The sequence below is a fragment of the Zingiber officinale genome, chromosome 10B (assembly GCF_018446385.1).
Source record: "Zingiber officinale cultivar Zhangliang chromosome 10B, Zo_v1.1, whole genome shotgun sequence".
Classification (NCBI taxonomy): domain Eukaryota; kingdom Viridiplantae; phylum Streptophyta; class Magnoliopsida; order Zingiberales; family Zingiberaceae; genus Zingiber; species Zingiber officinale.
This window is the reverse complement of record NC_056005.1, coordinates 29,005,510-29,145,779: the sequence shown is the minus strand read 5'-3', so window position 1 is coordinate 29,145,779 and position 140,270 is coordinate 29,005,510. Positions and strand designations below refer to the sequence as shown.

Genomic DNA, 140,270 nt, shown 5'->3' with positions numbered 1-140,270 from the left:
TTTGCTCCCGGAAGATCTTGTCCATCATCCTCTGATAAGTAGCTCCTGCATTCCATAAACCGTACAACATGACTGTATAACAGAAAGTGCCATCGGCCGTGATGAAACTAACTTTCTCTTGATCTTCTTGGGTGAGAGGGATCTGGTGGTATCCTTGGTAAACATCGAGCATGCAAATTCTTTCGCAGCCCGAGGTTGAGTCCACCATCTGATCGATCCTCAGTAGTGGGTAGCAATCTTTAAGGCTAGCTCGGTTGAGGTCCCAAAAGTTGATGCAGATCCTTCACTTATTATTAGGCTTAGATACTAGGACCACGTTAGAGAGCCTTGGCGGGAATTGTACTTCTCTAACATGTCCTGCTTTCAAGAGATGATCCACTTCAGCCCGAATGACCTTATTTTATTAGACCAAGAAGTTTTGTTTCTTTTTCTTGATCGGACGGGAGTCAGGCAAGAGATGTAGCTTGTGCTCAGCTATCTCAGGATTGACTCTCGGTAGCTCCTTGGGGGACTGGATGAAGATGTCCCTGTTGCGCATCAGATATTCGACCAGATCTATCTTTATTTCGATCAGCAAGTCGATTGATATGTGGGTGATGCTCTCTGGACACTCAGGAAGAGATGGACCTCATCACGAGTGCTTGGACTCATCCCTACCATTGTTGTTATTTTCAGTCGGTTGCCTCGAGGAGTTCCAGCTAGTCCCCTGTACCTCCACTATTTGCTATCGTTTGTATTATTTTTGATTCTCCACTGACTATATTTGACTGGATTTGGATGTTGAATACTAGATATTATATGTTGTCTCGATTGATGGATTTGTTTTTGATTTTATATATACATGCTGCTGAATGAGGTAAGAGGTAAGAAAACGGATTTGGGCTTCTTATGTAGTCGAGTAGGGTTGATTCAGTGGTATTACTACGTTGTTTATTTTATTAATCATGACCAGGATGTGATTGTTTATTTTATTAATCATGGTTGTTGATTGCCCAGAGGTCAATACTTATATAACCCAAGGTGATTGGTTTTATTCTGTTATTATTCCGCACTGCGGGTCGAGGTATACGGGTTATGCTAGAAGTTTGATTGTCGTAGATGTGAGATCTCGTGATTTTTTCTGACAGGACCCTCTGGGCGTGGTAATTTAGTGATACTATCTACGCCTGCAGGTGGGCCCCACCCCACCGAACCAGAACGACACCGTAATTCACCTACTACTTTGATGACTAGCTCCATGCACCACCGGAGGGTCCTTCGATGCTGTCCTCACTTTCACGCACCACGGAAAACTTCGAGGTCACCCATCTCGGATTTCTCCAAGCCCAGACGCTTAACTTTGAGTTCTTAAGTTCGGGGCCTTAAAGAAGGCGCGCCTTAGTGATACGGATAGTATCATCTAACCTTTTAAGTCATACTTAACAGGAATCTCGGAACTGTGGTATTACAATCACCCCGGCTTAAAGACACAACGTCCTCGCTGTAACCACAAATCACACCACAAACAAATCCCGGAATCTCCCTCGCTGTGGTACCTGAGTGGTCCACCACAGGCACTCACCAGCCGCAAGGTCGCCCGATACCATCTCAGCCCCGCCCAGTGGGCCCCACCCGGACAGACCGGGAGCGACACGAATTACCTATCGGTTTGATGACTAGCTCCATGCATCACCGAGGTCCTTTATGGCCATGTCCTCACTGCACGCACCTCGGAAAACTTCCGGAGGTCACCCATCCTCGATTTCTCCAAGCCACTAGCTTGGAGTTCTTAAGTTGGGCTTCGAAAAGGAAGGTGCACCTTAGTGATATAGATAGTATCATCTAACCTTTAAGTCATACTTAACGGAATCTCGTAACTGTGGCGGTATTACACGGACTCTACGCCGACTTTAAGCGATAACCTGTCAGCCTCACACTAAATGGAATGACGGACGCCTGCTCACTCCTTTGGGGTCAGGCGATAGCCCATATGGGGCCATCATGACCACCCAGACTTCCTCCTATGTGGTTAAGTCGGGCAAGAAGAATTCCGAGGATTTCTCGGTTAGTTACTTGACTTCGCTCGATACGCCACTTAAGTAAAGTGTTGTTCGATGCCATAACTTTTGCACCATTCTTCGAAAGCTTCCGGAATCACATCACCCGTTATCGAGATATGGCGTGAGGAATGCCGAACGATGATTATATCTTGCCGGATAAACCTTTTGACCATCGCACTGATCTTGGCGTTGGCTCGTGCCACCCATTTGGAAAGTAGTTAAATAGCCACTAGTAGAAACTTCCGATCGGTGCACGGACCCTCGATATCCATTCCCAGTCAGACAGACAGGACACTATAGATGCTTTCATCTCCTCCGCCGGTCAGTGGGAGACGTTGTGGTACTCTCCGGGAGGCGCACGATGGTCCGAGCTGCCCCGCTTTGGTGGTTGGGCTGTACCGGCCAAAGAAGATCTTCCTGGCGATCGCCACTTGATGTCCTCCGCACGATCCTGGGTGCACTTCTGGAGGATGTCCGAGCTCATACACTTCAAAGTGGGCGGGAGAAAGCCTTCTTGTAGAGTTGGTCTCGAATGAGTGTGAACCGACCGGCTCTCCTCCTCAATAGTTGGGCTTCCTCCCGATCGGACGGTTATGCGAGCGAAACTCTATGATGGTTGTCCTCTAATCGCTCGAATCGAGGCTCCATCGTCAAGCCAATGTGTGCCACCAAGATACTTGCTCAATTGGCTTTTCGGATGATGACCGTGATATTGAACTTGCAGCTTGCTAATCCATCACCTTTGGTTCTCGCCGGTATCTTACGGATAATGACTTCAAGGCCTCGGTGGCAGAGCTTAAATGAGCATTGTTAATCTCAAAGTGCCCGAGCCATGGGCATGCCACCGGGAGTCTCAATGGAGGTCACCCGACCGGCCTACATGTCTGCTGCTCGGTTTACATGAGGGCTTCATACTCCGCTTCATTATTTGTGGCTCTGTAGCCCAGCCGGACGGATAGGTGCATCCGTTCTTCTTGGGGAGAGAGTAATAGCACACCAATCTCGCTCCCGAGCCGAGTGGACGATCCATCCACAAATATTTTCCACATAGCTTTGGGCTCGGGATTTTACACTTCGGTAACAAAATCTGCTAAGGATTTCGCCTTTATCGCCGAACGGGGTTGATACTGAATGTCAAATTCACTTAACTCTGTTGTCCATTTGATGAGCTATCCGGATGCTTCTGGGTTCAGTAGCACTCTTCCCAATGGGCTATTTGTCCGGACGATGATTGTATGTGCTAGGAAATAAGGACGAAGTCTCCAAGCAGCGAGGACCAAAGCAAAAGCCAGCTTCTCGAGCCCAGTGTAGCGAGATTCAGCATCTTTTAGAATATGGCTCAAGAAGTACACGGGTTGTTCTTCACCGCTCGTCCTCACTAATGCCGAGCCTACTGCCTGCTCGGTTGAAGATAAATAAATACAGAGCGGCTCACCTACAGCTGGCTTGGCTAGCACGGGCAAGGAGTTCAGGTATGTCTTCAGCTCCTCAAACGCCTGATCGCATTCCTCGTCCCAATGAAACTTAGTAACTTTGCGTAGGATCTTGAAAAAAGGGAGACTCCGATCGACAGTCTTAGAGATGAATCTTGACAATGCAGTTATCCGCCCGGTCAGGCGATGTACTTCCCTCAGATTTCTTGGGGGCGCCATATCTTGCAACGCTTTTACCTTGCTGGGATTTGCCTCTATGCCCCGCTCGATCACTATATAGCCCAAGAAACGCCCGCCTTTTGCTCCGAAAACACATTTCTGAGGGTTCAGCTTGACTTCATACTTCCTCAGCGTTCCTCATGTCCGTAAAAGATCGCTTGGACGACTTGATGAGAATATCATCCACGCACACTCTAAATTAAGGCCGATCCGCCTCCTCGAATACCTTATCTTATTGCTGTAGGTTGCTCCTGCTGATCCTAACGGCATTACATCAGAACAAAGAAGTGTCGCTTGCCAGACGGCCGACCTTCTTGATCTTGAGAGCTAAGACCGATGGTAGCCCGATAGGCATCTAGCATGCATATCAACTCGCACCCTACCGTGGAGTCCACCGATTGATCAATCCGAGAGAGGTAGAAAACCTTTGGGCATGCTTTGTTGAGATCCCAAATCGATGCAAACCCTCCACTTGTTGCCCTATTGAGACTAGCACTATTTGCGAGCCGCGAACTAGACCTCCTTTATATGGTCGGCCTCAGAGCTTCTCGACCTCCATTGGACGATGGTGTTTTGCTCAGCAAAGTCCCTCTCTTCCTTTGCTTCACGAGTCCGGTGGGACATGAAGCTCATCTTTGGCTAATACTTAAATTCCAGCTCGTGCGTCGATCAAACGAAGACGTGCAGCTCGAGACATTTGATCACCTCCTTTTTCTGGCCTCCAAATCGACCGCAATGAATGTGGTGGCCTCCGATCGGTCAGGTCACCTCCACTTTTCTTCATAAACCAAAGAGGGTGGTTTTTCGGTTATATGCTCACCTCGATCCGTGGCGTCTTCCGAGGAATTAGCTTCACTTTCGACGTAGCATCGCCGAGCCGCCACCGGGTCTCGCGCACTTCTCCAACTTTATCTTCAACCGAACTTAATTTTCTACTTACTGCCCAGGATAACATTGTATGTTGAAGGAGAGTCGATACCACGACGGGCCTTTTTGAGCGGCTCTTCTCTCAATGAATAGCTAGTTGGCTAGTCGGACTCCAGAGAACTCAGTGCGTTTCGTGAAACCCGCAGGGTGTCACAGGCAACTCACCGACGATTTGCTTGGTCGAAAGCCTTTTAAATATAATATTTAACTGCTCATCGATGAAATGTGGTGAATAGTATAGATTATTACCGCTTGATGATGAGGGTGTCATGTGGCACTGACTCCCTCAAGGTCCCCGGCCCAAGCCGATTTCGCCCACCGCCTGCTTCGACCGCAACCGACCGCATGGATCTTGAGTCGCTGACACTCGCCTTCCTCCTGTCGGCCTCGCCAGCCGATGATGTTGATTTCGTCCCGGACGTGTTGCTTCTATTTTCCTCCGTGCGGATGAGGTCGCCTAGATCGCGGATTGTCCTCGTGCCTCGAGGATGATACCGCCGAGACTTTCCGATATCCTCATGATCGGCTTCATGGTGTCACCGCTGTTGGATGATGGCGATCGATCGCACACCACTCCGGGAGTGGTGGGTGATCGGGGAAGGCTTCAATCTAGTGTTAGTATGGAACGAGCAAAAACATGGGGTCCATACCTTCTTTTTGGTTTGGTCTGGGCCACCTCTTGGATGGCGTGGGACCTTGCGTGGAGGGCGGACTGCTTCGCGGTCATGTCCTCCGTGGCTAGTGAGCTGCTTGGCGATGGCTAGCCACCCGCTTGGAGCTTTCTTCTGGTCACCGTTTCTTCCATTAATGTACCTATTGCCCGGTAACATAACATATGATCATAGTCTCGTATGGCTTTCAAATAAGTGAACGGAAGAAGTCACCGCCCACAAGGCCTTGTGCGAACGCATTCATCATTGTTTGTAGGGTGGCGGTTGGAATATCCATGGCCACCCAAATGAATCGTTGGATGTAAGCTCTGAGCGACTCGGGCTCTTGCTTGATGGCAAATAGACCGACACTAGTCTTCCGTAACCCCGATCGCCGCGAAATGATGGAGAAAAGCGATGCGGAACTCTTTAAAGCCGGTGATGGATCCGTCCGAACCGCACCTACGGATCCACGAGGGTGGTGGTGTTAGTGCAACCTTAGGTCAAGGTCGACTGAGTTGAATTTCCCGACTTTAGGACCCGTTATATTGATGTTCAATGATAAAAGTTGTATCTTGATGTTTGACAAGAATACAAACTTGGGAGATTGTGGAGTGCAACCTTGGTCGAATCTGCCCCTGTAGTTGATTTGATTCTAAAAGTCCAAGCATGGAGACAGACTTAGGAAAGTCTAAGCAGGAGCTTGGCACGAAAAGTCCAAGTAGGAGACTTGGCATGGAAAGTCCAAGCACGGAGCTTAGCACGGAAAAGTCCAAGTATGGAACTTGGCATGGAAAAGTCCAAGCGAGCTTGGCGGGAGTAGTCCAAGCATGGAAGCTTGGCATGGGAAGCCTGGAGAGGACTCGGTGAGCTCGCCTCCTGACTAGACTGAGAGGGCTCGGGAGCTCGCTCCTCCGGACCGAACAAGTCGAGAGGGCTCAGAGCCGTTCTACAGACTAGGCCGAGAGGCCCGGAGCTCTCGCTCTCCGGACCTGACGTGGAAGTCGGAGAGGGTCTCTGTAGCCCGTTCTCCTGACTAGGCCGAGAGGGCCTGGAGCCTGCTCGACTAGGCCGAGAGGCCTGAGCCTGCCTCGACCGACGTGGAAGCCGGAGAGGGCCTCTGCAGCCTGACTAAGTCGAGAGGGCTCGGGGCTCGGACCGCACGCAGTCGGAGAGGGCTCAGCTCGCTCTCCTGACCAGGTCAGAGGGCCTCAGAGCCGCTCGACCGATTGTCGGAGAGGGCTGAGCTCGTTCTCCGCCGAGGGGCCTGTAGCTCGCTCTGGACCTGACATGGGAAGTCGGAGAGGTAGCTCGCTCCGGACTAGGTCCGAGAGGGCTCGGTAGCTCGCTCGTGACCAAGTAGGGTTTAGATCGAGAGCACTAAACACGGATCGGTCCGTGACCGATCCAGTGATACTTGGTTGTGATCGGTCCGGTGACCGATCAAGAACTAAACATGTGTTTCATGCAATTACACGATCAGGCACCAAAGAATCATTCTGAAAGAAGATAGGGAGAAGAAGAGGGGATCCATGGACGATCCATCGAGTCCGATCGGTCCACAAACCGATCGTAACTCTCTGGACCGATCAGAGTGCCCGATCGGTCTAGGTCTCAGCATACACACGGCTAGTTTATGTGTCTTCTTCGGCAGTTATATAACAGGTCGAGGGCTACAGGAGTCTGTTGCTACAATGCTTGGTTCTTGTTCCTCACTCTTGCGATCGAAGCTTTGTGTGAGCTTCCTTTGGTTTCTGATCGATTGCATCATGAAGTTGTTGCTTCATCGAACTCCATCGACAAGAAGGCAAGCAAAGTGTTGTTACATTCATATTCTTCTTGTTTTCTTGCTCATCTTGTACTACTTTATTGCTGTTGCAAAAGAGTCTGTGGCGAGGTTTCTCCACCCAGAAGGAGTTCATATTAGCCGTTATCCGGGGTCTCGTCCACGACGGATTGATAGGCTTCGTCCACCTTACGAGGAGTAGGAGTATCATCTCCGAACTCGTTACATCATCGTGTTTGAGGTTTGATCTTCTCCACTTTCGTTTCTACATTATATTTAAATAAAATTGTAGGAAGAAACGATAATTTGAGGTCGGTTATTCACACCCCCCTCTCTAGCCGCATCCGAAGGTCCTAACAAGTGGTATCAGAGCAAGGTTGCTCTTCGTCGGATTAACACCCGGGGGAGCACAAGCTAGAGAATGGATCTACTTGGAGAAGACATCACGATTCCACCCTTCTACGATCGCGACGACTTCGCGTATTGGAAGGTAAGAATGAAGTATTTTCTTATGACTAACCTAGTGAATTGGAATTGTGTACGAGTAGGTTTTACTCCTCCGGTGGATAAAAAGGGAGAACCTCTCGAGAAGAAGAAGTGGACGAAGGAACAAATCCACCAATCCACAATCAACGATGAGGTAACGAAAATCCTTGAATTTTCATTACCTAATGATATCTTGTGTAAGATAGGTGGATACAACGATGCCAAGGAGTTGTGGAATAACTTGGCTAAGTTTCATGAGGAGAGCTCCAATTCAAGTCATGAAGAGGAGTCAAGTGAGCCAAGTAGCTCACATCATGGAGGTATGGAATTAGAAGTTGAGGGCTACTCAACATCTAAGGAAGAAGAGGAGAAGAGTTCTTCATCAAGATTGGTGCAAGAAGAAGCCTCTACCTCCGGAAGGGATGAAGAAGAGAGCGTATATCCATCCTCAACCCTAGGTAACTCAAGCAACTTAATTTCAAATAAATTACATATAATGTGCTTTGAGTGTAGGGAATATGGGCATTACAAGAGTAAATGTCCAAAGAGGATTAGGAAGACTCCACCGGCGCCAAAGGTCAAGGAAGCCGGAGTCCCGATACGCAAGGGCAAGGAGCGCGTGGTGTGTTTCCAATGCAAGCAAAGGGGACACTATAGGAGCCAATGTCCGAGGGAGAGGCAACCTCACAAGGACAAGAGACCAAGCACATCTATGGGGGGAGCTAAGGCAAACCCTAAGGTATCTTTTAAGGCACATTATTGCAATTCTAATAAGAAACATGCTAGTAGCTTTATTGCAATTGCCAATGATGATAAGCATGATAACTATAGAAACCGATTCATGTGCTTAGGTGCCAAACATGTTAGTCTAGATAAGGACAATACTAGAAGTACCAACCCTAGAATTAATTCATCTAAGGTTAAGGAAAACCTAGATAGGAATCCCAAAACAACTAGACATATGCCTAGGAATACCTCAAAGAAAAATGAAAAATTAAAACTTGAGGTATTAGAAAAGGAAAATCAAGTCTTGAGGTCAAGACTTGACAATTTAGAAAAGGCCCTTAAGAATTTAGAGAAGTCAACTCTAGGGTCTAAGGGTCAAAAACCAAAGCCCAAGGACATGAGAGGTTTGTGTCACAAACCTAAGTCTCAAGTGGTCAAGCCCACTTACCATAATGTTCCATTCGATTATGGAACAAGACCTAGGGCTAGGAAGACCATCACCAAGGTCACAAGGGGAGTCACCCCTAGAGTTGATCTTGATGAGTCTCAAATGACCAAGGCTTTAAAGCCTAGGAGGGTCATTAGGAGGGTTGCTAGGGAAGTCATCCCTAGTGAATATTTAGTGAACCCAATGAGCTCTGATCGGTAGTGGGTCCTAGGGCCCCTTCTCACCCCAAGTGGAAGTCAGAGAGTGTGGCCCGACCGGACGGACGGCCATAGATGGCCGGTCCGCGGACTGCCGGCCGGCCGATGGAATCGAGTACCCGGAAGGGTCCGGCCGGTTTGCACTTATAGTTGGTAGGCACCCTGTCAAATCGGGGTTCCGACGCTCAGTTAAAAAGGTCATGGGCCGAGCTGACCTTTTGACCGATCACAGTCATAAAGCACCCCTGTTTGTTAGTCTCCACAAAGCACAAGTAAACCACTGCGGATGTCCGGTCGGATGTTTAGGTATCTTTCCGCTCGGACTACAAGTTTGGAGCAAAGGAAAGGGCCAGAGGATTTCTTTCTCCGACAACCTGAGGTTTCACGTGTGTGTCATGCTCCAAATCTTGTGACAGGGATTCTCATTGTCCCATCGAGGGCATGCTCCGATCAGAGGCGATATGGGTCGTAAACTTTCCAGCGCACAGACTCTAGGAAAGGACAGGTAAGCTCGACACCAGCATACCTAGGATAGGACCGGGACACTTATGCACCTTGGTACGCTGCGTGCCCAAACCTTTCACAGCCTATATAAAGAACCTGTGTTCATCGGCTGGGATGCCGTATGTACTCTGAGACTCGGAGCCACCTTGTTCATCGTGATTTACCCGACTTGAGCGCCTGAGGGTCGTCACTGGAATCCTCTCCCGCTCGACTTCCGCTGCGTGATAGCCGAGCATCTCGACACTAGTTGAGACCCACATCAGCGAGCCTTGAGCGCCACGCGCCAGCTGGCCGCTGACGTCCGGTTCGGACGGGATCACGTCCGTGTGGGAACGCTCGCATCCGAGCAGAGACAATGGACGAGGGACCGGCACGGCTGCACGCTTAGAGGGAACTACGGCCTCTGCCGAGATAAGGGCAAACTCGTGGAGCAAAGCAAAGCATCCGCCGAGCGGGGAGCAACAGCAACGTCCGTGCTGGCGGGGCCGAGCTAAGCACCTCCAGCCACCGTCGCATTCCACGGCCTTTATTTCGCACTCGAGCACGCCACCCAAGAGATATAGGATCTTCCTCGATGAAATGCCAAGGCGATGACAGAAGGGGAAAGCTCCGACGGACTCATCTCCCGAGCGACCAACCGCCAATTTTCTAAGCCATTCTCGCGAGATCCTTCCGCCTAAGCACCACGTGCCCCTACGATCGGGCGAGTATAATGGAACAACGGACCGGATGATCATTTGGGTAAGTTTGATAATACCGCCACGCCCACCAATACATCGATGGAGTGAAGTGCCAGTCTTCCTTACCACGCCTCGGGATCGGCCCATCGGTGGTTTCGGAGATTGCCATCACAAGCTTCAAGGACTTCCGAAGGCCTTCCTCCACCACTTCGCCAAAGCAATGCATCGTGCGCTAGCTTGTTCGCCATCAAGAAGAACCAAAGAATCGCTCGAGCTTACATCCAGATTCAACCAAGTGGCGATGGACATCCCAATGCCACATCGGAAACGATGATGAACGCCTACACAAGGCCTTGTTGATGGGGACTTCTTCGGTCGCTCATCCGAAAGCCGCCCGAGACTATGATCACATGCTACATCGGCCAACGAATACATAAGAAGCGCAAGCCGCCGGAAAAAAGAAGCTCCAACCGAACGTGCACTTGTTCATGCCGAGCGGAAGCAGCACTCCGCTCAGAACCACCCAGAGGACCAAGGGTGAAGCAATTCCCACACCAGATCGCACGTCAAGAAGTGGCGCCGCTCTACCCAAGCCAAAGAAGAGGTGGACCCCAATGTTCTGCAAATTCCACCAAACGGATACGCACAACACGAGGGATTGCCGAAGTCTTGTGTCCAATCCTGTTCCCCGGAGAACCAACGACGGTCTCCTCCCTCAACACGAGGCAAAGGACCTGAAGCCGACCGGACCCGCATAGAGAGGCGACATCACCATACGTCCGATCAAGATAGATCCCAAGACAGAAAGTCACGGACGTCTAGGAACGGTCCCGACCATCCACTGGAGGAAGAAAACAGAGCAATACTTCCGGGCGAATCAACGTTATTGTGGGCCGACCGAGGAGACTCCAACCGAGCAAGAAAGGCAGGCGTTCGCCAACTGCAGATCCATACTGGCTTATCAGTAGCCAAGAGCGGCAAGTGGACCGGAAATCACTTTGCCCGAGACTTGAAGGAGTAGAAGTACTTACACGCCATTAAAGCTAATAGCAAATTACACCATTCATCGATATTTGTTGACACAGGAGCTCGGTCAACATACTATTCAAGAAGGCGCTCGATCACCTAGCAAATTGATCGAGCCGAGCTGCTTCCAATGACGACCCCGCCTACTTTACGGCAATGAAGTTCAAATGGTTACAAATCCGGCCACACCACTGGAGAAGAGCCGCCAGAGGACCAGACAACAAACTCGTGGTGGTTGACTCTCCCTCATCCTACAACGTCATTTTGGGATGACCAGCGCTCAGCGAGTTCAACCTTCCACCAAAGATAAAATTTCCGTGGAGGACAAGGTTGGAGAAGTACGGGAGATCAACTAGCCGCTCGGCGTTGCTATATAGAGATGATCCGAGCAGCTTCTTCCGAAGGTCCCTCGAATCGAGGTACACGCCATAACCGAGAAACCTCCTGCTTAATTTATGATGAAAAGGAGAAAGTTCAGATCCATCCGACCCGATCGGAGGCCACCACTTTCATCGCCTCAGATCTAGAGGAAAAACAGAAGAAGAAGCTAATGCCTCCAGAAAATCATGATGTCTTTGTTTGGTCGACACACGAGTTGCCCGGAATTTCGCCTAGCCTAGCTCAACATGAGTTGCATGTCCGACCTGACGCTCGGCCAGTAAAGCGAAAAAAAGAGATTTTAGCGCCGAGCGTAATGCCATAATCCGGCGGAAGTAGAGAACTCGAGGTGCAGTTCCCGAGCTGGCTAGCCAACGTGGTATCGGTCTCCAAGCCGAGCGGCAAGTGGCGAGTTTGTATTGACTTTCGGGACTTAAACAAAGCATGTCCCAAAGATTTTTATCCTCGCCCCATTCTACGGCCGACTGTGAGTTAATTAGCATGCTCGACGCCTACAGGGCTATCACTGTGCCGCCCGCGAAGATCAAGAAAAGGTGAGCTTCAGAACTGGCATATATTGCTACAATGTGATGCCGCTCGATTGAAGAATGCCGGGCCACCTATCAACGCTTGATGAACAAGGTATTCAAGGAGCAGATCGGACGGAAGTTTACGTGGACGACATTCTTATCAAATCCGTCCGAGCGCCGATCTTTTCAAGGATATGGAAGAAACCTTCCAACACGCAAATACGGAGTCAAGCTAAATCCCTAAATGCCTGCTCGAGCTAAAGGAGGGCGTTCTTGGGGTATATAGTGACCGAGCGGGATCAAGCAAATCCCAACAAGGTGAAAGCTCGCAAGACATGCTTCCTCCCGTAAACACAAGGGAAGTGCAACGGTTGACCGGTCGGATAACCGCTTTGTCCAGATTCATCTCCAAACCGCCGACGGAGCCCGCCATTCTTCAAGATCCTACGCAGAGCTACTAAGTTCCAACAGAATGTGACCGAGCATTTGAAGAGTTGAAGACATATCTTAATTCTCTGCCAGTATTAGCCAAGCCGGTCGGGGGTGAGTCACTTTATATGTATCTGTCGTCAACTGAGCATGCTGTAGGCTCAGCACTTGTGAGGGCGAACGGCAAGAGCAGCGTGTATTTTCCGAGCCATATTTTGAAAGATGCTGAATCTCGCTACACCGGGCTCGAGAAGTTGGCCTTTGCATTGGTTCTAGCCGCTCGGCGCCTTCGACCGTATTTCTTGGCCCACACAATCATTGTCCGGACGAACAGTCCACTCGGAAGAGTCCTGTTGAATCCAGAAGCGTCCGGACGGCTTATCAAGTGGACGACAGAATTAAGCGAGTTTGACATCCAGTACCAGCCCCGCTCGGCGATTAAAGCCCAATCCTTGGCTGATTTTGTGACCGAAGTGCAGAGGCCCGAGCCGGAAGCTTATGTGGATGGGTCTTCCACTCGACTCGGAAGCGGGATTGGGATATTACTTATCTCACCGCAAGAAGAAAAGATGCACCTATCCGTCCGGCTGGACTACAAGGCCACCAACAATGAGGCAGAGTATGAGGCCCTTATAGCCGGATTACAGGCGGCACGACATGTGGGGGCCGGTCGGGTAACTCTCTATTCGGATTCACAGTTGGCCGCTCAGCAACTTTCCGGCACCTTTGAAATCAACTGTGTTCGGCTTAAACTCTACGCTGAGGCCTTTGAAAAACTCAAAGCTACTTTCCGAGAAGTGCTTATCCAGAAGATTCCCCGAACGGAGAACCAGGCGGCCGATGAGTTGGCCAAACTCGCGAGCTCAATAACGCCGGTCGCCATTCAGCAGCCAATTGAAAAAACGCTGATGGTGGCGCATGTCGACCGGATGCAAGGCCTCGCGTTTCCAAGTGACTGGAGGACACCTATTATAGAATTCCTCCGTTCGGGCACCACACCATCCGATGAATATGCAGCCGGGCGCCTCGGAAGAAGAGCCGGTCGGTTTACACTAAAGCTTTCTCGCGTCCTCTGCTAAAATGTGTGAGCTCGGAGGACTCAGCTTACATCCTCCAGGAAGTACATCAAGGATCATGTGGAGGTCATCCGGGCGGACGCTCGTTAGCCAAGAAGATCCTCTTGGCCGGATACTTTTGGCCAACTTTACAAGCAGATGCCGCTCGGACAGTATCTACATGCCTTTCATGCCAGAAGTATCACAACTTCTCCCACCGACCGGCAGAGGAGATGAAGGCATCAACCATCTCATGTCCGTTCGATCAGTGGGGAATGGATATTGTGGGTCCATTTCCGATGGCGACCGGGCAGAGGAAATTTTTACTAGTGGCGGTAGATTATTTCTCCAAGTGGGTGGAGGCCGAGCCGCTGGCAAAGATCACTGAGCAAATGGTTAAAAAATTCATCTGGCAGCACATCATTTGTCGGTTCGGCATCCCTCGCCGACTGGTGTCCGACAACGGGCGGCAGTTCACAGGGAAGATGTTGGAGGATTGGTGCCAAAGCTACGGCATCGAGCAACATTTCACGTCCGTGGCCTATCCTCGAGCAACGGCTGGTCAAGTCGCCAACCGGAAATTCTTCAGATTCTGCTCGGCCGACCATTTGGGAGGGAGTTGGCGGATGAAGTGCCGAGCGCTCTTGTGGCTATCCGAACGACGCCAAAAGAAGGGACGGGAGTCACACCCCCTGGTAGTGAGGCCATCATACCGGTCGAAGTCGGCGTTGAGTCAGCCAGGATCCAGAGCTATGATGATGACAACACCGAACGAAGAAACATGGAGCTGGACTTGGTAGAAGAGGAAAGGGCAAAGGCGTCCGTTCGGCTGATGGCATACCGTCAGCTGATGAAGCAAAACTACAACCGGCGCGTAATTCCCAGATCGTTCCAAGTCGGCGATCTTGTCTGGAAGAAAGTCAAGCCGGTCGGCGACGTCGGCAAGCTTGAAGCGCCATGGGCAGGCCCTTTCAAAATCATCGAGAAGCTCCGCTCGGGCGCGTATTATCTGGAGGATGAAGACGGACGGCAGCTAGATAGACCGTGGAGCGCGAACCACCTCCAGCCTTACCGGGCAGGGTGAAAGGTGTATCACTGTAAATCACCCTGTGTATTTCATTTTTCGACTAAATACTTGAAATGCAGAGATGAAAAGTCAAAGGAGCGAATATAAGGCATTATCATCGTAGCGCGAAGGCCCCCAGGCCGATCGGCCGGGAGGTTTATGTGGTTAGACTTGTAAGCAAATAACCCGTGCCGTTCGGCCGGAATTAAATTGGTCAAGCCAAACGCTCGAAGATCGAGGCCCCGTGCCCTTCGGACGGAGGTATATTATCCGAGCCAAAATACTCGATGAAGTAGATCCTGAGCCGTGCGGCCAGGAGGGCATTATCCAAGCTGGGGGAAAGGCGAAGAGCAACTCCGAACGGAAGTGTCAAAATTAGCCTTGACGGCCGTCTAGCCCAGACGTTAAACCGCAGAGCCGCGCCGACCGGCTATAAATATCCGCGCCGACGAGCACCGTCGTTAAACATCAAGAGACGAGCCGCGTCTATAAACCCTCCGAGAGGAAGACCGACGAGCACCGTCGTTAAGATCAAGAGACGAGCAGGCGTCTATAAACCCTCCGGCGAAGACCGACGAGCACCGTCGTTAAAGATCAAGAGACGAGCCGGCTCTATAAACCCCCGAACGGAAGACCGACGTTAAAGATCAAGAGACGAGCCGGCCTATATAACCCTCCGAGCGGAATACCGACGAGCACCGTCGTTAAAGATCAAGAGACGAGCCGCCGTCTATAAACCCTCCGAGCGACCGACGAGCACCGTCGTTAAAGATCAAGAGACGAGCCGCGGCTATAAACCCTCCGAGCGGAAGACCGACGAGCACCGTCGTTATCAAGAGACGAGCCGGCCGCTATAAACCCTCCGAGCGGAAGACCGACGAGCACCGTCGTTAAAGATCAAGAGACGAGCCGGCGTCTATAAACGTCCGAGCGGAAGACCGTCGAGCTCCGACGTTAAATATCGAGAGACGAGCCGGCGTCTATAAACTGCCGAGCGGAAGACCGTCGAGCTCCGACGTTAAATATCGAGAGACGAGCCGGCGTCTGTAAACCCTCCGAGCGGAATACCGACGAGCTCCGTCGTTAAAGATCGAGAGCCGCGCCGACCGGCTATAAATATCCGCGCCGACGAGCTCCGTCGTTAAAGATCGAGAGCCGCGCCGACCGGCTATAAATATCCGCGCCGACGAGCTCCGTCGTTAAAAATCAAGAGACGAGCCGGCGTCTATAAATAATCCGAGCGGAATACCGACGAGCTCCGCTGCTAAAGATCGAGAGCCGCTACCGACGGCTATAAATATCCGCTACCGACGAGCCGCGTAAAGATCGAGCCGCGTACCGACCGCTATAAATATCCGCTACCGACGAGCTCCGCGTTAAAATCAAGAGACGAGCCGTATAAATAATCCGAGCGGAATATCGTCGACACTGCGATTATCCGTATTCCCCGCCGATTGTCAGACCGAAGCTATTTTCCGATCGGACTCGAGGTATAAAAGGTTCGGATCGGCTTATAGCGAGCGATTCTGGCTAGCAGCCCAGATTGATATTCGGCCGGACGGAAGAGCTGGGGAAAACACTTCATTCTGGAAGAATGCACCTCGAATGCCCAAGGTATGATGTGATAGAAGACGAGCGGACCGTACAAGTGTTAGCCAGGGAACAGTGCAAAAAGATAGAGTACACGAAAGGAAAGCATTTCATTAAAATTAGAACCTTAGGTCGAGTGGCCTAAGTACAAAAAGGTTCATGTTCAGCCGAGCGGCGAAATTACAAAAATTACTCGATGTAGTCGTAGAGGTCCCTCGGAATGTTGCTCAGGAGCTCCAGCTGGAATATTGGTGGACTCCGGAAGAAGGCCCTTCGACTTCAGATAGGTCATAGTGGCCGTAATTGCCAGGTCGAAAGCCGAGTACATCCGCTCGCAAATTTTCTCCGAGAACTCGGGCGATCGGATGTAACTTTGTCGGAGAGCGGCGACTCGGCTCGGCTCGGCATCCTGGTATTCCTTGAAGGTTGCCTGGGAGCTTGTCAGGGCCTCATTCAGACGCTCAATCTTCCCCATCGGCGGCGGATGCCGCGACCAGCTGCTCCCCGCCATCGCCGCCGCCGTCTCCAGCCCTTTCCAGATCGAGATGGCAGTGTTCTTCCGAGTGGTGGCGAGTTATCTTTGTGTCAAGCGACTTGACCTGCTTCTCGACTTCGGCCAGCGGGCCGATCAGCTGTTTTCTTACGCTCGGCCCAGAAGTTTAGTTTGAGCTCTTTGCAGCTCCGAGTAGGAAGGTCCTTGGGACGCCGATCGCCGCCCCCGAATTGCCTTATCTCCTCGTCCGCCATAGCCGACGGTTGGAATCGCTATCTCTTCCACCCACCGAAACGAAAAGGCGCAGTTGTTAGAAGCCGAGCGGAAATATTTTAGGTAAAACAAAAAAAAAAACAACGAAGAACTTACCCGTAGCCGCTTGCATGTGGCTGTTGGCTAAGTTCGGAGAGGGATCACGCTACGCGCGCCCGAGTGTCGGCCCACATCTCGGCGAGGGCCCTTTCAAAGTAAGCAGGTGCTCGGCACGTCCGTCCGGACCGGCAAGAACTCTTCACTCGATGAAGAGTAACCAGACAGCGGCCGTGCCGTGGATCGCCCGACGGATCGGTCCGCGCAAAGACCCGAATGGATGGTCGAACGTTGGACCGAACGGCGAGCGGGGAGAGTGTCGACCGGAGTGGCCTCGACCGAGGCCGGCCGTCCCAGGAAGGCGTCCCGTCGAGATGAAATGGTCTCGTGCACCGGTGCCTTCCTTCGCATCGAGGCGGCCCGGCGAGGGTTGGACCATGGAGGTAGCCGAGCGAAGCGGTCTCCACTGGCCGTCTTTTGCGGGTGATCCTCCTCCCGACCGACCCTTCCTGGGGCCGTTGGTTCCCAGAGCGCGACATGCTTGCTGAGAGGCTGAGCGGCCGATTCACTGGTGCCGCCTTCCTTCGTGAGAACCGACCGAATACCCAGTTCATTTCTTTGGTCACATACCTCCAGGTCATTGCCTTTCTCTTTAGAACGCGCCATCAGAGTCCATGACGATGTCACCGCATGAAGAGAAAAGAAATCGCTTAGCAATTAAAGCAAGTGCCAAAGCAAAGTTCTTACCGGCCGGTCGGAAGTGGGGTCCGTATAGGACTCAGCCCAAAAATGTACATCACTCCTTCGTGAAGAAGCTTGTTGATGTCAAGTCGTAGACCGGCTAGTACATTTGCGGCGTGAAGATAGTCCGGTCGGGTCTTGAATTTCTTCGACTCGGGAGGTAGGAGGTGAAGTTTGGCTGACTGGGCATGCGGAGGTAGAAATAATAGTCCTTCCAATGTTTATTGAAGTGGGTAGTTTATTGAAGAAGACCAAACCGGGCCGAGCTTGGAACATAAAAGTGCCCGGCTCGGCTTGCTTAGGATAATAGAAATAAAAGAAGACCTCCGGTCGGGAGGAATGTTGTGAATCTTGAACAAAACGACAACGCCGCAGAGGAGACGGAAGGTGTTTGGTACTAAACTTCCGAGCGGCACGCCAAAATAATTGCAGACGTCTGCTATAAAAGGATGGACGGGGAACCGCAGACCGGCGGTAAATTGGTCGCGAAGACACAGAAACCACCGCGGTGTGGCCGAGCGACGGGACCAGCTAGGCGAACTGATATCCTCGGGGATTTCAAATTGTCACCAAAATATCAAAATCCCGTTGTTCAAACGAGATCGCATGGTAGTATACCATGGGCCTAAGGATTGTTCTTCGGGATGAGAAGAACTGGCCATGATCGGAAGAGAAATCAAAAAGGAAGTTCCAAAGACGAAGGAATGGAATTTCAAAGACTCGAGCTAGGGGAAGAAATACGGATTAGATACCGGAAAGGAAGGAGGAGAGATCTAAAACCTTACTGAGGGGAGATGAATCGAGGAAAGGCGCCGGAGAGCGTCAGAAGGCAGCAACAAGATCGCCGGAGCTCCACAGCGCAGAGAGCAACAGTAGAGGTAACGGAGGCGTGTGAAGGCGAGAAGGAAACGAAGAATTTATAGGGTGAGGGCCTGTCGGCCTCCACCGTCGGATCCAGGTCACGGGAATCAATGCATACATCTAGCCGTTTATTTCGAATTGCTTCGGTCACATCAAAATATCATGCAACCGCCTCCGTACTCTGATGGCATTGCTCCACGTGGCAGTCAATCATTCGGAGCATTTAATGAAGGTATGATCGACATTGATGTCGAAGATTGGCGCAGAACGCAAGGAGATCCGGCGAAAGCCATCATTGATTCATTCAAGGATACCTCTGCCGCTGACCGGGCGGAGGAGATTAGCATGGAAGAGCCGTTCGGCTAGACTCACAGTCCAGTCAGTCGGACTATGCGCCTCCTTCGACTAGACTTGAAGGGAAGGCAAGTGATCCGGTAGTAAGAGCGGGCCCCCATTTCGCAGTCACCGGAACAGCCGCCCACCCAGAGGAGAGTGTGGTCCGACCGGACGGACGGCCATAGATGGCCGGTCCGACTGGACTGCCGGCCGGCCGATGGAATCGAGTACCCGGAAGGGTCCGGCCGGTTTGCACTTATAGTTGGTAGGCACCCTGTCAAATCGGGGTTCCGACGCTCAGTTAAAAAGGTCATGGACCGAGCTGACCTTTTGACCGATCACAGTCATAAAGCGCCCCTGTTTGTTAGTCTCCACAAAGCACAAGTAAACCACTGCGGATGTCCGGTCGGATGTTTAGGTATCTTTCCGCTCGGACTACAAGTTTGGAGCAAAGGAAAGGGCCAGAGGATTTCTTTCTCTGACAACCTGTAGGTTTCACGTGTGTGTCATGCTCCAAATCTTGTGACAGGGGATTCTGCTGTCCCATCGAGGGCATGCTCTGACTGTAGCGATATGGGTCAGGTAAGCTTTCTGACAGCCGCATACCTAGGATAGGACCGGGGACACTTATGCACCTTGGTACGCGTGCCCAAACCTTTCACAGCTCTATATAAAGAACCTCAGGTTTCATCGACAGGGGATGCTGGTATGTACTCTGAGACTTCTGGAGCCACCTTGTTCATCGTGATTTACCTGACTTGAGCGTCGGAGGGTCGTCGCTGGGAATCCCCTTCCCGGCTCGACTTCTGTGCAGGATAGCCGGAGCATCTCGACACTAGTTGGAGACCTACATCAGCGAGCCTTGGAGCGTCACGTGCCCAGCGTCTGTTGACTTCTGGTTCGGACAGGATCAAGCTCAAATAGGCTTTGGGTTCCTAGGAGGGTGATTCCATCATGCTAGATGGTTTAGGGTGTGCCCACCTTAATTGGATAGGTAGTTAACCTAATCATGGCAAAAGGTGGCATTTTAGGAATTTTCAAGGTGTAATCAAGCCTTGAAAAATGAAATTTTACTCATTCCTAAGGTGATTAGGATGTGCCAACCACATTCGAGGAATTCTCTAGGGTCAATCTAATTGGCACATGGTGATCTAAAAATCTTTAGTATATAATTTTAGGTCTATTACACTTAGGAATATGGAATTTATGGCAAAATGATCAAAATTATCAAAAATGGCAACTAAGGCTAGAATTAGGTATTTTCTATACCTTTATATATTATTTGCCATGTATTATTTGTCATATGTCATGTCATGACATCATATCTAATTTATTATCATTTGAAATGTCATGATAATACTTAGGTTAGCTATATGTCATGCCTTATTTAAGTTTCATACTTTATGCCACGACATCATGACATTGGCACATGTTTTTACTTATGATATCATTATATGCCATGTCATCATCTTTTGCATTTATAATCAATTAATTTGATTTAAGGACAAAAACACAATTTGATATGGAAATCAAATTGTTGTTTAGAAAATGCATGAGAACTTAGCTTAAGATGACCTAAACTCATATCTCACATCAAAATTGACTTGGATGTGTTTGATACACCTTAGATGTGTGTGAGATATTAGGATCATGAGTTAGGATCAATGTGCATAGTTCTTGTACCTAGATGAGCCTAATTCAAAATGGAAGATCATAGGGAAAGCTTGTGTACAAGTCATGTACATTTAGCCCTAAGATTGTGGTCCTAAATTGAATGGTTTAAAATCATTTCAAAATTGATTTGAAAAACCTTGATGAAGTTTTTCTAGTGATAGCATTCATCATTGAGTAAGTTGATACAAAGTTGAGGTAAACTTGAACTATTTCAAAGTTTTTAAACTTTGTATCAAGATTTGAAAATGGAAGTTATTTTCATAGAAAACTATTTTTCCATGGTAGTATATGTTATGAGGAATGTATCCTCAAAATTTTATAATTTTTGGAATTTTTTGTAATTTTGTAGGGGTTTCTGAATTTCGGGAGGAAGAAATTCAGAAATCAGAAATAGACATGTGTGACCGATCAGGAGGATGCTGGATCGGTCACTGGACCGATCCAGGGAGCTCCTGATCGGTCTGGTGACCGATCGGGCGTGCCAAATTCTGTCTGAAATTTCTGAAATTTGCTGTCTGAAATTTCAACTGATTAGATTGGTGATTTCTAAAGGGTTAAAACTCTCCAAGACATTGTTGGTGCAATGGTCAAGGGGGAGTTGACCTTTAGGGGGAGTTTTACCTATTGGTCAAGCGGGAGTTGACTTTTAGGGGGAGTTTTTACTCGATTTCTGAGGATGAGTGATATGGGATTATCACTAAGTTGATTATTGTCTTTAGTATCAAGGGGGAAATTAAGGATTTCAATGAAAGGTATGGGACTTTCATTAGGAAGAAACTCTTAACCTTGATTCACTCTTTTTGATGTGTGTCAAAAAGGGGAAGAAATGTCTAGAGAATGTTCAAGGAAGAACATTGGAGTTTGGGAAGAATGTTCAAGGAAGAACATTGATTGGAGAACTATTGGAAAACCTAAGTTAGGTTATCGGGTTAACCTAACTTGATTATGGTTTTTGTCAAACATCAAAAAAGGGGAGATTGTTGGTGCAACCTTAGGTCAAGGTTGACCTGGTTGACCCGACTCGAGTTGACCTGACTCGAGTTGTATTTTGATGTTTGACGAGGATAGAAAAGTTGTATCTTGATGTTTGACAAGAATACAAACTTGGGAGATTGTGGGTGCAACCTTCGGTCAAGGTTGACCCGACTTGAGTTGACTTGATTCGGAAAAGTCCAAGCATGGAGACTTGGCACGGAAAAGTCCAAGCATAGAGCTTGGCACGGGAAAAGTCCAAGTATGGAGACTTGGCACGAAAAAGTCCAAGCAGGGAGCTTGGCACGGGAAAAGTCCAAGTATGGAGACTTGGCACGGAAAAGTCCAAGCAGGGAGCTTGGCACGGGAGAAGTCCAAGTATGGAAGCTTGGCATGGGAAGTCGGAGAGGGCTCCGAGAGGGCCTGGAGCTGTCCGGACCCGAGAGGGCCTGGTAGCTCGCCCTAGACTAGGCCGAGAGGCTCGGAGCCTTCTGAACCGGACGTGGAAGGAGAGGGCAGCCCGAGCTCGGAGCTCCTCGACTAGGCCGAGAGGGCTGAGCTCATTCTCCGACCGGACGTGGAAGCGAGAGGGCTCGAGCCTGCCTCCTGACTGCTTAGAGAGGGCAGCCTGCTCCGACCGCACGGCCGGAGAGGGCTCAGCTCATTCTCCGACTAGGTCGAGAGGGCCTGAGCTCCTTCTCCGGACCGGATGAAGTCGGAGAGGGCTCGGTAGCTCGTTCTCCGCACTCAGGCCGAGAGGGCCGGTGAGACCGACATGGGAAGTCGGAGAGGCTCGAGCTCGCTCGACTAGGTCCGAGAGGGCCTTGTAGCTCGCTCGTGACCGTAGGGTTTAGGGTCGAGTTTAAACCGGATCGGTCTCGTAACCGATCTTGGTTGATCGATCGGTGACCGATTAGTAACCAAACAATAACCTGTCTGGTGACCGATCAGAATCAAAGAAGATCGGGAGAAGAAGATGCACAACAAAACCCTGATCATTCAGGAGAAACTCTGGACCGATCAGGAGTGTGCCTGATCGGTCCAGGCCCTAGCCGTTGCGACACAACGGCTAGTTTATGTGTCTTCTTCTTCGCAGGTTATATAACAGGTCGAGGGCTACAGGAGTCTGGTTGCTACAATGTTTAGTTCTTGTTCCTCACTCTTGCAATCTGAGCTTTGCTGAGCTCTGTGTTTCTGAAGCTTTGTGTGAGCTTCCCTCGGCTGGTTTGCTGATCAGTTGCTGCTGGCATCGTGAAGTTGTTGCTTCATCGAACTCCAGTCGACAAGAAGGCAAGCAAAGTGTTGTTACATTCATATTCTTCTTGTTTTCTTGCTCTATCTTGTACTCCTTTATTGCTGTTGCAAAAGAGTCTGTGGCGAGGTTTCTCCACCCAGAAGGAGTTTATATTAGCCGGTTATCCGGGGTCTCATCCACCGACGGATTGATAGGCTTCGTCCACCTTACGGACATGCCGAGGAGTAGGAGTATCATCTCCGAACCTCGTTACATCATCGTGTTTGAGGTTTGATCTTCTCCACTTTCGTTTCTACATTGTATTTCCGCTGCGCTAACCTAAATTGTAGGAAGAAACGAAAATTTGGGGTCGGCTATTCACACCCCCCCCCTCTCTAGCCGCTATCCGAAGGTCCTAACAGTAAGGAACACCCGGCATTTCACTCCATCTGTGTATTGATGTAGGGTAGCTGTGTTGTCGAACTTTCCTAGATGGTCGTCCGAGTCGGTGGTTCCGTTGTATTCCCCGATCACCGGGGGCACATAATGCTTGGGCAGAGGGTCCCGCAGGATGGCCTCTGAAAACTGCCGGTTGATCCGCTCAGGGGAGGCGTCCGTTCGGGGAGCCTTGCCTTTTCTGTAGTCTCGCCTGGGCGCCTCGTCGGATGAAGATCCTCGATCAAGGTTAGCTAGTGCGACTTCAGGAGGCGTACGGAATAGGGCCCGATGAAATGAAATCGGGGCAAGCGGTGCTTCTCCTTGGATGCCGATCGGATCCTTATGTCGGCCCCATGTTGAGATGTTCTCCGGTCGGAACTCTGCTACCGCTCGGGCTCCTGACGCTGACGTCGCTTGTTGCTCCAGTTGCTCGGCTTGCACCTTCTGTTTTTGATGCTCCATGAGCTTAGCTGCTCTTGCCTCGATTAGAGCGTCGAGCTCCTCCTGGGAGAGCATCACGGTGTGAGGTCGTCCAGCTTCGTCCATCTCTTCCGCTCGGATGCAGGTGTGTTTCCACAGACGACGCCAATTTGATCTTGTCCGAACGCTGAGTCGACGGACGCTGGGGGCGTGGCGCTCTCCCCTATCTCCGACCAGCTGCACGAATCTCCGGCGAACCTACAAGAAAGTCGAACCGGGAAGGGGTTCCCGGCAATGACCCTCCGACGCTCAAGTCAGGCAAGAGGAAAACGATAAGGTGGCTCCAAAGATCAGAGATCGCGTCCCTCCGGCAAAGTCTGCGGGCTCTTATATAGAGCTGTGGGGAGGCTTATGCACACCTACCGAGGCGTACACATGTCCTTTACCATACCTTAGTATGGGCTTACCAGAGGAGCATGCCTGACACCATACTGCTACAGTCCGAGCACCTCTCTGATGGGACAGCAGAACCTTCCGTCGTAGGATTCTACGTATGGCTTAGTCGTCGAACATGCCTGTTGTCAGAAGATGTTCCCCAATGTCCCCTTGTCCTTGTCTCTTTTTTCCCCGAGCCGAGCGTCCATCCGCTCGGCAGGCATCGGTCCGACCGGGCATAGGTATCGGTCCGACCGGGAAGATTTCACTCCATCGCGTGCTCGTCTGAGACTGTTCCTTCACAGCATTGATGCTTTACGCCTCGGTCGAGCAGGCTACCCGCTCGGCCCGGCGACCCTGTTCACCATGAGCGTCGGAAACCCGACTCCCCGTCGGGTTATCTTTGATTCCGACCGGACCCGTTCGGCCGGTTGACCCGACCCTTCTCCGATCGGATGGACCTCATGTTGACCCTTTTGACTTCTGACCTTCACGTGTCATTGGTTCCCCACAAAAGGAGTCCCCCGTCCTTACTGTCGGATCAGCTGTGTTGGATGATATGACATAATTGTGTCCCTAGATGCCCTGCATCAATCTCCTGTTAATTTCCATAGTCAGAATATAGTCTTATGTGCTAAAATTGTTATTCTATGAACCAAAGGAATGCACTAATTCTAATATATTCTTCCATACCCCTTGGAATAACTATTTTATTCTTGTTAATTCCCTTCGTTAACTTAATATTCTATTAGTGAGCATATTTTTATTTGATTATTAGTCCATCCGTAATACCAAACACAAGCACAATTGATGAATAAATAAGATTATCAAATAATGAATAGAGTATTAAGCTCCCAATCGATAATAAGTCCCTCACAAGTCACAAGTCACAAGTCACAAGCACACACTGTCTCAAACGACATTACAAACACACTTTTGTAGAAACTTCAGTTATTCATATTATTCTAAGTCCTACATCAACAATTTTCTAGAGACTATCATTAGTTTCTAAGTGAATAGAAATACTTGTCCTTTTCTCTCTGTATATTTTTTGATTGTATAGGAAATAAATAACATTTATAGTTGATCTTCAGATTCCAGATATGAAATAAAATGCCACCTCATATTCTTCTCTTAGTCATCCTTTTTCAAGATGTTGGCGCCTGCTATGTATATAGAAACTATATCATGTTTATATACGATACTGTTGAAGAATTCATTGCCCATTAAATTATCAGAATATCATACCTGACGAATATCTCTATTCATAAAACCAGAATGTGAACATTTTTTATTCTTCTACTTACCATCAAAAGCTAAACAACAACATAGGCCAAAAATTTCAAACAATGAATTTTAGTGCATCAGTGGAGACAATCACAAACACCTCCTGCATTTCATCGATCATTTGCTTTTGGAGAGAATATAATTCGTTTACTATTTATCAATCTTTAAGACTTCTTTTTTTCAGCATTCAGTGGTAATTATTTACTTCCCGGCCTGTTATCGATCGAAATAAGTCACTTTCGGCATATAGATCTTTACAAATTCAGCTCTTCGTCTTCATCAACAAACCAAAAAATTTACCAACAAGTAGATAAAAACAGATTACCTGCCTAAAACCAAATCAGAACTTGGTGCAATTCACGGGTAGGCCCGTGCTATGATCGACTCCGACGACCTCCACTTCGGTACAATTGATGACATCCTGTCCCAGCTTAGCCCCCGCCGCCCTCAGCCCCTTCAGAGACACCGCCTGGTTGAACAGATTGATCACCGGCAGCCTGGACGCCGGCGGCATCTTCCCCGCCGGCAGCAGGCGCGTGAAGTCGTCCCTCATGAGCGGCACCTCGAAGTCATCCTTGTTGTGCTTGACGACGTTGTCCTTGGCGCTGATGTGTGCTCCGGGCTCCATGTGGTTGGTGGAGAAGCTGGCCTGGCTGGGAAAGTTGGGGTAGAGGCTCACGTAGCCGCGCAGGTACATCATGTCGATGAGGAACTTCTTCCACGACGCCTGCCACCCGTTGGTCCGCGACTTGGGGATCTGCACGGGATTCTGCTTCGCGTCTTCAGTGAATCGCGCGCCCATGTAAGCGTAGAACTCCCGCCAGTGCTTGGGGAAGAAGACGGAGCCCCAGCTGCAGGGGAGCTGGTGCAGGTACGGCGTGTTGGGGTGGATCTGCTTGAAGAACTCCGTCGCGATCCATTTGGGCCGCTCCTTCACCACCTCGATGAGTCGCGGAGTGTAGAGCGAGATGGATGAGAGCTCCGGGAGCGACACCTGCGGGTCGTAGTGGTAGGCGAGGAGGGCGTACTTGATCCACAGGTAGTAGTAGGGGGACACCTCGATGTCGTCCTCGAGGAGGAGGCCGAACTCGTCGTCGTCCGACGGGTACCAACTCTCGCTGACGGCGCGGATGAGGCCGCCCTGGATGATGCGCCGCCGGATTTGCTTGGGGCCCTGGGCCCACGAGTAGGAGCGCACCAGCTGGAGCGTCGCTACGTCCACCTTGCTGTCCATGTTGAAGGTGAGCCGCACCTCGTCGCCGAGGTAGTACGCGTTCTGCAGCGACAGCAGGAGCCGCTGCAGGGAGGTGGCGCGGTTCTGGGTGATGATGTTCACGGTGATCCGCATCCGGTTCCAGTCTGCAAAATCACAATTCCAGCTAATTATGCTTAATTCTTAATCCAAAAATAATATATTTTTCTAATATTTTAATAAATGCAGGCGCTTTTTAATTACGCGGCAATGCTGAGGGTCGTAGATCGGCCATCCACAGAACCTTCGGCACCGCTGGCCTCGGAAGAAGAACGAGGGACGTCCCGTTTGCACTCCCCTCGCACGCATTTTTTAGCGCATTCTTGACATTTTGATCAATGTCATCGACAGCGATCAGCAAGCTGGGATTGTGAATCTTGAGAAGCCCCTTCAAGCTCGAGTACACAGCCTGCACCACCGGGACATCCGAGTTCGATACGCCCGAAATGGCTCCGACTTGTAAATCGAAGATCCTGAACCTTCTTTCCTTGCATACATTCTTGGGCCACTTGAGAACAGAGGCTGTCTCCTCGCAGGAGCAGTAACTGCCGCCGGAGACGACGATGTAGGATTTCCTTCCCACGGTGGTGCGGAACTTCTCGAGGAGCGGAGCGAGTGCTCTCACTTCGTCAGGAGAGTGAGCGTAGAAGAGGACATCTATCTTTTGCGGGTACATGGCCGCCCACTGAGTTACGTAGCCGGTGGACAGGGCGCGCCACCATTGATCGTCGCGGACTTGGACGACGTCCTTGAAGATGACGGTGGTCTCAGAAACGTAGGCCAGTCTGTGCTCGCTGTCGCCCCATGTCTCCTTGTCATTTGGATCGACGGGGAGGACGTAGGAGCCTGCGTTCCTGTACTTCTGAAGCTGATAACTGCACATTTTAAATACATCTCAGATCTCTTTTCGTCATCTTGTGGAAAATTTTTAGATAACGAAAGATTCGATTTGATTAATTTGTTACCTGAGGTGTAAATCTTCGCCTGTCATAAAAGTGAACGGCGTCTCCACGAACAGAGTCTTCACCAAATCCGCAGATAAAAACCAGGAACTCGACAAGAAATCCACCTGCACAGTCCTCTCAACTGTGATACCGTAAGCCGGATCCGGCAGGTACAATCCGGCCTCCTTGGAGCGGAACTTGCGATAGCTAGGGAATGTGAAGTCCTTCTGCCGGAACGGCAGAATCCGGCCAATGCTCCCTAAAACAGAGTTCTTATACTTCTCCGTCCCCCCGACATGCGTCAGAATCTCCAGCATCCGCCGGCCGGGAATCATGTCGTCGTCGAGGATGTAGACGAAATCGGACTCCGTCTGCAGCGCCATCTGGAACCGTCCGTAGTACTTGAAGTCGTAGCTCGAGCTGATGAAGCTGATCCTAGAATGGTTGTAGCTCTCCACAATCCGCCGGAACACCGCCTCGTTCGGGCTGCCAAAGGACAGCACCCACAAGTGGTGGAACGGCAGCGTCTGGTCAAGCAGCGAGTCAAGCTGCGCGCAGAGCGTCCTCCGCTTGAAGTGGTTCAGAATCACCGTCACCCTCCGGGAATTGTTCCCTGCCTGGCTCCACCGGGACGGCATCTGAAGCAGCTCCGGCAGAGTCTCTGTTCCGGCGTTTTTGCTCTGGAACGCCAACACCTCGTCGTAGAGCTCTCGCTTAAGCTTGATCATGACAGCGTCTTCGGACTTCTTCTGCACGAACTCGATTCTCTCCGTCTCGCAGACGTCGGCTGGGGTGAAGTCGGCGGCGAGGGCGGAGGACGCGACGGCGTTGGGTTTGACGATTAAGTGCTTCCATTGGTGCGAGATGCGGGTAGCCCAGGAGAAGTCTGCACGGGAGCGGAAGTCGACGGAGGGGCTCATGTAGTACAGAAAGAAGGTAGCGTAGATGACGAAGCAAAACTGGAGGCAGGTGACGGCGGGGAAGAGGCGGGAGGAGGCGAACTTGTGGACGGCGCGCGTCTTTCCGATCGACGACTTGATAGCCACGTAGTCGTTGTTCGTGCCTTCGACGTCGCAGCCGCTCCGCGTGCTGGGAGAACGGGCGAGCTCCATCGTCGACGACGAACCAATGGAAATTGGAGAAGGGGATTTTAGAGCAAAAGTTTTGCGGAATCGAGATCAATAAAGAAAATTAATCTTGGTCAATATTTTGCTAGACTTAACTCGATAATTTACCGTACAAGAAATTCTTAATTATCATAATATTTTATTTATATATAAAGTAACCTAAAATCAATAAAAATAGGGAAGAAAAAGAAACTATATATTATCATTCTTTAAAGAAAGACGGTCTTTTGGTAAAAGAAAAAAAAAAGGAAAATGGTGGAAAGATGGGGAATATTACAACCTTGCGTTTTAGCAATTATAACAAATATGAATAAGGAAAGAATGTTGAATACAAGGCGAACCTAAGGAAACCAAAATCTGTGTTAAGAAAGATATCGGATTGATTGATCAGAATATGCAATGATTGTCGAATAAGAGAGAAAAGGAAAAAAATAGTAGGTATAAATAGATTGTAATCTCTCATTAAGTATTGTCCTTTTTGTTAAAAAACGGAAGGCAAAAATACCCACCATATGCCAAATTATTGAATCTTGGAAACGAGCATTAATTTTCAGACTTTAACTTGATTTCAATAAAAGGATTTATATTTGGCAGGAGGAGGAAAAGTGGAAAGCGCCACAATCAGCAACTGTTTATAACCATTAATTAAGCTAATTTACGATAGAGGCTTAAGAAAGGGTCCGACGAGAAAAAAAAAAGGATTTGATCTCGAGCCAAAGCAAAGCTCATGCTTATATATAGCTTAGAATGATGTGCACTGAGATTAAGAAAGGATTGACTGCCAAGGTTCACATGATTTGAGCCGTCGCTGCGTTATCTTCACTTCATCTCACAGTGGCACGCCATTAAAAGCCGGTTTTGGAGCCGCAGACTAAGGGAAGCACAGCCATTGACAACATCACTTGTCACCACCCTCATGCCTTGAACGCTGTGCTTGTCTTGGATCAAATTAAGCCCTCTGTCGTTCTTTTGTTTTCTTCTTCTTGAGGTTTATTTGATGAGAAATGCAGCAAAAAGAAGGCACTGAAAACTCAAACTTGGAGAGTTAAAACATTGAATTTGTACCTTCACGAAGGGAGAAAGAAATGGCTTTGCTTTGTGGTCAAAAACAGATCGAGCAGCAGCAGAACCTTAATTTTTCTGATCAATAAAAGTTTCAAATTAATCCGAAACGTCTCGATTAATTTTTCTGATAGCGCGAATCCACACCGTGTGAAGAAGGGTTAGTTTACGGATTCCCAAGCACGGATGCTCATTGTCAAATCTTCCGAACACGGAGAAAGGGTGGAAGCTTCATGCGCGTTAATGACTGCCATATTTTGAAAATGGTGATGAGAAGCGAAGGTACGTAATTAAGGTTGAAGGAAACAGATATGACTAAATCTATGCGGTCACTGGTTCCTGCATTATCTACAAGATAGAGGACCGATGCAATCGTTGACTTGATCGATGAATAAAAACTACAGGACAAGGGAACGGATCGTTAAAACGTTTTCGCATCTCTGTTCGGTACTTTCTGCCAAACGATGCAAGTGGGGACTCGAAGTACTCTGGTTCGGTGGGTAAAGGAGAGGACTGATCAAATGAGGAGGTCAATAGTTAAGAAAATATGATAGTCAATAATTAATGAGTTATGATAGTTAACAGTTAAGAAAAGATAAGAGTCAAATCGTTTCACGTCATCAGTTGTATAATTTTTTATCGGTCACAAATATGACAGGTCCCCAGATCAAAGACGTATAACGTAGCCTGAACTAGTTCCTGGCCTACTCCCGACCGATCAGATTGCCCTAGCTCAGGATTTATAGATGGTCTTGGTCCTTTTACTAGGATAACTCCCGACCGACTCTTCAGCGGTCAAATCATGAAAGATGAGTCCCTCGTCACAGTCTCAGATAAAGCCCAGTCGATTCACCATAACTCATCATCAAGGCCTAATCATGGTAGCACATCTGAGTTGTCGTCTCGAGCTAGCTGTAGCTGAACCTGGGCGGGACGAAAAGCACTAAGCGACAATCATGTCAAAGAATCGTAACATCCTGACAGATAATAACTGTCAGACGTCAGGGAATATTATAGTGGTCTACCACTCCCTGAGAGTGTAACCTGTTGAGGCAATTTTCCTAGGTCAAGTTTGATCAGTTTGACTAAGCTTGAGTTGAGTCAAGCTTGAGTCGAGATTTGAGTTTTGATGTTTGACAATATATGGAGATTCCTAGGGCAATCATCCGGTTATGGAGATAGTCAAAGAGTTAACCAGGTTGAGAAGAAGACAAGTCAAGTAAGTCATGGATGACAAGAGACATGACTGGGTAAGTCCTAACTGGAGGTTAGGTGTCTGGAAGTCCTAACTGGAGGTTAGATAGTGGAGAAGTCCTAACTGGAAGTTAGGCAGTGGTGAAGTCCTAACTGGAGATTAGGAAATAGTGAAGTCCTAACTAGTGGTTAGGCAGTGGTGAAGTTCTAACTGGAGGTTAGGCAGTGGAGAAGTCCTAACTGGAGTTTAGGTGTCTGGACTGGGTAAGTCCTAACTGGAGGTTAGGTGTCTGGAAGTCCTAACTGGAGGTTAGACAATGGAGAAGTCCAAACTGGAAGTTTAGGTGTCTGAAAGTCCTAACTGGAAGTTAAACAGTGATGAAGTCCTAACTGGAGATTAGGAAATGGTGAAGTCCTAACTAGTGGTTAGGTAGTGGTGAAGTCCTAACTGGAGGTTAGGCAGTGGATAAGTCCTAATTGAAGTTTAGGCAATGGGAAAGTCCTAACTGGATTTTAGGCATCTGGGAAAGTCCTAACTGGAGGTTAGGCAAGAGATAAGTCAAGTAGGTCAAAGTTGACAGGAGATTTGACTGGGAAAGTCCTAATTGGAAATTAGGCAATGGCAAGTCCAACAGGAAGACTGGCAAGAGTGAAAATCCAAGTAAGTTAGTGTTGATTAGACTTGGTGGTGAAAGTCCTGATAAGTGAGATCAGGCAATTGAAAAGTCCAAGTGTGATCTTTGTTGGGACCGAAAAGTAGCTAGAGGGGGGGTGAATAGCTCGTCGCGTGCTAGGTGCTCGTCGTTGCTCGTTTCTTCAAAGATGCGCAGCGGAAAATACAGAAACAAACCACACAACGCTAACAAGGTTGGTTTACTTGGTATCCACCTCACAAGAGGTGACTAGTCCAAGGATCCACACCTACACACACATCCTCTACTAATAAAACTCTCCTTTATGGTAACTACCAAGGGCGGAAAAGCCCTACAAGACTCAATACAAGAAGAAAGGGAAAGGTAATGAAATACACGCTTATAAGCTTACAATGAGAGCAAAAACCCTAACCCTAGTTTCTTCTTCTTGCTTTGATCCGCCTCTTGACTTGGAAGAACCTCCAAGAGCCTTCAAGAACTGGCGATCTCGAGCTTGAGAAGAGTTGTGGAGAAGCTGGTGAAGATCTGAAATGAATCGGTGAAGAGATGCCGCAGTCATCGCACGCCTGCAGCTCAAATACGACGTAACGGTCGGATCCCGATCGATTCAAAAACTCCCAATCGATCGGGGAGGCTTTGGATCGATCCACGGATCGATCCAGAGCGCCTCTGTGCTCTGGAGAAAACGCCTGGATCGATCCACGGATCGATCCAGCGCTTATCGCGCGAACCAGCAGCGTCCCAATCGATCGGCTGATCGATTGGGACCTCTGGATCGATCCACGGATCGATCCAGAGGCTCTCTGTTCGCTGGGAAAGGCCTGGATCGATCCACTGATCGATCCATCTCCTGGATCGATCCACTGATCGATCCAGCTCTTGGTTTTTGCCCAAAACCAAGTCTCAAGCCTCTCAATTCAATATTCGGTCAACCTTGACCTATTGGTATATCATGTCTAGCATCTGGTCACTCCCTTGACCTGCCAGGATTCCCCACCAAGTGTCCGGTCAATCCCTTTGACCCACTTGGACTTTTCTCTTCGTGCCAAGTATCCGGTCAATCCCTTTGACCTACTTGGACTCTCACCAGATGTCTGGTCAACCTTGACCCATCTGAATTTCTCTTGCCTGGCTTCACTCACCAGGACTTTCCCAATTGCCTAGCTTCACTCACTAGGTCTTTCACCTAGCTTCACTCACCAGGATTTTCCTCCTGCCTAGCTTCACTCACTAGGTCTTTCACCTGGCTTCACCTACCAGGATTTTCCCTTCTGCCTAGCTTCACTCACTAGGACTTTCCTCCTGCCTAGCTTCACTCACCAGGACTTCCTTCTGCCTGGCTTCACTCACCAGGACTTCCTTCTGCCTGGCTTCACTCACCAGGACTTTCAGTCAAGTATCCAATCAACCTTGACCTACTTGACTTTCCTTCACAATCTTAACTGGTCAACTTTGACCAAACGGGAATTGTATCAACAATCTCCCCAAATGAACAACTGCACCTGCATTGTCCATATCATCTAAACTCAATATATTGTCAAACATCGAAACTCAAACCAAGACTCAGGCTTGGTTAACCAGGTCAACCTTGACCTAGGGAATATTGCACCAACAATCTTGGCAAAGGGAAAAAGTCCTGGTAAGGAGCCAGGCAATTGGGAAAGTCCAAGTGTGATCTTGGCAAAGGTTGAAAGTCCAAGCATGTGGTCTTGGCAAGGTAAGTCCTAGTGTGACTTGGCAAAGAGAACTCGATAACTAGGATAAGGCCGAAGGAAACTCCTGAAGGCAAGGCATGAAGGATGGGAGATATCCGAGGGACGCAAGGCTGATGGAGGAGGCTAGAAGGCTAGTTCGAGGTTGATCGAGTGTGGTGTATAATCCGACAACTAGGATGAGGCCGAAGGAAGCTCCTGAAGGCAAGGCATGAAGGATGGGAGATATCTGAGGGACGTAAGGCTGATAGAGGAGACTAGAAGGCTAGTTCGAGGTCGGTCGGTTGTTGGCCAAATGCTAGGCATGTATACCCAACAGGTCATGGTTGGCCGGAAGTTGGGTTTGGGACCTTGAACTTGTATTTGAGGCAAGTTCAGGGTGTTCAATTGATCGGTCGATCAATTGAACCAGTGTCCAATCGATCGGTCGATCGATTGAACCAGTGTCCAATTGATCGGTCGATCGATTGAAATGTGCTGCGAGTGTGGGATGACTCCAATCGATCAACCAATCGATTGGGAGCATTACTCGTAAGCACAGAAGCTTTCCCAATCGATCAGGCAATCGATCGGTCGATCGATTGGGGAGGAGAAGCTCTCGCGTGGACGCGAGAGCACAGAATAGGTTTGAATCGATCGGCCGATCGATTCAGATGGTCCCAATCGATCAGTTGATCGATTGGGAAGTAACCGTTGAGCAGGAAACGAGCGATGGACGGTTGGGATTGTGCAGATGTGACATGGCAATCGATTGGAACTAATTTGGATCAATTGGGAGCACTGTATAAAGCCTGGGCGGAGCGTTTTCTTCGCCAGAACTTTGCGTTCTTTCCTACGACTCTTCTGCGACATTCACAACGATCTTCTCCAAGCTTGCAACGTCAGTTCTTGAAGGTTCTTGGAGGCACGTCCAAGTCAAGAGGCGAGTTACAACAAGAAGAAGAAACTAGGGTTAGGGTTTGGTGTACAAATCTTGTAAAATTTCCCTTGTATCTGCTTCTCTTTGTATTTGTGTTGTATTGTGAGCTTGTAAGGCTTTTTCGCCTTTGGTAGTTACCGTAAATAAGTGATTTCATAGGAGGGTGCGTGAGTGTGTGGATCCTTGGACTAGTCACCTCTTTTTGAGGTGAATACCAAGTAAATCCCTATAGTTAGCGGTGTTTGTGTTTGTATTGTATTTTCCACTGCATATCAAGATGAAGCAAGCACAAGCGCGTGACGAGACGCTATTCACCCCCCCCCTCTAACGAGAATATCGGTCCCAACATAACCTTCCTTCCATCAATAGGAGGCTACCGTACAACCTCTCTCACCCTACAGGTCCCGACACCCAACATTCTCTGGCAATGGTCAAGCTCTAAAGGTATGCAGCTTCATATAAAAGGAGGGTCCTCTTCCTTAGCCAGGTACACACACATACATACTCATCTTCAACAGTTCTTTTTTCCATCGTATACTGTTTTTTCAGGGAAAAAGTGTTACGCCCCAGGTAGTCCCTGCCAGAGAAAATTTCGGTAGTATCTCCCTTGTACCGGTGACAATATGAAATTTCTTACAATGCCCTCAGAGCCATATATACCTCGGCCAACATGGTCGGAACAATTATAATATATAACAGTACAATATAACAAACATCCACGCAGTTTAATAGTAACAACTATACTAAAACAAAGATAAAGAAAACACCGCAGAAATCCTACTCATCTACACCCATAAAGCACAAAATCGATATCCTACTCAACTGCACCCATAAAGAACAAAACTGATATCCTACTCAACTACACCCATAAAGCACAAAACTCCAGCATACATCCAAATGAAAATCCATCGCCAAATAACAAAACCATACAATATCCATATGTCAAAACTATAAGTCTGAAAACATAGTCTAATATAATAAGAAAATCGTAATGTGCGAACTCGTCGCGACCCGCAGTGGTTGGGGACTAGCGACTGGAACCTCCTAAATAGCCTCAACCTGAAAATAACGGGGTGTGAGTCCAACACTTAGCGAATACCTAGTTGACATGCATAGTAAACTATAACAAATAGCAATAACTATGTGTACAGTCTCCTGACATAACATATAGAAAGTGTAAAATTGTAAGATAAGGAGTAACTGTACTAACCAGAACATAGGTATAGGGATATCAAGGTCGTCAGACCCAAAGTATCATAAATTCTGTATGCATGTCAAACAATGCATTCATCCAATATGCAGCATATAAAATGCAACAACCACAAGCAATAAATGTAAATAATGCATATAATGCCAATAACATGTCTTAGTCACCCCTGACGTCAGTCAACCATCTCACACACGATGGTAAGACCGAGTGGGTAGGGTTGTGACAACCATGCACTCTGTCGTCACTGCTCCTGATGAGTGACCGAGTGGATGGGATGCTGTCGGATTACACCTATCCTCCTACCTCAAACATAGTGAGGGAGCGCAATGCTCTCATCTCCCGGTACGCGATGAAGGGGAGAGATCACTGTCGGCTACCACGCTGCGTCACACTACTCATGAGCGGACCAACGGAGCCAAATAGAGCAACCTGTTGCAACACACCCAGCTTGAATAAAAATCACTAACCCATGAGTGGTTGTGTGTGCAGATCCATGTAACTGGCGATGCGTTCAACAATAATGGAGCTGCCAACCGCTCAGCATGCAATCATGCAAGATGGTGCATGTCACTAAGCCGTGAAATATCCTGATTCTATCCCTCTCCATATAATGTGTACCAAAATATGTGGATCAAATAATATGATCTAGGTATGCATGTCAAGTAGGGTATCTAACTAGTCCAATATATCATAAAGCATGACATGTCACTACCTCTATAACATAAATAATAAACAGGGGTATGAAAGCTAATCAGATAACAAACAAAACATGATCGAAAATAAATAGTGACATGCCGATACAGATATAAACATAATTATTACTACTTGTTAAAAATCTACTAAACATATCAACAAGACGTATCAAAAAAGATAGGTCAAGGTACCCGCCTCAAAAATGGAGATCGAGTTAGACAACCTCTGCATCGAAGTGCTCGTCCCAAATCAATGTCTTGTAATAGCCACATTTAATTTAGCTACATATATATATCACATAGCTAAAATAATTTCTTAATTACCATAATCCTATTTCGTTCATTTATTCTCGATTAACTAATAATTCGGATATAACCGCAGCTTAGATTAGACCCGACCCTTTAACCTTAAATCAAAACTATCATCACAAGATTACATCCAACACATGATCTACAACATGTATCAACTAAATCCCTACACCTTACCTCGATTTAGCCGTTGTTGTGGCTACTAGAACAAAGTGAGCTGCTAGATGGAGTTGCTGTCGGAACCAAGAACACCTCACAGCACCCAAATTTCCAGATCCACCGAACAGTACAACCTACTGGAATCAATTGGATCAAGAAGCAATCAAGCAGAAAGATTATTGATCAAGCACAAAATTGGAGATCACGGATCAAATCCACAGCTAAACAATTCGCCTACCTTAAATATCGCCACTAGGACATAGTTCGTGCGACGACAATTGGTCGAAGACGAAGGTAGAAACCTAGGGCACAGGTGCAGAATAGAGGAAGGACAGTGAGAATAGAGGAAGATCTAAGCCCAAATACTAACCTAGGTAAACACTTACCTTCAAGATCTTGCTAGGGCACGGTGAGAGATCGGTTTGGGAACCTCGGTGGAGGAGAGGAAGTCGCGCCCGACAGCAGGGCTCACGGCAGTGCTTGATGCCTAGTCCGGCAAAGGGCTAGCGACCGACGATCGGTTGAGAGGGGCAAGGATGGAGACGAATAGGGTAGAGGGTGCAGTAGTACAGCGGCTAAGGTAGAGATCGGGAGAGAATAGGGGTTCAATTTGGGGCTTGCCCTTGGCCGAGGGCTTTTGTACGCGGGGAGGAGAGGTGTTGCAAGCGTTGGCCACGTCAGCGCGCCTGTTGGGCGGCATCGGCGTCGTAGGGCACGGGTCGGGCAAGGAATCAGGGCGCTGGCATGCAGGGAAGGAAACAACACAGTAGAGGAACGGAGGAAAAGAAATAAATAAATAAAAATAAAATTCAACTTTTCCTCGTTAAAACGGGATAACCTAACCACACTTTCTCCTGGGGCCCAGTTTTATCCCCATAAACTTGTCTATACGGTCTCCGAACAATTCTAGAAAAATTTTGAAAAATTCTCTTATCATTATTCATCATTTTTCGGTATTTTTCATTCTCCCCCACTAATAAAACTTTGGTCCCCTAAGTTTCGTTATCTACCATCAACAAATACTAACAACAGGTAAAGAGTATAAATACTGAACGCTAAATTAAATCACATGTCTCAAGTGAAAAGATGAGGGTATAGAGCTCGGATAGTATCCTCAAGCTCCCAGGTAGCCTCCTTGTCCGAATGATGCTGCCATCCGACTTTAACCAGCCGAATAGTCTTGTTCCGCAGCTGACGCTCCTTCTGATCTAGAATCCGTATCGGAACCTCCTTGTAAGTGGCGTCAGACTGAAGGGAGACTGGTATATCAGACAACACATGAGCTGGGTCGGCTATGTATCTCCTCAGCATAAATACATGAAATACGTCGTGTACACCTGCCAGAGCCGGTGGTAGCGTCAGACGATAAGCTACTGCTCTAATCCTCTCCAATATCTGAAAAGGTCCAATATAACGCGATGCTAGCTTACCTCTGAGGTCAAATCTCTTCACCTCTTTCGTGGGTGAAACTCGCAGAAAAACATGATCGCCAGTAGAGAACTCCAAGGGTCTGCGTCTCCGATCAGCATAACTCTTCTAGCGGTTCCGCGCCTCTGACATCCTCCGTCTGATAGTACGGACCAAGTCTGCCTCTTGCTGAGCTCTATGAGGTTCCAACAACCAGGCCTTCCCAACCTCATCCCAGAGGGTGGGTGTCCGACAAGGCCTACCATACAACGCTTTAAATGGTGCCATCTGGATAGCCGAATGAAAGTTGTTATTGTAGTCAACTCTACCAATGGCAAATGGTTCTCCCAACTATCTCCAAAATCCAATACATAAGATCTCAGCAAGTCCTCTAGAGTCTGAATGATCCGCTCTGACTGTCCATCTGTCTGCGGATGGAAAGTTGTACTGAAACGGAGTTGAGTGTGTAAGGCATAATACAGACTCTGTCAGAATCGAGACGTGAACCGAGGATCTCTATCTAAAATAATAGTTAAAGAGACACCATGTAATCTAATGATCTCCCGATAATACAGATTTATCAATCGATCAAGGAAATCAGTCTTCCGGATTGAATAAAGAATAATTCCATCAAGATGGCTATGATAAAGAGATCTGTAAGTAGGTCTGCCAATGCTTTTATGATTATTCTATGCTACTATTAATGCTGCGAACAATTTCCGAAGGATCTTTGCTGTAACTCTTTTCTTGATGCCAACAGTGGTTCGTTTTTTATTCATGAAATTCAGAGTATTAATTGCATCCCTTAAGCATTGGAACATTAACTAAATTTTCCTTTGTAGTCATAGAATTCTATGCTAGAGTTGGTTACCGTTGTGAATTCATTTTCTTACTAAAGATTCTATGTTTTGCTATAGGGTTGTGACATTAACCTCATAGAGAAACTATCTTGATTTTTCATGCAGAAGCTGAGAAAGACAAGGAACACGATAAGGAGAAACGAGGAAAGAAAAGGCACAAGAGCCATCATCACACTAAGTCAAAGTCTGAGAAGCGCTCGTCCAGACATCATTCTAATTCTGATGGCATGGGGGGTGAGAGTGATCATTTAACATCTGAACCTTACCAACACAAATATGCCAATTGCGATGGACATTCTCCCAGGTTACTTCAGCTTCAAGAAGGCAAATTGAAAATGACGAAGAGGATGAGAAAAATTCAGGTCCGACTCAACACATAGGTTATTAAGATCTATGTGTAAGGCCCTAATTTTATTAGGGCCTATTGATTAATTAATTAAAGATATTAAAAAAATTAAATTAACATCATTAATATTAATTAATTATAAATGTCTTACTAATTCATTAATGACACCTTGTCAATTAATTCATTCCACTTCCTATTTATACCTTGTACTTATCTTTATTTCTTCATTAATTACCTATCATAATTTTATATGAAATTTTATTCTGCCTTAAATATAATTCATTTTTAAATTGACATATTTCTTTCTTTTTTTTATTATTATTACTCCGATTCTCATTTTATTTTACAATTAGTAATACTATTTTTATAAAACCTAATGAATTCTTTTTTCCTCAATATTTCTTAAAAAACCTAATAATTCTCTCATCAGTGCATTGTGTCATTTTCTTTTTTCATTTGCACGTTTCTCCTTCCTCACCGATGATATTCGCAGAGAACGTCCTTTTCTTCCTTTGCCGATAATATTTTTTCCTCGCTCTTTTTTTTTTATTTCTCGATAATAATATGAATTAAAGATTTTTTTTATCATAAAATGTAAAGTAAAATACATTTAAAAAATAAATTTTTAAAATTAAAATTAATAAAATCTATTTAATATTCTAACTAAAAAAATTAAATAATTTAATAATTTTATTAATAAAAAATATTTAATATTCTAACTAAAAAAGTTAAATAATTTAATAATTTTATTAATAAAAAATAAAATTATTATCAAAATACCGGTGAAAACTAAATTTTATATAAAAATTAATTTTTAAAAAACTAATATTTAATTCTTTTTAATAATTAATTTTAAAAACATTTTTTAAAAATTATTATTTTCGATCCTAAATCTAAATGAAAAATATTAAAAAAAATTAAAAATATATTAAAAAAATTTGTTTTTTAATTTTTTTGCCTAGGCTTAAGGAATCTACGGCCCTAGAAAAATCATTCGCTGCTTGAGCATCAACAACAAGATCATCGAAGGGGTGATAGACACTCATCCAGAGTCCATTCTTACTCAAAATACAGTCACCAGGATGATTCTTCGTTTTAAATCGTTCTGCATATGAACATCACCAGCCTGATTCTGAACGAGGAATGGAAGACAAGCACAGGGAAATGAATTCGCTGCCTGGCAATAGTCATCGTCAAGGTGTGCCAAGATGTCTGAGGAAGAAATGGAAGCTCGATTAAGAGAGATGCAGCTGGATGCGGAGCTCCATGAAGAGCAAACGGTTGAAGAGAGCAGCAGAGGAAGATAGAGTGGAAGCGAGTAGATAGGCTTTTCAAGAGGCAAGCGGTTGAAGAGAGTAAAAATGCCTTTGATCGGAAGAGAAAGGATGAAGAAATCATTTTCTTTTATACTTGTTTATTTTGATAAAAAGAGTTAGATATATGTGATATAATTTTGTAAATAAAAAATAATACACACGTTATTTTTTAGACTTATAATTTTATAAGTTAAAAAGAATATATATATCAATTTTTTTAATATATATATATATTTTTATTCATTATTTTTCTATCTGATTTTAAGATATTGATTTTTTCTAAAATTATTTTTGATAGACTGTATTTCTTTTTTCTAAAATTTTTAATAAAATCAGGACGAAAATTTTTTCACTCATTTTTTTTTTTCACAATTTAACGTTATGTTCTACCAAGTAAACTGACCTGGATGGTTTCCACGAGCGCGTGACATTCGGGCGGACAGTACATAACGTAAATCCAGTTCAACGATCCTCATCGATAGCTCCTCCACCAATCACAACAAAGCACACGGATCGCGTGCTTTCCCAAATCAAAATCATCTGTTAGATTCACGTGAGTACCAAACTAAATCGTCCTGATCTTCCTTGTATATATATCCCCCATAATCACCCAATTTTTCTTCATATCTCATTAGTTGGAGTATCCGTCCTTCTGAAACCTTAACTAACCTTTTTCGATCTCCGACCTATGGCTCGTACGAAGCAGACCGCCCGCAAATCCACCGGCGGGAAGGCGCCCCGGAAGCAACTCGCCACCAAGGTGCTTAGTTTTCCGATCGATTGCCCGATTGTGTTTGTTTCTGTGTGGTATTTAATGTTTGCTGAGATCTCTTTTGTTGATCCGACAGGCGGCTAGGAAATCGGCCCCTACGACCGGCGGCGTGAAGAAACCCCATAGGTATCGTCCCGGGACGGTCGCTCTCCGTGAGATCCGCAAGTACCAGAAGAGCACGGAGCTCCTCATCCGTAAGCTGCCGTTCCAGCGGTTGGTTCGCGAGATCGCACAGGATTTCAAGACGGATCTGCGCTTCCAGAGCCACGCCGTCCTGGCGCTTCAAGAAGCTGCGGAGGCGTACCTGGTCGGGCTCTTCGAAGACACCAATCTTTGCGCCATACATGCGAAGCGCGTGACGATCATGCCAAAGGATATTCAGCTCGCTCGCCGGATTCGAGGCGAACGCGCTTAATTTGATGTAATCTTTTAATTTACGGGAAAACTTAGTATTAATATCTGTTCTCTGGAAAACAATAGTCGGGTAGACCTTGTTACGTTATGTTAGATTGTTTGTAATTAAATTCGTCGGCCTGTTGTGCTTATTATTTAATTAATCGGCGGTGTCTTGCTAGTTCTACCACATGCGCTGGTTAATTTCGTTTGAGAATGTTATTATTCTGTTGAAAGATTTGGCTTCGCAATTCTTGCGTGGTGGTATCAGAAACATTCAAACTGTTCGTAATCTTCGTTGGGTTCCTTTTATTCTTATTTTTCATGCGTGTTTATTTTCTATTTGGTAATTTCATAGACTATGTATTCTTTATATTATATTAAAGCGACTATAATATTTACCAAATTAAACAATCAAATCATTTTTAGTTTAATAGGACATAGGTGAAGAACAATGATTTATCTACTCACTAAATAATAATTACAACAAATTCATAATAATCAATAATAATATTATCAATTTAATCATGACCGTTTGGAATTAAAAGAGATAATACATGATTTTTCTACGTCTGTAAATAAAAATAATAATTTTTTACATCGATAAATAAAAACGCAATTACGAATTAAATTAAACAAATTTTGGAAACGAACAAGGTAGGCTGGAAGCTTATTAATACAGTCAAACATGGCGTATCATTATTAGAAATTAAATTATTTGTAAGCTGGCATGCCAATGCTCCAACATGCACATTGAGTTTCGTGCGACGAGATTAGAGTGGCACGGTAAAAGCGAAATATAATCGACATGATATACGAGAATCACAAAATAATTTCATTCGAAGAATGCTATGTATTCCGTAGCCTAATCTTTCAGCAATATCAGAACGAACTACAATGAAATCAATCGCAGCCATTGAAAGACTTGATAATAAATAACATTCTACCAAACGCAATTGGTCCACACAGCAAACTACGATAATAATTAATTTAACAATGTATGCTAAGTATTTTATTTTTTCACATAAACAGATATCATATAGGTTAAGTTCACCTAACAATGAAAGATCGAATCTGATTAAGCGCGTTCACCGCGGATCCGGCGAGCAAGCTGGATGTCCTTTGGCATGATCGTCACGCGCTTCGCATGGATGGCACAGAGATTGGTATCTTCGAAGAGCCCCACCAGGTACGCCTCAGCAGCTTCCTGAAGAGCCAGGACGGCGTGGCTCTGGAAACGCAGATCGGTCTTGAAATCCTGCGCGATCTCGCGAACCAGCCGCTGGAACGGAAGCTTACGGATGAGCAGCTCCGTGCTCTTCTGGTACTTACGGATCTCACGGAGAGCGACCGTCCCGGGACGATACCTATGGGGTTTCTTCACACCGCCGGTCGTAGGGGCCGATTTCCTCGCCGCCTGTCGGATTAACAAAGGAGATCTCATCAAACATTAAAACACCAAAAAACAATAAACGCCTAATCGAGCAATCGGCAGGGAGGATAGGCACCTTGGTGGCGAGCTGCTTCCGAGGCGCCTTGCCGCCGGTAGACTTGCGGGCGGTCTGCTTCGTACGAGCCATGGATCGATGTCTCAAAAGACGGCTAGGGTTTGAAGGCGACCAAAACTGCAACTAACGAACGGAAAATACGATGTTGGAAATAATGGGGCATATATATCGGGAGATCGGAACGGTTTAGTTTGGTACTTCCGCGAAGATAGCGAGATTGGTTGGGAGAAAGCACGCAATCCGTGTGCCTTGTTCTCATTGGTGGATGAGATGTTGATGAGGATCTTTGACATGGATGCCCGTTGAATGGTTGTGATTGGTTTGGATGGATCGAACGATTTACAATTAAAAGCAGACTTTTGTCTTGCAAACTACACAACTAGAGACATCAACTACGCCCCAAGGTTGGGCCTGGGCTCATAGCTAACCCTTTAGAAGCCCGAACCCATGGATCATGCTTACCAGGACCCACATCTAAAGCATGGCATATTTTAAGGGAGATTTTTTTTTAAAAAAAAAACTATTGGCAATTGACATGAAAATATAAGTAACAGTTGATGCTGCAGGTACCACCTCACAGGACCTTCTCTCCAGATCTCCGGTGAGTCTGCATGGTCTCTCCGATGATCATCGTCGGCACCACTTGTGAAGAAAGCAAAGAATGTAGATAGAATATAAAAGATAACACAAAAAGAAAGACAGAAAGTGGAGGTTAGTAAATTATATTGTAAAAACTTAGGTTACAAAGAAAATGAAAATATAAATAGACAATTAAATAATAACAAAAGATTAATCTATCCTAATATAAAAATAATTTATCATATATTGACATCCCCTCAAACTCACGATGTACTAATAAAAAACATTGAGAGTTTGTTAATTAGAAATTAAAATCGTGCAGTGGAATGCGTCTTAGTAAGCAAGTCTGTAATTTACATGGAAGATGAGACAAATGATAAAGTAACGATGTTATTCTGATAATGATGAAGAGTGAATGACAATCAATTTTGATATACTTGGTGTGCTCGTGAAACACAGAATTACGAATACTTTAAATAGCATTCGAGTTGCCACAATGCAAAGGGGTAGGGTTTGAGAGAAAAGTACTCATATAAGTAAGTAACTAATATAACCAAACAAATTTCAATAGTAGTAGAGGTCATAATACAATATCCTATTTCGACAGAAGAATGAGAGACAGTATTTTATTTTTTACTCTTCCAAGAGATAAGGGAATCTCCCAAGAAAACACAAAAATCCTGTGGTAGACTTATGATATGTAAAATCACCATCCTAATTTGCATCTGAATAGGCGTGCAACTCTAAGGTAGAAGTAAAAGGATAAAGAAGACTATGAAACTAGGCACCTCGAAGATATTGAAGGATATGAAGCACATCTCCCCAATGTATTGAAGTGGGAGAAGTAACAAACTGGCTGATAATATGTACAGCATAATAATGTCAGGTCTAGTGGTGATGAGATATACTAGACTGCTAACTAGAGTGCGATATAAAGATAGATCTGGTAAGGGAACACCATCAATAGAAGAGTACCGAGCATTAACCTTAAGCGGAGTATCAACAATATAAGTGTCAGATAGATGAGGTTGCTCCAGAATATCAACAATATATTTGGATTGCAAGAGAAGATAGCCACTAGGAGAATAAGCTACTTTAAATCCCAAAAAATAACACAGAGGATCCAAATCTTTCATATCAAACTCATGAACCAAATGTAATTTCAACTTTTCTATTTCACTTAAATCATCCCTTGTAATAATTATGTCATCAATATAAAGAGAGGGTAATGTGGGACCTGATGAAGTACAACGAACAAAAAGAGCAGAATCATACTGGCTAGGAAGAAAGTCAAGAGATCCAATCATAATGGAGATATGTCAAACTAAGCTCTAAGAGCTTGTTTAAGGCCATAAAAAGTCTCTTTTAGTCTGCAAACTTTTCCAGGCCTGTGAGTGATACTTGGCGGAGGGATCATGCAGACTTTTTCTTAAAGATTTTCATTTAAAAAAATATTTTTAACATATATCTAGAAAATAGACCACTGACAAATTGATGCAACTATAATGAAAGTACAGATAGTAACAATCTTAGAAAATGGAGCAAAAGGTTTTCTAATAATCCATACCATATTGTTAGGAAAATCTTTTAGCAACCAAATGAACTTTATACTACTCAATTGATCAATCAGATTTAGTCTTAAATACTCATTTGTGGCTATTCCCGAGTGGTAATACCTTGAACTATCGACTGGTGATATCCAAGTTCTCTCGACCAGTTATGCTTTTGATGTGAATGGTTCCATTAGACTGATAAATCTATCGGTATGTGATAGTATTGAATAGGTTGAAGATAAAAAAATTGAGGACATTAATGATCATTATCATTAGGTATTAATTAAAAATTATTAATAACCATTTAAATATCATGAAAGTGTAATGTCAATCAATAAATGAAGGACCATTAATATCGGCAAGATAAGAAGTCATTGAAGACAATATAAAAAGAGGGGTGCAATTAATTTTTTTTTTTTCTAATTTTAAAAAATAACTTTTAACCATTTATTATTTCTACTTTGTTCCCCTCTTTGACTAAGTTTAAGGCATTTTAGTGCTAATTTAATTTCTATTTTCAATATATTGTTTGTCAGAGAAAATATTCTCCGAGAGTAATGGTTCCTCTCTTCCTTATCTTTCCTTTGACAGTTGCAACCGTCAATATACATTCACGGCGGTGGATCTCCCTCTGAAAGTCTGGGGCAGGATCACTTAGATTATAAAAAAAGACATAGTTTTTAAATTTGTAGTTTGTTTGATGTTTCAGAAAGTGCCCTTTCGCCGCTAAGTTGCGAACTGCTAACGGAGATGTGTCGCCTTGTCGTTATATGGATGCTTACTTTGTCTCCGTTTAAGGCAAAAGTATGCTTTCCCATAAAGTGGAAGGCAGAAACAAACAAACACCATGATCGAAGCAAAAAAAAGTGACACATTGCTTGCCGACTGCCGAGCTGATCAAATGAATGTGATAGTTCCCTAAATATTCCACCATCTACCAAAGAATTTGGCAGCTGGGCAGCGTTACCTGAAAATTTAGAGGAATTTACGCTATTTGTCGTCCTCATCTGACTATTGCAAACTTTCAAGAAATTTTGAAAAATAAACATTATTTGTCTCAATCATAAAGATAGACAAGTATATTCCGTCACGTCATAATGTACAGTGGGACAACAGATAGTGTTTTTTTTTTCTTTGTTCATCTTATCTCATGTTTATACACGGTGACAATCTCATCTCATGTTCACACAGGGGTCAGATTTCTCTCTGTTTTCCCCTATCTTTAATTGTTCTATTTCTTTGGTTACAAATTCCTATGATATGGATGATCAGGAGAGCGCAACAAGTAATAACCTCATAAAATACAAGCTCCAACACGAAGGAAGCTTTAATCTCAACCTCTCAAGAGTGATCCTCTGGATCCAAACATTTGCTCCAGAAGTATCACTACAGCCATTGCTAGAGATGAGTCAAATTCTAACTCCACGATTAGTCGGAAGACATCAAGGCCGAGGGGAATGCCTTGGGCAGATTCCTTCCTCTTGATCTCTGCCATCTTCTGTCTGTTGTTGTCATAGATGGTGCAACATCGCTCCGAATAGGAGCCCTCAATGTCATAGGTGAGGCATGCCTTGGCGCCAGGAGTGCATGGGGTCACTCGTGCTATTGCTTTGGAGAGCCAGAAGCTCGTGTGCTTCTTGATGGCAAACTGAGGATTGGTGCTCTCTTCGCCATTGTAAATCAGCCAGCGATCTCCAAGACTCAACTTCTGCATGTTATAATGATGCCAGAATCCATAACTATATATGAAAGTTGAATTATGCAGTTCTGATCAACTTAAGATACTATGAACACAACCATATTATTTTTTTTAAAACGCTCCGAGATAAATTTCATGATCACACCATACATTGCTGGTGTAAAAAACATATCTTTTGAACTACTCCACAAGAGCTATCAAAGTTGCGACTTTGGGTTAACAATTGGTTGGTAGGTGGGGAGAAGCAAATTTGACCATCTACATAGAAGATTATTTGGCCAATACATCCAGAATCTGATCTCCTGAAGCAAAGGGCAAGCCATGGTAGTTCTTAGACTATCCTTGTCGTTGTGAAACTTAAGATAAATGACAAATCTAATGATCTCCTTCAAACCGGCCAGACATCTCCCTATTCATCAACGTAATAACGTCCATACATACACAAAAATAGTCCAGGTATTTTTCGGGAACAAACTAAAATTCTGAAAAGCGCAAAAGCCACCTGAGAAATTCTTGGCAATTTGTTGGCCTTTTGTGCTCAGTATCCATGAATATAGAACATGCTGTTGTACAAGATGCTCTGTTTGCTTGACAGATCCAACAAGAAATAGTTCTGGGATTCGTCTCGCTCTCTCTCTTCTAAATGTTCAATCGATTTTAGTAATTCAAATGTTGCAATGCAACCACCAAAAAGACTAGAAGCTGAAGCTATAGATAATCATTTTATTGAAATCATACTTTATCAAAATTCAAATTTCCGACAAAATAAATCAATTGAAATAAAATCCCCAGTTACAGATAGGAAATCCCTTCCATACCTTTCTCCGGATGGTGAGCAACGGCTTGCCGGCGGCGTCCATGAGAACGATCTCATTCCCACTCCCCGACGAGTAGTTTTCAACTCGAAACACCAAATTTCCCGTTGCGTCGAACACCGTGAACCCATTCCCATTGAAGAGGAGAGATTTCCGCCACACGGTAAAGACTACCGCCTCCCCCTCCTTTCCTCCGCCTCCACAGGAAGATTTAGATTCAGATCTGATAGGATCCGCCGGAGAGGCGTTCGGGTGGACCTTCGTCATCGCCGCGGTGCTCGGGTCTCCAGTCGACGAAATCGTGACGGAGAAGACTTGGGGGCGAGGGTCTGCTCTGCGACGGTTGCACGGCAACGCCGTCGCGTGAATTTATAGACTGACACTTCGACAGAAATGCCCCCTCCGAGACAGATGATGATGACGCGCCGACACGTGCGGTGTGCGTGAGTATGACGTTGGCGGTAGCTTCGGAGGATTAACTTTTTGATAATGACACATTAAAGGGAGGATTAGAATGATAACGATGGGATTGGCAGGGTTGATTTTGCCGAGTTTGTGGCTCAGCGTCGGCCACGTGGCGAGAAGAAAGGGACTGATTGTCTTCTATTTGCCTTGTTATTATTAGGAGTAGAGCCGAAATAACAACACTTAGTTTAATTGCTCGCCGTTATTGTTATTATTATTATTATTATTATTAAAAATCTTCCTCCTTTATTAATTAATTTTATGAAGTCTAAAATAAATTTATGTTAATATTTTTTTTTCTATTCACACTATAAATAATTTCAAGATTTATTAGTAATTCCATAAGTGAAACAATCAATAATCTAGAATTCGAAACTCGACATATTATTATAAATTTTTCTCATCATTAATTTTCTCTGATTATTTTATATAAAAAAAATATAGTTCTCTTTAGTCCCACATCTTAGAATTGATAACACTATGATCAAAAAAATTTCTATAAATATTTTAGGCCGACAATGACAATGTTAAAAAATATATTTTTCTTAATTTTTTTTACTAAGATAAGTATAATATTAAATTAAATTAATTTTTTTCATATGAAAATCGTAATTTTGACACTCGAAAATTCAAACAATTCAGATTTTCAAAGACTCAAATAATTCAGATTTTCAAAAGTGGGTAGATTTCAATGTAAATTAATGGCATAAACGGAAAAAATAAATACATAAAAAATTAATTTAATCAATAATATTATATCGAATTGCAGCAAGCCATCCAACCAGTTGTTGAGCTTAGCACTGGTTTTCAAATGTAGATAATGTGAACGAATATCCGTTAGGTATGGTTCTATGCTCTCAGGTGTAAATAATTAATTAAGATCTGTAATTTAAGATATAAAAGTTAAAATATTTTTAATAATAAAATTATTATAAGTTGAGAATATTATGATTTTTTTTTAAAAAAAAGTCAATCTCTTAAACCACTCTGAGATTAAATTAATTCTAAATAAAGAGACCATCGAGATGTTCCACGCCAAATCTTTTTTTTTTTTGCTAGTTTAGTCATATTGCTATACTTTTTATTATTTTAATTATAGTTTTGATATAAATTAGCGTGATAATTAAATTTATTACAGTTCAATAATATGCGATGAATATATATAGCAATGTTCAAAGCATACAATATATTTTAGAACTCATAAAGTACTTTATATGTTTTTATTTAAAAGAACCCTTATTTTACATATGATAGTTCTCCATTTAAAGTTAATTCCTGTCTTCTTCATTTCGTCGTTAACATCAGCTAGCCTGGAAGACCTACATATAATACTATCTATCAAAGCGGAGAACTACAAGCTACGCACTTTAGTATTTGTCTTGCACGCACGCTTAGCTTGGCTTATGGTAATAATATACGGCCAATGGATGTAGTACATGCTCAATACTGTCAACTTTACATGTTTTGCTTATACGTGGCACGTTACCATGGAACTCCATTTTTCAAAAGCAAAGCACAAGATTCCTTACGATCATGACAACAAAGGCTTAATTATATTTGGGTTGCTTCATTTCAGCTCTTAAACTCTTCTATTGTACTGGAAGACTATTATTAATTTATATATAGTCATCTTATAAACAAGTAGATAAACTTGTAGGATAAGTACTAGCATGCAAACGAAGTTGTCAAGCGAGGTGGATTCGAACTTTATAAATTTCAAAAGCAGAGGCATGGTGTCAGGATGGTATTGGTGCATGGATGCAATGCATGGGTCCTCACCGCACGCTTCACCTCCAGTGTTGTTCAGATAAGGAAATAATGTCGCAAAAGACACACAATGGTCGGGGAGAGGATGAGGAAGGATAGAGTCGGAGGGCGGTGCAGATATGGAAATTTAAATGAATGTTAAAAATGGTCTGCGCGCATGCCCTCCCCCTGTCCCCCACTCAACCCCTGTGCGTGTTTTGTTTTTGCTGTACCAGATAGCTTCTACTGCTACTAGATAAGATTTGTGTTTGTTTTTTAATAAGTTGGAACTGAATATGTCCATTAATTATGGAGATGGCGGATTCAGTTTTATAGAATTTTTTTAAATTGATATTAAAGATTTAATTTATGTCGATTAATTCTAGAGGTAACTAACTCAGTACAATGAAAATTTTCTACTGATTATAAAGATAAATTAGAAAGCGTTCGCAGTGGACAACCCATTAGGTCAGCGTTCTTAGGTCAATCGCTCATTTAAAAAAAATTATCTGATCCTGTCCCAAATCTGAGTCAGACGAAGGTCGGATGAGTTGTCGCTGGTGTTGACGGAGGGGCGACTATGACACCTTTATCGTACGTGCCTTGGAGAATGGACCCCCACGTGGCGCTGACGGACGACGGTAACTAAACTGGCGGTACTTGAGCTTTGTGCATACTCAGACAAGCACACGGAACGTTAGATGCTAGAAACCAAGAAAAAAGTCCTCAGAGCAGACCCTCCGACGCTTAAGTCAGGTACTTTTTTCCCAGAAGAACAGTGTACAAAGAGAAAGAAAAGTAGAAGACAAGTGCGAATGTGCAAGAGAGCGTACCTACTCAAGGGAGAGGACTTCCCTTTTTATATGACAATGCGTACCTCTAGAACTTGACTGATGTCAAGGAATGTTGGATGTCGGGACCTGTCAAGTGATGAAGGACGCGTGGCACCCTTTTGTAAATTGGAAGAAGGTTCCATTCGCAGATGACCAAAGACCATTGGAATATTCCCTGACATACAGTAGTTATTTTTTTATAGGCGGTTACGATTCTCTGACCTTATTGTCGTGTAGCGCCTTCTGTCTCACCCGGATATGACTAGGGCAGATCGGGATGATCTGTCAGGTATAACATCTGGCCTAAGTCTTGAGGGGCAAGGAGAGCTGTGGTGAGATCGCTTAAGAGCTGATCGGAAGTTGGCCTACTGCGAAAATCAAACCTGGATATAACCGAGCTGTGAAAACTCGACCAGTCGGAGCAGGTCAGGCATCACCCCCGATTGCACATCCTGATTCAGATTTGAGATCCTGATCTGTAAGCACCCGATCAGGCATCCTGCGTCTGATGACACCAGGCGGTCCTATCTCTTCCTTCCCTAGTTGCTGACTGTCATACCTCCTAACTGTTGATTGACACGTCCTCCTGACTATTGATTACCACGTCTTCCTGACTGTTGACACTACAAGAAAATTGGGATTCTACAACACTTAAACGACAACGCTTTTTATAAAAAGCGTTGTCTATTTTTTTTTAACAACGCTTTTAGTGAAAAGCGTTGTCTATTTCATTATTTTCTTATTAATAGACAACGCTTTTCTAAAAACCGTTGTCTATTAGTGATTTTTACGGGTCAAAGACAACGTTTCGTAAAAAGCGTTGTCTATTAGATTTTTTTTTTAGTGTCTACGACAACGTTTTTTAAAAAGTGTTGTCTATTGTTAAGTTCTCATCTAAATCTTGATTAATACAAACCGTTGGATCTTGGATCTAAGGTAGAAAACCCGAACCCTTCTCCAACTCCTCATCTCACGCGACCTTCTCCATCCAACTCCTCTCTGGCCTTCTCCATCCAACCCCTTCTCCATCCCGAACCACTCCTCCGAACTCCTCTTCGTCAAGACCACACCTTCGTCAAGCGGCAGATCCCGGTGCTCGGTAGATCCCGGTGCTGAGGCGATCGACCACAACAGATCAACCCATCTCTTCGCCTCCTTCACCCCGACGTTGAGGCAGTGTAACCACAACAGATCCCATTGTCGACCTCGCTCAAGTCCGCGGCTCTTCTAGAGCAGATGAAGGTCCATCTCGCCACCGACACTGGAAAGCAGATCTCCAGCAAGATAAGCCTCGTCTACCAGCTCAACATCGCCCCAAAGGTCCTTTTCCATTCTGGTTCCCATTTTCCCCAAACCCTAAAAAAATTCTATTCCTTTATCCTTCGCTCTGCAGAAGATTGGAGTGGATGAGGGGATCTACGTTGTCGATCTCAAGCAAGGAACGGTCACCGAAGGTCTCTCCTTTCCCTATTTCCCATCAATTTTGTCGTTGATGTATCATTCTAAAATTTGTTGTTTTTTTTTTCTAATCCCCCTTTTTTCCCTTTACAGATAACGATTTCCTGTCAATTGCGACAAGGAAGATGAACCTGCAGATTGCATTCGTCAGGTAATGCTCCGCCTTAAATTTATGTAAAGAAAAAGTTTTTGGGGGTTTGATTACGGATTTTTTTTCTCCCTTGAATTATTATAGAGGAGCGATGAAGATTAAGGGAAGTATAAGTGCAGCTCAAAAGTTCACACCTGATATCTTCCCCAAACCATCAAAACTTTAAACCGAAAGTCTGGTGATGCTCCCTTTAGTGCAAACTAGTGTATGCTCATCGTTCTGCCTGTTCTAGTCTTTATAAAATAAAAGATAAAGGAAATCAAAATCAGCTAAAGGTTTGAGTTGCATCATTTCACTGAACAAATCATACTCTTGTTATTTGTAGACATTGTTTTCCTAAATGAAATAATTATTGTGTTGAGGTAAGCTTATTCCTAGTTATTTATTTGTTTGTTCAGAAATTACTTCGCCAGTCTTTACCAGCTTCCAAGGCCTATTTCTACCTCTATTGAGTTTCTTGGATTGTAAATGTCGTATGATATGATATTGTTGTTTACATCGCACATTTGCTGCAGAACTTACCATTGAAAGCCATCCAACATCAGCCATTTTACCAAATCACACCCTTTGTATTTAATCTTTTGATCAAATCGCACACTATTTATTTTATACCAAATTACATCCCCATCATAAATTTTCCCATATTGTGTCCTTAATTTTCAAGCCCTCCCAAAATGAAAATGAAAATCGATTTACAAATGAGTTTGTCAATCAATTAACACTTGGATTTTGGAGGTAACTTAAAACACCAAGGATAATATCTGAAAATTTTATTGCCATTCAAAAACCACAATAGTGGAGCATGATTTGATCAAAGCCAAACACAACGGGTATCTCGTTTGGTACAATGCCCTTCTACATTTGTTTTTTTTCCATAGTTTTAAAGATTAGTTCTCAAGCTAAAAGACTTTTGCTTCTGCTATTTATTATTGTTGGAGGAATGATAAATATATTTGCATTTCTCATTGTATTTGACTTTTATTTTAATAAAAAGAAATGCAGGTTAATTCCATTTTCAATTTTTTCCAAGCAAGCTGGTGATCTATGTTTTTTCTCTCATCCATTGACAGATTTAAAAATCTCAGCACCTAACTAAATCACATGAACACTAGTATTGGTGCCATGTAACATCGGGTAAGTAAAAATAAAATATCACTTTCCATTGTTGTCTTTCAAAAATTTATTGAATTATATGCACTAATTATGTGTTTGTGCATAGTTTCCATTGGATTCTCACTGTCATTGACCCTTACAATGAAGTTATTTATTTGTTGGATTCTCTAAGACACTGCATTCATGATGAGGATTGAAAATATATAGTGGAAATGTGAGTTCATATTTCTTTTTTATTAAACATTTATGTTAATATAAAATTCATATATAAAAAATCATTAATGTATGAAGGGCCTTGAGATTGTTTAATTCAAACAAGGGAAGGAAAGGTAGAAAAAAGGTTATGTGGGTAGTAGTAAAGGTATGTGTAATTTTTATAACATATATTTTAATGTGTATGTTTATCATTAATAATTTGTCTCTAATTACCATAGGCTCCTCGACAACAAGATGCCAAACAATGTGGTTATTATGTGATGGGATTTATGAGACAAATTGTTGAAGATGTTGAAATTATCGAGAGAGATTCACTACGATCTATAGTAATATTTTCTTTCTTATGTCTCAAATTATTTGAAATAAACTATTTAAATTTGAAAAGTCAATGTTGATTTTTTTCATTAATGTCACAGTTCACACAAGCGGAGTATTCTCGAGAAGAAATTGATGAGGTGCGATCGGAGTTGGCAGAATGTATACAAGATCATATTTATAAGTAGGTGTGTTCAAGTTTATGTAAGTTCATTACCTTGTTTTAGCTAAAGTTTATGTAAGTTCATTACCTTCTTGATGGCCCAAAAACATCAGATGAGTTTAGGAATATGAATTTGGGATTGTTGTACCTTTGCAGGTCAAACAAAATATGACTGACAGAACTCATCAACTTCTAGATGCTCGATCAAAGGGCAGGTAATATCCAAGAGTCTGCTTCAATATCTTATAGAAAATACCATGTTTACTGGTTCAAAAATTGTTTTTTGCTACCTTCATGTTGACATGTTGAATTTTTAAATCCTTTCTTTGCACTCTAGAATCAAAGTCATATTTTATATGTATAGTTTAGTACACCGGAAAACTACATTTGCTACTAGAAAATTTCAAGTCAAATTGTGTTTGATAAAGCTATAAGTTATGCAAACCAAAGAAATCAGAACATATGCTGATTTCGACTTTAGTTCATGTGTAAGAACTCAAATGAAATATATGTTGTTCTTTTTGCACTGCATCTCTAATTATGTATTTAGGTCTCATAGTGGTTTCCCTAGCATCTCCAATTATGCTATTCTTTTTGCTATATTTCCATGGCGGAAACAAAGTAGCACATGTATTTTTCGTTTGCTCTATTCCCCGTTATTTTATGCTTAATTCTTTTTCTCTTAAAAATTATTGTATGGTGTGAACTGTGACCTTTATTTTCAGCTATTACCACCGAAAATTTCTTTTGCATAATACTGATGGTATTGTTTTCTGTGATAGATACACAGTGGTAGCTGTTTTATCTCAGTCTCAAGCCGTCAATCCATTTTGATCAATATATCTAGTAGAAGTAAACATGCAGATCATTGTCTTCGAGGTCGGCTAGCTATTTTGTGCTTTTTTTTGTTTTAAATTTGAATGTCACTAACTACTTTGAAACAGAAATATTTAGTCTTTGTGTATAGTTGAATTCTTCTGTAAATACTAATACTTTGTAGTTGAATTATATTGTTTGGTACGAGTTTGAAATCATTAGCTGAGCTAATTAATGCTATTTTATATGTCAAATTCAAATTTGGACATGGTAAAAGAAAATTAATAGTTTTGTAAATATAAAAAAAATGATTTTGTAAATATATATATTTTTTATTTTTTTTTAAAAAGACCACGCTTTTAAAGCGTTGCACAAGTGTTGTCTTTGCTAAAAACAACAACGCTTTTAAAGCGTTGCAATAATGGTGTTTTTGCAAAAAAAAAGACACAACGTTTTTAAAGCGTTGCAAAAGCGTTGTCTTTGCTACAAACTACAACGCTTTAAAAGCGTTGTCGTTCAGCAGACTTTTAACAACAGTGCCTTTAACAACGCTTTTTCAGGCACAAAGACAACGCTTTAAAAGCGTTGTCTATTAGCTTTTTTCTTGTAGTGTGACTGCTACATCCCCTTGACTTTTGACTGCCATGTCTCCTTGACTTCTGACTGCCACGTCTCCTTGACTCCCGACAACCGGGTCCTACCATTATGTACCATATCACAAGCCTCCCCCCAAGTCTAGTCGAAGAGGCTCAGGTCTGACTGACTAGACCCAGTCCCTTATGTTATTTACCTCGCCATGATAACTATACATGCTGCTCCTTTCCTCGCTAGTGCTCTCTTTCTTTATGTCGATCCCGAGTGGTGGTTTAATGAAGGCTCTGCTTGGTGATAACCCCGCTCGATGTTGAGAGTCTAGAGTCTGGAGGCGTGAGAGCATGCTCACTTATAACTCGTGCTAGGGCGAGAGTCTGGAGGCGTGAGAGGATGCTCACTTATAACTCGTGCTGGGGCGAGAGTCTCGTGGCGTGAGAGGATGCTCACTTATAACTCGCGTTGGTGCGAGAGTCGGGAATCCCGACTGAGAGGTCATTGGGCGTGAGAGCAAGCTCACTTATAACTCGCGCTGGGGTGAGAGTCTGGAATCCCGACCGAGAGGTCGTTGGGCGTGAGAGCATGTTGTTGGGCGTGAGAGCATGCTCACTTATAACTCGCGCTGAGGCGAGAGTTTAGAATCCCGACCGAAAGGTCATTGGGCATTAGAGCATGCTCACTTATAACTCGCGCTGGGGCGAGAGTCAAGAATCCCGACCGAGAGGTCGTTGGACGTGAGAGCATGCTCACTTATAACTCATGCTGGGGTGAGAGTTTGGAATCCCGACCGAGAGATCGTTGGGCGTGAGAGCATGCTCACTTATAACTCGCGCCGGGGTGAGAGTTTGGAATCCCGACCAAGAGATCGTTGGGCGTGAGAGCATGACCACTTATAATTCGCGCTGGGGGAGAGTCTGGAATCCTGACCGAAAGATCGTTGGGCGTGAGAGCATGCTCACTTATAACTCGCGCTGGGGCGAGAGTGTGGAATCCTGACCGAGAGGTCGTTGGGCGTGAGAGCATGCTCACTTATAACTCGCTCTAGGGCGAGAGTCTGGAGTCTCGACTGAGAGCGAGTTGGGCATGAGAGCATGCTCACTTATAACTTGTGATGGGGCGAGAGTCTGGAGGCGTGAGAGCATGCTCACTTATAACTCGCGTTGGGGCGAGAGTTTGGAATCTCGACCAAGAGGTCGTTGGACGTGAAAGCATGCTCACTTATAACTCGCGCTAGGGCAAGAGTCTGGAATCCTGACTGAGAGGTCGTTGGGCGTGAGGGCATGCTCACTTATAACTCGCGCTGGGGCAAGAATATGGAATCCTGGCTGAGAGGTCGTTGGGCGTGAGAGCATGCTCACTTATAACTCGCGCTGGAGTGAGAGTCTAGAATACCGACCGAGTGGTCGTTGGGCGTGAGAGTATGCTCACTTATAACTCGCGCTAGGGCGAGAGTCTGAAATCCCGACCGAGAGGTAGTCTAGAAGCATAACCGTGAACTGGTCTGGAAGCTTGATTGGGAGTTGGGAGCTTGACTGGGAGCTGGGAGCTGGTCTGGAAGCTTGACTGGGAGCTAGTCTAGAATCCTGAACTACACATGGTCTGAAGACCTGACCGGGAAGTGGTCTGGCATCCTGAACAACACATGGTCTGAAGACCTGACCGGGAAGTGGTCTGGCATCCTAAACGACACATGGTCTAAAGACCTGACCGAGAAGTGGTCTGGCGTCCTAAACGACACATGGTCTGAAGACCTGACCGGGAAGTGGTCTGGTATCCTAAACGACACATCGTATAAAGACCTGACCGGGAAGTGGTCTGACATCCTGAACGACACATGGTTTGAAGACCTGATCGAGAAGTGGTCAGGCCTTGGAGTAGGAGTTGTCCCAAACTCCGAATCAAGTAAAAAACTTGGTGTCTACATTATTATTTACTTTTCCACTACATAATTACTCGAAAGTTTTCCGAAACAAAGTGAAAGTCACGAGCGCTATTCACCATCCCTCTAGCGCTTTCGATCCAACAAGCTCTTCATCCATTGGTATGCAAGATTTATGCCTAGAAAATCAAGCATTGAAGGATTAATTCACAGCAGTAGAGGCATCGATAGATGATCGGGTCAGATCTGTAGTAGAGCAGTATGAGCGATCGATGGATGATCGGGTCAGGTTGGCAGTAGAGTAGTCTGAGCAATCTATAGATGATTGGATAAGGGCGGCAATTGAGCGACAAATACGAAAATTCTTTGATGGCTATTCAATAATGAGTTATTCTGCTTTTCCAACGCTGTATCATTTTGATTCACAAGAGACTCAAGATCCAAACCCTCCTGATAAGTAGATATTCTAAGGTGTGATGGCCTTCAACTTCTTTTTTGTATTTAATTGAGTAATTAAATATTAAAATTTGTTTTTGGAAGAATAATGAAAATTGTGCTTAATAATCTGAATTTAGTTTTAATTTATATTGAGCATTTTATAACTACTTGCCTGAAATAAAATGGGTTTATCTTCACCTTCATATACAACTATATTATGTATTTATCAATTCTGAGGTTAGTTTTCATGTTTTTAAATAAAATTTGTTTGATTATTTTTTATAGTATATTCAATTCTGATAATATTGTAGTACTATATCCTGTTTATTGCTTTATTTTTTGTTTGTGCATTATTCTGAAAATCTATCATATTCTACTTGATGCATGATTGACTTATGCACTTTAGTGTGATATTATTTGATCATGATATGATTTGAAACTATATTTTAGAATTAAGATATGTATTCTGATACGCTTTATTATTTGTGAATCATTCTGATACTATATTCTGTATTTATTTTATTTAATAATATATCATATTCTATTTGATGTAGGATTCGACGACAAATGTTGATATTGTATTTTGAGTATGTTGATATGTTTGTCATAACTATTTGGATATGGTTCTATCGTGGATTAGAGGTTTGATACTGTCATTTGTATTATGGATACGATTTGTATCTTACACTTTATGGTTTGACATTTGTTTGTGTAAATATTGTTGATATGGTTTAGGTTTGATGTTGAAGTTTATTATATTGTTTGTATCGTGTTTGTTGGTTATGAAGTTTGGATATGTATATGAAGTGTGTTGGTTGTGAAGTTTGTGATATTTGTTTGTTGGTTGTGAAGTTTGGATACTGGTTGTGAAGTTTGTGATATGTTATTTTGTTGGTGGTTAAATTTGGATGTTTTTGTTATAAACAGAATAAAAATAAAAAAAAAAACAAAATGAAATGTTGTTTAAATTTTAAGGAAATTAATTTCGGTCGCTAATTTCTGAACCTGAAATTAAATTTCGGTCCATGATTTTAATTTCCGTTTCATAATTTAGCGACCGAAGTTTAATTCAGTCACTAAACCGTACTACAACATAAAATTCAATAGTATTTTGTTTCGGTTGGTAATCAGTCCTTAAATGGATTTAGCAATTGATTAGAGACCGAATATTCAGTTGCTAAAGCTGGATATTTTGTGGTGGCTGGCTCATACAAGAATGATGAACAAGAATGCAATGTCTGACATGGAGATGTTTTTCTAACAATTGTATAAACCCTAGTGAAGGTAAATATGTGCAAAGGATTTTGGCGCTAAGCTCCCTCGTTATTTTCCTTCCTCCTCTGATTTCATATCTCAAGTAAATTCTAATTTGAACGTCGGAATAATTTATCAAAATCTTTATTCGATGTCATTCTAGCTCTCCATTGAAATACTTTTCAAATCCTTTCACTTTTCTCATGGACAATCTCCAGAAAAACATACATGTCAATCCATTTGCTCATTGATGAGTTGATTATTCACGATATTTAGTCGGAATCGTCGCCACTACATGGAGCCAAGGTCATTCATTGAATAATCATACTAAATCTAATGTTGAAGTTGGTGTTGTAATTAAAGCTATTGATCAAGACATGCATGTTAGCAGTGTAAGTATTCAGTTAATTGGATTAATTCGTTTAATTTAATATTAATTTCGTATAAATTTTGTATTATTTTTTAAAATAAATTTGATTAATTCAGTATTAATCTATATAATTTATTTTTAATTTAATTTGATTAATCCGATTCTAATAAAATTTTGTTTCGATTTGATTAGATAATATTAAATTAATTTTTAATTAATTCAATTAATTTATATACGAGATTAATCAAATATTCACCCTAGCTGCCAGGGCCAACGCATGCAAACAGGGGATTTTTCAAGTAGTCTTCCTTGGGTCATTCGGTGGTGCGCAGGAAAGAAAAAGCAAAAAAAAAAAAATATACAGTCGGTAGCTTTCCATTTGCCGTCGAAATTAATAAAACATAGCATCCAGAAGGGTTGGCTGACGGACGACATATAAGGAAACTTGAGTGTGACAACAAATGTTATGTTTTATTGTTATGTGCTTTGCCAAACTCACCAAATTAGGATGACGGCAGAAGTTAATATGGAGTTTATATTTCCAGAATCAAGATGTTCAATTTTTTAAAAATATAATCAAATAATCCTTTGAATGATAAACCAAGTTCACTTATTACTAGTCAAGGGAATGAACTAATCCCATTACAATATGATTCAAAGGAATTCTTATTTCTTGGTGAAAAGTGAAGAAATAGATTCATCATCCCATATGATCAAAAAACGAGAGAATGAATTAATACCCTATTTTGATATTTTAATTATTTTTATTTTTTATTTTTGATCCAAGTTAAACTCTTGGATGTTTGAGTTTGACCCGTTTATAATTGAGTCGAACTCGAACTTTATTTAACGAATATATTCATGGCTCACGAGTTTATTTGAGCTTTTATCGAGCCTAAACGAACTTAATAAATATAAATTATAAATTTAAATATTCATTAAAAATTAAATTATATATTTTAAAAAAATTATAATATTCTTGTTAAAATTTATAATTTTATTCTAATAAATAAATTCAATATATTTGTCTATATTTTTCATAAGTAGAATGTAAAATCTATAAATTTAATATCAAAACTATTATTTTTTTATTTAAAAGTTGACTATTATCAAACATGTTCACGAGCTAATGAGTCTAATATTATGAAGCTTGAGCTTGATTTATTTATCTCAATGAGCCTCATTAAACAAGCTCAAACGAGTTTTTATCGAATCGAGCTTCGAATAGCTCACGAGCGGCTTGACTCATTTATACTCCTAATCTATATAACTAAATATGACACTGTACAGGTCAGTTCAATTATAAAAAAAAAAGGATTTAATTGAGTATAGAGGATCTCCGTCTAGAAATTCAGTATTTTTTAATTACACATTTTATTTAGAAGAAAATTTTCTATAAATACATCATAATTGAAAATCGATCCGTGAGTGCTTGGATGACAAGCTGAATGTCCAACCACAACACCATATAATCAAATAATCCTTTAAAATTCTTTGGTGAAATAGTTTAAATGAGTTAAAATGCTACTTAACTGCATAAATAAATTTAATTTTTTTAATATGATTAGCTAATTGTTCATTTAGTCAAGTAATTAATTTATTGACTTAAAAAACAAAATTTAATATCAATCATTTTCAAAAATTGCATTTCCCTTCTATTTTCTAGAACTCCATAATTTTATATTAGTGATCGCGTTGTTTTGGTAAAACAATTTGAGGGACCTAATTTATGTGTTACATATGAAACATTGGAGCCCGATTCGAGCTTTGTGTTATTGGAAATTAAAAGAAAAATTACAAATTGGAACCATTCATTAATATTCTTATATATAGATGCAACTTACATATTCTCTTATGAAACAATGCATATGTATGTAAGTATTTGATCCATTGATGTAAATCACTTAATTAGTTTGGTCATGTTAATTAATTTTTTGATAAAAAATATTTAATTAATTTGATTACACTAGATCATGCAAATAAGATCTTGGTTGAGGCATACCAAAAGTAGTCAAAAGTTAGTGAATTACTTCTAAATATGGCAACAATAGTTGCTTCCATATTCAATTAAAGATAAATAAATGTATTGATCACCCCCAAAAAAATATTTAATGTGTTTAACATATATCTTAATTATTAATAATGATATACTATACACTAAAAACACAATTAATAACTCAACTTTTAAACAATTACAGCAAAAGATCATATGTTGATCTTAGCAACCTACAATCATTCGTAGAGAAGTAAATCAGGGACTATAATTGACTGAGAGGACGCCGTTACATATAATTTTTATTGAGATTTGACCCATGCCATTGCATTAATACTGCCACGTTCGTAGAATGAGATTTTTAATATTGAATCAAAAAGTAGTACCACCTTTTTTTTCTCTAATTAATTAATACACTTCTTATTCCACTAGGTATTGTTTATAGCTTCAGTTAGTGGACTCTCTTGTCCTCATCGACTTATCAACCGATTTCCACAATTCGTGTTTCTTACGGACTAAAAGAAAATTAATGCAGTTTTACCAGCGTTGAATTTAATTATATATATTAACGAAAAATTTCAAGGGTTAAGGGGTCAATGTTTTGAACATTAGATTGAAGATCATGAAATTATTGCCCATGTATTTAATTTAAAATAAAATTTCAAAATTAATGAAAGGATTCGAAATGCATTTCAAGAATTATTTATGTTTTAAAAAATTTAGAGAAATTGGCTATATGTCACTGAATTGTTATATGTCAGTGGCCAAACTTTAATTTTCTTGAAATTAATCCTTCCATTATTTGAAATTAGAGAAAAATCTTCTCTTAATTTTAGTGCGACAGCTTTGAGGTTCCGAAAATAAGTTCATATAACAATTTGTGCTTAATTGCTAGGGATAATTTAACCATTATATATATATTTTTTTAAAGAAATTGTCTATTTAAACTTTTATGCACTGTCAGAGAGACAACAACGAATCTGTTTTAAAGAAAGTGTGACAATCGCATGCCTTGATTCATCTTTAATAAAGCAGCCCTTGCCGACATCCAGGATTTAAAGCTGCACGAATTTTATTTCACTTTTGTATTTTATTTTCTGTATTTGGTTTTAATTTTAGGTTTATCAAGTGATTTAGTGTTAAGTATAAAAAAAAATAAAAAAATAAAAAAAAAAACACCCATGCCTACCCACATGCACGCCCCTTCCCCACCTCCTCCTCTTTTCTTCTCTTCTCCACCGAAGCCTTAAACCCTCTCTTCTTCTTCTTCTTCTTCTTCGTTTCTCTTCTCCAGCGGTGACGAACAACAAGGCTCTCCCTGTTCTTCTTCTCCAAGCTTGCAACCCCCTTCTCTTCTGCTTTTCTCTTCTCCAACGGCCACAAGCAACAAGTTTCTTCTTCCTTGCTGTTGTCCTGCTTCTCGGCAGCATCGTCGGAGCTCCTCGGAGTGTGCCGGAGCTCGCCGGACCACTAGGAAAGGGGGGAAAACAAAACCCTAGTTGCTCTCTTCTTTTCCCCCACCAACAGCAGCACCTTGCTGCCTTTTGTCTTCTCCAACCAGCAGCCCTAGTTGCTGTCTTTTTCTTGACAGCACCGTCGGAGTTCGCCGGAGCTCGCCGGAGCTAGCTGAGGCGGCCAGTGACGAAGGGAAAACAAAAACCCTAATTGCTGTCCTCAATTCCAGTAGCCACACCAATCTTTAGAAGGTTTACTTTGTGCCTTGTATTAATTAGGAGAGCTATTTAGATTAAAACAGAGGTTTCATGTAGGAATGCGAAGTGGTACAAGATAGCGCTCCGAGTCGTAAATTAAAAATTTAGATGTTGATGTCATGATTCTTATTAGATAGTATTTTGACTATTTGAGTTATGTTGTATTATGTTTGTAGACACGAGCTCGAGTGGAGCGCGGTGACCTGCCGATACTCGAAGATTTTTGCTGTACATAGAGTGGGTACATTTCTCTTTGACTCATATATTTATCCTTGTACATGAATAAAGTAATAATGAAATTATATATATTTATATAATTATTTTCAAAAGGGAATTAAAATGATACTTAAAATAGTGAAAGGGGGGTATTAAATAATTAAATCATTGGAGGGTAAATAATTGATATTATTTCTTGTTCACATGTGGGTTCATACTGAGATTTATATGGGAAGGGTTGTTTTAAAAAAATTAAAGAAATATTCTGAAGTACCCTTCTGTTGATACCTTGTCTTTTTGACTTGATTGACCTTTCATACTCCATGTTTTGATACTCTATTTGTTGATACTTGTAGCTTTTTATCTGTGGATTCTATAATGATAAATTAACAGACTTGATATAAAAATTGTTAACTTGATTGACCATTTGTTATGAAAAGAGAATAATTTTGATAAATGGATAAAATGGAATCCTTAAAGTGAAATAATAAAGATGGTAATAAAAAATTAAAAAGTGAAGACTATGAGCCTAGCTTTATACCAGAGCTCTATATTAGAGTACTGGACCGTCCACATGTTATTGTGGTAGTGCGACGACCGCGATCTAGAGTACCTGATCGTACACCCGAGGCGTGGTGGCGTGATGTAGCCCTCGGTCAGTGTTTAGTATGTCTTCCACCGGTGAGAGCTGATAGCCCGTACGCCAGATGACGTATGCGACAGTTTTATACTCTGAGGAGGCTTTTAGCCTATCCATATGATATTACACTCTGATGATGTTGGCTCCCGTGATTCACTTTTTAGTTGATTTATTAGATTCAAACTATTGATATACATGTTGATATTACCATGATAATTATATAACTTATAACCGAGTGATTAAATAATAAGATTGAAGAATTGATTTTATTAACGATGACAAGTGATGATAAGGTGAAGATCCTAAACTCTAATATAAAAATCTTACCTGATTATAGATAATGAGAAAATGATTATACATATATATGTATAAATGTAGAACTTTAAGAATAACCTAAAGTTGTAACAAAAGATTGTGATTTATTCTACTTCTTTGACCTCTTCAATAAGATTAAATTCATGCACATCTTTCTTGAGTATCCACTTAGCCATTTGGCTAACTTTCTACATTCCTTGACCTCTAGTTTTGCAGGCACGGGGATCCTTTTGATATTATAGTTGATTTTGGACTTCCATAGAGTTGCTCAGAGATCTCGACGTGCTGATTTTTCTAGTTTGTTTTACTTTTGTTTCGCTGTATTTACATTTTGAAATTTTGTTACAGATGTCGTTTATTTGTATAGTAATTGTAGTTTACGAAAACTATGACAGATATATAAATTTGATACATTTCGTGGTTATGTTATTTCTATTTTATGTATGTTCCAACCGTGTGGGCTGATGAATACGTTGTTTATGTATATATATTGTGATGTATGTATGTATGTTTCATATTGTCACCGGTACAGGGGAGATGTTGTCGGTTTTTTGTCTGGCAGGGACTCCTCTGGGTGCGTGACAATTTTATTGGTATCAGAGCCCGGTTTTTCGTTTTCTGTTCATGGGTTTTGGCTTTATTTCAAGATTTTTATTTTCGGTTTATGTAGTTCTCGAGCAAAGAAATTTTTATACAAGTCGAGTTGTATCTTTGAGCTATAGGATTTAAGGGTCATTCTTCGTTTTAATTATCTTGATTATAATTGATTATTGAAAATTTCATTTGATTTTATAGGAAATGCCACGAGCCCGTGGTCGCGGTTGGGGCAGTAGCCGTGCTCGTAGTCGCAACCATGGTTGCGATAGTGGTAGTGGTCGCGGTCGTGGTCGGGGTCATGTATGTCGGCGTGCCACTACTACTCAGGGGATCGATCATGGTTTGGATGAGGCCCCTATCTCCCCATCTGAGTTGATACCGGGAGCTCAGGTTGGCCCCAGTATCGGAGTCAGTGGTCAGACTGAGGGACAACCTCATCTTGTTGCAGCTCATGTAGTCGTACCAACTATTCCCACAGCATCCATTATCATGGAAAAGGCCCGTATTCCTTTGCTTACTAGTTCAACAAAGGATCGTTTTACACTGTTCCATGGAGGGACTCATCCTTGGGTGGCGCGTATATGGTTGGAGGATATTGAGGGCACTTTTGGATACATGTCCTGTTCAGATACATAAAAGGTAGAGCTAACCGCTTATCATTTTCGAGGGCAAGCATCCACATGGTGGAAGATGCAAAAGACAGTCTTTGGGGATCAGATTATCTCTTGGCAGTCTTTTTGAGAGGCGTTCAAGAGACAGTATTTTCCTACAGCATTTTGTATTACTCGACGCCAGGAGTTCATGGGTCTCAAGCAGGGTGATCGAAGCGTGCTAAACTATAGTGCAGAATTTAACAGACTTGCTGAGTTTTGCCCACATATGGTAGCTCAGGACTCAGATCGTATGTTTCATTTTACACAGAGACTGACAACATATATTCGGATCAGGATGTCTGGATTCCCTGTTACCACTTATCGGGAGGCACTTGATCGGGCCATATTTATTGAGATGACTTAGCAGCAAGTCTCCCAAGAAAGAGAAGCCAGTCGATAGACCTCGCAGAGCTCACACGCTAGACAGCAGAGTCGAGCTCATCAATCCCGTGGTCAGGATACGACTAGAGAGTCTTCACGGTAATAAAAGGTGGCCAAAGTATCACAGGGATCTAGTCACCCAGTCCCATCACAGCGGGGCCAGATATCTGTAAAGTGTTTTCAATGTGGCGCACCAAATCACCTGGCATCAGAATGTCCACTGGATAAGAGTATATGTTTCTATTGTAAACTGCCAGGACATATGCAGAAAGATTGCACTTTGAAGGCACAACATCAAGCAGGAGGATCACAGTCTCAGCAGGCTCGACCTGCCTCACGACCAAATCCCCCACCTACACAGTTTGCTCACCAACCACAACTCTATCATTTACAGTCCCAGGTGGAGAGTGAGTATCAGTCGGTACCTCCACTTTAGAAATATTTGACGACTCTGTCTCAACATTATTTGCTAACTCCATCCTAGCAGTATTTGGTAGCTCCACCCCAACAATACTTGCTACCTCCACCCCAGCAGTACTTGTTACCTCCACCCCATCAGTAGTAGCCATCATTATCTTATCAACCTTCGTAGGATCAAAGTCAGCCCTCTTCTCTTATCCAAAGGTGTCAGCCATCGAGGCTTGAGCCGGGACATGTTTATGCTTTGACTCGTGAGGAGGCACAGCGAGCTGGAGGATCTGTTATCCGAGGTATTATTTTCGTTTATAGTATTCCTGCGGATATATTGATAGATACGGGTAGCTCGCATTCCTTTATTTCTCCTGAATTTGTATACAAAATTGGGAGGATCCCAACTCTTCGACCTTATGGATTATCAGTATTGACACCATCAGGTGGAGTATTGATGTCAGATCAGGAGATCAAGAGTTGCCCTTTAACTTTTGATAGTCATATCCTTACTGTGGATCTACAAGTGCTAGAGATGACTGAATTCGATGTTATTTTGGATATGGATTGGCTTTCGGAGCATCATGCCACTGTCGATTGTCGAGCCAAAGTGGTGACTTTTCAACCCTTAGATCAATCATCATGGGAATTTATTGGGATCAATGACAGAGGGGTATCTATTATCTCAGCTCTCCAGGCTCAGCAGTTGTTGGCTCGGGGATGCAAGGGGTATCTCTTGTCTTTAGTGAGTTCCAATGTGGATAGTTTTGTCCAGCTTTCTGATGTCCACATCATTCGTGAATATCCTGACGTATTTCCTGAGGAACTTCCTGGCTTGCCACCTCGGCGACAGGTGGAGTTTGTCATTGAGTTACTTCCTAGCACAACTTCAATATCGAAAGCTCCATATCGGATGGCACCAAAAGAATTGGAGGAACTAAAGATCCAGCTTCAGGAGTTGCTAGATAAGGGTTTTATCTGTCCTAGTGTTTCTCCTTGGAGTGCTCCGGTGCTCTTTGTTAAGAAGAAAGATGGATCCTTGAGGCTTTGTATTGATTATAGGCAGTTAAACTCTATAACTATCAAGAACAAGTATCCTCTACATAGAATAGATGATTTGTTTGATCAGCTTAAAGGTACCTGTGTGTACTCAAGGATTGATTTAAGATCAGGTTATCACCAGTTACGGGTTAGAGATATAGATATTTAGAAGACTACCTTCCGTACTCGGTATGGACATTATGAGTTTTTGGTAATGCCGTTTGGGTTTACCAATGCTCCTGCAGCATTTATGGATCTAATGAACCGGGTATTCTTAGAATATTTAGACCGGTTTGTTATTGTCTTTATTGATGACATTTTGATATATTCGCGATCAGAAGAGGAGCACGAACAACATCTCAGAATAGTTCTAGAACTTTACGGAAGGAACGCTTATATACTAAGTTCAGTAAATGTGCTTTTTGGCTTACTTCCGTGGGATTTCTAGGGCATGTAATCTCTAACAAAGGGATTTCAGTAGACCCCCAGAAGATTGAAGCAGTTGACCGATGGGAACAACTAAAGTCAGTGTAGGAAATCCGTAGCTTTCTCGGATTAGCTGGGTATTATCGGAGATTTGTGGAAGGATTTTCTAGTATTACTGCACCTTTGACTCGATTGACTAGAAAAGGAGTCAAGTTTACTTGGTCTGAGGCTTGTGAAGCAAGCTTCCAAGAGCTCAAGCAGAGATTGGTGAGTGCTCCAGTATTAGTTATTCCCTCTGGAGATGATGGATTCATTCTTTACACGGATGCATCTATTCAAGGATAGGGGCAGTTTTGATGCAGTATGATAGAGTAGTAGCTTATGCTTCTCGTCAGCTAAAGGATCATGAGAAGAATTATCTCGTGCATGATTTAGAATTAGCAACCATCATTTTTGCCCTTAAAATTTGGAGACATTATCTTTACGGTATTACCTTTGAGATATTCACCGATCACAAGAGTCTGAAATATCTTTTCACTCAGAAAGAGTTAAACCTTCGACAGAGAAGGTAGATGAAGTTTCTGAAAGACTATGACTGCACTATCAACTACCATCCTGGAAAAGCTAATGTAGTCGCAGATGCATTGAGCAGGAAGTCTAGAGGAGTATTGGCAACTCACAGGGTGGCAGTTACAGATCTAGTCAGACAGTTTTCAGAGTTAGATTTAACTGAAGTAGGGCAAACACAGCGTGGTATACTGGTCTCCTTGATCGCACAATCCCCATTGGTGGAGCGGATTAAGGAAAGTCAAATGGAAGACCAGTATCTCAGATCTATAGCTAGAGAGTTGGAGTTAGGCCCCAAGCCAGAATTCACACGTGATATAGATGGATCTCTTCGGTTCCGAAGCAGATTATGTGTTTCGGAGGTACATCCTGTTAAGGAGGATCTCCTTCGAGAAGCCCACCAATCGAGATTTGCAGTTCATCCTGGTGGTACACGGATGTATCGAGACTTGAAGCGATCATATTGGTGGAAAGGTATGAAAAGAGATATTGCAGACTTTGTAGCTCGGTGTCTAGTTTGCCAGCAAATTAAGGCAGAACACCAGAAACCGGCCGAGTTACTTTAGAAGATTACAGTGCCGGAATGGAAGTAGGAGCATGTCACTATGGATTTTGTCACGGGGTTACCAAGGACCCAGAGGAGACATGATTCAATCTGGGTGATTGTCGATCGGTTAATTAAATCCGCACATTTCTTACCGATTCGTAAGACAAAATCTCTAGATTGTCTAGCAGAGTTATATTGCAAAGAGATTACTAAACTCCATGGTATTCCCCTCAGTATTATTTCTGATAGAGATCCACGCTTTACTTAGAGATTTTGGCAAAGTTTTCAAAAGGCGTTAGGTACCGAGCTGCGTTTTAGCATCGCTTTTCATCCTCAGACTGATGGACAGTTGGAGCGCACTATCCAGACTCTAGAGGATCTATTGCGTGCTTGTGTGCTGGATTTTTGGGGTAGTTGGGAGGACCATCTACATTTGGTAGAATTTGCTTATAATAACAGTTACCACTCTGCTATTCAAATGACACCGTTTGATGCACTTTATGGTAAAGCATGTAAATCTCCTATCTTATGGGATGAGGTCGGTGAACGTCAACTCTTGGGCCCTCAGAGTGTTCAGCAGGATGCTGAACTAGTACGAACTATTAGACAGAGACTGTTGACTGTTCAGAGTCGCCAAAAGAGTTACGCAGATAGAAGATGAAGAATGTTAGAATTTGCGGTAGGTGATCACGTATTTCTTCGTGTTTCACCCATAAAAGGAGTTAAGAGATTTGTGTTTAAAGGGAAGTTAGCACCCAGATTTATCGGACCTTTCCAGATTCTTGAGCGGATTGGTGCTGTTGCATATCGACTTGCGTTATACCCCCAGCTTTAACAGGAGTACATAACGTCTTTCATGTTTCTATGCTGCGGAAGTATGTTCCGGATCCGACACATGTCTTGAAGGATCTTATAGTTCCCCTATAGTCTGATGCGACATACGAAGAATTCCCTGTTCGTATTCTGGATCGCAAGGAACATCGGTTGAGGAACAAATGCCTCCGTCTCGTAAAGGTTGGTTGGCAGCACCACTCTGATCAAGAAGCAACTTGGGAGCGTGAGGAGGATATGCGTATCGGATATCCTCATTTATTTTCCCCAGGTATCAATGCTTCACAATTACTTAAATTTGGGGACCAAATTTCTTTTAGTGGGGGAGAATGTTAAGTATAAAAAAAAATAAAAAAATAAAAAAAAAACCCATGCCTACCCACGTGTATGCCCCTTCCCCCACCTCCTCCTCTTTTCTTCTCTTCTCCACCGAAGCCTTAAACCCTCTCTTCTTCTTCTTCGTTTCTCTTCTCCAGCGACGACGAACAACAGGGCTCTCCCTGTTCTTCTTCTCCAAGCTTGCAACCCCCTTCTCTTCTACTTTTCTCTTCTCCAACGGCCACAAGCAACAAGTTTCTTCTTCCTTGCTGCTGTCCTGCTTCTCGGCAGCATCGTCGGAGCTCCTCGAAGTGTGCCGGAGCTCGCCGGACCACTAGGAAAGGGGGGAAAACAAAACCCTAGTTTCTCTCTCCTTTTCCCCCACCAACAGCAGCACCTTGCTGCCTTTTGTCTTCTCCAACCAACAGCCCTAGTTGTTGTCTTTTTCTTGACAGCATCGCCGGAGTTCGCCGGAGTTCGCCGGAGCTAGCTGAGGCGGCCAGTGACGAAGGGAAAACAAAAACCCTAATTGCTGCCCTCAATTCCAGCAGCCACAACAATCTTTAGAAGGTTTACTTTGTGCCTTGTATTAATTAGGAGAGCTATCTAGATTAAAACAGAGGTTTCATTTAGGAATGCGAAGTGGTACGAGATAGCACTCCGAGTCGTAAATTAAAAATTTAGATGTTGATGTCATGGTTCTTATTAGATAGTATTTTGACTATTTGAGTTATGTTGTATTATGTTTGTAGACACGAGCTTGAGTGGAGCGCGGTGACCTGCCGACACTCGAAGATTTTTGCTGTACATAGAGTGGGTACATTTCTCTTTGACTCATATATTTATCCTTGTGCATGAATAAAGTAATAATGAAATTATATATATTTATATAATTATTTTCAAAAGGGAATTAAAATGATACTTAAAATAGTGAAAGGGGGGTATTAAATAATTAAATCATTGGAGGGTAAATAATTGATATTATTTCTTGTTCACATGTGGGTTCATACTGGGATTTATATGGGAAGGGTTGTTTTAAAAAAATTAAAGAAATATTCTGAAGTACTCTTCTGTTGATACCTTGTCTTTTTGACTTGATTGACCTTTCATACTCTATGTTTTGATACTCTATCTGTTGATACTTGTAGCTTTTTATCTGTGGATCCTATAATGATAAATTAGTAGACTTGATATAAAAATTGTTAACTTGATTGACCATTTGTTATGAAAAGAGAATAATTTTGATAAATGGATAAAATGGAATCTTCAAAGTGAAATAATAAAGATGGTAATAAAGAATTAAAAAGTGAAGACTATGAGCCTAGCTTTATACCAGAGCTCTATATTAAAGTACTGGACCGCCCACATGTTATTGTGGTAGCGCGGCGGCTGCGGTCTAGAGTACCTGATCATACACCCGAGGCATGGTGGCGTGATGTAGCCCTCGGTCAGTGTTTAGTATGTCTTCCACCGGTGAGGGCTGATAGGAGACTTTTAGCCTATCCATATGATATTACACTCGGATGATGTTGGCTCCAGTGATTCACTTTTTAGTTGATTTATCAGATTCAGACTATTAATATACATGTTGATATTACCATGATAACTTATAACCGAGTGATTAAATAATAAGATTGAAGAATTGATTTTATTAACGATGACAAGTGATGATAAGGTGAAGATCCTAAACTCTAATATGAAAATCTTACCTGATTATAGATAATGAGAAAATGATTATACATATATATGTATAAATGTAGAACTTTAAGAATAACCTAAAGTTGTAACAAAAGATTGTGATTTATTCTACTTCTTTGGCCTCTTCAATAAGATTAAATTCATGCACATCTTTTTTGAGTATCCACTTAGCCATTTGGCTAACTTTCTACATTCCTTGACATCTAGTTTTGCAGGCACGGGGATCCTTTTGATATTATAGTTGATTTTGGACTTCCATAGAGTTGCTCAGAGATCTCGACGTGCTGATTTTTCTGGTTTATTTTACTTTTGTTTCGCTGTATTTACATTTTGAAATTTTGTTACAGATGTCGTTTATTTGTATAGTAATTGTAGTTTACGAAAACTATGATAGATATATAAATTTGATACATTTCGTGGTTATGTTATTTCTATTTTATGTATGTTCCAACCGTGTGGGCTGATGAATACGTTGTTTATGTATATATATTGTGATGTATGTATGTATGTTTCATATTGTCACCCGTACAGGGGAGATGCTGTCGGATTTTTGTCTGGCAAGGACTCCTCTGGGGGCGTGACATTTAGATTTGAACTGAAATTTGTAAGTCCGTTCACAATTGAAATATTTTAAGTCTATAAATAGTCATCATCAAGTTCAGTTAGTGTTTTTGGAATTAGATTGGATTAGCCGATTAGCGGATTTTCCCAGTTAAACTGTAAAAATTAACAAGAAGTTGGCTAGCTATAGTGAGAAATACTGAACCTCAAGGCATACTGAGGCTAATTTGAGAAAGAAATGATAGTTCTGAATATGAATCTCTTCGCATCTACAAATTCGTTATTTTTTTTATATTTTTCTACAGTTGTACAGTTCTATTACATTTTAGCACACAGATTACCAGCAAAAACTTAGTATTGTCCTTATATAGATTTGCTAATCTGCAAGGCATAAGCTCTGTCACTTGGGTTCAGGTTTTGCAGAGAATGAGTAGGCACCACTATAATCGAAGGCACCCTCACTCGGATCCTTCCTTGAGCCAGAAATGGTAGATGAAGATGCTGACTGTGAGTGTGTGCTTAGACCATTAGATTGCAGCAGCATCTCAATTTCCTTCACGACATCACTCATCGTTGGACGATCTGCAGCTAGTTCTTCTAGGCATCTCAATGCCAACTCTGTGTACTTCCTGAATCCTATGAGATTAGTTGCGATTTGAATTACAGGATCCATTAATTCCTTTAGCCCATAGGATTCTTCATCACTAGCATCTATCGCCATCTTCACCTCACGAACGATGTATTTTCCTTTCACAATTGGTTGCTTGGCAGTAATCATCTCCAGCATCACCACTCCGAAGCTATAAACATCACTTTTGTCTGTCAACTGTTGTGTCAAATAGTATTCAGGATCAAGATATCCCTGTAAAGAAGAGCATTAATTAAGCTGTTGAGTTTATGCACTACTACTACACAAATCAATTTTTAGAAATAAAATAGGTCCTATATAATCTGCATTTAAGCAATTCTTCATGATCAATCATATGCTATCACTATAATGATGCGATGTAAGCACTAGAAAAATGTGATGCACATATTATGAAAGAAACTCTCATACTACCATTGTTCCTTTTACTTGAGTGGAAACATGGCCCTTTTCATCGTCCGATATCAACTTTGAAAGGCCAAAATCTGCGACCTTTGCATTCAAGTTTTCATCCAACAGGATGTTACTTGACTTAACATCCCTGTGTATGATTGGAGGATCAGCTAGTTCATGAAGATATGCCAATCCTCTAGCTGAACCAAGTGCAATTCGCAGCCGCCGCCTCCAGTCTAGCAGTATCCCACTTTTTCCTGAAATTACAAGTTAAGGAAAGGCTCATGTATGACAGGATGAAATTCAAGGTGTCGAGCTCACCAGAGAGGCTCTCTCTTAGTGTTCCGTTGGGAACGAATTCATATACCAACATCTGCTCCCCTTGATCAAAGCAGAAACCCACTAGTGATACTAGGTTTTTGTGATGAACTCTTGACAGCAACTCGATCTCTGTCTTGAATTCAAGTGCACCTTGTGTCGATCCTTGCTGCGCCCTCTTGATTGCAACTATTGGCCCTCCTGGAAGCATTCCTCTATAGACCTGAAGGGAGTCAAGTAATAGAATGTCATTTCTAGAGTTTGTTGATCATAGAAGTTTGACAGAAGATACTGAACAATGACCTTGCCATAACCTCCAGAACCAATCTCATTAGACACTGAAAAGTTATTGGTGCATCTTCTAAGTTCTTCATAAGAGAACCATCTTGCTCCCTTCAACTGTGGTGCGTCACTGTTTTCTTCTCCGCTGCGTGTCCATGATCCTGAAAATTTCCGAATGTAAAATAGATTGAGTCTGCATGATGCCTTTTTCTAAATATTACAACGAAAATGCAAATATTTGGAGTTTTGGTTTAACCATTTAACCTCTTAAGGCTCTTATATGATATTTGGTTCTGTTTTTGGCTAACAATTTTTTTTTCCCCTCTGAGGTTCATTGAAGCACTTTAGCATTCTCTTGTAATTGTTGAAAGTTTAAACTTTGACAAGACAGAAGGAAAAATATGTTATGACTTACCAAAAGCCTTGCTTCGTTCGATGGCCCTTTCTGCACGTCTTCTCTGTCTCAAGGCATAGATAGTTACAACAAGAAGTCCAATAACCAGAAGTGCACAACAAGCTGCTATTCCAATTTTCAATCCAACACTCATTGTGGATCTTCCTTCTACGGCTAAATGATTTCGTTGAGTCAGTAAAGGAAAAGGTTTTAAATGTGCTACAAAAGGTGGAGAGATCACCTGGGAAAGGGTACGTAAATGCAATGAAATAGTAAGGACCAAACGATGATGGAGCCTTGAATGTTTGATTGCTCAGATCGAACCCAATGTCTTGGATCTCAGACCTACTGAAGTACATTCCACTGGATGGGAAAATTTTGACATATATTTGCATATAAAAGTCATTGTTGAAAGATACATTTTGCAGGAATACTGATCCAGGTGTGAGATCAAGTACTGTTTCCAATTTTTTTTCCAGTTCTTGGAACAGCGTTCTGTTCGACACATCTCGGACAAGAGGCGCTATGAAGTACATCACTCCTTGGAATGGGTAGGCACAACTGCAACTCTGAGGACTAGGACTCTGATCCGGGGGGCACAAGTTCGACCCACAATTAACAACACTGGTTGAGTAAGGAACTGGTGACTGTTGGCTACGAGTGCAGTATTTTTTATTTGATGACTGATTGCAAAGAGGATTCCCTACGAGTCTGAAATGAGTGACGGATTACTGAAAATTATGATGAATATATTGCATTGAAACTAAATGAACAAATTGCATGTCAGTGTTCTCACATTAGGGATTCAGTGTAACCGCCTGTCACTAGTTCTGAGAGATTATTATTTATGAAGCTCACAAGATTTAGTTGCTTGCTGACAGACGTGCCCAGTTGAAGGGTGCCATTAAAATGATTGTAATCCAGTATCCTGTGAAAAGTATGGATTTCACTATTTGTTGTGAGAATATCATATTTTTCCAATGAATGCTCTGGTGTGACACTTACACTTGCTGTAACTGAGGAAAACTGAAAAGTGCTTCAGGTACTTTTCCAGAGAGCCCTCCTGATTGTATCACTCTAGAGCAATCAGCATGGAAACAAACATTAGTCATGGTTATCAACTAAATTGCTTGATTCATAATCATGATGCATGGATAGTTGTTGAACTAACAGCACAGTCAGCGATGTAAGGTTCGAGAACCATGCTGGGCTTTCTGAGGGATCAAAGGTGTTGTTGCTCAAATCCCTGAAAATCATACAGTTGGTGTTCGAGTGTTAAATCAAAGTTAATTTACTCAACTTAGGGAAGTGCTTAAGGAGATTCTGTGAAGTCTTACACATAATAGAGGATATCCATTCCACTCAGATCTGGTACTAAACCCGTTAACATGTTATTTGCTAGGTTTCTGAAAAAGATTGAAGCAGGAAGTGAGTTCTTCTATTGCATTGATAAACTGCATCTGATGATGCATGCTAAACCACATATCAAATTATGAAGATATACATTCTTTGTTCGCCATTGCATTGTTCTTATATTATTCTCCTTGTTCAATATCCTAGGATGTTCCTATTCATGCTAAGGCCATAGATTGTTGGCTTACATCTTTTGTAGTTTGGTTGATGGTTGAAGTTAGTATGAATTTACTTGAGGGGAAGTCATATACTAAATCCATTAACTAGAATCTTTTGCAGCATAAGTTGTTTAAATATGTGGTCAATTGCCCATTTAAAGCTTTAACTAATAGAATATGACATGTCAAACAGTTTCCAAGTGAGTGCACGATTAAATTTATGTGTGATCTTTCTGGAGATGTTCTCATAGTGAGTGCACGACTGAAATCCCAGTTGATCTTTTCGGAGATATTTCCAAAGTAAATGCATGACTGAAGTCCTATGTGACATTTAAGGGGATATTCCCAAAGTGAGTAACAAACTGTAATATCGTCCAGTTGTGTGGCTAATGTGTGCAAGACTACAACTGTATAGCAGTTAGGTGTGAGTCATGTGGCTACCGCATGCAAGGATGTAATCATCTTCAAAGTTGTTCGGGTGCCCAGCCTTGTCGTTGGTACGTTTAATGCTGCAACTATAAGGCGGTTTAGGAGTTAGCCATGTGGCTACCGCGTGCAAGGATGTCATCATCTTAAGAGCTATTGCTGTTTGGGTACCAAGCCTTGTGGCTGGCAAGTGCAAGGCTACAACTGTGAGATCATCTGAGCGCACATAGCAGATTACCCATTCTATCAATCGAGGATGCTTATAAGTTCTACATGGGTGCTCAACCCTTCATTCATTTGGTCCACTTGGGCCCTCGGGCTACTTAGACATCTTGGCCCTCTAGTCAATTGGATTACGTGGTGCTCGGACCAGTCAGTTGGCTCACTGTTTGACTGGTATTCTCAGATGGGAGATCCGGAGTACATCACATGTCCCTCCTTAGTTAAATCGCCGAAGAAGTGACAAAACAAGGTAAAAAAAATATGGATAATGCTAAATAGCTAGAATATGATTAGTCAGAATATATTTTGTAAGTCATTATTAAAGATATTTTAATAATATCATCTCTATATATTAATTACATGCATGCATTACAATTTAATTTTGACCAATCAAATATTGAAAAAAGATAAGGGTAATGCGTCTGTCCTCCATAAGTGCTTGATAGTTGTAGTGTGTCCTCCCAGGACGGTTTAGTGGCCAGCATATGAGGTATTGCCATAATGAGATCTGGGGTTCGAATCTCGATAAAATCGAGGTAAATACCTTCCTTATGTGCTAGTCATTATTCCAAAGGCTAGTAGTCGCCCGTAATTTACCTCCTCCGTATTGGTCCTGAGACGAATTGGCAAAAATACTAGAGATGTACGTATTCATTTTTTTTCCCACAATTAATAGTTGTAGTGCATTCATTATGTCGCTTAGACTTCCCTCATCTCGATCTGTCAGGCACACATCCGACACATTTACTACAATTGAAATGACAATAAGAGATCATACTCATCCTGTTGTCATTGATAGGTGTGAGGTGCGAACATGGGCCCTAACACCATCTTTTGACCGACTACTACCTCCCCATTCGATAGCGTGTTTCATCTTCAATCAAATTTTGGTCATCTATGTAAGTACTATGTAGTGATTTTAATATGATCAATTAAGTTAAGTTAGATCTTATGTATTTAATTTTTATATCTAAGTGTGTAGGAATTTAGGAACATAAGAAGTCGAGCGGAAGATGTAGCTAGCAAGAAGGATGAAACGAAAAAAATGAGTCGATGGGCTTGGTGCATCTGAGGGACGAAACGCTGTAGAAAAGTACACCGGTGGACAAGAAGAACGTGTGTGGCGTCCGAGAGATGAAAAGCTACGGAGGAAGCTTACTTGAGGAGAAGGTCAGAGTTGGTTTCGGGTGAGCTCAACTCTGGTAACCGAAGCATCACCCATACGAAGAAGATAAGGTGACTTCAAATGCTTAATGGGATGGAAGTCTGCTCTGCGAAGACTACCTTGTAGAAGACGCCTTTAATGAATAGTGTGAATGTGCCTTCAATGAACAATGCGAAGGCACATTCCAGTCCATGGAAGGCGCCTTCCCTACCCGTTACCTAAGGATAATATTTTATTCTCGAGAGGATAAAGTTTATTCGATGAAAGGCACCTTGAACCCTTTTGAAGGCGCCTTCAAGCTATGAATAAAATTTTCTACGATCTATAAAAAGACCCTTAGATTTAGGAAATATTTAACAACTCTTGTATTCATTTCCTAGCATATTTCTGAGTGTTCAATGAGTGTAAGAGGCTTGTCTGCCTACACGCGAAGATTTTTTTAATGATTTCTTTTGCCTTAAATTAACAACTAGCTAAGTTATAACTAAGTAATTTCTTAACCTTTTTTATTTTATTAATTGTTCAATTCTGTTTAATTAAATTATACTACTAATCTGAGTTGAAAGATCGAGAAGAGTTTAACTTTGTTTTATACAGGCAATTCACCCCTCTCTTACCGGTCACACTGCACCAACAAGTGGTATCAGAACTAAGTTTACCTTAGAAGGACTAACCATCGACTGAACTTGTAAGATCTGACAATTAAATATAAGAGTTATTGGAGCAATGACCTTATTGGATTTTCAAGAACCTTTAGGATTTTTTCGAGATTTAAATGGAGTCCGTACGCCATGTTTTAAGGTGATGAGTCTATTGGGTTAGGAGAAGGTCTGTTTGGATTAACCATTAAATAGGAATTGATTAAAGAATTAACTTAATGTTTAATTAATTAAACCTATATATATATATATATATATATATATAACTTAATCATTTTCCTCGATTCCTCTCGTCCTCCAACTCGTCGCCGACCCTCCTTCCCCTCTCGCGACCTTGATCTGTCATCGATCTCCGTGCATCAACGTCGACCACCACGACCGATGCTTGATCGTCGCTGACCACTCTTTTCCTCATCCAATCCTCTTCTCTCAAGCCAGATGTCGTTGCCTCTCGAGCACCGTGCCATCTCGTTGGTTGATTTTTCGCTCTGCCGTCTCCATCCCTGCCGTGCCAACCATCGTCTGACATAGTCGCTCAATTACGTCGGCATCACTCGACTATTGCTACCCCTTCTCTCAAGTATTTCTAAGTCGTGCCCTAGCTTCCATTGTTGATGCCGACTCCTGATCCGTCGACGCTGACTCACGATTCACTGCCTCCGTGCCCTAGATTTGCTACCACTGCCCTACCCCTGACTGCCGAAGCCATTCGATCCAGCCATCGGCGACGTGAGGGCCTCTATTACCTATTTTCCCTCGCATTGGCACTGACCACGCAATTTCTCCTCGCGTGCATGATGGATCGTCGGTGGCCTGACCTCCTTTGAGAGCTGATGTTGTTGTAACACCAAGACTGAAGCCACTCCGCCCTAGCCCAAGCCCTGACTTGATCGAGTCATAGTGGCCCTTTCACAGGGTGATTCCAGCTTGATGCTGCCACCCTTGGTGTGAGGTCAGCTCGACGATGTTGCAGCTAAGGCTGTCGGGAGGGGTGACATTGTTGACTATTATGGGAGCCGACACCCTCTTCACTTGCTGTGATCCATTGCAGTCCATTTACCAGAGGGGTCACCACTGTTCCAACACCGATGTAAAGGTAATGATTAGGTATAAGCTTAATTAAATTCTGAATTTCTAGTTAGGAGATTGGTTATTAGGTTAATTATCGATTGATTTGGATTTATGTCATATTTGGAATCAGTTGATACATGATGGGATTTTATTTCATTTCTGATTATAGTTTAGATAGTTTATTGACTGAGTTAGATGATTTCATGAGTGTTATCAGAATCATTAAATTGATGTTGTGAGTTAATTAGTGATTAGTAGATTTTAAAGGATTTATGATGGATCCAATTAGGGTTTCCTAATTGGATTTGGATTTAGGTTAACTATTTGATGTATGAAGGATTTGGTTGTGATCTTATGATTTGTTGCAGGACTTTGATTCGAGACGGGCGTCTCGTCGTGGGATTGTTTAGCACGATTGACATATAAAGTCGGGTACTTCCTGCTTTGTCTCTTTAGTACATTGATCTTAGTGCATGAGCTATATATTCAGATAGTTATTGTGTTTATCTTGACTTCACTCATATTTTTCTTGTGCTTGATGCTTATCCACTCTATTTTTGAGCTACTCGTTTCTATATCTATACAGTCTTTTGTTGCTATCTATGATATTTAGTAGATAATAGATACCATGTTTACTTACTTTGAATGTTGTTTATTTACACACCTTACTGAGCATGCTGGCTTCATGTAGCATACCTGACTTCTATTTTTATATATATATGATGACTGTTGCATCTTGCGTATCATGTCATTGCATGCATATTGATGACCATTGTCTCCCTTGTGGTGTGAGAAAGTCGTTGGTCAGGGTCGTACACTCAACCACTCATGGATAGTGGTAGCTGGAGTGTGCCACTTGTCCTGTCTTGCTCCCACTCGCTCACTCATGGGTAGTGATAGCTGGAGTTGCGAGCAACAGGGACCCCCGTCGTAGACGTAGTTAGTTAGCTACTATGCAACTGTCCCCTCAGACACTCGAGAGTAGTGGTAGCTGGAGTGGTGTATAGTTTGTCATTTATTCGGCCTTTCGACCATACTGGGGTCGTGGCGCAGAGAGGTTGGCGGGGTGACCATCAGTGCATACACTTTTATTGTTATACTTATTTATGTTGTTATTGCTTACTTATGCTGATATGCTTACAGATGTTGAGATATATACCTGTGTATGTGTTTAGACACTTGCATACTTATTGGTAATATGTATATACCTTACATGTTACCCTTGTAGTTATGAGTAGTACTGTAGCATATCTATGCTACTCCTGACCTTTTATTACTAGCCTAGGATATGGTTTCAGGTATGAATATTTATTATGATATCACTGTAATATCTGCTAATTTCTCCATGAGATTGTATGCCTTATATGTCTAGTTTTTTATTATGTTCATACACTATCTGTCTATTACCTACTGAGTCCCAACACTCACCACTCCATGAACTGGTTTATTTCACTAGGTAATAAGTAAAGGATTTATGGAATCGCCTAGAGATCTTGCCCGCCAGTCCCATGTCACATCGAGCGACTTCTTCCGTTATTGCTTCTGTTCATATTATTGACTTTGAACTTATTCATGTGTATGTATCTTTTATATGGAGGTCAACTTTGTGGTTTCTTATATTTGGTTTGATGTTGTGTCAAGCCGAGACGCCTCGCAGTTAGTTGTATTGTGATTTTATAATCGTTATTTTGTGACTTTTGCTGACTTTTTGTTTCAGTCGTGTGGGTTGTTTATTAATTGCATGGTTGTGTTTACTTCCAACGTGTGGGCTGCTTATAAACTGCGTGGTTGTGTTTACATCCAGCCATGTTGGCTGTAGTTTACTTGTGAGTAGCCTTGTGACAATGTATATTGGTTTCATTTGTCATTGTTGACAACCTTGCCCTTGGGGCCTGCTTCTGGCCGTAATTTGCTTGTGAGTAGCCTTGTGGCAATGTATATTAGTTTCATTTGTTACTGCTGACAACCTTGCCCTCGGGGCATGATAGAAGCATCGAGAAGATGGCTAGACTGAGCATTTACTCGTCAAAGTTTGAGGGAGAATTTGTAACATGGAAGAAACACATGGAGGTATTCTTTAAAATAGACTTTAAATTTCTTTTAATAATTAAATATGATTTTATAGCTCCCAAAGACCCACAAGGAAGTGAAAAAGAGGAATACAATGGACCAAGAAGGAGCAAGCAAACTTTGTAGCAAATGGACAAGCCAAATTCCATCTATTAACCGTGCTACCTCCGCAGGAAGTCAACAGAATCAACTCCTACGAATTAACAAAGGAATTTTGAGAGAAGTCCCTAGAACTACATGAAGGTACGTCTAAAACCAAGCTCGCTAAACAGGATCTGCTCTGGAACTAACTAACCAACCTCCGGTTAAAAGAAGGAGAGTCAGTAGTACAACTTCATGTCAAGCTAAAGGAGTTAATTATTGGACTTACGAATCTCGGAGAATAGGTAACTAACTAAGATTCTTTAAGGTATGTGCTAAATTCTTTCCCTAGGACACAAGATTGGACATCTATAATAGACTCCTATTATATTTTAAAAGATCTAAAGGTAAGTACTTTAGAGAGTTTATTTTCCACTTTAGAACTTCATGAATCTAGATGTACATAATTGAAAAAGAAGCCTAATCAGAATGTTTCCCTGAAAGTAAGAACGGAAGATCCAGACTCTGAAGTGTCAATCGACGAAGAAGAAGCGACCCTAATGGTAAGAAAATTCAGTAAGTTTATTAAATCTAATAAATTTTATAACACGCATGCTAAGAAACAATCTCGGAGCAAACGGAAGATCTGATGCTATAACTATAATAAAGAAAGACACATTAAGGATGATTGCCTAAAATTGAAGATGAAGGATAAGAGGAAAGAGCAAATCAAATCAAGGAACAAAAACTTAAAAGCAACATGGAACGAGTCATCATCAGAATAAAAAGTTGAAGAATACGCCGATCTAGCTCTATTGGCAGACTATCAAGGAGAAGATGAAAGCAACTCAGAGATGAAGATTGATGAAGGGAGAGGATCCTCAAACTGCGATAAAGAGAGAGCATCAGAACACAAGGTAAGTGAGGTACGTATACTAACCCCCAAGCAATCTTTTGAATTTATCAAGATGTTATCTAAGAATATAGTACAACTAGAAAAAGACAATTCTAGGTTAAAATTAAACTTAGTAAAATCATGCCCCTTAGATATGTTTGATAATTTAAAAATAGAAAACAAAAAATTAAAAGTGCAAATAGAAAAATTAAAAAATGACCATGCATATTCAAACTATTTTCAAAAATCAATATTTAGAAATTATGATAAAATTAACTGGTACATTAAAAATCATTAGGGACAGAACAAGAAAATCCCTAGGAATTATGCACCATCGAAATTTTTAGTGAACACGGGAAGAAATCTATATTAGATTCCAAGATCTTTTTTAAATTATTTTTTATTTATTATGTTAAAATAAATTTTTTCTAGTTATATTCTTTTCTCAAAATCTTATCTATGAATTAATTTGCTTAATTTAATCATTTTTATAAAATCAATCATTTTGTTAATCTTCTTGCCTTAATTTTTGCTAAAAAAATTTTCTTTGCAAAATGAAAATATGATCTACAAACAGAGTTTTTTTTTGGAATTTTTTACCAATGATTTATGTTCTATAAAATTATTAATGAAAATAATATTTTGAAATTTAAAATTATTTCATAGACTTAGTTTTTGAAAATTTTATTTTTTTGTGATAAAATATAATATTCTCTATCAAAAGAAATAATTTTATAATTTTATGATTGATAATTTATTTTCTATGAATTTATTAACTAAAATAGTATTTTAAAAATTAAAAATAATTTTCAGACATATCTTTGAAATCTTTTAATTTTATGTGATAAAACATGATCTATTATCACAAAATTGTTTGATATTTTTTGAATTTTAACTGATTTATAATGAATTCTTTTTGACAAGATAATTTTTAATATAAAAAATTTAGGAAATTAGAAATTCAGGAACTTTGATTTTTCTTGTATCGGACAATTGTTTTCCATATCCAAGAACAATTAGCAAAATTTTTAGAGTTAAAAAAATATTTTTTTTGAGATTTATTTTTAAAAATGAGTTGCTTTAGAAAAATAAATCATTTCTATTAGACTTAATTATATCTTTTTGTGAAAAATTTTCTTGGTAACTTATTCGGTTTAGATTTGACAAAAAATTTCAAGATTTTTTGAAATCGAAAAGCAATTTTTAAATTATTCTTTTCAAAATAGAAACTTAATTATTAAAAAAAGAATATGTTTGAAAATATTAACCTACTGTTAATTTGTGTTATGTCCCCTAGAAAAATATTTCAAAATATTTCAATAGTTTATTTTATTTATTTTATTTTTTTAAGTAATCAAAGGGGGAGAAATAGGTACAAGTTAAGGGGGAGTAAGGACATTTTGGATATTTTTATTTTTGTGCAAATTTTGTAATTTTGTTAACTTGCTTAATTCATGGCATTACAATATTTTATTCTAATTTCAAATTGTTTACATAATCATGTTATTATTTTGTTTGACCCAAACTTTAACTTGGATTGATGCATATCAAAAAGGGAGAAATTGTAAATACCTCATGGGGATTTTGATGTTAACCAAGTTAGGCTAGGTCTTGTGTATTTGATCCTTGTATATAAGTGTGCAGGAACTTAGGAGCACAAGGAGTCGAGCGGAAGACGTAGCTAGTAAAAAGGATGGCATAGAAAAAGGAGCTGACAAGCTTGGTGCATCCGAGGGACGAAACACTGTAGAAGAGTACATTGATAGATGAAAAGGATGTGTGTGGTGTCTGAGGGATGAGAAGTCGGGGAGGAAGCTTACTCGAGGAGAAGGTCGAAGTTGGTTTCGGATAAGCTCAACTTTGATAATCAGAGCATCACCCTTGTGAAAAAGATAAGGCGACTTTAAATGCTTAATGGGCTGGAAGTTTGCTTTGCGAAAATTACTTTGTGGAAGGCACCTTCCATGGCTAGGAATTCACCTTTGATGAACAGTGCGAATGTGTCTTCCAACCCATGGAAGGCGCCTTCCCTAGCCGTTACCCGAGGATAATGTTTTATCCTCGGGGGGATAAAGTTTTTCTGATGGAAGGCGCCTTGAACCCCTTTGAAGGTGCTTTCAAGCTGCAAATAACATTTTTCAAGAGCTATAAAAAGACCACTAGATTTATGAAATATTTAACAATTCTTGTATTCATTTTCTAGTACATTTCTGAGCATTCAACGAGTGTAAGAAGCTTCTCCACCTACACGAAGGAGACTTTTTTAGTGCTTTCTTTTATCTTGGATTAACAACCACCTAGGTTGTAATCAAGTAATTTCTTAAACTCTTTTCTTTTATTAGTTGTTTAATTTTATTTAATTTAATTGTGCTATTAATCTGATTAAGAAGATTGAGAAGGGTTTAGCTTTATTTTGTACAGGTAATTCACCCCCTGTTGCCGACCCCGCTGTACCAACAATCCACGTAAGTGGTCACTGTTCATCAAGCAGTTGCTTCCTTGTTTGTTGGATCGCGACTCCAAAAACGTAGGCGAGATCTTAGTCATCTAGTCATGGCATCATTTTTCACCGCGCCGGCTTACCCTACTATAAAAGGAGTCATATATAGTAAAAATGATAGCTCTGCTCTTCTATTTCTACCATAATGTTTCGGCCACTAGGGTCATTCTTGAGTCTAGTCAATCGGACTTTAAACCAATGTTTCACTCCGCGCGCTTCCACATCTCTTTTGAATATCAAATAATGTCCGCTACCATTACCGAGAGGCCCCATCTTCCACCTAACTAGTCAATAACTATCTTCTTAGGCCAATTAGAAGGCAGACTCCATTTCCCGCTCTACCCCTTCATGTGGAAAATATCAACCTACTTTTCACTAATCTTAACTAGTTAACCCTTAACTCCTAGTGCTTCTTGGCTTATTTCTATACGATCCTTTCCCACTTCAAACGCTTTCGGACTGTTTCTCTTATTCATTGTTTCTTCCCATTAAAGATGGCCGAAAGAGTGATTTTTTACTTTATAACTCGGCAAGAAATCAATTTTTGACTAATTGTCTGAGATCCCACAAAGATTGGAAATAACTATTTTTTTATTCATCATTCCTTTCTTTTTGACTACCCTACTAAGTGGATCTATGTCTTGCCTCCCTGGCTATCCTTGAATTAAAATCAAGAGGAGGAGGACTACATGTTGATCATCTTGATCCTCGGGGAATGAGTGTTCAACTTAAGCGATTCCTTTGCGAGATGACTCTTTCCCAGGTGGGTCTAAGTCTGGTTCCTCCATATCCTGTCGTCTCCCTTAGTAGGTTTCGTCATTTCTTAGATAAACTACCTAGCCATTAAAATGTATTAACTTTCCATTTTTACAGAAACTACCATCATGTTCGCTACTAAGATCAAGCTAGACCGCAAGCATAAGAAGGCTATTGATCTGGCTATAGCTCTGGTTAAGGATCTCTCAACTGCTGACTCTTTCTTACAAATACATGACTTCTGTCCTGGTCTGGAGGGGCCCTTATGATCGGTCAGCCTGCTATCGTAATCGATGCACCTCCTTCTTCTCAAGCAGCTTTCAAGGGCAAACTCACTTCCCTCGCTATCTAAGAACCCTTAGTAGAGACCGAGTCACTCGTGGCTCGAGAAACTGAGTCAATGCCTCTAATTTCGTGACTTCATTATGGTAAGCAATATAAGTGGCTCGTGAAGAAGCCAAATTTTCCTCCTTTCCCCAAGAAGTTTGTCAAACTTGAGTATTCAACTCTAGCTCCCACATAATATCCTTCTTTGAATCTACCATATGCATGGAGTACGACACCTCCGCCAACTATCTAGCCCCTTAATGTCTCCCCGATTGTCTTCTGATCAGGTACAAAACTATGCCCCCACTTCGAGCATGATGGGGGAGGTCCCTCTTTGCCAACTATTAATCACTAGGAGTTCAGGCCAACTAAGAAAGAACATATCCATCAACTGAACTAGCCCCGCCTCTCAAACTACATCACCCAAGGGGTGATTCTAGTCTATTTGTTCCTCTATACCATATAAGCCTTTGATCTCGACTTTGTCGTTCCCTTCTGATTTGTCTTCTTTCTCCGCACTAGCTAGCGTCTAGAAAATATTATAGAGACTCTAAGAGGGACTTGACAATCGGGTAATCAACCATACGAAGGTCCATCAATTGGAGATCGTCGCTCTAGGTGAGGTGTCCTCCATGTTGTCTTGTGCGGAAGTAGTGGAGAAAAAGGCTAAGGATGTAAAGACTACTGAGAAGTTAGCAATGTAGGAACTAGCCAATTCCTAATACTATTCAACTGCTCTAGAAAAGGCTCTAAAAGAACTCAAGACAAAGATGGCCTAGGACTAGGTAGAGTAGGCTGAACAGAAGAAAGAATTGGAGGTAACTCTCTGGGACTCCCCCGAGGTAAACAAGAAGCTAGGCGAGAGGATATTTATTTTCTTCTAGTTGAGCTTTGATGACTACACGGGTCAATTCTAGAAAGTCGGGTTTCCTCCAACTGGGGAGGCTCCTATCTTCTTAGATGTGTCGAAAGCCCTGAGTCAAGTGCTTAAGGATGTTTTCTTCTTCACCCCTAAGTAGCGTTTAACTTATCTTTCAAAAACAAATTGTACCTTTTCCCTCATCATACATGTCCTTAATGTAGTTATTTTCATATTTCCAATCCAGCTTTTATATATTTGAAGTATTCTATTTTCATTGTCATTGCTCATTAAATTTACTCTCTTTTATAATTTTTCCCATCCACTCTGGTTGACATCATCTACTATAATAAGGCTACAAATGGAAAGTATTCCAAGACCTTTGTAACAACTTCTCTTGTGCATCTCTCAAATAGTAGACTTTGATACTCATGTGCCTAACCACACATAAAATGATCCTTCCCACTTAAGGCCTAACCTTCCAACTGAACCTTCCATAACAATATGTTGCTAACTTGGAACTGTCGAAAGATGACTTATTTTAAGCTCAACATACTTGACCTTGATACCTCTCCGCTCAATAGAATGCCTGAATCTACTTCTCCTCCGTCAAGTCCAAACCCTCACCCCATGCAGCTTTGTTACTATCAAGTGTGTAGGCTGAGACCTGAGTGATCTCTATTTGAATTTTGGCTGGAAGGACTACCTCAGCCCTACATAACATGCTAAAAAGAGTTTCTCTCATAGCTCAGCAGGGCATTGTACTGAAAGACCATAAGATAATAGGAAACTCTTCCACCTATATTCCCCTGACGTTCTCTAGTTTAGCCTTCAACCTGTGCACCAAGTCCCAGTTGGTAATTTTACCTATTCATTACTCTGTGATAAGCCACTGAGGTAAACACTTGCTTGATTTTGAGTTCTTCGCATCAGTCTTGTATCCTCCTTCCTTGGAATTGTCATCCATTATCTAAAATCAATCATCAAGGAATGTTGATTTTACATACAATATTCTATCATAGAAACTTCATTATGATCTATTCAGTAATTTGAGCCAATGACTCAGCTTCTATCCATTTGAAAAAATAATCGATCGCTACAATCAGAAACTTATTTTGGGGTTGCCGAGTAGAAAAGGCCCCACTATGTCCATCCTCTGCTAGTCGAAAGGATAAGTGACTACGGATGATCTCATTAGTTTAGTTGATCGGAATCGTCATAGTTGATGTCTTTGACAACTTTCACATACATTCACCATTTACATTGCGTTCTACTCCAAAATTGGTCAAGAAGAAGCCAACCAATAGGGTCTTATGGGCCAAAGTATGACCTCCTACATGACTTCCACACAACCTTTCATGTATCTCTTTCAACATATACTCTGCTTGTTGATCACCCAAGCATCTTAGGAGCGACACAATACAAGATTGCTTATATAAGACTTTGTCAATAAGTAGGAACTGAGTGGTCCTATGGCAGAGTTGCTTTTCCTGCATGGGATTGAGAGGTAGTTGTCTTTCTTGGAAGTACATCAGGAACTCCTTTCTCCAGCCAACCACCTCTAGCTTGGGATTCTCTTCTAGCTGCGATAACAACTCCACCTTGTTGAGGATCTTTGGGTAAGCTAAAAAGGGGAGTTGAATAGCTTGGTCACTCCAAATAAATTTTCTTTCTACAATGTTAGTTACGCAAGTGGAAATAAAACTAAACTAGTAATTGTTGGAGCAATCCTAATGGTTCGTGTGACCATATGTTTTAGTGTTTGGGTAATGAGTTTAAGTTAGATTTACCCTTGTGTTTGATATGTGTATTTGAGTTGTGCAAGATTGCAGGATTGCAGGATACACAAATGACTTAGCTTGATAGCTTCGGATCTGGTGAAGGATAAAACATCCGAGGGACCATGGACAAGACAACAAGGACAAGGGACCGAGGGAAGTGACTTCGAGGTATACACAAAGGATGGCATTGGGGATGAGCCGCGGGCTTGAATGCATTCGAGGGATGAGAGCCAAAGGAAGTAGGCTTCAAGGCAAGAGGTCAAAGCTGCAAAGAAGAGTCAAGTAAGTCGTGAGGGTCCGAGTGTGAGAGAAGTGTACTTGGAAAGGGAAACCCTAGGTTTAGGGTTGTGCCAGTTGATTGGTACTGGGACCAATCGATTGGGGATGATCACAGAGAGGTTCTGAGCTCGAACAATAGGGATCAATCGATTGGTGTTAACACCAGTTGACTAGTAAAGATCCATTGGCCAAGCACTAGTCAACTGGTGCAAGGACCAGTCGATTGGTAATGGTAAATAGCCTTGCTGTTTCTTTCCAAGCTCTATAAGATGAAGCTTGGGATGACTGACGAAGGTGACGAAATTAGACTTGGTTAATGCCTAATTAGTAGTCAACTAGTTCTCAAGTGCTTGTGTAATCCAAGAGGTCTTGGTGAGTATTATGGTGAGGTTTCTCCACCCACAAGGAGACTTGAGATAGTCGGAGTTTACCGAGAGCTAATCCACCAAAGGATTGAAGGAGCATCCACCTTACGGACAATCGTAGAGTAGGAGCCATAATCTTCAAACCACGTTAAAGGAAACGTGTTAGCAGTTTGTATTTCTCTTCTTGTCTTTAGATTACCTTTTGTATTCATATTAGTATTGTATTTCTTCTGCGCAAGCTAACGAATACGTAGGAAGCGATCTTGTTGGGGGCACCGCCTATTCAACCTCCCTTCTAATCGGCCACAAGATCTCCAACAATTGGTATTAGAGCCAAGGTCGCACTTCACCGGACTAACGGCCGAGAAGAACAACTACAAGAAGATGGTTGACTTGATAGCACCTCTGGTCAAGGAGCCGTTCGAAGTTCCAAGAGATAAGAAAGGGAAGAGACTTTGACCACGGTATTGGACGGAGGAGCAAACCTCACGATTGAAGGTAAATGATAAGGTAATATCAATCTTAATAGATATGTTACCTTCTAATGTGATGAGTTGTGAAGGCAAATATGAAAACGCTTATGAATTGTGGAGCAAAGTGAAGAAGGTTCTAGGAAAAGAACTCTTGCCTACACAAGAAGAAGAAAAATCCAAAGAAATGGATGAAGAAGCTCAAGTAGAGGAGGAGCAACCGAAGTTGAGCAATGTTCAACATCCGAGGAGGAGAAGGATGAAGAAATGTCATCTACAAGTGTGGATGAGGAAACATCCTCAAGGGTTGAAGAAGAATTCAAGACAAGCGAAGAAGAGTCTTGGAAGTCAACTTAGTGAGCACCTCCATCGAAGTGAAGTCAAAGGACCACATCACTTGCTTCAGGTGCAATAAGAAGGGACACTACAACAGTAAGTGTCCATTGGGTAAGAAGAAGGTAACTCCTAAACCCAATCAAGTTATTTTAAACATTAACATGGGTTGTAAGAATGAAGAATCCCAAAGGAGAAAAATGCGTATAGTACGTTTCACGTGTGGGGAGAAGGGTCACTATCACACCAAATGTCCGAAGAAGAGAAAGATTAAGAAGCTAGCACATGTAAAGAAATAGAGAAGAAGAAAATCTTAAGTCAAGGGGGAACTTCAAGGGTAAGAGAAATATACCCTAACTTGAATTGTAATTCAAATTCTTATGTTCTCATGCATGCTAGAAATAATTTCCATTATTTATCCATGTAAAATTTTAGCTTTAGATATCATGATAGGACGAGGGTAAATGCAGATCTTTACCCTAGGATACCAATTCATGATAACTCTAGACATGTTAGATTCTCATTACCTAAGGAGAATAAGGTAATGGAGAACCTAGGCAAAAATTCCAAGAAGGAGAGTTATATGCCTAGAAAAATGGCTAGGTCTAGGAATATCCATGGTGGACATGTTGACTCTAGGTTTAGGAACCTAGAAATGGAAAATCAAGCTTTAAAAGCAAAGCTTGATAAACTATAAAATTTCTAAAGAGATTCAATATTGGATCTAAGGGATTAGGTATGATGTTGGGTATCCAAAGATCCAACAATGATAGATCAGGTTTGGGATACCAATCTAGTTCCTCCAAGGCCAAGAAAAGATCATATGCTAGGGTGACAAATGATCATGGCAAGGGAGAGTCATCCAAGGCCAAGAAGAAATATGCTAAAGTTGCATATAACTATGGCAAGGATATTATGTCTAAGGTCAAGAAGATAGGGAAATCTTCTAAGGAGCATCATTGTGGTTTAGCCACAATAGATGAGTCATCTAGGGTGGTGGCTAAAGTTAAGAGCTCTAGGGGGAGCTCAATGAGTCAATTTGGGACTCATGGCCAATGGATCTCAAGTGAGTATTACTTAGAATTCTAGATGAATCATGGAATGTGCCAAGTAGTTTAGAGACGGACTTAAGTCTCAAACCTAGGGAAGTGGCACACATGGGTTGTGTTTCATGCAAGAAAATATGATATCGAGGTCATATTGTATGATAATTAGTTTTGGATGTATAGATTCCATATAAATCAATGCTAGGGATACATTATGAGTATGAGCAAATACATCAAGAGAGAAGCCAAAACTAAGACTTTAGGTAAAGTTTCAATTGAACCATTTAAATAGTTTTGGATTTTATGTTAATCTTGGGATCCGAGATATGTACATTTTTAAATATATTTTTCCCAAGTAGAGATGGGTAAAATAGACCTCTCCACAAAATTTGGAGATTTTTGGATGCCTGTGGAATTATTGGTGCATTTTTGAAATCGGATTCAGAATGTTGAATTAGGCTGGAAAAGGGTACCAGTCGATTGGTGCAGTTACTAGTCGACTGGTAACAGTACTTTTCGACCACATAATGCTTCTGTGAGCTTGTATTGAAGAGGGCAGTCGACTGATGTTGGAGGCAGTCGACTGATATCAACCTGAAACTATTTTTCAACGCTGATTTTAACCAAGTCAACTCATATAGGTGTATGAGATCCATGAGGAATAAATATATAAGTTTAGGGTCAATTTGATGGTCAAGTTTTTGACAATTGATATATTTTTGGAAGCTTTTTTTAATGTTAGGCAAAGGGGGAGAAGTAAGGTTTAGTTGGGAAAACTTTAAGTATCTTGGTGTAGGGGGAGCCTTGGGATAGGTTCCCATGCATGTTTGCATTTTCCATTCGGCGGTGTAAGTCAAAGTTGTGTAGCCTTGGCAACATAAGTCCATTCGTTGGTGTAAGTCTAAATTGTGTAGCCTTGGCAACATAAGTCCATTTGGTGGTGTAAGTCCAAGTATGTAGCCTTGGCAACGTAAGTTCATTTGTTATTAGCATTGTTATTTGCTATTTGTTTTTCCTAACTTAAATGTATTGCCAAACATCAAAAAGGGGGAGATTATTGGAGCAATTTCAATTATCTGTGCAACCATGTGCTTTGATGTTTGGGCAAAGAGTTTAAGTTAGATTCACCCTTATATTTGATATGTATATTTGAGTTGTGCAAGATTGTAGGATACACATATGACTCAGCTTGATGACTTCGGACCCGGTGAAGGATAAAACATCAGAGGGACCGTGGATAAGGCAGCAAGGACAAGGGGCCGAGAGAAGCGACTTCGAGACATACGTGAAGGATGATATTGGGGACGAGTTGCGAGCTTGAATGCATCCGAGGGATGAGAGCCAAAGAAAGTCGGCTTGAAGGCAAGAGGTCAAAGATACAAAGAAGAGTCAAGTGAGTCGTGAGGGTCCGAGTGTGAGAGAAATGTACTCGGGAAGGGGGTTTAGGGTTGTGCCAATAGACTGGTACTGGGACCAGTCAACTGGGGGTGAGCATAGAGAGGTTCTGTGCTTGAAAGGCAGGAAGCAGTCGACTAGTAAAGAGCCGTTGGCCAGGCACCAATCGACTGGTGTAATGACCGGTCGACTGGTAACGATAAATAGCCTTGCTGTTTCTTCCCAAGCTCTATAAGATGGAGCTTGGGATGACTGGCCAAGGTAACAAAATTAGACTTGGTTAAAGCCTAATTAGTAGTCAACTAGTTCTTAAGTGCTTGTGTAATCCAAGAGGTCTTGGTGAGTGTTTGGTGAGGTTTCTCCACCCACAAGGAGACTTGAGATAACCAGAGTTTGCCGGGGGCTAAGCCACCAAAGGATTGAGAGATTGTCCACCGTATGGACAGCCGCGGAGTAGGATCCCTAATCTCCAAACCACGTTAAAGGAAATGTGTTAGCAGTTTGCATTTCTCTTTTTGTCTTTAGATTAACTTTTGTATTCATATTAGTATTGTATTTCCACTGTGCAAGCTAACGAATACGTAGAAAGCGATCTTGTTAGGGGCACCGTCTATTCAACCCCCCTTCTAGCCGGCCACAAGATCCCTAACAGAAATAACAATAAAGAATGAACACAAACTCTAACATGTTATTTAACGTGGTTCAAAGATTGCTTGCTCATACTCTATGGCTTGCCCTTGAGGCGGACGATCCCCCAATCCGTCAGTGGATTAGTTCTTAGCAATATCCGACTAAAGCTTACTCCTTTTTCGTGGAGTGAAACCTCTCACAAGTCTCTCTTCCTCTTTATAAGATGGAAACTTAGATTAGGAGAAGAGAATTGGCTTAGAGCTTGAGCGAATGACTTAGGAGTATCCTAACAAGAATCTGTTGGTGCAGGGTGCACCAGAATTGAACTTGAGTTTTGATGTTGTCAAAGGTTCAAGTTAAGTCTTGTTGTGATCTAACAAGTTGACTAAGTGTGCAGGCTGTTTACTCATTCGGGAAAAATCCTAGTTGGAGGCTAGGCAGGAAAGACTTAGCAGATCGTGGAAGCTAGGCGGAAAGACCAAGTGGGTTGAGAGGATTCAACACTTGGCGGAGAAACTCGATAGGTTTAGAGGATCGTAGATCAAGAAAAAGTCCTGGGTGGTCGATCCAATGTTAAGTGGTAAAGTCTAAACATGTCTGGAGGATCATGTTTGGCAGGTAGGTTGAGGTAAGCAACTGAAGGAGTGATAGTGAGGTCGTGTTCCTGAAAGGAACAACCTAAGGTCGTTGATCCAACTGAAAAAACTGGAAAGGTTTCCAAGTTGAGATCAAGATAGTTCTACTGTTTACTACTACTCATGCATCAAATATATTATTATTGTGCTAACCTCTGTTTTGTAGTATTATATGTCTAACACTATTTTGTAGATCTGGCTTAATCAGTCAATCGAACGTAGGGATCGGTCGATCAAATTATGTTTACTCAGACCAGATCAGAACTGAACAGAACACAACTTTCGATCTAATCTTGATCGGTCGACCGAACAAGCTGATAAGTCAACCGAACACTGATGACTCAGCACAGATCAAATCGAGCCAAAGCAAAGAAGGAAGACTACCTGATCGGTCGACCGAACAACAAAGACATTAATGGTGCATTAATGAAGAATCTCGACGAATGGGGAAAGCTCACCGTTTGGTCCACCGAACAATGGGATAGGCTGACCGAACCATTAAACATCATTAATGCCCGAGGATCGGATCTCAGCAAAGAAGGCAAGGAGTGGATTTGGTCGACCGAACCCAAGGATCGGTCGACCGAACCCAAGGATCGGTCGACCAAATGCTGACAATTCTTATAAAAGTGAAGCTCGAGGTCCAAGGCTCAACAATGAATCGGTTTGAAGTTGATCTCTGTGTAAGCTGCTATTCATACTACAACTACTCGTCTTCATAAGCAAGCTACTACTCCAAGAAGTGCTGACAAGCTGCATCTCTTATCTTCTGTCGGTATATTTTTATTAGCTTGAACTGTACTTATTTACTTGTAAAATAGTAGGCTGTTACTATCTTACTCATCTATTGGTACGCATTGCTTCTTTCTGAGAATTTCAGAAAGAAGAGTTATAGTGAATTGCCCAACGATGCGATCAAGGATCGTAAGTCTTGGAGTAGGAGTCAAAGTAGGATCCAAACCAAGTAACCACTCGAGTCTTTTGTATTGTTTTCTAGTGTCACTTTATTATTTGTTTTACGAGTCATTACGAAAAGAAAAGAGTTTTTAAAAGAGCGATATTCACCCCCTCCCCCCTTTATCACACTCTTTCGATCCTACAATTGGTATCAGAGCTTGGTAGCTCTAAAATTATTTAACCATTTTTCGAGCAATTTTTTAAAAAAATTCTTTTTCTTTAAAAGTTTTTTCTCTTAATTCTTTGTCCCGCACTACTAATCCCAAGATGAAAGTATTAGAAATTTATTTTCTATTTCTTTTCTTGCAAGAATGTCAACATCCTGTCAAGAAGGGAGAAGCATCTATGAACCTCTATACTACGATCAAGTTTATTTTAATTCCTAGAGGCGAATGATGGAATCTTTCGTAGGAAGTGAGAGTTTTGACAACTAGATCGTACTGAGACAACCTTCTCGAAACTCACAAGCAAACACCAAGGTAATAGATATATTAATTGATGTTTTGCCTAACAAAGTTTTGTGTCAATTAGAAGATTACAAGAATGCATTCGAGTTATAGACCAAATTGATTGATCTTCATAAGACTCCATCAAGGCTAGAAGATCAATGCGAAAGTGAGCTCGAATCTGAATCTGAATTCAGAGAGCTATCCTCAGAGCCAGACCTAGAAGAACAAAACCAAACCAACTTCATTGCACTGGTGGTTAAGGAGAAGGCTGATGGATTCGAACTCAAGCTAGAACAAGTGTCCAAACCTGAATCCGAGATGAAAATGATCAAGAGTCTTCTAACAAGGATTTAGAAGGTAAAATTGTCAATTCTAAATTTAAGGTTCACATAACATATTTTAAGTGCAGTGAAAAAGGGCACTACAAAAATAACTGTCCAAAGAATCGATCCGCACAACGGGAGGCAAAGGAGGAACCGATGCATAGAGTCCAGAAAAGGAAGGACCATATCGAATACTTCAAATGCAAAAGAATGGGTCATTATAAATCTCAATGCCCAGAAAGAAGATCTAATGATCCAGGAGGAGCAATTAAGGTAAATAAATTTAAATTACATAAAAATTTGTATGTTTTAGATGTTTTTTGTTTAAATTGTATTATGAATTTAAAAAAGAATGAAAAATCCTACATTAACATTAGCTAACAAAAATAATTTAACTAATAAAAATTTAACTAATCCAAATATAACTAAAATTGATCAAATCGACCCAAACCTTAATCAAGACCTAAATCTAGTTAAATCAAAATTTATTTACTCAAGATAATTTAAATTTAAATCAAAATAATAATTATCTAAAATTAATTAACAACAAACAAAATTTAACTAAAAATTTAGAAAATAAAAATAAGAAACTAAACTATAAATTAAATACAAAATCAAATTTTAGAAAACTAGATAAACTAAATAATGTTTTGAAAAATAAAATTGATAAACTAGAAAATATTATTAATAATCTTATCAACTTACAAAATCTAAACTTCCAAAAACCTAATCATGTACCCTTTAATTATGAAACTAATAAATACTAATAATACTAATAATAATAAACAATAATAAAAACAACTATAATAATAATAAACAATAATAAAACAACTATAATAATAATAATAATAATAATAATAATAAACAATAATAAAACAACTATAATAATAATAATAACAAAACAACTATAATAATAATAATAATATTATTATTATTATTATTATTATGACTTGTTTGAATTGATTGGCTTACCATGATCATGCATATTTATCTGTTATATATCATGTCATGCATCTTCTTTTTATGCTGTTAGTTTAGAATAGTTAGTTATAAAAGATTTACCAAACCCTAACAATATAGCATCCGAATGGATTGAGATAATAGTACATCAAGGAAACTTTGTCAAAGCATGTCTAGACTGAATTCTATGTATTCTACCTGGTGCACTAGACTTGGTGGATCTGACCGAAACTACCTTATTCAAACATGGGCTAATTAGACTAAAACTTAGTATTAAGTTTTTTGGACAGAACTATTTTGGAAAGTATTCAGCAAGTGGTCCACCGTTGATACACAAGAAGGTCATATGTCTCGCCACTGAACTGAAAACTTATCCTAGGAAGCTTGCTTGATTAACTCAAACTAAGTTTGAATTTAACATGGGTTCAACAACATTTTCCAAAATACTTATTCAATTAAAAACTTAATTTAAAACTTAATTAAAATTATTTTAAATTAAAACTTAATTAAAATTATTTAAAAAACTTAATTTAAAACTTAATTAAAATTATTTTAAATTAAAACTTAATTAAAAATTATTTTAAAACTTAATTAAAAATTAATTTAAAACTTAATTGACAACTTAATTATAAATTATTTTAAAAACTTAATAATTTTAAAAAAACCTAAAACTTAACTTAAAAATTATTAATTAAACTTATTCAAACGAAGATAAATTAAACTTTAAACTTTATCCAAAACTTAATTTAATTCCTAAACCCAAGTATTAAATTAATAAACTTAACTTTAAATAAACCTATATTCAAACTTATTTTTTTTACAATTTTTAAAATTATTTATCTTTAAAATTTTTTCAACATTTTGCCTTTGAAAAATTCTTCGAAATTTGACCTTTACTAAAATTTTTAAAATTATTCAAAAATATTTACCTTACAAATTTTCAAATTTTTCCTTAAAATTTTTTAAAATTGTGTCTTTCTAAAATATTTACAAATATTTTTTTCTTCTTCCTTACAAATTTTTTCAAAATTTTGCTATTCCTAAAAATTTTCAAAATTATATAGCTTTACAAAATTTTCAAAATTTTGCCTTTAGATATTTTTCAAACTTTACCATCTACAATTTTTTTCTTAAACTTTCAAAATTTTGTCTTTACAAACTATTCAAGAATTTGTCTTTCCTTAAACTTTCAAAATTTTTCTTCACATACAGAATTTCATAAAATTTTCAAGTTCAAAATTTCCTAAAGTTTGGTTGTTTCTCCTATTTTTGTTGTGCGTTAAATGGGGAGAGATAACAAATTAAGGGGGAGAGATAGTGATTTCAAGGGGAGTTAATTAACTCAGGGGGAGAGTTAAAAGAAAAACAAATGCTTGTTTACTTATTTGTTTGAATATATTAACTTAACTGTGAACCTTGGTTATCAAACATCAAAAAGGGGGAGATTGTTGGTGTAAGTGCACCAGAATTGAAACTGAGTTTTGATGTTGTTAAAGGTGCAAGTTAAGTCTTGGTGTGATCTAACAAGTTAACTAAGTGTGCAGACTGTTTACTCAACCAAAAAAAGTCCTAGTTGGAGGCTAGGCAGGAAAGACTTAGTAGATCGTGGAAGCCAGGCAGAAAAACCAAGTGAATCGAGAGGATTCAACACTTGGCGGAGAAACTCGATAGGTTTGGAGGACCGTAGATAGACTTAGTAGATCGTGGAAGCCAGGTGGAAAGACCAAGTGAGTCGAGAGGATTCAACACTTGGTTGAGAAACTCGATAGGTTTGGAGGACCGTAGATCGAGAGAAAATCCTGGGTGGCCGATCCAATGCTAAGCGGTAAAGTCCAAACATATTTGGAGGATCATGTTTGGCAGGTAAGTTGAGGTAAGAAATTGGAGGAGCGACAGTGAGGTCATGTTCCTGAAAGGAACAACCTAAGGTCGCTGATCCAACTAAAGAAACTGAAAGGTTTCCAAGTTGATATCAAGACAGTTTTACTGTTTAATACTACTCATGCATCAAATATATTATCACTATGCTAACCTCTATTTTGCAGGATTATATGTCTAACACTGTTTTGCATATCCGGCCTAATCGGTCGACCGAACACATGGATCGGTCGACCGAACTAGGTTGACTCTGACTAGATCAGAACTGAACAGAACGCAGCTTTCGATCTAAGCTTAATCACTTGACCGAACAAGCTGATCGGTCAATCGAACACTGATGACTCAGCACAGATCAGATCGAGCTGAAGCAAAGAAAGAAGACTGCCTGATCGGTCAATCGAATCAGGGGATTGGTCGATCGAACAACAAAGACATTAATGGCCCATTAATGAAGAATCTCGATGAACGGAGAAAAATCACCGTTCGGTCGACCGAACCATTAAATATCATTAATGCCCAAGGATCGGATCTCAGCAAAGAAGGCAAGGAGCGGGTTTGATTGACCGAACCCAAGGATCGGTTGATCGAACATTGACCATTCTTATAAAAGTGAAGCTCGAGGTCCAAGGCTCAACAACGAATTGGTTCAAAGTTGATCTCTGTCCAAGCTGTTGTTCGTACTACAACTACTCATCTTCATAAGCAAGCTACTGCTCCAAGAAGTGCCGACAAGTTGCATCTTTAATCTTCTATCAGTATATTTTTATTAGCTTGCATTGTACTTATTTATTTGTAAGTTAGTAGGCTGTTACTATCTTACTTATCTATTTATATGCACTCTTCTTTCCGAGGATTTCGGAAATAAGAGTTATAATGAATTGCCCAACGGTGCGATCAAGGATCGCGGGTCTTGGAGTAGGAGTCGACGTAGGCTCCGAACAAAGTAACCACTCGAGTCTTTTGTATTGTTTTCCGCTACCGCTTTGTTATTTGTTTTTGTTAACCCCGGGTAGCTTCTGGAGTATGCAAACTGATCGTCGAGGCTAGTGTTCGACACTATCTCCGTAAACGATATTGCTCCGCTACGGTGCTTAACGGATTGTTGCAATTCGTTCCCAAGATACAACGACGACGAACGTCTCGGAATCGTAGCACTCCGACTTCCGAGACCAGCGAACCTTCTAGTAGACTTCTTGGACTCTTGAATGCACAAGATGAGATGAATGCTTGAGGAAGAGAAGAGAGGATTGAGTTGATTTCTATCATCTGGAGGGTTCTATTTATACTGAAAGAAGAGGTTGAGTGTCTTTTGGGTGAGTGGATGTGTTCCTTGGATCCATCATACCTATTTGATCAACGTTGATCAACGGTAGCCATCCATTCCCTAAGTCAACTGTCCAGTCATTTCCCTTTGCCCACGAGGATGTCGCATAGGTACTGCCACGTCAGGTACGAGCCTGACACGTCACCCGAGTGCCACGTAGGCACTGCAAAAGTGCAAAGTGCGCCTACAAAGCGCCCATTGCACACGTGCGCACGTGGCGGGCTCACAGGTGCGAGCACCTACTCGCCCTGGGCTAAGGGAGCACCTGTCCTTTTATTTTTGTGTTAACTCCATTAACACATCTTCATTAATAAGTAGAGAACACACATCGAGAATTTCCGATGTGGGACTATTCTCCCATGCACTTTATTAATGAATAATAAATGTTATTTTGGGCTGATTTTAAACATTAATTTCTCATTCACCCTTAATCGCTTTTGAGCAAATTAATAGTCTAAATCTATCTACGCGAATCGTAGATTTCAATTTTGAAGTCAATTACGACTTTCAACAATTGATGACTTCCTTCCTCAAAATCGTTTTGGTCAATTTAAGGCCCCAATATCCAACAGTTTTATGAGTCATTACGAAAAGAAAAGAGTTTTTAAAAGAGCGATATTCACTCTCCCTCCTCTATCGCACTCTTTCGATCTTACAGAATCAGTAACCTCCTTCATTCTTCAAAGCTCCTTTAAATAGAGAGGAAAGAGTTAATCCATAATTAACTCATTTCCTGCACCAGTTGACTGGTCCATGCATCAGTCGACTAGTGTAGCCATTAGACACAACCAACGACACTCCGTAGAATTTGAGATTCTGCCAATGGCTACCAATGACTTTCTACCAATCGACTGGTGTCATTATTAGTCAACTAGTATTCGCCACCATTGGGCATAGAACTATTATGTGCTCTCATGAATTTGGTCCAGTCAATTGGCCTCAATACTAGTCGATTGATCTTTTACATTCGCTCACACTAATCCTCCTTGGAATTGCCCTTGAAGTCCTCTTCCTTGGCCTTCGTCCCTCATATGCACTTGAGCCAGCGACTCCTCTCCTTGTCATCCTTCATGTTACCTTGAAGTCCGCTTCCATTGGCCCGCTCCTTTGCTCCTTATCCGACGATTTATCGGATGCACCATCCTTCACCGATCTCAAGGACCCAAGCTATATGATGATCTTTTGTTCATGTATTTCACTAAGTCCTGCATGACTCAAACACATATCAAAACAATATGAAAGTCTAACTTAAACTCTTTAACACATATCAAAACTATAATCGTACCCGATTAAACCTAGGTCGATTACTCCCACAAACCTGAGCCATCACTTCCCATATGATCCATTCACCTAACAAGCTAGATAGTCGAGATAATTCATCAGCTCGATAGTTCTCCTCCTAAAGGACTTGCTTCTGCAATTCTTCCACAAAATACTCTTTGTTATGCTCTACAACTTCACAATCTTTCTAGAGTTTATCATCTTTAATCTCGAAAGTGCCTTTAACTTGTTGAGTGATGAGTAGGAGTCTATGTGTACTAGGACCCAAGTGGCCCCTACATTATGAGTGACACAGAGTCCTATCAATAAGGCTTCATACTTTGCTTTGTTATTGGACGAATGGATGTAAAATGGCATAACTAACTTAATTTCCTCTCCCTGGGGAGATACCAGTACTACCCCCACTCTGCTACTTTCATTGTTTGAGGACTCATCACAAAGATCATCCATGGATCTTGTTCCTCCATCTACACGGGTTGCACCTTAATCGAAGGGCATGACTGATACTCAATGTCATACCCATTTAGCTCAATCACCCATTTAATAAGTCTCCCTATAGACTGTGGGAGTATCCTCACCCATCCATGTTGCAATGGATGGGTGATCATACTCACCCATCCATGTGACATGGATGGGTGAGAATACTCCCAAGTGGCATATCAATCAAGACAATAATTGGGTATGATAGGAAATAAGGGTGTAGTCATTGAGATGTCAAAGTCAAATCCATTGTTAGCTTTTCAAGACCAGTGTAATGAAGTTCAAATATATAACTAATATAGTACACAGGGTGTTGCTCCCCTTCATCTTGCTAGACTAGCACGACACTCACGGCTACCGCAAACATAACCAAGTACACTTATAGTTTTTTACTCGAATGGGGGTTTATCAAAATTGATAGCTTGGCCAAGTAGTCCTTTAGCTCCTAGAAGTCCTTCTCGCATCACACGTCCCACTAGAAACAAGTGACTTTTTGGAGGATTTTGAAGAACAAGAGGCTATAATTCGTCGAGCAAGAAATGAAACGAGACAGGGCAATGATCCTTCCTACGAGCCTTTATACTTCTCAAATGTTCTCCAAAGATTGCATTGTTGCACAACCTCTATCTTTTTTGTGTTGGCTTCGATTCCTCGCTCGATCACCATATATCCCAAGAATCATCCCTTTCTAACCCTAAAGATGTAATTTTCTAGGTTGAGTCTCATATGGTACCTTTGGCTAGTAGCAAAGATCTCCTCCAAGTCAGGCACTAGGTCATCTGCCAATAGGGACTTAACCAAGATTGCATCAACATAAACTTCTACATTGCACCCCAACTGCTCGATAAATACCTTATTCATGAGCCTTTGATAAATTTTCCTCACTTTATTCAGCTTGAATGACATAACAGTGTAATAGAAAGTGTCGTCAGTAGTGATGAAGCTAACTCTATTTTAATCTATCTTCTCTAAGGGGATTTGGTGGTGCTCTTGGTATAAATCCATTATGGAGATGAACTGATGCATTACAATAGAATACACTAATTGATCAATGTGTGAAAAGGGATAGCAGTCCTTGGAGCAGATCTTGTTCAAATCCCAAAAATAAACACACATATGTTACTTACCTGAGGCCTTGGGCACCATGACTATGTTGGATAGCTAAGTTGGGTACTACACTTCCCACACATGATGCGTTGCTTTCAGTTGCTTTTGCACTTCTTCTCGAATAATCTTATCTTTCTTAGGACCAAAGAGACATGCTTCTATTTTATCAGACGGGTAGTTGATGATGTGCAAATGATGCTCCATTATCTCCAATTTGATGCATGTCAAGTCTTTGGGTGACATACAAAAATATATTGATCCCTAATAAGACAATCGATCAACACCTCCTTCAACTCGAATGGGAGCTCTATAGAATTTCGAGTAGTCTTCTTCGAGTGGGAGTGAACCAGCTCTATCTCTTTCTCAGATGTAGATGGAGGCTCTCCCTCCCATGCTATATATACCTCCTTCATACATCTCCCTTATCGGTTTGGCTAAGGCCCATTGCATGATCTCTTTTAGTCCGCTCAGATCATCTTCATATAGCACTTCCTAATGACTTGTTAATCTCCTCAGACCTCCCACACTTCTTTTCCTATTGGAAATTTGATCTTTTAATGATAAGGTGAGGAGATGGTTTGTAAGACATTAAGAAGCAATCGATCTAAAATAATATTGTAGGTAGAAGGAGCGCCCACAATCGTGAATGTGGCTAGGATAGTTTGACATTTGGGCACCTTGCCCAGAGGGAGTGGTAATTTTAGATGCCTAAGTGATTTCACCACATGTTCTAAAAATCTGAACAAGGGCATGGTAAGAGATTGTAGGTCCTCAATGTTTATTTTGAAGGATAAAAAAATGCGATAGAAGGAGGGGGTGAATATCGAACGTTAAAAACTTTTCTTTTACTTATAAAATAAATCAGAATAAGTAGTGAAAATGAAAGCAACACAGATAACATAAGTTAGTTACTTGGTTCAGAGCCTAGGTTAACTCTTGCTCCAAGACTCATGATCCTTGATTGCACTATTGGGCAATACACTAAAATTCTTCTTTCCGAAACCTTTGGAAAGAAGTAATTCATACAATGAAATGTGTAAGATAGTAATAGCCTACCTACTATCTTACTTGAAATAAAGTACAAAGAAATCTAAATAAAAATATACCGACACTAAATATAGGATGAAGCTTGGTCAGTACTTCTTGGATGGAGCAACAACTTGCTTGGAGATGAGTAGTAGACTTGTCGCACGAATAGCAGCTTTACACAGAGATGAATTCAGAACCAATACCCAGACTCAAACCTCGAGCACCACTTTATAAAAATCATCAATGTTCGGTCGACTGATCCTTGGGTTCGGTCAACCGAATCCACTCCCTTCCTTGTTGATGACAGTTAATGGTTCGGTCAATCGAACTGTGCACTTTCCCCGTTCGTCGAGATTCTTCATTAATGTACCTTTAATGCGATGATCGTTTGGTCGACCGATCCTCTGGTTCGGTCGACCAATCAAGCTTCCATCTTTGCTTCTGTCGATCTGTACTTTGCCACATCATCAAGGTTCGGTCGACCGATCTATGTGTTCAGCGACTGATCAGTCACTTTACCAACTTTGCTTTGACTGATCTCTAGTCTGAATCAACTTGGTTCGGTCGATCGATCTTGGTATTCGGTCGACCGATAAACTTCAGTTCCTGCAACACAGAGTTAGAACGAAGACTCCTACAAAACAGAGTTAGAATAGTAATAGTAAGATGCATGAGTAGTAATTGATAGTAACACTATCTTGATCTCAACTTGGAAACCTTTCCAGTTTCTTCAGTTGGATCAACGATCTAGGATTTGTTCCCTTCCAGAACATGACCTCACTGTCACTCCTCCAGTTTCTTACCTCAACCTACCTGCCAAACATGGTCCTCTAGACCTGTTTAGACTTTACCGCTTAGTATTTGATCGACCACCCAAGACTTTCCCTCGATCTTTGGTCCTTCAAACCTATCGAGCTTCCCTGCCAAGTGTCAAATTATTTCGACCCACTTGGTCTTTCCGCCTGGCTTCCACAATCTGCTAAGTCTTTCCTGCCTAATCGCAACTAAAGCTTTCCCGATTGAGTAAACAGCCTGCATTCTCGGTTGAGTAAACAACCTGCACACTCAGTTAATTAACTTGTTAGATTACAACATGACTTAACTTGAACCTTTAACAACATCAAAACTCAGGTTTGATTTTGGTGCACCCTGCACCAACATATTCTTATCTATTTCATTGCTGCTCAAAAGAGAACCTTGGTTGAGTTGTTTGCATCCACAAAAACTCAAACCACATTAAAATTAGCTACAACATCCCGAATGACTAGGCCATCATTATGAGGAATGACAACCCCCTATAAGTCTTTGGATCTGAACCCTAGTACTGGTTCTGACTCAACCTTGAGAGCTCTGATAGCCATACATTTGACTTAGATGTGTCTTTGTTAAACCTGATTGGAATCACCATTAATGGCGCCTTTCGAAATTAATGTTGATGGCCCCTCGGACAAGTAGATTACCCTTCACTGGAGCTCTTTCACATCCTCCTACTGTGTGATTGTTCGATTGATGTTGCTAAAGCCACAGAGGAGTCGGGTGAGGCTACCTCGGCAGGTAGCATTGTGGTGGTGGTTGTTGATAAGGGGAAAGAGTCATTAGCATGGCTTGCACATGAGGATGGGTACTAATGAGCCTTTCCAACTCTTGGCCCATTTTTGGCAATCATGGGTGTCATGTCCATACCTCTTAGTGGAAAGCACAATAGATGGGGGCCTACAATCAACAGGATCCCTGCTCAGAGCCAATAGATATTCTCAAGACTTGCGCTCCTCACACATCTTCATAGCCCCCTCCTTCAAAACCTGCAAAGGGGGAAGGTAGGGCTGATAATGAGGTGACATGGGTTTGTGGGGAAGCTGTGAAGACCAAAAGAATTTAAATATCTTCACAATAGTATGATATTGTCCACTTTGGACCTAAGCCCTCATGATTTTATTTTTGGACTTTACCCAAAAGGGTTCATACTAATGAAGATATATTTCTCTTATAAGTCTATGATCTTTTCCATATATTTTCAATGTGAGACTTTGTTTGCAACCTTGTAACCCAATAATCGCCCGCTTAAATGAAAGATCACAAGGCCCCCCTTAAGCTAAAAGCATATCTGATTCTGTCCGAAAGTCGAAGAGATGGAAAGCTGGGGATGTGGTACTTCCATTGACCACTTGTAGACTCCACTCGGACCTATAACACAAACTACGTCGGTGCCGAGCCAAGGAAGGGGTCCCTGACGTTGGCCCTCCGACGCTCAAGTCAGTCACCAACGATGACGTAGAAAGTGGAGCAACAAGAAGACTGTAGCGCAAACATTGAATATCGCATACCTTCGTCGATGCTTGGACCCCCCTTTATATAGAGCTCTGGTAGCACGCGTGCATGCTTCCCTAGGTGGGCACATTTCTCAAATTTTTTTCTGAAAATACTTGTCAATAAAGTGTCCTGAGAATATCACTGAAGTGACAGTGGAAGTTTCCACCGTACGATCTTCTGGTTGTCCATGCCCGATATCGACGGTACCAACTCCCAAAAGGATGTCGATGGATATCAGTGTACTGTACTACTAGGCCGAGTGGGTCGGCCGCTCAGCCAGAGTTTCACCGCTTTGGTGTCCCTTCTGGTTGGCAAGAAACCTGCTGCTCCCGTTTGTGTGTCCACTCGACCGAAGTTCCACTCTGCCACTGCCGAGACCTGGTGCTAGGCCGAGTGGGGTAGTCGCTCAGCCAAAGTTAAATTCTCTCAATGTCAAGCTCGGTTGTCTGGCTGAGCGGAGTAGCCGCTCGATCGAAGTTCCATTTGCCAATGCTGAATCCTAGTGCCTTGTCAAGCGGGGAAGCCGCTCGGGTGGCTTCTGCACATTGTTTTCATTGAGCGTCGATCGTTTGACTTCTTCCTGTGTCGAAGGCGGCGGTGGATCGGGGCCTTCTCCCCCGATCGGGGCATGCTTCTCCCAACTGGCTGATGATATCTGAGCGTTGACTGCCTTGACTTGGACATCCACCGTGGCCGTGGGGTGGGGCCTTTCATCATCACATCATCACAAGCCTCCTCCTCAAGTCTAGTCGAAGGAGTTTGCAAGTCTGACTACTTGGACAATTGTCTGAGTAGTTTTCGCCCGATCGGCCTCTGACTTTTGATTAGGACACGACAGCTCCCTTGTCGTTCGACCGTAGGTCTGCTCCCTTAAGCCGATCGACACAATGAACATCTATACTTGTGAAATCTTTTCTTAGGTTGCCTCGGGCGAGCACGATCTTGGCTGACATCACCCAGATTTTTGGAAAATCATGCAAATCTCTTTGCATTAAGGCTAAGCACACCCCATGCCTTTTAATTGACCTCATTAAATGCTGGCCTGTGGCAATGCGCCACATGTCATGCCTGCTGCCGCTGCTGATAGGGTACCGATGTGATGTTTGGTAGTTTAAATTCAATGGTTAGATCTTGGCCTAGGTTTCCACGACCTAGATCGGACGTCTCTGGTTGGCCGACCTCAAGGCTTCTAAGCCCGTGCGCATCACCGCCTTTGTGCACTTGCTCTTCAAGTTCTTCAGCAATGCTCTCTATGCTCTGACGACGTTCTTCTTTCCCGCTCCTCTGGCGACCTTTTTCCAGTAATCTCTCTTCCCATCGCCTCTTGCTTTCTCATCTTCTGGCGTTTGTCCTTCCCCATCCTCTGAGTTTTTCGGCATCTCAATGTTTCGGTGATAATTCCGCCAGTAGGTTTTCTTCGTATCTCTTCACCTTTCCTTGTTTGGTGATGTCAAGTTTCTCACAGCCTCTCGTTGGTATCCCTGGGCTCTGGTACACTTCTACCGAGTTTCGGTTTGACGCCGACATGCTGAGAGTCTGAAAGCCACTTTTGAGCTTCCTCCCGAATATGAAGTTGTTCTTCCTTCTCCTTCCGATCGGCCAAATTCTCCGCCGCCCAGTTGTATTTGCTTCTTTACGGACCATTTTACCGTTGGTCTGCAATTTCTCATCCACCCTTTTTTTCCTTCATGTGTAAATACTTTCATATCTCCCTTCACCAGTTAGTCTTGAACTCCTTTCGGCTGCTGTGCGGGGTCGTCGTTCTTTTTTGCCTACACAACATCACTCTTACTCCTCGGCTCTTTCATTACTTTTATTATCCCAAATCTTCTGAGCTGGGGACTTTTCTTTTCCAAGCCCAAGTGGGCTTGATTTTCTTTGATAAAATGTTGACCTCCAACAAACAATGGAAGAAGTACTTCTTTTTGTGTGCTTTCCCGAGCGGCTAGACTTCCTGACCCACTGGCAGCTCGAGGTGGTGACTCAGCCTCCATTAAAGAAGTACAAAAGCCTATCAAACTACCTCAACGCAACTTCGATGTTGGCCAGTCAGAAATATGGCATCCACAAGATGCTACTGGAGGGTGTCCTCTATATCTTCGGCTTGAGTCCGATCTGCACCCGACTTTCGTTCAGCCTAGGTATGTGATCTCTTTACTCCTTCCTTTGATTCTAACTGATTTTTGTTCCTCTTTTGCAGCTGAAGTCATGCTACGCACACGTCTGGCCAGCAAGGCAAAACTTGCGGATATCGCAATCAATGCAACCACTGTAGAATAATTGGAGAGCCGCGACCTGCAGTCGGTCGACTCACAGGAAGAGCCGTAAGATGAGAGTGAAGCGGCTCCCGCCTTGGCAAGCGGTAGAACGACCAGTGGCTCCCAACCTGCTTCTGAATGGTAGTCGATTATCGAGGTTAAGAGGGCTTCGGGCTCAACCTCCTCAGCTGAGCCACTGATCAGTAGCAAGAGGCGTCGGGCGGAGCCTTCATCACGCTCCGCCTCTTTGGGGGTGCGGTCCGTCGAACGGGTCAAGACATCGACCCCTGCTCCTGTCCAAGAGTCCACTACCCCTGAGTCATCAAATCGGACCCCTCCCTATCCGGTTTGTCTCAGGGAACAGTCTACGCACCACCAGTGGCCTTCCTACCACCAAAATTGAAGGCCGAGAAGTTTGGTATCTGTCCGACGTCTTCATCCCGACCGTCCGGATGAGCTACTTCTACGCAATTAGCCTCGAGTGACCAACGCTATATTACGATGATTCTTCACCTGTCGATCAAAGAGTGGCGCAAGTCGGCAGGCGCTTCATCCCAATCCCCCGAGCACCAAATCATCATCCAAGGGTCGCTCACCCAAATATGGGTGGACGCCCAAGCCTGCTGCTGCGATGAAGCCTCCTAGGGTGCTTGCGAACAACCACACCCAAATGTCTACTGGGGTAAGTTTTGTATTTTCATAGTTTATTTCTGATCGGCGCTTATATTCCTTTGTTGTTTGTAGTACTGGGTGGAGAGCTTGGTTATGTGCCAAAGGCTCATTTTTTTGAGGAGGAAATGAAGAAGATGAAGGCATCGAGTGGTCAATCCTCCACCACCCAAGAGCAAACGAACGCCGAAGTGGCTAAGCTAAGGGCTGGCCTGGAGAAGAGCCTAGCCATGTGCCAAAGGCTCACTTTTTTGAGGAGAAAGGAAGAAGATGAAGGCGTCGAACGACCAATCCTCCACCACCCAAGAGCAGATGAACGCCGAAGTGGCTAAGCTAAGGGCTGACCTAGAGAAGAGCAACAAGTTGTTGGAAGCCGAACGGGACAAGAGTTTAGGGCAGGCCACCCTACTAGCTCGGCTCAATAAGTAGGTCAGCACCTTCGACAATAAGATTGAGTCGGCCAATGCGAGGAAGAATCGGGCCATCAAAGACCTCGAATTGAAGAATAAGGAGGCCTGAGCCCTCGCCCAAAAACTCAAGGAAGCTGAGGATTTCCTGGTTGCCGAGCGGAACAGCCAGTCGACCGAAGAAGCTGTCCTTCGCAGTCAACTTGCTGCCAAAGATATTGCACTGGCCACCGTGAAGGACGAGCTGGAGGCCTTCCTGAGTGGCTCTGAAGACTTATCAAGATGTCGAGGCTAGCTGGTTCGAGGGGATGAAAAAGAATTATATCCACTTGGACGCTTTCAATGACAAAGTTGCCTATCGGGCACTCCGCCTGTTCGACCTGGCAATTGACGGGGCGATCGACCAGCTTAGAGAGGGTGGCTACGTATCGACATCTCTGACCAGCAACATCATTAGCCAGGGCAAACTTACCGCATCGCTACCTGACGATGCCTTAGACTACCTTGAGTGAGGTCGAGAGCTCTTGTAAAATTTTTGAAGTCTCAATGAATGCTTGTCCGTTCGGACAAGCTTTACCTCCTTGTATGTTTCTTCAACTCATCTTTTGAGCCTTGCGAGAACTCATAGCCTCGTGACTCCTCTGATCATCCATAATTAGTCTATCCAGCCGATCAATCCTTTTTGTATTCAGAGTTCCCATTATAATTCTATGAACTTCCGCTCAGTCTAAGTAGTATCTTGTAGAATAGCACCGAACGATCACTTATATTTTGAAGACGTCGAGCTTTTGCGTAGCCGACACTTGCCCGCTCACTGTGCTTTTGAAGACCGCTCGACCCCGAATGGGGGAGATGCAGAATCCAATATGCTAGTCCAAGACCAGTGAAGACCGCTCGACCCCGAACGAGAGATATAAGAGATCCGATATGCTGGTTCGAGACTAGTAGAGCTGGCATAGACATGGGTTTATAGTCGGCGCTCGACTTCTAGAGCCCGTGGCTCTAATATAACTCAAACTCGGTTGATCATCACGGGAGTCTCTGACTCAAGGGTTTATAGTCGTCGCTCGACTGTTGATGGAGACCCGGGTTTAAGGTCGTCGTTCGACCACAGGAGTTTAAGCTCGCCGCTCGATCGTTGTGAAGTCCCAGGTCTAAGGGCGTCGCTCGACCGTTGATGGAGACAATAGTTTAAGGCCGCCGCTCGACTATTGGTGGAGATAAGAGTTTAATGTCACCATTTAACCGTTGATGAAGACTCGGACTTAAGGTCGCCTCTTGACCGTTGGTACAGATTCATCTCAAAAGGCATTCCTCGCTTTTATTTATTTTTTGCCCTGCGTTTGGGAAACATACAAAAATATAGGTAATTCACTCACGCACCTCTCATATGGCCCTGTAGGGTTGGAGATGATTCACGTTCCACGGCCTCTCGAGTTGCCTTCCCTTATGATCTTCCAAGTAGTAGGCACTCGAATGGAGCTTTTACACGACCTTAAAAGGTCCTGCCCACGGGGCTTTGAGCTTGGCGACGTCGCCGACCAGCTTTACTTTCTTCCAGACGAGATTGCGACCTAGAAGGTCCTCGAGATCACCCTCCGGTTGTAGTTCTATTTCATACGTTGCCGGTACGCTGTTAGTCGAACCGTTGCTTTCGCCTGTGTTTCATCCACCAAGTCGAGCTCCATGAGCCTCCATTCGGCGTTTCCTTCATCATAGTGCTGCACCTGATCAAATTCTACTCTGACTTCCACGAGGACCACTGCTTCACTGCCGTATACCAAATGGAAGGGGGTTACTCTGGTCGCCTCCTTCGGGGTCATACGAAGGGCCCACAACATGCTAGGGAGCTCGTCGACCTAGCTGCCTCCAACGTGGTCGAGCCGAGCGCGTAAAACTCTGAGAATCTCCTAATTGAAGACTTCAACTTGTATGTTGCCTTGGGGTAGGCCACCGATGTGAAGGGTTGTTGGATGTCATAGCCCTTGCACCACTCTCTAAGCCTCTGACCGACGAATTGTCTCTCATTGTTTGATACAAGTCGGTGTGGGATATTGAACCGGCATATGATGTTCTGCCAAATAAATTTAATGACCATCTACTCGATTATTCTTTCAAGTGACTCGTCCTCTACCCACTTCAATAAGTAGTCCACTGCGACGAGAAAAAATTTCCACTGACCGGTCATCATGGGGAATGACCCAACTATATCCATGGTCAATTGGTCAAACGAGCAAGATACTATGGACGCCTTCATTTCCTCGGTCGGTTGGTGAGGAAGGTTGTGATACTTTTGGTAGGACAAGCAAGTGGCCACTGTCTGAGAGGCATCTTCTTGGAGGGTCTGTCAAAAATATCCGGCCAGAAGTATCTTTCGAGCTAACGCACGGCCGCCTAGGTGACCTCGCAGCAACCTTGGTGCACCTCCGGGAGACTATATTTAGCATCTTCTTATCTTGAATGTAGAGCCTCCGCGTAGAGCCTGAGTCATGCATTGCTTATCTTGAACGTCTCGGATAACTGCTGAGCGACCAACTGAGAGTCCGAGTGGATGAGGACTCTAACGGCTCCCACATACCGAGCTACCTATAGGCTGGCTATCAATGCCTTATACTTTGCTTCGTTTTGGTAGCTCTGTAGTCCAACCGAACAGAGAGCTGCATCCGATCCTCTCGAGGTGAGATAAGCAATATGCCGATTTCACTACCTTACCGAGTGGACGAACCGTTAACATATATCTTCCATGTTACCTCCCACTCGACATTCTGAACCTCTATGACGAAATTCGCCAAGGCCTGAGTTTTGATTGCCGCTCCAGGTTGATATTGTATGTCGAATTTAGTTACCTCGGTAGTATATTTGATTAGCCTTCCTGATGCTTTAGGGTTGAGAAGGACTCGCCCCAAAGCACTGTTAGTTAGCATGATGATTGTGTGTGCTAGGAAGTATGGATGAAGCCTCCGAGCGGGAAGAATTAAAGCATAAGCTAATTTTTCAAGACTGGTGTAGCGACTCTACATCCTTCAATATATGGCTCAAAAAGTATACATGCTACTGCTCTTGGCCATTCTGCCTAACCAGAGCTGATCCAACGACATGTTCGTTGGAGGATAGATAAATCCAAAGTGGCTCGCCAACAACCAGCATGGCCAATATAGGCAAGGAGTTTAGATATTCCTTAAGCTCTTCCAACACCTGATCGCACTTAGCGTCCCACCGGAATTTTGTAGCGTGGCAGAGCACTTTGAAGAACGGCAGGCTTCGATCAGATGACTTGGTTGAGCTTCCTTTAAGTTCCGAGGCAGCAGCATGTCTTGCAACGCTTTGACTTTGCTCGGATTGGCTTCAATGCCCGACTCGGTGATAATGTAACCCAGGAAGTGGCTACTCTTTGCACTGAATAGATATTTTCTTGGGTTTATCTTTATTCCATAGGTCCTCAGCGTTCGGTAGGTCTTGTTGATATCTGCACATAGATCAGCAGTTCGGAGGGATTTAATTAATATGTCCTCGACATATACCTCCATATTACGGTTGATCTGCCGCTGGAACACCTTGTTCATCAGCCTCTGGTAAGTGGCTCCGGAATTCTTGAGTCCGAATGACATGATGTTGTAGTAGTACGTTCCGTCAGCCGTAATGAAGCTGACCTTCTCCTGGTCCATGCGAGCAAGCGACACTTGGTGATACCCTTGGTATGCGTTGAGCATGCATATTAGCTCACAGCCCATCGTCGAGTCCACTATCTGGTCTATCCTAGGCAAGGGATAGAAGTCTTTTGGGCATGCTTTGTTCAAATCACGGAAGTCAATGCAGATCAGTTATTTGTTGCCCGGCTTGGAGACTAGCACGACGTTGGTTAGCCAACTCGAGAATTGAACTTTCCTAATATGACCAACCTCCAACAACTTTTCTATCTCTGCCCGGATGATCAGATTTTGCTCCGCACTGAAGTCCCTTTTTCTCTGCTTCACCAGCCAAGCGTTCGATCGGACATGAAACTCATGCTGAGGCACACTCGGGGAGAGACCGGGAAGCTCATGCGTCGACCAGGCGAACACATCATGATTTTGTCTAAGGCAAGCGATTAGCTCTGCCTTCTTCTCCATCTCCAGGTCAGCAGTGATGAAGGTGGTTGCTTCCGTTTGGCTCGGGTGGATCTGAACCTCCTCCTTTTCTTCGTATACCAGCATATGAGGTTTCTAAGTGATGGCGTTTACATCCAGGCGCGGATTCTTCCGAGCGGTTCTTGCTTCGGCCTTGACCATCTCGACGTAGCATCGCCGAGCGGCCAGCTGATCTTCTTTGACTTCCCCTACCCGGTTGTCCATCGGGAACTTGATTTTTTGGCAATAAGTGGACACCACCACCTGGAACTCGTTGAGGACTGGTCGGCCCAAGATGACGTTGTAGGCCGACGGTGTGTCCACCACGATGAAATTGGTGGTCCAGGTTCTCCTTAGTGGCTCTTCCCCTAGCGAGATAGCCAATCAGGCCTATCTAAGTGGCAACACCTCGTTGCCCGTGAAGCCGTAGAGTGAGGTCGTCATGGGCAACAACTCATTCTGATCAATTTATAATTGATCGAACGCCTTCTTGAAGATAATGCTCATCGAACTTCCTATATCAACAAAAGTTTGGTAAATAGTATAATTAGCAATTACCGCCCGGATGATCAACGCATCGTCATGAGAGATCTCCACTCCCTCCAAGTCGCTAGGGCCGAAACTGATTTCGGGCCCTTCGGCCTTTTACCTACTACATCCCACCATGTGGATCTCCAAGCGACGAGCGTATGACTTTCTGGCTCGGTTGGAGTCGCCGCCGGTCGACCCCCTCCCCATAATCATGTCTATCTCTCCTCGGGATGCGTTGCTTCTGTTTTATTCTTCCCGAGCGGAGGGTCTATTTTGCTCGGTCAGAACTCGGGAGGGATCAGAGTCATCCCGTTGATGTTGATGGTGCCGCTCAGGAGCCCTTTTTTCAGCCTCCCGCCTCCCAGTAGATCGATGTCTTTGTCACTGATCAGGAGAAGGAGATGACAACAGTATCCTCTTGGAGCTGGTCGGCTGACGATTGATGTCAGACCACGGCAGTCACGCATGTTGTGGGTCACCAACTGATGGAAAGAACAAAATATCGACGTCCACGCCTTACCTTTTACCGCCTTCTGCCGACCGAAAGCCAGATGCTGCACGACATGGTGCGGCCATGCTCCTTCGGCCCTAGACCCCTTGGGTGGCTGATGGCTGCTTGATGGTTAGCGATCGGTCATCGTGGGAGGCTCGGTCAACGCCTCTTTTCTTCTGGCTGCTTGGACTTCTTCCACATTTATATACTCGTTGGCCTTCTTGGAGCGTGTGGTCGAACTCCCTGGGTGGTTTCCTGATGAGTGATCGGAAGAAGTCTCCCTCGACGAGTCCTTGAGTGAAGGCGTTCATCATTGTCTCATATGAGACTGAGGGGATGTCTATGACTACTTGATTGAAATGTTGTAAGTACGCTCGGAGCGCTTCCTTGGGCTCTTGCTTCAGGGCAAAGAGGTTGATGATCGTCTTCTGATAGTGTTGGCTACTGGCAAAATAGTGTTGGAACGTGACTCAGAAATCTTTGAAGCTCCGTATTGAGCTGTCTAGCAGTCTTCGGAACCAGCACTGCATCGATCCAGAGAGGGGAGTGAGGAAGACTCGACACTTCACTCTATCTGTATATTGGTGCAGCGTGGCTTCGTTATCAAACCTATCCAAATAATCATCTGGATCAGTTGATTCGTTGTATGTCCCGATCGCTAGTGGAATATAGTGTCTGGCCAGAGGGTCTTGTAACATCTCCTCGGAGAACTGCCGATTGATCTGTTCGGGCGATGTGTTGCTTCAGGGTGTCTTACCTTTTTGTGCATCCCGAATGGGAGCATCATCTGAAGACGATCCCCGCTCTTGATTCGCCTGAGCTATTTCCGAAGGGGGTTTGGAATAAGACGCGATGGAAGGGGATCGACGCGGGCAGCGCTTCCCCTTGTGTGCCGGTCGGCCTTCTATTCTGCCCCCATACGGAGATTTACTCCACTCGGTCATCCTGCCCTGCTCGTCTTCCAGCCGTCGATGTTGCAGGCTGCGGTGCTTGCCAATCGACTAACGCCTGTTGCTGTTGATGCTCGATCATCTTTGCTGCTCGGGCTTGCACGAGCATGTCGAGCTCTTCCTGGGTGAGCGTCACTGTTGTGAGTCATCCAGCGTCCTCCATCTTCTTGTCTCGGATGCAGGTTACGTTCCTACAGACGACGTCAAATATGATCCTGTCCAAAAGTCGAAGAGATGAAGAGCCGGGATGTGGCGCTCCCGTTGACTTCTTGTAGACTTCGCTTGGACCTGCAACACAAACTACGTCAGTGCTGAACCAGGGAAGGGGTCCCCGACGTTGGCCCTCTGACGCTCAAGTCAGTCACCGACGATGAAATAGAAAACGGAGCAATAAGAAGATTGTAGCACAAATAGTGAATATCGTATACCTCCATCGATTCTTGGACCCCCTTTTATATAGAGCTCCGGTAGTGCACGTGCATGCTTCCTCAAGCGGGCATATTTCTCAAAGTTTTTCTTGAAAAAATTTGTCAGTAAAATATTCTTGACATAGTACCTTGACGGACCGAGCATATCTCTGAAGTAACAGTGAAAAAAATCTCATCTTAGAGCCTATGTACAAAAGCATCCATCAAGATTTCTGGTACTACTAAGGGTATTTCCAACACGACTCAAGTGAACTATTGGATGTATTCATGCAGATGTTTCTACGATTCCATTTGAAATTGAATAAGCTAAGAGGGGCATACGAATACCTCTTAGACCTAGAAATATGGCGTAGGAAAAGCACAACAAAATCATCAAAAGACTATATAAACCCCGAGTCGTAGGATATTGAACCACTACTATGCAAACCCAATCAAAGTAGTGAAGAAGATATGACATTGACTCATTCTGAATACTATTGCAGCAGGGCAGCATTCTCAAAGTTGCAAAAGTGCTCCTTTGGATCGACAATGTTGTTGTATTCAATGATATTGGGTGGGCGGAAACGATGTGGTAATCCCTCCAATATCTCATCTGGGAACAACAGTTGATGCGCAAATATTCCCTTTGAGGGTGGTCGTACAGGGCTAGCAAGTCTATTCTTTACATGATAAGTCGAAGTAGCTCCCCTCGAGCTCTGAATAGTGGGCTCAATTGCTAGTGGGGCAGGCCGGGCAGCCACGATTGTCAAAAGTGATTAGAGGTTAGGGTTAAATAAAGTGGCTCGGTAAGGACGCTTCCGCCCGATTGAGCTCCTTTGTGTGAGCATCAAGTAGAGGAATTTCACTCAAGTAGGTCCCGGTGAGGATGTGTCTCCTAAGGCTGTTTTTGCATGAAGAGAATAACAAGAAGTTCCCAGTCAAGAACACTTGCAAGGCACCCAATTGGGGAAGTGCCTTCTTTCTAGGGATGTTTCCAAAGGGGATGTTCCCATAATGTGTATGACTGAAATCTTGTGTGATATTTTGGAGGATATTTTTAAACTAAGTTCACAATTGAAGTTTTGTGTGATTTTTCCGAGGATGTTCTCAGAGTCAGTGCACAATTGAAGTCTTGTATGATCTTTTTTAGGATGTTTTCAAAGTGAGTGTATAGCTAAAATCCTATATGATCTTTCCGGAGATGTTCCTAAACGTAAATATTTCTATACTGAGTGACAAACTATAAGATTGTCTAGTCGTGTGGCTGGTGTGCGAAAGACTGCAACTGTAAAGCGGTTTAGGTGTTAGTCGTGTGGCTACCACGTGCAAGGATATCATCTTCAAAGCTGTTCGGGAGCCCAACCTTGTGACTGATACATGCAAGAAACTGTAAGGCGATTTAGGTGTTAGTTGTGTGGCAACTGTGTGCAAGGATGTCATCATCTTTATAGCTGTTCAGGCGCCCAACCTTGTGGCTGGTATGTGCAAGGCTGCAATGGTAAGGTCATCCAAGTGCACACAGTAGATTACATGTTCGGTCGATCAGCGACGCTGAGAACTTCTGCAAGATGCATGGCATCCTGGGTGCTCGATCGATGCTTGAACCTTCGGACATTCCCAGGCACTTGGCTCACTTGTCACTAGGGCCACTCAAACCTCTTGGCGCTCAGCTCACTCTGATTACTAGGTACTCAGACTAGTCAGCTCGCTCACTATTCGACGGGTATTTCTAGACGGAAGATCTAGGGAACATCACTAACAGAGATTAGTTAAAATTTATGCTGGATTGAAAGATACTTACAGAACCATAATGGTTCTGACTAGACATATGGAGTCTGGAATTCTTCCTGTTAATGTGTTTCCATCAAAAATTCTGCCAAATGTAGAACAATCAGGAGTCAGAATGTATTTGTAGTTTTCTCAAGTTTTACGGGAAATGTGAATCTACAAAATTCAACTTACACATGAAACAATGTCATGTTTAAGTGGAAGAGTTTTTCCGGGATGGAACCAGATAAATTATTTTTGTTGAAATGGCTGTCAAGCAGGCAGAAAAGAAGGAACATTAATAGAAAAGAAAAGAAATTAAATGGACTATGATATTCAACCATTCAAATTTGCAAAAGTCGGCCTAACTTTCATTGCTTTCTACCTTTTTGGATTAACTTACAAATGTTTTGCTTGGTGAAGCAGGTCCAGGCCTGGTTCTCTTTCATTGGAGACTGGAAGAGGTCCACTGATCTGGTTATCAGCGATATCGAACCAGTAAAGATTGGAAAGTTTGCCCATGGATGATGGGATTTTGCCGGTGAACTGGTTTGAGTTTAGAGCGCTGCGGAAATAACAGATCAAAGTGAGCGAGCATTGAAGGCTCGGCATTCCCAACCAGAATGATTTTGCTTACAGATATGAGAGGTTTTGTAGAGATCCTAGTTCGTCTGGGATGCTCCCATTAAAGCTGCAACCAGCTAAGATTCTGCAAAACAGTACCCATTTTAGCAGGTCTAAGACACTGCATGATGGACAGCTGCAAATGATTTGAAGCGAGTGACTTGTTATAAAAGGAGTTCTGCCTCACAGGGTGGTCAGCTTCGTCAAATTTCCAATAAGCGGATTTAGTCGACCACCAAGCTCACTGTTGAATGATAGATCCCTGCAAGTTTCCTTGTCTTTGAGATCTCTTTTTTGTTTCACAGAGTTTGACATTTTCTAAATGAAAAATCACAGAGCATCGAGTTTATCAGTATGTTGAAGATGACATGGAAGTATTGGACTCCTGGAACCAAGTAATGGCTATTCTGTTTGTTTAAACAATCAGAGAATCAATAGTGTTCTCGGCAAAGGTCCATTATGTGAGCAGAAAAGGTACACCAAGTTTACATCTGCCACGAGGAAGACTGCAAGTAAACTTACAAAATTGTCAATTCGCTGAGTGTCCCGATGTCTGCGCTCAGTGTGCCTTTGATCCCCATGGTAGACAATTTCCTGAAATTTACTAAAATCAGGTCGAAACTCGTGGCAACAATAACAAGAAACTAGTTTCAGTTTCAGAAAAGATGCTCACAGAATGGTGACTCTAGAGTCTTTGCATGAGACACCCTCCCAAGGTGTTTCACAAGGATCGTCAGTTGTCCCCCAGCTTGGAGGCGGGCTCTGCCACTCGCTCATTAGAGCCCGCAGAGCAGCAGCTGTAAAGGGAAGATGAGAAACATCCACTCCCGTCTCCAATCCTTTTCCAAGTTGATACTATAGAACTCTAATTCATACAAGAAATTATCAGAGATAAACAAAAGGATACCATCTTGAGAGTCTGTGCTTCCAAAACCGGTCTGAAGACTCGCAACGAGCGCACACAGGATGAAGATAAGAGTTCTCATCTCTGTGCTCTTGCTGAACACGTACTGTGAGCGGTTCACTCCACTATCGGAAGCTCAACTCTTCTTTCTGTCACCCTACAGAATAGGTTACAACTGACCTACCTGCCATGATTCACCTCATCATTCCACCTGCAGCAGCACTCCAGTGGAAGAATAATCATAAGAACGGGCAACCAGCAAAAGAAGCCTATTAAAAAATGCCCTGCTTTGACTTCAATGGACTTCAAAGTCAATGTCACAAGATGGAGTCTGTTGAGCTATTGAAAAAGTGGCAGTGATGAAAAGAAGATGTAATGCACTAGTAGCTCGGTTTGGTTGGATAGTCGTCGTCGTCGTAGCAGCTTGAAACGGTTATTGTATTTATTGGATTTGCTTTCGTTGGGAAGCAACTTGGCTAAGATATTATTAGCTCTGGACACAGTTCGATATGCTGATTACTCTTGATCGAGTGGTTTTGTCATGTGGCGCATGTCAATTTATCTCCGCCTTTAATGATAACAAAAGAATAAATTGATGTCCTCGTGGATTAACGGTATAGATGCTTATTTTAATAAATTTTAAGGATTAATTTTTAATAGATGTAAAATATTTTATTAGGTGTATCTCTTCTAATTTATGCATGCATCTTATCATCTTATCGTGGAACCGATAATACTGGATCAATGAGATGAATGATAGCACATTTTACTCTAAAAGAATAGAATAAATTGAGCAACATGCAAATGCTCCCGTGAATATAATTGAGTTGGTATTTAGATAGTAAATTATCACATGAGAGTAATGTTTACGGACATGATCAAGTTATAGTAGTTAGATAATAGATTATCTTATGAAAATAAAGATTGAATCCTCATAAAAATAATTTCTTAGAGGATACAATCTCTCCTGCTGAAAAGATCGCTATTGTTTACCCTTTTCATGGTTGGCGAGAAGGCTAACATCAACGATAACCGAGTTGGTACAATTCGTGGTTGGCTGGTGATGGACAATCCAAAGGGAAGTTGGTTCGCCCCACACTTAAGTTTTTTAGATTTCCTGAAAAAGTGAACCTTATTTTGATATTTACTAAGGATGTACCTAATTTTGAAAATATCCTTTCCATCTATTTCAGTCATAAATTAAAGTAAGAATTAATTTTCAAACCGAACCAAATAAAAAATCCTTAGGGGGCGTTTGGTTCGTTCCTAGAAATAAGAATCAGAATGAGAATTATATTATTGTGGAATGGGAATATGTATGAGTATGGATATCACTTTTAAAAGTAATGTTTGATTAGTTGAATATTTTCTATCGGAATCAATCAAAATTTCCTTTTTTATCCTTAAAGAAAAATAAAAGAAAAAATTAGATGTGAGAGAAAGTTAAATGTGAAAGAAAAATACGATCGACGAGAAAGAATGATGAGAGAGAAAGTGTGATAGGAAAGAATGAAGAGAGAGAAAGTACGATGAGAGAAAATGAGGAAAGAGAGTATGATGGGAGAGAGCATGAAAATATGATGAGAGAGAAAATATGATGAGAGAGAATGAAGAGAGAGAAAGGGTAATGAGAAAAAAAAGAGGAGAGTGTGTGATGGGAGAGATTGAGGACAGAGAAAGTATTATGAGAGAGAAAGTATGATGAGAGAGATTGAGGAGAGAGAAAGTATTATGAGAGAGAAAGTATGATGAGAAAAAAATATGAAAGTGAATGTGATGGGAGATATTGAGGAGATAGAAAGCATGATGAGAGAGAAAGTGTGTTGAGAAAAAAGGGAGAGAATATGATGGGAGAGATTGAGAAGAGAGAAAGTGTGATGAGATAGAAAGTATGATGAGAGAGAAAGTGTGATGAGAAAAAAGAAAATAGAGAGTGTGAGTGTAATGTGAGAGATTGAGGAGGGAGAAAGTATGATGAGAGAGAAAGTATGATGAGAAAAAAGAGAAAAGAGAGTGTGATGGAAGAGATTAAGGAGAGAGCAAGTGTGATGAGAGAGAAAGTGTAATGAGAAAAAAAAAAGGAAGGAAAGTGTGATGAGAAAGAAAGTGAGTGATAAAATGAGGAGAGAGAAAATATGTTGAGAGAGAACAAGGAGAGAGAAAGTGATATGAAAGAAAAATTAAATAAATATATTTTGATATTTGATTTTAAGGGGAAAAAAATTTAGTTTTTGGTCAAGGGTATTTTTGGAATAAGGAAATATTTTGATTGTTGAAAATAGGGTAATGACTTATTGAAGGGGGGAGACATGAGAATGAGTCATTATCTAATTATAAGGATTCATTCCCTTATTTGCATTTCCATTTACTATAATCCAAACATCAACAATGATAATCAATGATTGCTATTCCTATTCCCCACTCTTATTCCCCTAAACCAAACGCCCCTTAATTATTTCAATACGAAATTTCATACAAAATCACTGACGACCATAACAAACTTAAATATCTGTAAAATTTACTCATATATATATATATATATATATATATATATACCAATCGAACGAGCCATACGTCATTAGGGAAGAAGGACCTGGAAAGAGATTGAAAGAGGGGCGAATATTGTGAAACGACGTAGGAACCTTTCCCCCCTGCGGGAGAGGAGTTACTAGACCTATGCGATTCATTAAGATGCGAAAGGACCGAACGAAAGGTACAGAGCGAAACAAAGATGACAGCAACCGAACACCAGACGATCTTTCGTAGTTTTAATTATAAGGGAGAAAAATGAAATAAATTTTAAAATTATAAATAAAAAAAATTGTTAGTATCAAAGACTTCACGTATATCCATGATGTAATATTGTCTCGTTTAGGTATAAGTACTCATAGATTTATTTTAAGATTCTACTTAAAATAAAATGTTTTAATATCAATAAAAATATTTTTAATTTTATAAACTCATCTTATAAATTCATAAATTCCAAATAATTCTTTTCTCAAATAAAAAATAGTCATTATTCTCATGGTCCGAACCTCTCCTCAAACATCCAATTACTATTGATCTACTCTGAGCCCCCTCAAATATCTGGTCACTCTTCTCCTCTAAAACTTTCTTCTTACCATCTACTTTTTCAGGATTTCCATGAAACACTCGGCCACTTTTGATCTACTTATTTTTCACTTAGAGTTCACTCTCTCACCTCTTTCGTTCAAGACCACTATTCCATTCATGGTCAGCCTCTCTTAAGATATCATTTGTTAGGACTACAAAAATTTATATATCTTTATAATGATATAATATTATCCAATTTAAATTTGAGCCCTCTTAAATTTATTTTTGCACTCTATCTAAAAGTCTGATTATCAATAACTCATCTCTATATATTTCTAATACGAAATTTTAATTATATTCCCTACTATAATTAATTTGGTATTGATTTCGTCCAATATCACCATGCTATTCGTTTTTATTTTTTTCCCCTCTTGTAATTAACTATTAAAATGATAGAAAATAAAAATATTTTTTTGTTTACTTATTAATGTTTTTTTAAAAATTATAATTTTTATTGACATTTTAAAAAACTCTATTTAAAAAAAAATATATGTCAATTTTATATTTTCTTTTATCTAATTTGATTTGATTCAATTCAATTTAATTTTACTTAATAAAAAATTTATTTATTTATTTTAATTTAGGGTTGAAATAAATAGGAAATATATTTTAAAAATTAGATGACCCTTTGATAAAAATTGAAATATAATGTGCCTTTTAGAAATTTAAAAAATTGAGTGTGACTTTGGGTAAATATCGAATAATGAATGACACTGATGGACGGTATCAAGTTTCGATTGGATTTCTTTGGATCTTATTAGATTTTTTTAGTGTAAATTGGTGTCGGTTATGGTAGTGACATTTGGGCAAACGCTCTTGACAATTCTTCGATGGAAACTTGAATTCAAGTGGCCTGCACAAATACGCTGCTGCCGCTGTTGATTGATGTGCGTTGAGAGCAAAGCTGATAGCGTGCCACCGGCCCCCATGTAAATTAATGCAATAAAAATCCTAATTTAATGACCCGAATTCATCAATTTACCTTCCGAGAGTGCTTCAGCATCCCTCGGGCCAAGGCCAATGGCGGCGTCAGGTGATTTACTTGGATTGATCCCGGACTGTGGGCCACGAATGTTGACGTCGATGTTGTTATCCAAGGTTAAAGTCCAGAGAGGCGTTAATACGACTCCACCCACCCTTGGACATGATATGATGGAGCAGTAAGACATTGGATGAATTCATAAAGTGCCATGATTTGAAATTAACTGAGGCAGAGACAGATTCTATAGTGAATTTTTTATTATGAAATTCAGGCCGAATTGCGACGAACATTTTCGGATTTATATGAATTAGGAGCTAGCTGTTCAAATTAATTAGCTAATCTAAGTATTTAGATTATAAAAAAGAAAAAGGAAAAATACTTCAACATTTAGAAGATTTTGGTAGACCAAATTAATTATATTAGAAGTTTTAAAAGTAATATATATATATTTTTATAGTAACATCATATTATCTATTTTAGACATAAGTCCTCATGATTTTATTCTTGCACTATATTCAAAAGAATTTATGTCAATAGAGATATCTTATTTCTTTTGAACATAACAAATGATATTAGATCCATGGTCCAGACCAGATGTCATATGTGATGACCTTGAACGAAGTTCTGGGGAGGCACGAAGCTGGTCAGGATGACCAAATACTCGCGGGGAGGTCCAGAACAAGTCAAAAGTGACCGGATGTGGATGTTTGTGGGGAGGTCCGAGGTAGGTTAGGGTGACCGGATGCTCGCGAGGAGGCCCAGAGTATGTCAAAGTGACCGGATGCTTATGGGGAGGTCCGCAACAGGTCAAGAGTGATCGGATACTTGTGGGGAGACCCGAAGCAGTTCAGGATGACTAAGTACTTGCGGGAAGATCCGAAGAAAATCAAGAGTGACCAAATACTCACAGAGAGACCCGGATCATGAGAGTAATGGTGGTTCTTCATTTTAGGGGAGGATTATTAGAATTCAATCAAAGTCCCACATTGAAAAGATATGGTAAAAAAATCATGAGTTTAAAAGGATGTATGATGTTTTCATTGACATGAGTCCTTTTGGGTAGAGCCCAAAAACAAATTCATGAGGGCTTAGGTGCAAAGTGAATAATATCATATCATTATGGAGATATATACATTTCTTTGGATACCTCTCTCATGTGTGGGGGCGCAGGGGGTGTAAATTCAGGGCCCAGATTACACTGAACCAAGTTGACCCATGTGCTTGGTGGCGAATGCAACAGAAGCATTAATATGAATTAATGTCGATCCCGTAACCTCTCGCCAATAATAACCGATCAGTAATGGCAAATGACTGTCATTAAACCTAGCATTGAGTCACCATAGCTCGATCATTCATTGTAGCTAGGGGTGAGCACTCATATAAAAGGAGGTCGTGAGTAAGAGTAGAAGAAGAAGCGAAAGCAATAACAAAAGAATTCCTTCACCTTCGTTTCCCAAGTCTTTGCTCTCAGCTTTGTATCTACTCTGTTGAACTACTCATGATAGCACTTAGGTGCATTCTTAGTTCACCATGATCTACCAGTGCTTGGTGGCGATCACGATCTACTGTTGTATCCTGGGAAATAGATGACCCGAGACAACCTCGAAGCATAGCCGGAGGTGAGGCAAATCTATTTCAAGGAAATTCCGTGAACGCAGGCCTTGGCATCTCCCTCTAATTCCCGATTCCGCGATTCCGACTCTTGACTCGGTGATTCTGTCCCTGGCTTGGCTACACTCAGCATCCACTTGGCTTTCACTTGGGTACCACTCGACATCTGATATGTGGCTTCCTTCCTGACTTAACATCTACTCGGGTGATACTACGACTTCTCCTAACTTGACACTCGGACTCGACTGCCACTCGGACTCGGTGATATAAGACCAACAACCTAAGATTATTTGCTCAGGTCATCCCAATAGATAAGTTGAAATTGATTTTGTATAAATTCAATTCATCTATCTCCGACAACAGATTGTCCAACAATCTTCAATCTTGAAATAGAGTCAATTTTCTGAGATGACCACAAAAGTGTTGAAGTGGAACAGACTCATCACGTGAAGGTCTCCTTTGCCCCGATTAGAAATGTTCTAATCAACTATGGGTTAAGGTCAAAGAAGTTCACTAGGTTGAACTTCAAGAGATGGTAGTAGAAGATTCTTTTTTACTTGACCATGCTCAATCTAGCTTGGTTCTTAACCGATGACCCTCTCAAGCATGCTAAGGATGCTGATGTTTAGACCATTAGTACAATGGAGACTTGGACTCATAACAAGTATCTATTGGATTAGGTGGACCAGCTAGAGGGGGTGAATATCCTTGCAAATATAAATTAACAATTTCTTTTTCTTTATACTTAGCAAGGACACACTAATTAATTAAACAAAAATAGTATAAAGGGTGCAAGGGATTAAGAATTTACTTGATTACAACCTAGGTGGTTATTAATCCAAGGCAAATAAAAACTCACTAATGAACTCCTTTTTTGCAATGTCGGAGCCGGAGAAGCTCCTTATAGCTGTTGGAAGCTCAAAATGAAATTACACAAATACAGAATTAAAAAGTAAGTGTGTTATTTGAGTTAAGAGAACAAGACCTCTATTTATGGCATTCTAGTCAAAATGACCGTTTGCTGACGTGGCCGACTAGAGACGCCTCAATGCCAATGGAGGTGCCTCAGTTCCATTGGTGGACCTCGATTCCAACGGAGGCACCTCAGTTTGGCTAAAGTGTTATCTATTTCGCCAACGTTTCGTTGACCTGGTAGCATCGGAGGTGCCTTCGATCATCGGAGACACCTCGAGTGTGCTGACATGGATTCCTGCTCTTATCTACCTTGTAAAGTCTCCTGGGCATTAAGAGCACCTCAGTTGATCTAAGGCGCTTTAATTCCTATTCATTTGAGGCACCTCTAATTAATTGAGGTACCTCAGGTCTTCGAATCAACAAGGTGCCTCTAGTGCATAGAAGACACCTAGAATGGTCAAGTACATATTTGACCATTCCTTCTTTCGCTCACCTGGGTGATAGTTCGACCTTCCGGAGTTGAGCTCACCCGAACCCTACTTCGACCTTCTCCTCGAGCAAACTTCCTCCTGGCTTCTCATCCCTCGGATGCATCGTGCGCATCCTTCTCACTCCACTCGTGTACTCTTCCACAACTCCTTGTCCCTCGGATGCACTGAGCCCATTGACTCCCTTCCCATGCCATATTTGTTTATTGCGTCTTCCGCTAGACTTCTTGTGTTCCTAAGTCCCTTCACACTTAGACACAAGACATCAAACACATACAAGGCCTAACTTAACTCGATTGATCAACATCAAAACTAATCTAAGATACTTATGATTTCTCCCTTTTTGATGTGCATCAATCTGAATTAAAGTTAGGGATAACAAACAAAAATTGATTTATGATTTATATTAAAACAATTTGAAACGATTTAATGAAATTTTGCAATTAGTCCTACCCTTAATTTAATGCTACTCTCCCCCTTTGACTACATCCCAAATATATAAAAAAACAAAAGGTAGCATAGAAAAGATTTAAAATATTTTTTAGGGGTTTTAAATAAATGATCAAAGGTATTGCATTTTTACTAAAATTATTTTGCAAATAAAATAATTTTTAAGAACTAAACCCAGATTGACAAAATAATTTTAAAATAATTTTTACTTTTTTAAAAATTTTGGAAATTTTTGTCAATGTCAAACAGAATCAATCTGATCATAAATAAAATTTTCATGAGAAATCTTATTTTTTTTATAAAAATAAATATTTTTTAAAGAAGTAGTTATTTTTGAAATTAAATATTTAAAAATGGATTGATACATTATGATAACTTGCTAATTTTTTGAACATGTAAAAGACAATGTTCATCTATAGAAAAAAAAAATCAAGTTTTAAAAAATTATTCTTTGAAAAACATTTTAATTTTAAAAATTTATTAAAAAATTATTTAACGGTCATCAAATTTTTAAATATTTTTAACTAATAGATAACAAATTTATTTTTCACAAAAAATTAAACCTAAAGAAAATCAAATAGAAAGTTTACAAAAAAAATATTTTTTTACAAAATATTAACAATTCAAATAAATTAATTTCTAGCCAGCAAAAGAAAATAAATTAATATGCTAAACATGTTTTTGGAACCCAATATAAATTTCTACATAGTGGATTTATCAATAATTTTCTTTAAATATTATTTCTCAAAATCTTTGCAATTTGATCCCTATGGTTTCTCAAATACGAATTTAAACTAAAGTGGTGCACAATTGAAGTTGAACATGCAGAATTTTTCCTTAATTTCAATGCTTCTATTTATTTATTTAATTTTGCATTTTCAATCTTACGCTTATCAAAATCTTCTAGTAGGCATGCATAGTTTTTCTTTGCATTTATATATTTGGTTCTAGTTTTATATAAGGTTCTAGATAGCATTTTTATAGTATCATATATTTAGTCAGAGGGTAAGAGTTATACCTCATTTATCATGTTGGATTTGTACGTGGATGCTCCCCCTTCATCAATACTTTCTCCTGAAGTACCTTTGTCGTCTTTTTCTTCGTGGTTGGCTCTCTTGATGATGACTCATTCCAAGTTACTTTGAGATTTTTTTATTTGAACCTTCTTGACCCTTTGTTCTTTTCTTTTTCTTTGTTCTTCAATCTGAGGCAGTTGTCCTTAATATGTCTTCTTCATTGCAGTTGTAACAATTTACTTTTCTTCTTCTTCGTAAAGCTTCTTAACCCATCTCTTATCAAAATTGTTAGAATTAAAAAACTTTTTAAATTTTCTTACCATGTACGCTTCTTTATTTTCATTGAAAGATGAATCCGAATCTAATTAATTTTTCTTAGATTTTAAAGCGATGTTGTTGTTTGACTTTTCTATATCTTTAGATCCTACATATTGAGATTCATGTAATTCAAAAGTTGAAAATTACTCTCTAAAGTACTTACCTCCAACTCCTTCAAGATGTAGTAAGAATCTACTATTGATGTCTACTCTTGGGTTCTCGAAAAAGCATTTAGCATGTAGCTGAGTGAGTCTCTATTCATTACTGTTTCTCCAAGGTTGGTAAGTCCAGTTATCAGCTCTTAAGCTTTGCATGTAGTTGAGCTACCTTTTCTCCCTTCATGAAGCTCCAGGAATTTTTCCCAGAGTTCTTTGATAGAGTCATACATATACACCGATTTGGTCAACTTCTTATGGCAGTAGTACACTCAGTAGATGAAACTCTACCTTATCATTGGCCACAAAGTTGGTTTGCTACTTCTTGTTCCATGGATGCTCTTCCTTTTCTTCTCCATTCTCATCCTTAGGTGTTTCAAAACCATATTTAATCATTAAAAGTATATCAAAATGGATTTTAAAAAATACCTCTATTCCGTGATTCCAAAGCGTAAACTCTCCCTCAAACTTTTGTGGATGCATGTTTGATCCTACCATCTTCTTATTGCTTTAGTTCATAGTTAGTATTGTTGGGGTAATTTTCCTAGGTCAAGTTTGACCAATTTGACTAAGCTTGAGTTGAGTCAAGCTTGAGTCAGGATTTAAGTTTTGATGTTTGACAATATAAGGAGATTGCTGGAGCAATCGTCTGGTTATGGAGATGGGCAAAGGGTTGACCAGGTTGATGAGAATACAAGTCAAGTAGGTCAAGGTTGACAGGAGACTTGATTGGGAAAGTCCTAACTGGATGTTAGGCATTTGGAAAGTCCTGGTGAGGAGCCAGACAATGGGAAAGTCCTAGTGAGGAGCTAGGCAGGAGAAAGTCTAAGTGTGATCTTGGCAAAGGATCGAAAGTCCTGGTGAGGAGCCAGGCAACGGGAAAGTCCTAGTGAGGAGCTAGGCAGGAGAAAGTCCTGGTGAGGAGCCAGGCAGTTGGAAAGTCCAATTGTGATCTTGGTAAAAGAGAAAGTCCTGATGAGGAGCCAGGCAATTGGAAAGTCCAAGTGTGATCTTGGTAAAGGAGAAAGTCCTGATGAGGAGCCAGGCAATTGGAAAGTCCAAGTGTGATCTTGGAAAAGGGTGTAAGTCCAAGCATATGGTCTTGGCAAGGTAAGTCCTGGTATGACTTGGCAAGGAAGAACCCGACAACTAGGATGAGGCCGAAGGAAGCTCCTGAAGGCAAGGCGTGAAGGATGAGGAGATATCCGAGGGACGCAAGGCTGATGGAGGAGGCTAGAAGGCTAGTTCGAGGTTGGTCAGGTGTGGCCAAATGCTAGGCATGGAGACTCAACAGGTCACGATTGACCGAAAGTTGGGGTTTGAACTTTGGACTTGAGTTTGAGTTAAGTCCAGGCTGGTCAATCAATCAGGTGATCAATTGAACCAAGGTCTAATCGATCGACTGATCGATTGGAGTGTGTTGTGATTGTGGGAAGGCCCAATCGATCGGTCGATCGATTGGGATGTGGAATCGTGAGCACAGAGGCTTTCCCAATCGATCGGGCGATCGATTGGGAGCTGCCAATTGATCGGTTGATCGATTGGGCAGCAGAAGCTCTCATGCGGATGCGAGAGCACAAAAAGGTTCTGAATCGATCGGGCGATCGATTCAGGAAGTCCTAATCGACCGATCGATCGATTGGGAAGTGACCGTTGCGTAAGATGCAGGTGATGGATGGCTGCGATGGAGCGGTGCTAACGTGTCAATCGATTGAGGATGAATTCGATCGATTGGGAGCACTGTTTAAAGCCTGGGCGGAGCATTTTCTTCGCTAGAACTTTGCATTCTTTCCTACGATTCCTCTCCGATTTTCACAGCGATTTCTCCATATCTTCACAGCTAGTTCTTGAAGGCTCTTGGGTTGCATCCCCAAGGTTCAAGAGGCTACTACAAGCAACAAGTAAGCTAGAGGAAGAGTGTATTCATTTGTATTTGTCTTTCTTCTTCTTGTGGAAGTGTTGTGTTGTAGTGTGAGTTTGTACGAGGCTTCTCCGCCTCCGGCTGCGATCGAGAAGGAGTTGTTCATAGTGGAGATAGCGTGTCGTGTGTGGATCCTTGGATTAGTCACCTCTTCTTGAGGTGGATACCAAGTAAACCCTAGGTGTTAGCGTTTTGGTTTGTTGTGTCTTTCTTTCCGCTGCATATCATCAAGATAACACAATCAAAGAGCAAGCGACGAGAAGCTATTCACCCCCCCTCTAGCTGGACACATTGATCCCAACAATTGGTATCAGAGCGATGTCACTCTTCTACGGACTACTCGCCAAGAGAGCAAGAAGCTAGAGGAAGAAGATGGAGTCTAAAGGACAACTCGGATGGGATATCCGAATTCCACCTTCGTATGACAAAGAAGATTTCAACTATTGAAGGACGAGGTTGGAAATGTTAGAGTATATACTAAAAGCCTAGCTTTTGTAAACATTTATTTTTAAAATAAAAGAATCACATTGATCAAATGTCTACATTTATTTGTTAAGTGTATGTTCAATTAATTTATATTGTAGATAACATGGTGTGTGGTGTCACACATAGAAGATTGTGTTATCAGCTATTTATAAATTATAAACAGTTGCTCACGACTAAGATGGAAAGGAACAAACCATTGGAATAGTCGTAGTGTAATTAGGTATTAGTTTATCTTGACTAATAAATTACACTAATACACTCTAAGTGTATTGAGTAGGACCATTTAAGGAAAGTTTTTTTTTATACTGACTTAATAAAAGAACAAGACCTTAGTTATTATGGAAGTGTGTGCTCTTAATCCTAATATAATAACAAGCACATATATTTAGTATTTATTTCTTTGACTTATCAAAGGGTGAGATTTAGCTCGATAAATCAATGGGCCCGATAAGTTGGGAAATGATATTACTTATAGTGTGTGTTGTTGATTATAGAAGGAAACTGCGTCCTAGTCATCTAGGTTGAGAATGCCCCCAAGAGGAGCTCATAAGGATTGTCATGTTAAACCCTGCAGGTGGACTTAGTCCGACATGACAATGAGGTTGAGTGGTACTACTCTTGGACTAAGATATTAATTAAAATGAGTTGTTAGTAACTCAATTAATTAGTGGACATTCGATATCTTAAACACAGGGAGACTAACACACTCATGATAAGAAGGAGCCCGTAATGTAATTTGGGATTGGTGCGGTAGTGCAATAATAACTCTCTAGTGGAATGAGTTATTGTTGATGAACTTGAGTTGTGTGTTCGGGGCGAACACGGGATACTCAAGCTCGTCGGAAGGGCAAAACCAATTTCTCCTCTAGGTCCCTATCGTAGCCTCATTAAAGCCTCAAGTCCATCCAAATAAAAACTCATCTTGGTGTGCAAGAAGGGGGCCGGCCCAAGGCTTGGTGACCAAGCCAAGGGTCGACCACCATCTCCTCAAGAGGGTCGGCCCTATGCTTGGTGCCCAAGCAAAGGAGGGGTCGACCACAATAATTCATAATAGGAGGGGTGTTTTGAATTTTTAAAATCTTCTCTTTGTAGATATCTACAAGTTTTAAAAGAGAGATTTTAAAATTTAAAACTTTCCTTATTTGAATTAGGTCACATGGTTTAAAAGAAAGTTTAAAAGTTTTAAAACTTTCCTTTTTTAACCATCCTCATAGTTTTTAGAAAAAAGGAAGAGAAGTTTTAAATTTGAAACTTTCTATTTTTGTAACTATGTTAAAAAAAGGAAATTTTATAAGAGAAGTTTTAAATTTTAAAACTTGGTTTTAATTTTTAAAACTTTCCTTTTTTAACATCCACATAAGGAAAGAGAGCTTGTAAAGTTTTATAAGAGAATTTATTCTTTTATAAAATTTTATAAAAAATTATTTTTCTTGATGATGATGTGGCCGACCACCCTTGCTTGGTGTCCAAGCAAGGGGCCGACCATTAAAAGCATCCAATCATCCATGATTCAATCAATTAAATCAATGATTGATGATTGAATCAATCAAGAGGAAAGAAAAAGAAAAATAAAAGGGGAAAAGGAAAAACAAGAGGAAGATTTTAATTTTTGTAAAAAGTCTTTCCTTATTTGCCTTGGGCAAGTAATATAAAAGAAGGGGAGAGGAGGCCTCAATTATTATCAATTCTTATTCTCAAGTTGGTGCTCCCTCTTGTGGCCGACCCTCTCCCTCTTCTTTTCCCCTTGCTCTCTTTTGTTCTCTTATGGTGGTGGTCGGATTTTAGAAAAGGAGAAAGAAGACTTTTGGGTGGTGTTCATCTTGGAGGATCGTCACCTACACGACGTCCAAGGCGAGGTGAGGAATACGGCAGAAGATCTCGAGGTTATTAGCATACAAAGAAAATGTATAACTAGTCATTGTTTTTCACATCATGCTAGTTATTTTTCTTTGTATGAATTCCAAACATAAGAGTCATATGATTCTAGAATTTTGGATTTGTTTCGAAGTTGTGTTTTTTTTTGTTTTTCGAATTTGTGATTCGATTGTTCTTTTCGATTAAACCTAATGTTATTTTAGGAAATTAAATATTGAATTTCTATTAAAGGATTTGTTGAGGCAGTGGTGGATGATCCCATACCCAAGAAGGCCTAGCGCCTCGCCATGTTTGACCTGGGAGCCGATTTTAGAAATAAATATTTAATTAACTTTATAACATAGGTGGATTTGGATCAATAGTGTTAAGTCCTGCCTGCGATCCAAATCTAAACCATTAAGAACAGATAAGTTAAATTTGGAATCAATAATGTTAAGTTCCGTTTGCTATTTCTAATTTAACTTCTAAAGAACACAATAGATTGTTTATGAAAGGTTCGACACTTGTACAAAAATTTTGTACAGTGGAACCGGTATGATCTTCCTAGGACCAACCAACAATTTGCATCAGAGCTGGGGTTTGCCTCTGTGTGTTTTGGTTTTCAAATAGATTATGCACATGTCATACATAATTTAGGAAGGATAATAGTAGGATGTGCTAACTTTGTGGTTGCAGGCTCCAACTATTATGACATATAGATATTGTGTGTGATTGGACCCTTGGATATGTCAAGGGCATTTTTTTGTGTGTGCATGATTGTATGTATCAAATACAGCAGGAGTTGTATTAGTTTTAGAATTTTACTTTTTTGTTCGATCTAGAATACATGTACATTCCTTTGTGGAATATAGGATCGATATATGTAAAATTCTATTTTTATCGCGAATAGTATCCTTACGAGGCGTGGTGCTATTAGAGGACCAAAGGCGCAGCAGAATAAGAAGCAAGATAGATGCGATGACTAGACCCGATGGCGGTGGCTAAAGATGGCAACAGCTAGGGTTGGAGCACACGAAGGACAGTGATGGAAAAAGCCATAATAGTTGGAAAATTAATTTCCAAATTTATTGCTTCTATTTACTGTGATGTGTGTGTGTGTGTGTGTGCATATGATGCATGCTTGCATAGGTTAAAATTCCTCACCTTAAATAACTAAGTGGGAGAGAGATTTTTAAATACATTCCACGGTCTCCATTACTGGTTTGTAAGTGATGCAAACAAACTTGCGCGTTGGCTCTGAGTGTCTTCCTCCATATCGGATGAGTTTGTTTGTGGATCACTAGATCAAACTTCATTTTTGGATGACTATAGGAAATTAATTAAGAACGTGTGATCTTCCCCATCGGAAGGGGTACAATTTTATTAATGGACTAAGTGTCAAGTAATAGTATACACTTAGGCACGTCTAATAGTATCCTCCCCATCGGAGTCACTATTATTATTTGTGTGACCGAAGGAAAATCAACTATTAATTTTATTTGTCATAAAGTTAGGTTGACAAGAATAAAATTAATGGGTAAAACCTCCTCTTACAAATGTTTGATTTTGTATACGTCCACACTATCGTGACATGTAAAATTCATGGTGATTTGAGGTGTTGGTTAATTTAAAATAGTATTATTTGAGAAATCAATATTATTCTAAATTTAGAGTCTTGACCAAAGTTTATTTTGTGATTCTTAGGATGACTATCAATCCACTGGCCATTATTCTGAAAGAGAATAAACTTACTGGTCCAAATTATATAGATTGGAAAAGAAATCTGGATATTGTCTTAACTGCTGAAAGCTATAAGTTTGTACTATCAGAGGTATGCCCAGATACACCTAACAGTGATTCTACCACAGAGGAGATTGAGTATCATAAGAAATGGGTAAAAATAGATGAGATGGCGCGGTGTTATATTTTGGCATCAATGTCAAATGTATTGCAACATCAGCATCAAAATTTACCAACTACTTATGATATAATGAACAACCTCAAAGAACTCTTTGGACACCAGAGTCGGACTGCTAGGCAAGAGGCAATGAGAAAGTTAATGACAGGCACCATGTCAGAGGGGACACCCGTAAGGGATCATATCCTCAAAATGATGACTTATCTGAACGAAATACAAGTCCTTGGAGGTGAAATCGATGGGGAAACTCAGGTCGATATTATTCTCCAAACGCTGCCCAAAAGTTTTGAGCAATTCCGCCTTAACTATAACATGAACAAAAGGGAGTATACGTTGGCGAAACTTCTGACAGAACTACAGGCAGCAGAAGGTATATTTCATCACAGTTCTCAGATTCACTATGCTGAAAATGGTTCTATTTCTAAGTCAAAAGGCAAGAAGAAGAAGAAACAGGTTGTTTCAGCAAAGAAGGTGAATAAACCTCTAGGAATAGGACCAAAAGCTGGAATGAAGAAGCCGAAGGGCAAGTGCTTCATCTGCAAGCAGTCAGGACATTGGAAGGCGGATTGTTCTCGTAGGAATCAGAACAATAAAGGTATATCTCATTCTCTAGTAGTTGAAACATGTTTAGCGGTGTTATCTACCGACACCTGGTGTGTAGATACGGGAGCCACTGATCATGTCTGCAACTCTTTGCAGGGGTTCCAGGAAACCCAACGACTATTTGATGGAGAGATAACCGTCTACATGGGCAATGCTACTAAGGTGGCGACTGTTGCAGTGGGAGACGTCTACTTATCTTTTGATAGGAATAGAAGTTTGATTTTAAGAAATTGTCTTTATGTACCCAGTTTTAGAAAGAATTTAATTTCAATTTCTAAATTGTATTTGGATGAATATTCTGTTTCTTTCAATAACAATGTGGTTATAAAGCGAAATAGGGTTATTATCTGTTCTGCTGCATTGGTTGGCAATTTATATACTTTAAATCCAATTTCTCCCTCAAGGCAACAAATGAAAATTAATAACACATCTTCTAATTCTAATAAGAGAAAAGAACCTTCGGAAATGAACCAAACATATCTTTGGCATCTAAGGCTTGGTCATATTAACTTTAGTAGGATTCAAAGGCTTATAGCTGATGGACTCTTGGGTTCATTAGAGTTAGAAAATTTTCCAACCTGTGAATTTTGCTTGGAAGGTAAAATGACCAAGAGACCTTTTAAGGCCAAGGGGTATAGAGCTAAAGATGTGTTAGAACTGGTTCATTTTGATTTATGTGGTCCTATGTTTATCCAGGCAAGAGGTGGTTTCAAATACTTTGTCTCTTTTATAGATGATTATTCGAGATACGGATACATTTACTTGATGCCCCGCAAGTCTGAGTGCTTTGATAAGTTCAAAGAGTACAAGGCTGATGTGAAGAAACATCTTGGTAAAAGTATCAAAACACTACGGTCTGATCGTGGTGGTGAATACCTTTTAGGAGAGTTTAGGAATTACTTATCAGATGCCGGAATTCAATCCCAGTTGTCCGCACCTGGTACACCCCAACAGAATGGTGTGACAGAATGAAGGAATAGGACTCTTATGGAGATGGTTAGATCGATGATAAGTTATTCAGAATTACCAAATTCGTTTTGGGGATACGCTCTGGAAACAACAACACACATTCTGAACTTAGTACCTTCTAAATCAGTACCCTCTACTCCCATAGAATTATGGAATGGGCGAAAACCCAGTCTAAAACATATTCGAATTTGGGGGTAGTCCAGCACATGTGCTGAAAGCAGATGCTGATAAGTTAGAATCTCGTACAGAAGTTCATGTGTTTGTGGGTTATCCTAGAGGAACAAAAGGTACTTTATTTTATAGTTCTAAAGACCAGAAGGTCATTGTTAGCACCAATACCCAGTTTTTAGAATAAGACTATATAATGAACCACAAGCCCAAAAGTAAAATTGTTCTAGAAAAAATAAGAGAGGACACGTCTACTTCAGTACCAACAGTACAAGATGAAGTACCACAAGAGACTGCAACACTTGTCACACATGATACACAACCGCAGACAGTGCCTCGTCGTAGTGGGAGGGTTGTGAGGCAACCAGAGAGATTCATGTTTTTGGTAGAGTCTTCGGACTTGATCCTGGGTAAACATGAACCTGATCCCTGGACATATAATGAAGCACTCCAAGATATAGATACAGTATCTTGGCAAAAGGCAATGAATTCTGAAATAGAGTCTATGTATTCTAATAAGGTATGGGAGCTTGTAGAACCACCAGATAGTGTAAAAGCCGTTGGATACAAGTGGATCTACAAAAGGAAAAGAGGGACAGACGGGAAGGTAGAAACCTTCAAAGCAAGGCTTGTTGCGAAAGGGTATACTCAGAAAGAGAGAATCAATTATGAGGAGACTTTTTCGCCGGTAGCCATGCTAAAATCTATCCGGATACTCTTATCCATAGCCGCTCATATGGATTATGAGATTTGACAAATGGATGTCAAGACAACTTTCCTTAACGGAAGTCTTGAAGAAAACAACCATATGAAGCAACCAGAAGGGTTCATTGAAAAAGGCAAAGAGAATCTAGTGTGCAAGCTCAATCGGTCCATTTATGGACTGAAGCAAGCTTCAAGATCTTGGAACATCCGGTTTAATGAAGTAATTCTGTTATATGGATTTATTCAGTGTCCGGATGAGTCTTGTATATACAAGAAGTGTAACGAAAACGTGGTGGTATTTCTTGTACTATATGTAGATGACATTTTGTTAATTGGCAACAATGTCAAAGTGTTATCAAACGTAAGGGTATGGTTATCCAAACAATTCGATATGAAGGACTTAGGAGAATGTGTACACATTCTTGGGATCAAAGTCATAAGGGATCGCAAGAAAAGGATGTTGTGCCTGTCTCAAACTTCATATATAGATACAATCCTTGCTCGTTTTAGCATGCAGAACTCCAAGAAAAGTTTCTTACCTTTTAGGCATGGAGTATCTTTATCTAAAGAGATGTCTCCGAAGACATCAAAGGAGATAGAGGACATGAAGGCAGTTCCTTATGCTTCGGCTGTGGGAAGCCTAATGTATGCAATGCTGTGTACGAGACCTGATATCTGTTTTACCGTGGGCATGGTTAGCATATATCAGAGTAACCCTGGACAAGGACATTGGACTGTTATAAAGCATATATTGAAGTACCAGAGAAGGACTAGAGATTATATACTAGTTTACCAAGCAGACGATTTGCTCTCTGTGGGTTACACGGATTCAGACTTCCAATCAGATAGGGACAACAGTAAGTCTACATCAGACTATGTGTTTACTTTAGGAGGTGGAGCTATTGCATGGAGGAGTGTTAAGCAGAAATGCGTATCAGACTTAACCATGGAAGCTGAGTATGTGGCAGCCTCTGAGGCAGCCAAAGAAGTTGTATGGCTCAGAAACTTTCTAATGGACTTAGATGTGATTCCTGGTTTGTCCAAAATCATCACAATTTATTGTGATAATAGCGGTGTAGTTACAAACTCGAAGGAACCACGAGCCCATAAAGCAAGTAAACATATAGAGCTCAAGTATCACCTGATACGAGACATCGTCAAGCAAGGAGAAGTTGTCGTCGCCAAGATTGCATCAGCAGATAACCTGGCAGATCCTTTCACTAAGGCCCTTCCGGCGAAAGCTTTTGATCGGCATGTGGAGGGGATGAGAATCAGATGTATGGCAGTAGATATGACAACTTAGTCTTTTAGTATAAGTGGGAGATTGTTAGAGTGTATACTAAAAGTCTAGCTTTAGTAAATATTTATTTTTAAAATAAAAAAAATCACATTAGTCAAATGTCTACATTTATTTGTTAAGTGTAGTTGTTCAATTAATTTATATTGTACATAACATGGTGTATGGTGTCACACACAGAAGATCGTATTATCAGCTCTTTATAAATTATAAACAGTTGCTCACGACTAAGATGAAAAGGAACAAACCATTGGAATAGTCGTAGTGTAATTAGACATTAGTTTATCTTGACTAATAAATTATACTAATACACTCTAAGTGTATTGAGTAGGACCATTTAAGGTAAATTCTTTTTATACTGACTTAATAAAAGAACAAGACCTTAGTTATTATGGAAGTGTGTGCTCTTAATCCTAATATAATAACAAGCACATATATTTAGTATTTATTTCTTTGACTTATCAAAGGGTGAGATTTAGCTCGATAAATCAATAGGTCCGATAAGTTGGGAAATGATATTACTTATAGTGTGTGTTGTTGATTAGAAGGAAACTGTGTCCTAGTCATCTAGGTTGAGAATTTCCCCAAGAGGAGCTCATAAGGATTGTCATGTTAAACCCTACAGGTGGACTTAGTCCGACATGACAATGAGGTTGAGTGGTACTACTCTTGGACTAAGACAATAATTAAAATGAGTTGTCAGTAACTCAATTAATTAGTGGATATTCGATATCTTAAACACAGGGAGACTAACACGCTCATGATGAGAAGGAGCCCGTAATGTAATTTGGGATTGGTGCGGTAGTGCAATAATAATTCTCTAGTGGAATGAGTTATTGTTGATGAACTTGAGTTGTGTGTTCGGGGCGAACACGAGATACTCAAGCTCGTCGGAAGGCCAAAACCAATTTCTCCTCTAGGCCCTTGTCGTAGCCTCATTAAAGTCTCATTAAAGTCTCAAGTCCATCCAAATAAAAGCTCATCTTGGTGTCCAAGAAGGGGGCCGACCCAAGGCTTGGTGACCAAGCCAAGGGCCGACCACCATCTCCTCAAGAGGGCCGGCCCTATGCTTGGTGCCCAAGCAAAGGAGGGGCCGACCATAATAATTCATAATAGGAGGGGTGTTTTGAATTTTTAAAATCTTCTCTTTGTAGATATCTACAAGTATTAAAAGAGAGATTTTAAAATTTAAAACTTTCCTTATTTGAATTAGGCCATATGGTTTAAAAGAAAGTTTAAAAGTTTTAAAACTTTCCTTTTTTAACCATCCTCATGGTTTTTAGAAAAAAGGAAGAGAAGTTTTAAATTTGAAACTTTCTATTTTTGTAACCATGTTAAAAAATAAAATTTTATAAGAGAAGTTTTAAATTTTAAAACTTAGTTTTAATTTTTAAAACTTTCCTTTTTTAACATCCACATAAGGAAAGAGAGCTTGTAAAATTTTATAAGAGGATTTATTCTTTTATAAAATTTTATAAAAAATTATTTCTCTTGATGATGATGTGGCTGGTCACCCTTGCTTGGTGTCCAAGCAAGGGGCCGGCCATTAAAAGCATCCAATCATCCATGATTCAATCAATTGAATCAATGATTGATGATTGAATCAATCAAGAGGAAAGAAAAGGAAAAATAAAAGGAGAAAAGGAAAAATAAAAGTGGAACAGGAAAAACAAGAGGAAGATTTTAATTTTTGTAAAAAGTCTTTCCTTATTTGCCTTGGGCAAGTAATATAAAAGAATGGGAGAGGAGACCTCAATTATTATCAATTATTATTCTCAAGTTGGTGCTCCCTCTTGTGGCCGACCCTCTCCCTCTTCTTTTCCCCTTGCTCTCTTTTCTTCTCTTGTGGTGGTGGCCGGATTTTAGAGAAGGAGAAAGAAGGCTTTTGGGTGGTGTTCATCTTGGAGGATCGTCGCCCACACGACGTCCAAGGCGAGGCGAGGAATATGGCAGAA

The 140,270-nt window shown here is 41.5% G+C and overlaps 6 protein-coding genes and 1 long non-coding RNA gene across 11 annotated transcripts; 3 read left to right on the top strand and 4 right to left on the bottom strand.

Annotated features, from left to right (window-relative positions):
* Positions 1–25,709: 25,709 nt before the first annotated feature.
* LOC122029049 lies at positions 25,710–28,677 on the bottom strand. Its single transcript, XM_042588009.1, has 3 exons — positions 27,587–28,677; positions 26,826–27,496; positions 25,710–26,728 (listed from the first exon to the last, which is right to left on the bottom strand). The coding sequence occupies exons 1-3, from the start codon at positions 28,675–28,677 to the stop codon at positions 25,710–25,712; spliced, it is 2,781 nt and encodes a 926-aa protein (XP_042443943.1).
* A 12,453-nt stretch (positions 28,678–41,130) lies between these two features.
* On the top strand, positions 41,131–41,886 carry LOC122028634 (histone H3.3). Its single transcript, XM_042587483.1, has 2 exons — positions 41,131–41,291; positions 41,380–41,886. Exons 1-2 carry the CDS (start codon positions 41,220–41,222, stop codon positions 41,716–41,718), a joined length of 411 nt encoding a protein of 136 aa, XP_042443417.1. The 5' UTR covers positions 41,131–41,219; the 3' UTR covers positions 41,719–41,886.
* Positions 41,887–42,612: 726 nt separating this feature from the next.
* Positions 42,613–43,365, bottom strand: LOC122028635 (histone H3.3). Its single transcript, XM_042587485.1, has 2 exons — positions 43,205–43,365; positions 42,613–43,113 (listed from the first exon to the last, which is right to left on the bottom strand). Exons 1-2 carry the CDS (start codon positions 43,274–43,276, stop codon positions 42,775–42,777), a joined length of 411 nt encoding a protein of 136 aa, XP_042443419.1. The 5' UTR covers positions 43,277–43,365; the 3' UTR covers positions 42,613–42,774.
* Positions 43,366–46,463: 3,098 nt separating this feature from the next.
* On the bottom strand, positions 46,464–48,185 carry LOC122029878 (protein LURP-one-related 8-like). Its single transcript, XM_042589020.1, has 2 exons — positions 47,854–48,185; positions 46,464–47,044 (listed from the first exon to the last, which is right to left on the bottom strand). Exons 1-2 carry the CDS (start codon positions 48,115–48,117, stop codon positions 46,670–46,672), a joined length of 639 nt encoding a protein of 212 aa, XP_042444954.1. The 5' UTR covers positions 48,118–48,185; the 3' UTR covers positions 46,464–46,669.
* A 1,871-nt stretch (positions 48,186–50,056) lies between these two features.
* On the top strand, positions 50,057–52,869 carry LOC122029048 (sterol carrier protein 2-like). Its single transcript, XM_042588007.1, has 5 exons — positions 50,057–50,113; positions 52,086–52,214; positions 52,288–52,349; positions 52,426–52,503; positions 52,588–52,869. The coding sequence occupies exons 1-5, from the start codon at positions 50,057–50,059 to the stop codon at positions 52,667–52,669; spliced, it is 408 nt and encodes a 135-aa protein (XP_042443941.1). The 3' UTR covers positions 52,670–52,869.
* A 9,976-nt stretch (positions 52,870–62,845) lies between these two features.
* Positions 62,846–73,464, top strand: LOC122028755. Of its 4 annotated transcripts, none has more exons than XR_006124946.1 (4): positions 62,846–63,357; positions 63,540–63,600; positions 71,056–71,116; positions 72,977–73,464. It is a non-coding gene; the product is annotated as an uncharacterized LOC122028755 (long non-coding RNA). The 4 variants fall into 4 exon arrangements; XR_006124949.1 differs by lacking the exon at positions 72,977–73,464 and adding an exon at positions 72,209–72,833; XR_006124948.1 differs by lacking the exon at positions 71,056–71,116.
* LOC122028754 (leucine-rich repeat receptor protein kinase HPCA1-like) lies at positions 72,884–119,742 on the bottom strand. Of its 2 annotated transcripts, XM_042587624.1 has the most exons (18): positions 119,349–119,742; positions 119,115–119,238; positions 118,964–119,035; positions 118,629–118,703; positions 118,455–118,526; positions 118,221–118,382; positions 118,013–118,087; positions 117,852–117,923; positions 75,933–76,001; positions 75,767–75,841; positions 75,601–75,672; positions 75,392–75,523; positions 74,837–75,306; positions 74,617–74,769; positions 74,223–74,362; positions 73,923–74,142; positions 73,623–73,858; positions 72,884–73,424 (listed from the first exon to the last, which is right to left on the bottom strand). In XM_042587624.1, exons 1-18 carry the CDS (start codon positions 119,425–119,427, stop codon positions 72,963–72,965), a joined length of 2,760 nt encoding a protein of 919 aa, XP_042443558.1. In that variant the 5' UTR covers positions 119,428–119,742; the 3' UTR covers positions 72,884–72,962. The 2 variants fall into 2 exon arrangements, with proteins under 2 accessions (XP_042443558.1, XP_042443559.1); XM_042587625.1 differs by lacking the exons at positions 75,767–75,841; positions 75,933–76,001.
* Between the last annotated feature and the right edge of the window lie 20,528 nt (positions 119,743–140,270).

Bases quoted from the DNA above. Each gene is read 5' to 3' on its own strand.
- LOC122029048 (XM_042588007.1), top strand. From the start codon at position 50,057: ATGGTATTGGTGCATGGATGCAATGCATGGGTCCTCACCGCACGCTTC. The intron at 50,114-52,085 runs GTTGTTCAGATA...TAACCACAACAG, and splicing joins CCGCACGCTTCACCTCCAGT to ATCCCATTGTCGACCTCGCT. The intron at 52,504-52,587 runs GTAATGCTCCGC...GAATTATTATAG, and splicing joins CTGCAGATTGCATTCGTCAG to AGGAGCGATGAAGATTAAGG.
- LOC122029878 (XM_042589020.1), bottom strand. From the start codon at position 48,117: ATGACGAAGGTCCACCCGAACGCCTCTCCGGCGGATCCTATCAGATCT. The intron at 47,045-47,853 runs GTATGGAAGGGA...TATAACATGCAG, and splicing joins TGCTCACCATCCGGAGAAAG to AAGTTGAGTCTTGGAGATCG.
- LOC122028634 (XM_042587483.1), top strand. From the start codon at position 41,220: ATGGCTCGTACGAAGCAGACCGCCCGCAAATCCACCGGCGGGAAGGCG. The intron at 41,292-41,379 runs GTGCTTAGTTTT...TTGATCCGACAG, and splicing joins GGAAGCAACTCGCCACCAAG to GCGGCTAGGAAATCGGCCCC.
- LOC122028635 (XM_042587485.1), bottom strand. From the start codon at position 43,276: ATGGCTCGTACGAAGCAGACCGCCCGCAAGTCTACCGGCGGCAAGGCG. The intron at 43,114-43,204 runs GTGCCTATCCTC...TTAATCCGACAG, and splicing joins GGAAGCAGCTCGCCACCAAG to GCGGCGAGGAAATCGGCCCC.
- LOC122028754 (XM_042587624.1), bottom strand. From the start codon at position 119,427: ATGAGAACTCTTATCTTCATCCTGTGTGCGCTCGTTGCGAGTCTTCAG. The intron at 119,036-119,114 runs GTGAGCATCTTT...AGTAAATTTCAG, and splicing joins GACTCTAGAGTCACCATTCT to GAAATTGTCTACCATGGGGA. The intron at 76,002-117,851 runs GTAAGTATCTTT...AATCTTTTTCAG, and splicing joins GTCAGAACCATTATGGTTCT to AAACCTAGCAAATAACATGT.
- LOC122029049 (XM_042588009.1), bottom strand. From the start codon at position 28,677: ATGGAGCTCGCCCGTTCTCCCAGCACGCGGAGCGGCTGCGACGTCGAA. The intron at 27,497-27,586 runs GTAACAAATTAA...TAAAATGTGCAG, and splicing joins GGCGAAGATTTACACCTCAG to TTATCAGCTTCAGAAGTACA. The intron at 26,729-26,825 runs GTAATTAAAAAG...GTGATTTTGCAG, and splicing joins ACGACCCTCAGCATTGCCGC to ACTGGAACCGGATGCGGATC.